The following is a 144,179-nucleotide window of genomic DNA, read 5'->3' on the forward strand; positions in this document are numbered from 1 at the left end:
ACGGAAAACAGAATACATGAATTTTCTCGAGAACAGAACTGACTAGAACAGGAACTAGATGCACTGCTGAAACAGTACGAAACTTACCGGTCTCATACAGAGACACGTCAGGACCCGTATCCACCGGAGTGGACACTTCGTTTGTGGGACTGTGTACCACCAACCCACGGACCAGAGTCAATTAAATTGACCCTGTCTAGATACTACCCCAGTAACGGTACTCACCGGGCAGCAAGAACGGAAGGCCTCGGACTGGACGGGACTGCTTCGACGCCGGACGGACGAACTTCGGACTTCTGTTACAGGTGGGCCTCCGGATACCTCGGACCTTGGACTCTCGGCTTGGGCTCTGGTCGGGACTCGCCGCGTTCCTCCACCGTCTCGTCTGGATGCTGGACCGCCTCCTCCGTCTCCTCCGTGGGCCTGAGGGATACTTGAAGCAGAAATATCTGCACGTGCACGGTATGGTTCCGTCACGGCTGCAGAGGGTCAGGGGGTCGGCGTGGCTTCACCGACGCGTGGGGAAAGGGCAAGTCCCTGTTCGGGCGCCATTATGTGGTAAATAAATAAATAATACCTCTATTTTTGGATGAATAAATGAATAACAGATAGCTCAATAAATAGGAGTCAAGATTCGAGGTAGTAGGAGTTTTGCAGGTTTAATACAGCATAAGGACAGGAACAGGACAACCTGCATAGGAATAGGATGGCAGGGCCCAGCAGCTGCTGGGGCTGGATCTGGGATGAGCGCGCTCACATTTAATAATAATACACGATCATATATACTAAAACAGTTGCATTACAGTACATAGGATAGGCGGAGCAGTGGGTGTGGTCAATAGCAGTCGCGAAAGATAAGGGTGAAAGTGGGTGTAACAGAGGCGTATACATAGACATGTGATGCAAACGTAACAGAATATGTCATGAATGGGGCGGAGACCATGGAGGGGGCTACCTGAGGAGCCGGGACCTCTAACCTGATGGTGCGCGCAAACTGGCAATGACGTGTTACTAAGAGAAGCTGGGGGCTTCGAACTCTGTGCTAGGAGCAGAGACTGAAGTCTGGAGAGTCAGGGCGACATGTACCTAAGCAGTATCTAGTATCTGATGTTTAGAGAACATGTTGATTGAATCCAAATGTTATCGGGGTAAAGGCGAACAGACTCTAAGACTGGAGCATGCATTATTCTACATGTAGTGCGTGATGAAGAATATTAAATGATCATTAATACAGTATTTCTCTAACGTGGAGACGTGAAGGCTAGACAATGACGGAAACTATTGATGCGATTCAGTAGCTTTAGGAATGCAGAGAAGGAGGGCTGGACTGATAGCTAGAATCATAACATACTCTTGGCAGACTCAGAGGCAGAGCCAAGCTGAGCCGGGCACTGCGAGGCAGGAAGTAAGTGAAGGGTCGAGGATACAGGTGGGGGCTGTATCGCTCCTCAGCGAGGGCTCAGGAGACAGGAGCTGAAAACTGGTGTCCGGGCCCTTTTGAGGCCTAGAAACGGGGACTTTACAATGGAATAACGTGCACACTGAGAAACGTGGCAACGTAGCTTTACATAGGCCTAATATTCGTAGTATTCACGAGAACTGGAAACTGCCATACTAAAGGTGGACACAACTATAATTGCGTCTTTAATTGAACATGGGGAATAACATATGCATATTAATCATGCACAGATAACACATGATGGAGGACTCGTAGGGACACAGAACATGGCAAAATTTACTTTTCCACACCACCCCACTCATATGTGTCATGTTGCCTATCACTGATGCCACCCCACCCATAGGGGCATGTTGTGTATCACTATTGCCTCACCCACCCATAGGGGTCAGTGTGTCTGACAATATTGACACCCCTACCCATAGGGTGGATGATGCGCCACACATCCATCAAACATCAACCACAGGTATGTCAGCCAAATACGTTTCCCCACAACATCATGCTAACAGTGTGTAGTGCCTGAGAAATACCCCCAACAGTGAATTTGATTTACGACTCACAATGTAACTGCCATCACATGTGTGACCAACACCAGAGTGTGGGCTACACAAGTCAAGCTTCGCAATAGCACTGGGCCAAAGTGTTCAAAACCCCCATCAGTGTGTACATTCAATGTAAAATGTGTGGACACAAACTGCAGCTAAAGTTGAGCATTGTGGCAAAGGGTCTAAAGCCCCCATCATCACAGTGACCTCAAGGTAAGTGTCTTCATGGAAATAGCAGCACATGCCAAACAGTATGTATGATTCCTGGTCATGCTAGCACAACACTTGTTCAGTCATTTACCACCCAATGTAAGCACTGGTGACATACGCCTGGGTACGGTAGTGCCCCGTTAAGTCACCTGCACATACAAAACACATATGTCTAGCAAGTTGCTCAGAGGACACAGTTGACTTTATACCAATGATGCCCACACCTGCATGTACAGTGGAGATGGGCCAACAGTCAGGGAAAGTGACAAATTGTACAATGTGAAGCACATCATTTGTGCATGGGTACAAGCCACAGATTTCGCCATGCCAATGAAATCTTAACACCCCTGTCCTAAATTAGTTAATCATGGCCCACCCAGTCGGCTGCAAAGGATGACATGGATACCTACCTGAACAGGAAACATATCTCATGGTCCACATGGAGTACATCACATCAACACCTCAGTATCAGACATTTTTTAATCCTGCATCATCACAGCACGGTCAGGGTAAACAGCATCAACATAATGTACAGCTAAATCAAATGCACAAGGATAACAAAAAATGCTTTATTCAGCAAATAAAAAGCTGAAAGGGAAAATCCAAAACAAAATTAAGTTAAATGTCCTCTCAAAATACAAAGTCCAATGAGGGTGTGAGTGGCACCTGTCACCTGTTGCTTTCCTGCACTGCTAGGGACTGGGGAAATCCACTCTGAGGGGCATTCATGGACAGGACAGGCACCGCAGGGTCAGGATCAGGGCTCATCAGAAGGAGGCTGTGAAGGGGTGGTGGGTGCAGGAGAGCCAGTGGCAACTGCAGTGGAGGTGTCTGACATGGTTTGTGCCGTCACAACTGTGGGGCACAACTTTGATGGGTTAGGTCCTGGAAACACTGCAGTGGGCAGATCAGGTGTAGTGGACATGGTCCCCACTCAAGTGCCCATGTCAGACTGGGTGGTCGTGGACTCCACTGCAGTGCTTAACCCCATGGGAGTGGAAAGGGGTGCAGGTGAGGTTGGCAGCACAGCTGGTGGGGCCACGGTCCCCACACTAGTTGCACTTACAGATAGACTGGTGGTGATGTCAGTGGAAGAGCAAGTGGGAGTTGGGGAGAGCCTGAGCATTTTGGGGATGATGTATCTGTGGGTGGGGGAACCTGGGACAGGGAGTGGCTGGCAACCTGTGGTGTGCTGACCTGGGGGATGGAGGAAGTAGACTGTGCAGTGGAGCTAGGGGTGGGGGTGGGGTCTTGGTCTTCCGGGTATGGGGTGACTTGCGGGTGGGTGCCTCAGTCTGCCTGCGCCTGGGGGAGGGTATCCAGGTGTGAGGGGCACTCTTCTCTGTGTGTGGGGACTTCCTTTTCCCCCTGTAGTCTGGATCTGCTGGATCGGAGGGGAAGAGGCCTAGGTCACACAGGAAGAGCTTCTTAGGAGATGGGGTTGCAGGTGAGGCAAGGGAAGGGCTCTTGGAGGGAGAGGGATCGGAGGACTGCGGAGTTGCTGTGGATGCATGTGTGTGTGTTTGTGACCCATCCCCTGTGTGTGTGGTATCAGACTCCTGACTTTGCTTGCGTGCACGTTTTGACTTTTGTTTGTGTGATTGTGTGCTGTCTGTGTTTTTGGGTGACTGTGCTGGGTTGTGTGTGCTGGGGACAGGTAGGGTGTTAGGAGTTATTGATGGGGCAGAGGCTGAAGGGGTGAGGGACTGTTGGAGGAGGGATACTGCTGCCGTCAGGGAGGAGGCCATGGACTGATTGGTCCTCTGTAGGGCAGACATGTCTGATGAGATGCCCTCCATGAATGACACCAGTTGTGTCAACAGACTGGTGTGTGCATGGAGGACATTCAGCATTGATGTCTGCCCTACATGGATCTGTTTAAGCAAGTCTACAGACTCCATACTCAGGGCAGCAGGGGACACAGGGGCATGGAGTGCGGTGCCTGGCAGGAAGAAGGCATGCTCCCAAACGCAGGAGCTGCCACGGACCTCTGTGATGGGAGCTGAGGGGAGGGTGGTGGTGGTGGTGGGAACAGCCTCACTATCTGTGGTTTGCTGGCTGCTGACACCCGCCCCCACAGGGGAGTTATCCTCCGAGCTGCTGTGTTCCTCAGTTAAGGTGGATGGTGCTGAGGACTCCTCGTGTGGCTTCCCTCACCCTCCGTGCCACTGGGTCCCTCCGACTCCACAGTCGCTTGCCCAGGCTAGGTCTGTGACTCCTCCAGTTCCGTGGCACTGTCTCCTGTGCCCGTGGATGTCTCTGCATATAAGTAGGAAAACATGGCCCATATTAGTCGCCTGCACTGACTGCCCACAACACTGTAAATACAGCACATTACAGGGCATGCACTGGCACCCTTAGCTAATATTTGCTCAAAATGCCCACACAGGTGTACATAGGGCACTAGCCAGTCAGCACATCAACCATGGTACCCATATCCCTCCTGGACCTTCACCCATATGTCTGTTGCATGCTGGTTGATAATATCCCAAAGTGCACACATGCACCACATACACAGTTGTTGTACATGCAAATGACCATGTAGAAGTTCATTACTATAAACATACATCACATCACATGCCAATCACTCAGTACAGGTGCCAGGATGAATGTATGCCCAGAGTCACATTTCACAATCTTACGATGCCTAGCAGCACCACACACAATGATGTCCTCACGTCCTGAAAGTCATTGACACAATGGGGTGCATGGAACACCTCTGACTCCAATGCAGGACCCCTTTCTCAAGTCAATGCCCTGGCACAGACATGCATGGTAAGTCAGTCTTCACTGGGGCAATGCATCCGGACAACATCAGTCTGCACTGCGTCACATTCATAGGTCATGCCCATACCAAACTCTGCAGCTGACAAGTGCACTTGTCCGTCCCCTGCCACACACTGTTCTTGGACTATGATGAACCAACATCACTATAATCTGACATATGAGTGACTGCAAACACAACTACCTGAACATGAGCACCTCACAGTCTGCTGCTAATGACACACAGCTGTGTGAAAGTCACTGTTGCATACAGCATTGTGCACAGTCAACTGACCCCACCCCTATATGTTGCACAGGTATCATCCCCATTTGTCACAACTCAGATGTCCTGCTGACACTAAAATCCTCGACACACCAGTTGTCACAAAAAGGAAGCCACACCACAATGACATTGTGTCAGACACCTGATGGCACATTTCAGGAAGCACAATCAGTAGGTCCATACACGTGAGTGTGAGTATAGAGTCTCCCAATGCCCTGGAGGTGGCATGACTGACCAGGTAAACCTGTAACTGTGTATTGGCCTGGACAGTAGGCAGTTGTCTGGGCTAGTGTGACATACTTCCTATACATACTCCTGAGGACACTACATGGACTCACCTGCTGCATGGGTATGTTTTAAAAACCCCAGACACATGTTGTGAGCCAGACCAGCAATTGGAACACATATGAAAGGCACACACAGAACACATGTCAGGGACCAGGCATAGTGCAAAAAATAGACCCACCCACGAAGCACACATCAGAGTCCCGGTGACATATGCTGTGCAGGACCCTCAGCATAGCTGATTGAAGGGACACAGGGCCCAAGTGAAAAAAGTCACAGACTGTAGGGGCCACAACTGTGGATCAGATGAGGAGTGTGACTTACAAAATTGAGGGACTTGAGTCCTGGACTCCAAGACCACGTAATGTGGAAGTATGACCAGGCCAAAAGTCTGCAAATAGCATGTCAGACATGTTCACAGATCAGGCATGGACTTACCCCCTCCTTGCTGCTGTCTGGCCTTCAGTTGCCCATCCAGGTCTGAGAAGACCAACTCCAGAACCCGGAGCATGTGGGGGGTCAGGGTCCGGTGTCCGCCCCTATGGCGAGGAGGCGACAGCTTCAGCTGGCCCCTTGAGATCCTCTGGGTCCAGCCATGTAGGTCCTGCCACCTCTTTTGGCAGTTGCGGATCCGGCGCTTGTAGACCCCCACAGATCTTACTGCCCGGGCGATGGTCAGCCAGATCTCTAGCTTCTGGTGGGCATCAACCTATGAGGATGACAAAGTGAGGAGGACATTAGCACACATACCACAGAATTGTGCTGCATACAGTTTAAAATACATGTAGTCATCACAAAGCTAAATGTGGTACACAGGTAGTGCACACATCGAAATGTGCATTTGTGCTGCAGGTCTGACATGGTAACATTGCCAAGGAATTAAAGGCTAGCACTACTGCACCACTGCAGCTGGACACCTGTTCATCACATGTACCCACATAAATTGGTTGCTGCAAGTACTCAATGCATATGCCTCCCACTGCTGTGCACACTTCTATTACTGCTAGTCAGACAACTTAAAGGAAATGGTAGGCAGTGGACTGCACACTCACCTGCTCCCCTGGTTTCCCATACAGCTTGCTGTACTCTGGGATGAGTCTGTCCAGCAGGGCCTGGTTCTCCTCCTCTGTGAATGCTGGGGCCCTCTCCAGAGTACGAGCCATTGCAGGATCCAGAGGAAGTATAGATAGCAGCATTGGAATCAGATATGTGGTCCTGCAGCATGTAGTGTGGGCAAGTGAGCTCCCTGGAGGCCTGCCAGCCTTAAATCAGTGCTGCAGAGGCAGATTCTGTGACATTGCCACTTACTGATAGGCTCGACACAGTTGCATTCTTTGAATCTGTTCAATCCATGGAAATGTAAGTCTCCTACATGTCTTCCGCATCGTTCAAAACTTTCACCTTCAGGACACCCTAGGATTGCAACATTGTTGTAGGCATTCAACTGAATTTCCAGCGCACAACTCGAACAATTTTTGAATTTGTGTCCATCTCCATGACAGCCCATTGCCAATGAGTGCACACGGCTCGGTACATTGACTATACGACGCGTATTTTTTTAAACCACACGCATCCGTCCCAATACGATTCTATGGGCTATGCGCACGTCTCAGTCCATGCCTGTACGACGCGTCTGCTTAGAAGTCACCCGTGTCGTTCAGATTACAATCCATGGCTAAGCCGTGCGCGCGGCTCAGGCCAGAACTGCACGACGCGTCTCTGTTGAAGTCACGTGTCAGGTCACATTGCATCCACGTCGTACATGAATGAACCGAGCCGTGCGCACGCATAGCCCATTGTCGTCAATGTGATCCGACGCGGGTGACTGTAATGCATACGCATCGTGCAGTCAATGGACAAGGTGTGCGCACTACTCTGTCCATGCATGTACAGCACGTCTGCATACTAGTCACCCGCGTCAGTTCATAGTGGTGTTACTTGCATACGGATTCAACACAGATTTCATTGCCATGGCCACACCTTCAACACCACAGCATGTCCCCATGGCTACCAAGGTTGCAGATTGCTATGTGTGATATTTTCAGCAATTCTGTGTAATTATGATTGACATGGGCATGAGTCATGGACACAGTACCAGTTTGGAGATGTGTACGACCTGTCACATACACCATGAGTACAGGTTTGCATGTTATGTACATCACAGCAAGACCCATGGCCACAATCATGATATATACCCACCGTCTGTGTGCATGTTGTGTCTGTGATGTTTGTGGTTCCATGTGCTCAATGGGAGCCAGTGTCCACCATGTGCTTTGTGCATCAACATTTATGCTGTGTGTGTGGGGCTCAGGGACGTCTATATATGGCCTGCAGGGGCCACTACCTGTGGGACTCATGATTGATTGTGGGATGTCCATGATACACCATGTCATTCCGGTGCTCATGTGGCAATACAGGGACCATGGCTATCTCACTGACATGGAGTTGTGATGCCTGTGAAACATCAGTCCTCACATGTCACTGTGTTGTGTGTTTTTAACCTGACAGCAGTACATAGGTACTGTGCCACAGCCCAATGAATTGCCATTGCACTCCATGGAAATCATGTATACATGTCTCATTGATATGTGAGATGATGGGCATGTAGGTGACATATGTGTCCATGACCAACAACACACTCCTCAGTTCATTGTGTATTGCTATGATGTATCATGAGATTTTTTTCAAGGTGAGTGCCACATGGGTAGATGAATGTATAATCTGACTTTACCCATCTCTGTACTGCAGGGCACCAGCTGTCCATAGACCGTTCCCGGACCTTGAGACCATGGTGGAACGCGACAGCATCTGATGGTACCGCTTCACCAGGAGACTGATCGATGAGTTGGCGGAGCAGTTTGAAGAACTGTAATCTTCATTCTCAGGGAATACTTACTAATAAAAAGAGAACTTGGCACAGAAGCTGAAAATATGAAAAGACATCTTTATTAAATTTTAATAAGTGAGGCCACGTCACACAGAAGCCGTAGCAACTGAATGAGGTAGTCTGAGGAATACAGAGAACAGAGGCCTTATATATGTTTAGAAATACAAAACTCAGCATAAAAGAAAGGGGCAGTCCTTGCTTTTGCAAGCATGCAAAATGCCTAACATTCCTTCTTACACAAGCCGGCCAAACCCATAATAAAAGACCACAACCCATATCATAAACAGGTCATAAAAGAAGGAACAGAAACAGATGAGAAGTAGGATAAGGGGTGTGTATGTGCATACCAAACTTTACAATCTCCTGTGCTCTGATCCTAAATCTTGATCAGCTACTGGGCAAGGAACTGGCCTTACAAGGTCAGCTTCAGGCAACAGGGTCAGTTCACTCAGGTCATCTAAAAGTCAGCTAAAGTCATCGACCTATGTGAGGGCAACCAAAAAATGGCCGCCATGCACAAAATGGAACCCAAGGGTTCAGAACGAAATCTTCAAATACACAGTGAATCCATCGGTGTAACATGACGAAAACACTCATACTTGCTGAGCTCACTGTTTACGGTTCGCTGTTACCAAAATCGTAACAGAACCACGACCTTTATGACCCAGGTTCAGAATTCACAGAACCTCAAGTTAGCGCCACATCTGCTACCTGGCAGGACATACCCGACAGCACTGACACCAACGGTGAAGGAGGCGGCAGCCCTGCACTTCTTTGCCACCGGTATCTTTCAACACACTGTGGCTAGTGCTAGTGATATATCACAAACTATGTTCAGCCATGTGCTTCGTGATGTCTTGGAGGAGATGTTGCATTTCCTTGACTCATACTTCAGGTTTCCTAGCCCTGGTGAACTTACTGACATAAACAATGCTTTTTATAGACTGGGGAGGATGCCAAATGTCATTGGTTCTATTGATGGTACACATGTGGCACTGATACCACCACAGGCACATGAGCAGGCCTACTGCAACAAGAAACATTTCCACTCCATCAATGCTCTGGTGGTATGTCTGGCGGACATGGTGATCACATATGTGTGTGTACGTTTTCCCGGTTCTGTGCACGATGCCTACGTCATGAGGAGGAGTTGCATTGCGTTGATGATGTCACAGAGGCCAAACCAGCGTGCCTGGTTTGTTGGTGTGTACTGTTTTCCATTGTGTGTGTTTGGCAATGTTTTATCTCACCCTCTTACAAGACTCAACTAATGTGCTATTCTTTGTATGTAGGTGACTCTGGATACCCCAACATGCCGTGGTTGCTGACACCCCTCAGGAACCCTGTAACAGCAGTCGAGATGCGCTACAATGAGGCACATGGCGGATCCAGGAGAGTGATTGAGTGGACCTTTGATCTCCTGAAAAGCCGCTTCCGATGCCTGGACAAGACCGGAGGTGCCCTCCCATATGAGCCTGCAAAGGTATGCAAGATCATCATAGTATGCTGCATGCTACATAATATGGCAGTGCAGAAGGAGGTGCCTCTCATACAGGATGATGATGACCAACATCCCCCACATGTGGAGGATCCAGGCCTGGGCCACGAGGCCAATGATGATGATGATGAGGGTGATGTCCGCACACAGCTCATCAACAACTTCTACAGCTGATTGTGAGTTCCCAGGATTGTTATGTCAATGTTTTGACTTTGCCTGAGATGTGTGGGTGTTGCTCAGTAGCTGTTTGGGTTTGTCAGTGTGGTACTTGACTGGATGCGTGCAGTGATGTGTCCTGTCTGATGGTCTGTGGTCCAAAATGTTGTCGACATGCCAATCTGTCACTGTGTAGGTTTCTTGTGACATGTTTTGTGCATGTTCATTGCATTTCCATCCTGTTCTGGTGTGCTTCTGACTGTGTCTTATGTCTGTCCTTCCAAAGGTACTTTGGATGGTGCTTGGTCAACTCGACACCCAACAACCAGAATCCAATGCCAGGGTGGAACTTCTAGTATCCCATCATGTGATGTTACACACACCCCTGAAGCTCTAATCAACAAGACTTGGTGACCGTGTGCCCACTGTCAGTTGGACTTACCTTGCTACTGTTGTATAATAAACTTGTTGCTGATGTGTGATGGACCTGTGCTTCACTTGTTATGTGTGTTCTCTATCTTTACACATCTGACTGACCTTTGGTTACCTCACCTGTGGGATTGTTAGCACTGATCGTGGATAGGTGTGGTGTCTGTGCATCCACTGTATTTCTGGTAGACATCTTTGTAGACAATGTGTCACATATCCATGGTGAGTATGTGTAGTGGGGCCCTATTGGTGTGTCTCCCTCATATGTGTCACATCAATATGAGTCACATAACGGTAATGACATTGTTGTAGTAGTTTGCATGCACTGTGTACTTCGGCATTTCATCAGCTCCATGACACATACCAAGTTTTAATTACAACATAGGCAGGTATAGTGTAATAGTGATTTATTTACATACATGAGTAGAACAACATGGACCCTCCATGTCATGTTGGGGAGTTGTGTCATGTGCAACAAGGTGAACGCTTTGCACACAATGGCCAATATCCAAAACAGGTTCTGGGTTCCTGGGGGATGTGCACGGACAACTGTGGCTCACTTGTCCTTCTTCGGACGACCCATCTTCTTCTGGGGGGATCCTCAAGTGCAGGCATCTGCGGTGCATCAGACTCTCCACCAGATTCATCCTCCCTCCCTGTGGCAGATGTTGCAGCAACAAATGTTGTGGGCACACAGGGAGGTGTGGACATATTTCTGCTGATCTGGCAGAGACAAGTCAAGATGTCGCTATGCACCGCAGTAAGTTTGTCCCACATTGGCCTCCATGCGTGCATGGTGGCCAGCCTGCTCCTGTTGCATGTCCTTGAGGATCCCCACTACCTGGCAGAATTCTCCTGTGCTATCCTGGTACTATTCTATGATGCGTAGCAGTTGTGGGTCATCATGCAGGCCATGACACTCTGTAGGCCGTGACCTCTGCCTGACACCCCTCCCACTACCCCATGCTACACGGGCAGGACCTGCGGTGGCACTCACAGGTGACCCTGGGACACTTTGGGTGTTGCTACTGGTGTTATTGTCCGTTGCTTCCTGGGTGGCCGGTGGCCCTGTACGATTTGCATTTGGTGTCCCAGGTCTGTCTGTGTTGGCAGGGGTGCTTGGTCTGTTGCCAGTTGTTGTTGGTGTGGGTGCAGGGGGTGCAGATGTCAGTGCTGCTGGGGCTGCATGAGGACTCACACCGGAGGTGCCAGGTTGTTGGTCGCCATCCGAATAGGACAGAGCCAGATCCACACCAGAGAGCTTGTCCTCCACCAAAGTCTGGGCCAGGGACTCCTCTTCACTTGATGCTGTGTCCCCACGAGCACCTGTGTTTGGAAGAGTAAGACATTGTCAGTTATGTTACCTCAGGCATTGATGGTTCACATTTGTATTTAGCAACGGGTAGGGAGGAAGAAGTACAGACCGATTCAGCTTGCAATGGGTAGTAATGACAATGAAGGGGGGAAATGGATCACTCGTCCTGTACAACCAGGATATTTACGTATTTTCATTCCTTACTATATGTCATGATATACGTACACAGGAATGGGGCGGTACATCTTGGTTCACCGCCTCAGTGTACTGTAGCTGCATTTCCATTGGGTCACCATTTGTGCAAATATGCTGTGGAGGTGGACTGGCTGCTTCCACAACATGTTGTCCAACAGTGAACAACCCCGGTGCAGTGGATCAGTAGCTGGATCCACACACGCAGCAGCTTTGTTTGTAACTTTGTAGATCATAATTTTCACCATTTTACCTTTGCCTTTGGGTGATGTGAGTGGTTTTGACTCACAGCACATGGCACAGACAGGCACTCTTAATTATCATCTCTGGACACTCTTGGGAAAGCTGCCAGTTTACATCCAGGCGGGGGCACAGCATATTTGCGAACATGGTGACCCAATGAAACTACTACTACAGTACACTGATGCGGGAAACAAAGATATTCCGCATTGCGCGTGTGTACGTATGTGAGGTTTTCAATAGAGGCAACACAATACGTTATGACCCGGGTTGCACAGGACAAGTGAACCATTCCCCCCTCCTCGATTTTTGGATTAATGGTTCATGTACATGACATTTGTAACAGGACGTCAGGATGCGTGCCTGTACACTGCATTATCTTCAGTCGTCACAGACAGAGATTGATATTGTTATTGCACATTGTCCAGCCGTCATGATGCCTTTCAATGTGCATTTATTTAGATGTACATGGTCATTGGGACTCAAGGGCCATCAGGTTGCTGACACAGGAGTGTCATCCTGTTCACATTTGACTTTGCTGCCCTGTGAGGGAGTGTGGCAGCAATGGCAAGATGGCTGACAGTGTTGGCCTGTTGTCTGTTGGGGCACAGTTCCCTGCAGGGCCTTGTGCTCCCCACTACAGGGCCCAGTCCCAGAGTTCTTGCCAATCTATTTCCACTCCCTGTGAGGTGAGCATGGTGCAGTGTGAGCTTGCTGGGCCCTGTAGGTGGCAGAGGATTGTGCTTGACTGCAACTCCCAGCATGCTCTGGGCTACACCCCCTTCCCAACATGCCCCACTTCCTTCCTTTGGACTCTGCTTCCCTGTGAGGGTGTGTGCCTGTGCTGACACGATGGCGGACAGTGGAGTTCTGGTGTTTGGTGGTGGTCAATTCCCAGCAGGGCCTTGTGCTCCCTACAACAGTACACAGTCCCAGAGTTCCTACAAGTACATTTCCCACCCTTGTGAGGTGAGCATGGTTCAGGGAGGAGTTGACGGTCCAATTGGGAGGGGGTGCATTATCTGTGGCAACAACACCATCATGCTTTTGGATACACTCACTATACCATCATACCCACCATTCATTCCTGTCAGTCACCTTCACTGTGAGGTAGTGGTTGTGGTGGCAGAAATATCTGACACTGTTTATTTTGATTGGTTCCACTGGCTTGCTGTATTTGTTGTTAGGCGGGTACATGTCATGACACAGTTAGGTATCACCATGAGGTGGGTGCTATTGTGTTTGTCTGAGTAGCATGCACTCCTTGGGCTGGTTCACTTTTGTTTACTATGCCTTTGCTATCAGTGCATATTTTCACTGCCCCCTTAATAGTGATGTGTGTGTATTGCGACACAATTTTGGATATATTGATTATGTACTAACCAGGCTCTGGTATGTCTGATAGGCCATTGACGCTCTCTGGTGATAGCATGTCCCGCACCTTCTCCCCCCAGGACCAGAAGTAGACTGGTTTGGCAGGAAGGCCACTGCCGGTGCGATGGGCCAACTCGTAGTCCTTGCGGATGAGGTTCTTGACCCTCCTGCGCACATCATACCACCTGTTCTGGATGTCGGTCTTTGTGCGCAACATTGGTGCCTGTGCGTTCACCTTGTCCACAATCCTCTCCCACATCTTGGTTTTCTGTGACATGGGGGTTCTTTGTACCAATGCACCAAACAAATGTGGCTCCACTCTGAGGATTTCATCTACCAATATTTCTAACTCACTGTCTGTAAACTGTGGATTCTTCTTAGGGGGCATGGCGATTGGTTGTGGAGGTGAGTGATGTCTGTGTGTGCGCAAGTGATGTCTATTTTGATAGGTCTATGTGAGAGTGCTTTTAAAGGGGTGTTAATGGTGTTAAGGTTGTTTGATGGGTGAGTTGTGTGTGTCTGTGTTTGCTGCCTGAAGTAGTTATGTGCTGGCTGGTCTGTTGTATGTGCAAAGGATCATGGTAGTGAATTTTTGACTTTTTATAGGTGGAGTTGTGGGTGTGTCTTTGTTGCTTCTTTTTTTAACTATTTATTGACTTTGTCAATGCTTGATTGGTCCTTTTTCAGTGTTTTTCCCTTGTGGCTTTGTGGGCATGTAGGAGACGTTCTTCGGACCGAGTTGGACGCTCATGTTGGCTCGTGCGGGTTGCTCAGTGTCTTTGACGCTGGTTTTGTTCAGTGTTGCATGCGAGTCGGTAGCAGGGCTCTTTCTCGCTTCAGGTACCTGATTTCTGTGCGTGTAGGTCATGTGCTCCGTGCGGGTCGGTCTGATTTCAGACACATTGCATCGTACTGGCCGTGTCGGACGTCGCGGGTACGTCTCGGTCGGGTTCATTCCGGGTTTGTGTCGGTCGGTGAGGCTCGTGTCCATTTTCCGGCCAGATAGCTGATTTCTGTAAAGCTCGGTTGTACGGCTTGTGTTCCGGACGGGGCAATTGTAGTTCACGGGCTTCACGTCGTAATGCGCAGGTCGTACGGTGCCTGTGGGTGTCGGTCGGACTCCGTTCCGGGTCCGAGTCGGTCGGTCCGATTTCCAATCGAAATTGACCCCTTAGAAACAATTAGGCAGGTTATTGCAGGATTTGTTGTGACCAAACAAAAAGCGGCCAAACACTAGAAGGAGGCCTTCTTATAATCTCCTGATCAGCTCTTCTCCTTGGAGGAGGTGATGATGGGAAGGGCTGTACCATCCTTACCCACATTCTTGGGTAAGCTGTACCATGCCAAGGGAGACAATTACAGAGGACACTGTGAAACAGCTGGGGAGCGACATTAAGCCGATGTCCACTCTAATTTTGCCATGTGTGTGATGTGACTAGCACCATATTCTACCAATGCATTCCAGCATGAGGCTTCAAAGTTGTGTAACCCATGCTCTTATCCCATGTTCAAACCAATACAAAAATTACAGCTTTGCTCTGTGCCCTACAAACATCAGTGAGAGACACAATGAACGAATTAGGGGTATAATGCGTGCTGGCAACATTCATGAGTTAAACTTTATGGGATTCCTCTATAGCAATTGGTACCATTTTTAGGGGAGTCATTAGTCTTATACATTTTCCTTTTTTAAAAAAAATATTTTTTATTTGGTAATTCACAATTGCAGATACAGACAAAATAAAACAATAACAAAAAAGGGATTCAGTAAATATAACTAAGAGTCATAAGAAGCAGATAAATTAGCTTACATAGAGCAGGAATGCTGAGGACATTGCAAAATGAGAAAAAAAGAAAAAAGAAGAAGAAAACACTGATTACATTCATTTATGCAGAATCTCTAATGTCATTTTTCCAATTATCAATTGGTTTCCAGATCTCAATACCACGAGCTCTTGACTTTATTCCTTTAGAGGCGAAAATCGCCTTCTCTTGGTTATACATACCTAACAGCCGGGAGAGCCAAATCTGAAAATTAGGGGGATCGGCATCCTTCCAGCGGGCTGTTAATATTATTCTATACACTGCTGTGCCCAGAAAGAGAGATATTTCTTCGGCTTTGGTATGCCTCAGAGTATTATCGTAACCGAGAATATAAAGGGTAGGAGATTCGGCTACTGAATGCCCGAACACTTCCTGCCAGAACCCAGCGATCATTGTTCTCAGTACTAGTAGTTTGTCACATTCATAGAGCATATGTAATACATTTGCCGTAGTTTTACCACACCTTGGACACTCTGAAGTAGACCTTTTCCCCCAAGAGTAAAGTTTGGCAGGAGTAAAATATAAATCATAGATAGTTTTGTAGAGTTGAGCTTTCAAATTAGAAGACATAAACAACTGTGTCGAGAGTATCAAAGACATGTCAATATCCACATTAGGGTTATTTAGTTTCCTCGACCAACCAACTTCAGTAGGTTCTAAATCATCTTGTTGGTTTTCAATTAAAATGTCGTAAATAGTACCAATCCTAGTTGTGGGTCTAGACATACAATCAATTATAGGGATAATATCCAGAGACATATCAGCAACCTTTAGATTTAGAATTGTATTAATTTGTATAAATTTGAATACACTATTATTTGGGATTCCAAATTTGGATTGAAGTTGTTGGAATCTATGACCATAGTTGGGAAGTAGGAAATCTCCTATTGTTAATACTCCTAATGTTTCCCAACATCTGGAAATAACGTCATATATATGTGGCGGCAATATTGACGAATGCCATAGGGAAGTTTATCTATTATGTTTAGGGATTTTCATATACCTCGTAATTTTCCTCCACGTTATCCAGGCACTTGTTATAACCTTAAACTTTACTTTCTTAAAGTATGAGAGTTCAACCTGCTTCAATAACAAACCATTAGCCCTATCTCCAATGGACAATTCAAATATAGAGGGTATATAATTAGCCCCTACCTCGTTTTCCAAAGGTTTAACATGAAATAATGACATCATCTGTTGGAGAAGAGCAGCCCAGTCTTATACATTTTCCTCTGCATAATGAATATGTCACACTCAGAGATCAGTGGGTTATTTGGCGATAATTCACCTTTGAGCTTTACCTTAACCACACAAGGGAACATATGGCTTTCAATCCATTCAAAATAAATTGCACTACACACTGCACTACTGAAGCTGCCAGTGATAACAAACACCTGCTTCTGGGTGCGCAGGAATCACATATTCAGATTTTTCAAACTCAATTACCATTCACAATACAATGATGCCATGAACACTGTGATAGTTCTCACTCAGTTAGATTGTTTTTATTCTGTGCCTACTTTCAGTTTTTATCTCTATGAGAATTTCCTGGGGCACATATAAAAATGCTTATATTATGGCTGGCCAATTTGTAGGCTGACATGTTTTTATTTTATGTTAATGGGTATAGCTATTACAATATGGCCCCTTACAGTGTAAGCTTTATGTTTACAAGGATAGAGGCTTAATGTCAACATGTGGATAGAGCTGACATATTTTGAGCCATGTTAGTTTAGTCTCTTAGACGCCTTGGTGTCTTTAAAACCCTGTTTTATTTTGTAAATATGAGAAAAAAATCAATGATAAAATGGTATATATAACCCATGAGTTGACCAGTGATTAGGAGTGGCCTACATGCTAGAATGATAGTCAGCGGTCATGCCAGATTGACAAGGCCTTCAATCTTAAGAAGCCACACAGAAAGTGACCTTTACTAAGAGCACATATTGTTGCTTTCTAAGCAGAGTTCTGATAAGGAATAGCTAATGCACTCCATTTAAAGGTATGCTCTGCTATCCGTCCTAAAAAACTCTGCAATTCGAAAAGCAGGTTTGCTATTTAATGCGTTAGCTAAGCTTTGCATAGAGCTCAGAAATTATTTTAGGATGTTAGGATATCAGAAATCCGCTGACATTGTCAGAAACATTTATCTTGTTTTCGCTGACCATTACATGCTTAACTACTTCTATTTTTTTTACGTTCCGTGTGATTAACATTCATAGAGTCTGAAGAGTTTAAAATGAACTTTTTAAACTATGTGTGCCCTTTCCTAGTGCTATTTGTAAGTGTGTTATTCATAAAAAAGATTATTTGTATTGCTGTTGAGCCCCTGAATTCATCTTGAAGAATTGTAACCTGGAAACATGATCTGTGCAATTCTGCACAGTGGCCCTGTGTTAGGGCTGCAGTACAATTGGCTTTCATAATTCAATGTTGGTGCATTGAGCTGAGGGTCAGAAATCCAACAGCTGTGGCTTTGGGAACCCACAGATTTTGTTTCAAAGATGGTGGGCTCATTACATTGATGTAATTTCTGCAATCATTTCTATGGAAGACTTTTGTAGGTCTGAAAGAATGTGATCACTAAATGTACATTACAGTTACAGTTTGTAATGTATACCCAGAGTTCCGGTTTGTGCCTCAAATGGGATGCAAACATGAGGGATCCCTGTAGCATCATGGAACAATATTTATTTACGGTATGTGATGTTCCATACTTGGGCTTAAAAGTACAAGCAATTAAAACCTCTACGAGAAGTGAGGTCTATGCCACTGATCGCTATAAATATGACCCCGGCAGCTGTCGGAACCCACCAGATTTCAAATCAAAGATGGTAGGCTCATTGGATTTTTTTCTGGTTCATTTCTACTGAAGACTTGTATAGGTTTGAAAGAGTGTGATCATTAAAAGTACAGAGCAGTTACTTTTAGTAGCGTATACCCTGGGTCTTATTTACAAGGCCCTTGCACCGCCAGTATTGTCCTATATTATAAGTGACGCACCAGTGGCGCAAGGGGCTTTTAAATAAGCCCCCCAGAGCGCCCGTATGTACTCCAAAAAAGAAGAAAAATGAGGGATCCACAAAGCATCATGAAAAAATATTTAGGGGTGTTGTTTATTTTGCGAGGAAAGCAGTTTATGATATAGTGTGGTTGTGAGACTTCTCTGTGTAATAAACTCATTACCTGTACTGGGGGTGAGTAGCCAAAATATCAAGTTTAAAATATCGATATACAACAATATCGATGTTTTAATTTCTATGGTACAGAATAGTGATGTGCAGTAATATCGATGGACAGAATATCGACTTTAAGGTAAGTAATATCGAAGTTAGTAATATCGATATCAAATATATCGATGTTACTAATATCGAAATTTTGTTTAGTGTTATGTATTTTTATATGTATTTTATATGTTTGTTAAACATGTTTTTTAATGTATGTTTAGAAATTAGTAATGTTGTTTAAATTTTGCGTTTTCGTATCAGAGCGGGTTGTGGGTTTATAGGGGAATAGGGTGGGAAGTAATTTAATTATAATTAATTAATGAATATTTTTTTATATTATTGATTAATAATTAATTGTTAATTAATAATTAATTGTTAATTAATTATTATTAATTAGTTAATTAAATTAATTAGATTTAATGTGTTAATATTTTTACATGTTTGTTATTGTTAATCAATAATTAATTGGTAATTAATTAATATTAAGTGATTAAAAGATAATTAATATTTTGATGTGATTTATTTATGTGTAGTGGGTTGTGGGTTTATAGGGGAATAGGGTGTGAAATAATTAAATTAATTTAATTAAAGAGATTGTATTTATTTATTGGTATTTATTATTAATTAATTGGTAATTAGTATTTTTTAAATTATTTCATCATAATAATTATAAATAATTTATTAATAAATATTGTTTATTCTTATTGTATTTTTTTGTTAATTAATTAGTATTTGGTCATTAATTATTAATTGGTAATTAATATTTGTTAATTACTTAATTTATAATTATATCAATTCAATAATATTTTTGTTATTCATTTATTAATTGATATTTTGATTAATTGTGTTTGTTTGTATGTGTAGTGTGTTGTGTGTTAAAGGGGGAGTAGCGTGTGAAGTAATATTTTGTTATTTAAGTAAATATTATTTATAAATATTTGGTATTTAGTAATATATTTTTGTAAATAAAATATTACAATTTTTTTATTTTTTTAAAATATGTAATTGATAAGTATGTTAATATAATGCTTACGCTATCCAACGCTTTCCTTACTGTTGCACCCTCTGGAGTAGGAATAGTAATTTTTACCCCTATGCTATCCAACGCTTTCTCTACTGTTGCACCCTCTGGAGTGGGAATAGTAATTTTTACCCCTACGCTATCCAACGCTTTCCCTACTGTTGCACCCTCTGGAGTGGGAATAGTAATTTTTTACCCCTACGCTATCCAACGCTTTCCCTACTGTTGCACCCTCTGGAGTGAGAATAGTAATTTTTACCCCTACGCTATCCAACGCTTTCCCTACTGTTGCACCCTCTGGAGTGGGAATAGTAATTTTTACCCCTACGCTATCCAACACTTTCCCTACTGTTGAACCCTCTGGAGTGGGAATAGTAATTTTTACCCCTACGCTATCCAGCGCTTTCCCTACTGTTGCACCCTCTGGAGTGAGAATAGTCATTTTTACCCCTAGGCTATACAGAGCTTTCCCTACTGTTGCACCCTCTGGAGTGGGAATAGTCATTTTTACCCCTACGTTATCCAGCGCTTACCCTACTGTTGCACCCGCTGGAGTGGGAATAGTAATTTTTACCCCTACGCTATCCAACGCTTTCCCTACTCATGCAATATGTGGAGTAAGTATATATATTAATTTATGTGTAGAGTTTTTAATTTATTTTAAATGTATTTGTATTAGTTATTATTTTTTTAAATATGTTTTAATGTTTATATCTATAATTTTTTTAATTATATGTATTTTTAAATTATTTTAACATTATTATTCATACATTTAAAAAAACGATATTTTTTACTTTGATATTTTTGTACTACGATATTTTTTTCAGATATTTTTGTACTTACCTTTATGTAGATACAACTTCGATATTTTTGATGTCGATATTTTTGTATGTCTATATTATGTCTGTCGATATTATGTCATACATTCGTACTGGGTCAGTCACATTATTTTGAAAAACCTTAGCTTAACCCTGGGTAGTTGGGGCTCTAACCAGTCAGGCTTTGCCTAAGAAACACGTGTAAAGCAATAGGAAGTATCAAAACAGTTGAATACGAAAGAAATAAGACTTACTAAAAATACAACAACAATTTATAAAAATAGGTTGTCATATTCTGTTTAAACAACGTAACTGGTTCTCATGTAAAGCACTCTGATATCTTTGGGTCTAGTTCGCGCAACATAAAAGTCCACAAAAAAACAGCTCAATGACAAAAATCCATCAGTGGGTTCTGGAGATGCGTATTTTCAAAGGAACAATAATTGACCTCTTTTTCATTCTACACAATAAAACGAAGTAGTGGACCACGCTCGTGGTCAACTTGTCAAACTTTAGAAAACTTCCAAGGTTGTAAACTACTATTCCGTCCCATTTTGGGCATCCAGCTCCAGCAGTGAGAGAGTTACAGGGGTCAAAGATGCTTAGTTGAAGAGTAACCTCGCAGTCAAAGCAGTGTACAGCCCAGTTCCAGGCTCTATGGGTGCACTGCCATAGACTTCAATGGAGTGATCCTGATGCAAGGGGTACAGGATGCTGAAGACTATAAAGGATGCTGATCCAGTGACGGGCGTCTTCCTGGGGCTACTCATTGGTCCATGAACAGGCGTGGCAACTTTAGTCGCAAAGGTCAATGTCCCTAGAAGTCCGATTGAAGTCCAGTCAAAAACCAATTAGACGTTGGGAGACAGGAGAGTGTGACTTCTCCTTAGGACTTATCAGGGTCCCAGTCGTCGTTCTCATGAAATTATATCAAGTTCACTTTAAACACTTATAAGGAGGATCTAGACAAACATCAGTTTTTTCAAACACGATTGCGCAACTCTTGCTGTATTCATAACCGGGTGGTGAAAGCAATATTAAATTTGCGGTGACTGCTATGGCAGTGATATGAGAATACCTTGGACTGCCTTAAGGGACGTACTTTTTGTTTATGAATCAGTTCGCCATTTGCCTTGACAAAGTCTAAGGGAAGTTGCAACACGTGTTGGCTGTTGTTGCTTTTGGATTTATCATCAAAGAAAAATAAAAGAATAACGTATTAGAAGAATTCCAGTGATGTGGACTCTGTCTTCGGAGTAGAATCTGGGAATCTGGACAGTTTACTTCTGCCCTGTGACTAATTTATGATCATTCACTTGACAGAGATAAGGCTACTATATTGACGGAAACATGGTCTCTAATTGTCTTGATGAATATGAGGGTGTGCTGAGCATTTCTTTCTAAGTTTCGAAATTTTGTACACACAACCGTTTGATTGTGTTTTCTGCACCTTCTGGTAGAAGGTGCTAGAGAGAAGAAAATAGCACCCCAACTGCATTAAGGAACACATGTAGTACAGATTTTCACACTTGAACGGTCAATTTTTGAATATTTTCTGACTGTGCGGTTCCATTCCTTTCAAAGGGGAACACTACTACCTATTCTTTGTTAAACAAAAACCAATTGTCATTGGTCTACTGGTCTCTGGCACAGCAAAACCAGCTGTTCCCTAACTGGCAAAAACTTCCTTGCTGGGCGCCCAGACTGACTGTGACCACTCTTCTGGGGGTCCAGCAGACTTGGATACAACTTTTGAGGGTTAGGAATTGTCGCAATCAGGCTGCACGCGTGTGTTCAGCACAGCCAGTCATTCTCTGCTACCAACTTACTGAGGCAGGCTTCTTCAGAATTTGTGACCCTGTAGCTGTAACTGGAAGTCAGCTAACCGACGTTTTGAGTCACTTCTTCTGTCTGAGGGTCAGGGATGACTTTTCATTGAGCAGGGCACCATAGACAGCCCTCGTTTTGCTAGTCCAAGGAGCAACAGGTGCAGTGCGGCCTTGGTGCAGTCTCTCTTTTGTGGAAAAGTAAATTTTGCCATGTTCTGTGTCCCTACGCCTCATCCATCATATGTTATGTGTGCATGACCAATATGCATATGTTATTCCCCATGTCCGATTAATGACGCAATTACAGTTGTGTCCACCTCTGATATGTCATTTTCCAGTCCTCGTGAATACTACGAATATCAGGCCTATGTAAAGTAATGTTGCCACGTTTCTCAGTGTGCACGTTATTCCATTATAAAGTCCCCGTTTCCAGGCCTCAAAAGGGCCCGGACCCTGGATTCAGCTCCTGTCTCCTGAAAGCCTCGCAGAGGAGCGATACAGCCCCCACCTGTATCCTCGACCCTTCACTTACTTCCTGCCTCGCAGTGCCCGGTGTAGCTTGGCTCTGCCTCTGAGTCTGCCAAAAGTATGTTATAGTTCCAGTTATCAGTTCAGTCCTCCTCTTCTGCATTCCTAAGCTACTGAACTGCATCAATAGTTTCCGTCATTGTCTAGCCTACTCGTCTCCACGTTAGAGAAATACTGTATTTAATGGTCATTTAATATTCTTCATCACGCATTTCATGTAGAATAATGCATGGTCCAGTCTTAGAATCAAGTTAGCTTCTCCCCTCATGACTTCTAGTTTATATCAACATGTTCCCTAAACATTAGATACCAGATAGGGTTTAGGTACATGTCGCTCCGACCCTCCAGACTCTAGTCTCTGCTCCTAGCACAGAGTTCATAGCCCCCAGCTTCTCCTAGTAACACGTCATTGCCAGTTTTCGCGCACCATTAGGTTAGAGGTCCCGGCTCCTTAGGTAGCCCCCTCCTATGTTTCCGCCCATTCATGACATATTCTGTTACATTTACATCACATGTCTATGTATACTCCCAGTTACACCTCTTTTTACTGTTATCTTTCGCGACTGCTACGCGTCATGCCTTTCTGCTCCACCCACTGCTACGCCTACTGCAATGTAATGCTATGTGTTCGCGCTATGTATATATGCCTGTGTTTTGTTATTGAATGTTAGCGCGCTCATCCCAGACCTAGCCCCAGCAGCTGCTGGGCCTCTCTTCCCCTGTTGGGCCCCAGTTGTCCTGCTGGGCCCTGTCATTCTGTTCCTATGCAGGTTGTCCTGATCCTGTCCTTATGCTGTAATAAACCTGCAGAAACTCCTACTACCTCGAATCTTGACTCTTATTTATTGAGCTATCTGTTATGCTATAAGTCTAGTCAAAAATAGGGTATTATTTATTTATTTACCACATAATGGCGCCCGAATAGGGACTTGCCCTTTCCCCACGCGTCGGTGAAGCCACGCCGACCCCCTGACCCTCTGCAGTCGTGACGGAACTCTTCTGCGCAGTGGCAGATATTTCTGCTCAAGTATCCCTCAGGCCCACGGAGGAGACGGAGGAGGCGGTCCAGCATCCGAACGAGACGGTGGAGGAACGCGGCGAGTCCCGACCAGAGCCCAAGCCGAGAGTCCAAGGTCCGAGGTATCCGGAGGCCCACCTGTAACTGAAGTCCGAAGTTCGTCGTCCGTCGTCCAGTCCAGTCCGAGGCCTTCCGTTCCGTGCTGCCCGGTGAGTACCATTGCTGGGGTAGTATCTAGACAGGACCAATCTATATTGACTCCTGGTCCGTGGGTTGGTGGTGCCCAGACTCACAAACGAAGTGTTCACCTAGGTGGATACGGGTCTTGATGTGTCCCTTGATGGGACCGGTATGTTCCGTACTGTTACAGCAGTGCATCCAGTAACTCTAGTCTGTTCCGTTCTCGAGAAAATCTGTTCTATTTCTGTTCTCAGTATTCCAGGTAATATTCTGTTCGAACTGTTATTTATAATGTTCCTCATGTATTTTACTGTTGTGGTATGAGTGCGATGTGATTTAGTGTTTTTATTGTGTATTGTATTGTGTCCAGATTACAGTTCAGTCATGCCTATATTTTCCAAGTTACGTCAGATAAAAACTAGAAAAGGTTTATTAGAGGAAGCAGTTCCTGTCCCGCCTAGGGACAGTCCAGGTCACTTTATGTATCAGAAACATGGCATAAGCGCCATATTGTATCTAGATTTATGGGTAGAGTATACCAAACAGTTAGAAGAAAAGTATAGATGGCCCGTATCGGGTACATGGGATGCCGAATGTATCATGCGAGTAGAAGAAGCATTATGGAAGAAGAAAGCCAGACAGTCACAGAAAGATGCCATCGAGTTATGGCGTAAGGAAGCTCATAGAAGAACGGAAAAGGAAGTCAGAAAGTCAGAGTTAAGTAGAGAATCCCAGGAACGAGCCCAAGAAAGAGAATTAATCGAGATAGGTGAACAAGTCAAAGCCGAACAGTCAGACAGACAGAGGCATGCCCTTATTAAGGGTATGTATCCTCTCCTTGCCGAAGGTTTGCCAAAAGCGACCCCAGAGGCATCCAGTAATTTCCCGCCACCATTAGTTCCGACCAAGCTACGTCACAAACCGACCGCAGCTGATATTTTTATTTCGTCCTATCTGGACGACACAGTCCCAGAATATGCAAATCCTGTTCGCGCTCCGCTAGTCCCTGTAAATCAGGCACTTCCCGCTCCTCCAGACACCGGAGTACCTGTTACGGTACCCCCGGTCCAGCCTACAGTTCCATTTCCCACTCTGCCAGGACGTAGAGCCTCAGTAGACGACTCCAGTTTAGGGGCCGCAGGAGGAGCTACTCCTCAAACCCCGCCGCCACACAAGCGTTTATCAGCACTCGAATTACATGCTCAAGCATCACAGCGTACTCCTAAAAGTAATAAGTCTGTTACAGAAATCAGGCAAGCCCTTAACGAATGTGTCTATGATCCAGTTCCAGGCGAATATACTATGGTTTTATATTCCTTACGTGTAAGGAGGGTGACCGAGTATCTAGTCACCTTACCGAATATGAAAGAAGATCTAGACAGAATATATCGTTTCATCCGTACAGGGGATGATCCAGAAAGTATTGGCGAGATTATGTCTCAAAGGAAAGCCGAAATTCAGCTCATGATATTAAAGTTCCTGATCAATTGTCTAATAAGAGAACAAGATTACCCGTCTAAAGATCCCGCCGAAATGAGAATCCTGACAAGGTGGAGTGATAATATAGCCGAGGGTAAGCACAAGACCGTCAGTGCCATGGAGAGTATGTACAAGAAAATTCGTAAAGAAATAATAAGGTTACACGACCAGCGTAAAGCAGCACAAGTAAGCGAGAAAGAAAGTATCTCTGATCCTGAAGAGGAAGAGAACGAGAATCCTGCCAGAATAGCGTATGTAGGAAAATCCAGATTTCCAGACCGCCATTTACGCCTAGAACACAAGCCTATTTTTCATCATCCAGCACCAGAACAAGGTTCTCTAGAACAAGTATTTCAAGCTACCGACCACATTCTGAAATCACGAGTCGGTTACAGTGAATTAAGTACCATGCATGAACAAGAACTAGCCCGATCAGCAGTCCGATGGATTACTGATTCTACCACTTTTCCAGACGAAATAGTGGCACAAATGTTTCTGAAACTGCCCCCAGCCGAGCAACGACTGGTGGGTATGTATATGATCCAGCACCTCATCACTCTGTATGAGGGTCAACATTCTGATCCAGGTCCGTTGCACGATATCCTGAACGAGTTACTCCAGTATAGATGGAGAGGTCTAGGTACCGATTTAATTAGTGTCATTCTAGAACAGCGCCACAAATATAGAACGTTCCTGAACCCGCATTTTGTTCATGTCTCACCCCCAGAAAATAAGCCATTCCACATAGACAGACAGAATCCGTTACGAGAAGTCCACCCAGTCCAAGGGGCGGGTGGCGTAATGCAACGAGTGTTTGTATACACTCCAATATCAAAGATGGAACTTCTTGAAATGAAGAAATTAATTCCCTGTCATGACAAAGATCCAGCAGGGTTCCATAGAGAATTAAAAGACATGCTCCGTATGGGAGAATACACTTACCCAGATATCATTAAAATGTTAAAGGTCCTGTTACCCGCAGGGGTGTATGAAAAGTTAAAGGAAAAAGAATGGGAGGTGGGAGAGAAAAAGATCGATTGGACAGCTCTAGAAGCTGAAGACAAGGCACGAGTACCAGGTACCGGTCTTGGAGATAAATGTAAAGAATTACCAGAATTATTGATTCAAGTTTTACCCAGATTATTAACAACGAGAAAAGAAGACTGGGATGCAATCTCAGCCTGTAAACAGAAACAAGATGAAGATATTAGTGATTTTTATTCTAGATTTGAGAAATGTTTTAGTATCAACAGTGGTCTCAAGACAAGTAGTGAGTCATACCCTCATCTTTTCGTTACCAAATTAGTCGAGAATTCAAGTCCACAAATTAAAAACCGAGTTTTAAAAGTCGAAAGCACCTGGCAAGCAAATACTCCGTCCCAGATGCTCCAGATGCTCCAGTACCACCAGAATAGAATCAGAGAAGAGCAAGAACACGAAAGAAAACGTATGAAAGACACGAAAATGAAAGTGCTAGTTGCACAATCTGTTCCTCAAGACAGTCAGAAGAGGGGTCCGAATCAAGCCAGTCATCCTGCAGCTCCCGTTAAAGGGAACTGCAATTATTGTAAACAGCCAGGTCATTTTATAAACGAGTGTGCAGTTCTGAAACACAACATAGCTACTGGTAAGACTAAAGAAAGACCACGTCCGCCTAGACAAGAACAAGTTTCACAGATTCCTCAGCCACAGAATGCACAACAGACAGTTTCAGTACCGCAGCCTATTGCTGCAACACAGCATGTTACGTCACAGATGTACCAGTATGCACAGTCCGAGTATCCAGAGTATCAGTCATATTCATGAAACAGCCTAGAGAGGGAGGTAGGCTTGCCTCTCATCGAGATACCTGTAGACCAAGAAGGTCCCTATGTTCACAGTCAAGTATTAGGGAAAGACAGAAAGTTTTTGATCGATACAGGGGCAAGTAGGACCACAATTAGTCATGCCGAAGTTCCAGGGGCTCCGCTCTCAGGCTCAAGAAATGTTTCCCTTGGATTTTCAGGAAAACCAATAGTTAACGAGATATCACAGCCAGTCACTCTAGAGGTAGGTCCATTGTCCCGTACTACTGATCTGTTACTTACTAAGTCATGTCCAGAAAATCTGTTAGGCATTAAGACACTGAAAGAATTAGGTGCAGTTATTTGCTGTTCCCCAGAGGGAATACGTCTGTTCCTACGTGACTTTAAGGGTCACTATGTATTACGAGATTTTGATTCAAGATTGTCTAATGTTCCACAGCATTTATGGGCGCAAGGTCCAACTGATGTAGGTTATATGCAAATCACACCCCATCGTGTGACTCTCAAGCCAGGTGTAGTGTTACCACGAATCAGACAGTACAGATTGCCACCCGAGGCTGTAGCAGCCTTATCCAAAATTATTGACGAGCTCATGGCTCAAGGAGTAGTTGTAGAAACTGACTCCAATGTATGTAATTCTCCGATCATTCCAGTCATGAAACGTACTGATCCGAATGCACCCCCAGTATATCGATTAGTGATTGATTTACGAGAGCTTAACAAATGTATTATTCCTCAGTACCCAGTTGTCCCAGATATTTCTTCCCTGTTAACAGCCATTGATTCCGAAGCCACGTTTTTCACTGTTATCGACCTCAAGAATGCATTTTTCAGTGTTCCAATTCATCCAGACAGCCAGTTTCTTTTCGGATTTTGTTTAAATGGAAGGAGCTATATGTTTACACGCGCTCCTCAAGGTTTCACAGAAAGCCCTAGTATTTACAGTCAAGCACTCAAGAGACAACTAGACAACATTCACATGCCAACTGACACTGCCCTGCTCCAGTATGTCGATGATCTACTGATCACTGCCCGTTCTGAACGTGCTTGCGAGCGAGCATCCCTTACAGTTCTGTAATTTCTAGCCGAGATGGGGCACAAGGTGTCACCTTCGAAGCTTCAATTCTGTGTCCAGCAAGTGGTATACTTAGGACACTTGCTGTCCAAGAGGGGTAGGCAGTTGACACCCGACCGTATCCAGTTAATAGCGAGTCTTCCCCAGCCCAGAACCCAGAAGGAGGTACGTGCCTTTATCGGCCTTACTTCTTATTGTAGACAATGGATTCCCCAGTATGCATTTCTAGCCAAGCCACTGATACAGTTAACGACACAGGAGGCAGCCGTATCGACTGTCCTCCCTTGGACATCTGAACATACACTTAGTTTCAACGAGTTAAAGAAAGCCCTATGTCAAGCTCCAGTTCTAGCTACACCGAACTACAGTAAGCCTTTTACACTTTTCGTTACTGAACGGGAAGGTACAGCATTATCTGTTCTCACACAAGATCAAGCAGGACAATACAAGCCCTGTGCTTATTTTTCGAGCACATTAGATCCAGTCGCCCAGGCGTTGCCTGCGTGCCTCAAGTCAGTTGCAGCCACAGCACTAGCTATCAGACAAAGTGATTCCATAGTTTTAGGACATTCCCTGACAGTACAAGTCCCACATTCAGTAGAAGTTCTTTTAAACCGAACACAAACTCAGCACTTGACAATTGCACGTTTAACAGGTTATGAATTGACACTGTTCCAGCCACACATAGAAATTAGACGCTGCAACGTTCTGAATCCTGCTACACTGTTACCATCAGTTAATTCAAATCCAGACCCACATGATTGTGTGGAAGTAGTTAACATTACGACAAAGCCAAGACAAGACCTGACAGACATCCCGTTACCAGATCCTGACCTGACACTTTATGTGGATGGTTCATGTATGAGAACTAGTACAGGAGAACTAGTCGCCGCGTATGCAGTGACTACTGATACTGAAGTTATTGAAACACACCGTATTGACACCCTGTCCGCTCAAGCAGCAGAGCTAGTTGCTCTGACACAAGCCTGTATACATGCCAAGAACCTGAAAGTTAATGTTTACACAGATTCACGTTACGCATTCGGAGTTGTACACGACTTCGGAGTACTCTGGCAGGAGAGAGGTTTCATGACTTCTCATGGAACCAAGATTCAGCATGGTCTCCTTATTCAAGCCCTGTTAGATGCCATACATTTACCGACATCCATTGCTATTATGAAATGCAAAGCACATACGAAAGTCACTGACATTATTTCCCAAGGTAATGATCTAGCAGACCGCACAGCCAAGCTTACAGCACAGACTCCAGACATTCCAGTTAATCAGACACGTACTCCAGATCCGATTATATGCATGACAGTTAAGGACCCTACACAAGATGTCATAGATATACAGTTACATGCTACTCCCGATGAAATCAAGAAATGGTCTGAACAAGGAGGGGTCCAGACAGATCAAGGATGGTTAACGAAGGGTAGAGCCACATGGTTTCTCCCCGATTCTATGGTTCAAGTCATTATCAATACCGCACATAGTCCAGCACATTTAGGAGAAAAAGCTATGTTAGACAGTATCCAGAACATTTGGTTCAACAAGCATTTACGAGCTGCAGCCAAGCAGAAAGTCCGCACCTGTATGATATGTTGTCAGTTTAATCCAGGTAAAAGTGTCCCGGTGGAACAAGGTGGTTTCCAGCCCCCTGACCACCCTTTTGAGGTCCTCCAGATGGATTATATTCAAATGGAGCGATGTCGAGGTTTCAAGTATGTCCTTGTAGTTGTATGCGCTTTGTCCAGGTGGACAGAAGCATATCCAGTCCCAGATTACACAGCCGCGACCACTGCCAAACAGTTGGTTCGTGAATTCTTCCCTAGATATGGACTCCCTAGAGTCGTATATTCTGATAACGGTCAGCCATTCTCCTCAGAGTTAATGAAGCACGTTTCCCTTTTGTTAGGGTACCAGTGGAAGTTTCATTGTGTACGCCATCCTGAAGCAGCCGGTCTCGTAGAGAGACATAATCAGACTCTGAAAATCCGTATTGCAAAAGTTTGTAAGGACAAAGGTGTGGACTGGTTAATAGCTCTGCCAGTCGCTTTATTTTATATGCGCATGGTCGCACATTCCAGATCAGGTCTGTCCCCGTATGAGGTCGTATTCGGCCGCCCCCCTAACATGTGGGGTACTCCTAGACCCCGAAGTATTACCGATGTTTCATGTAATATGCTGACAGATTACCTAGCTTCCTTGATGTCTGCCCTCAACTCATGTCGTTCACAGGTTGCCGCCGCATTTCCAGACAATACCGAGGTGGCACCGCACGAGATCGTTCCAGGCTCCCTTGTGATGGTCCGGAATTTCGACAGATCAAGTCCGCTGGAACCACGTTGAAAGGAGCCACGCCAGGTCCTCTTGACCACCCGTACTGCCGTCAAGTTGGAAGGCAGGAAGGGGTGGGTCCACCTTTCTCATGTAAAACTTTTCAATCCATTGAAATCAGTCTCCAAAAACATTTCCAAGGATTTCCAGGATTCGAAAGATTGCCAGAACATTGTTTTAAAGGACTGTCCCGCACAAGACATTATTACAACCCCTCCCTTGTTAGAGAAAACTCCGCAACAGGAGTATAAGCTCAAATTAAGGTCTAGTAAAATAAGTCAGTCAGTTTGATTGTATAAGTCCTCCCCTAGGTGAAACGGTTAGATTGTTTCTGACATGTATAAAATAGACCCCCATAGTGAGAGAGTCAGTCGAAGTTCACTTCAATGTATCGTTTTTCTGAGTTTCATATTATTTCTCAGCATAATGATTTCCTGCACTAGTTACGCATTTTTCCTGTATTTACCAGTTCCTCATGTAAATATGTCTGCTAATGCTACAGTAGAGCACACGTTTAGTGATCTGCCTCCTCACGAATATTCTTACCGCCTCGCTATGCGCAACAACACATTTATCCGTATGTTACATTACTCACACCAGACCAGCAATGCCACAAATTGTTGGGTGTGTGGTCGACTCCCCCCTTTCCAGACACCGAAGGGAGTTCTGCCACTTTTTCCTTATCCATTCTCACACAATGGTTCGTGTGGAGCATGGTCTACGCTAACGTCATCCTCAACAGATATGTCTTTTCTTAACAGTACATGTTTTCCAGACAAGCAAGGTTTTCCCCACAGAACAGGTTTAGATCTAGAAAATGAAGTATATAATTTAGGAAATTATTCGTCGAATTTCATGGTCCTGAATGTTCAGTCTGATACTACTCCAGACTTACCTGCTATTTCAGTACTACCAGTCAAAGGCGAATTATGTGTCCGTAGTTATGGTTCTGTACATATAGGTCATAGTGAATGTACTACTGTTATCAAGTATAGTGACAGTGGGAAATCTATTTTCAAAGCTTCACGTCACTCTTATTTTATTTGTGGTCAAACTGCATATGTCCGTCTGCCCCTCGATTGGGAGGGAACCTGTTACATTGCTTTCCTACTGCCACCTGTTTTTCTAGCCCCATCTGATTATCACAGAAACACACATCTAGTACACATTAGACATAGAAGGGAGTCCCCAATTGTCGATTATACTGAAACTACTCTAGAACAGTATACAGATTTCAATAAAGGTTTCTTCTTCTTTGTAGGACCTGTCCAGAATAGTAAACTGATCCGTAGGTTAACAAGAACCCTTGAAGCTGTAGTAAATGAGACTGCTTCTGCTCTAGGTAACCTAACCGAAGAACAATCTGCTATGAGATTTGTCGTTTTGCAAAATCGTCTCGTCCTTGACGTCATACTGGCCGATAGGGGCGGGGCCTGTAGAGTCATCGGATCTAGTTGCTGCATTTTCATTCCAAATAACGCGCCGTCTGTTTATTCAGCTATAACCAGACTCCATAAAATTGCCCATCTGTTACATCAAGATCCAGGCACCTGGACATGGTCCGGTTGGTTCTGGAATATAATTTCCGCATGGGGATGGACAGTCCTGTCCTTTCTAAGTATAGCAGTAGCGATCATATTTAGCTGCTGCCTCTGTATACAATGTGGCCCTGCGATTTGCAGCATGTGTGCTACCTCTTGTATTCCTAGTCCCAAGCCCCGTTCTAAATCCCGTTCCCAGACAATTCGAGACGAGCAAATGGTACTGTATGAAATGATAGATGGTATCATGAAAATTGATGTTTCCTGATGGAAACGTAGTGACAAGGAGGGAATGTGGAAAAGTAAATTTTGCCATGTTCTGTGTCCCTACGCCTCATCCATCATATGTTATGTGTGCATGACCAATATGCATATGTTATTCCCCATGTCCGATTAATGACGCAATTACAGTTGTGTCCACCTCTGATATGTCATTTTCCAGTCCTCGTGAATACTACGAATATCAGGCCTATGTAAAGTAATGTTGCCACGTTTCTCAGTGTGCACGTTATTCCATTATAAAGTCCCCGTTTCCAGGCCTCAAAAGGGCCCGGACCCTGGATTCAGCTCCTGTCTCCTGAAAGCCTCGCAGAGGAGCGATACAGCCCCCACCTGTATCCTCGACCCTTCACTTACTTCCTGCCTCGCAGTGCCCGGTGTAGCTTGGCTCTGCCTCTGAGTCTGCCAAAAGTATGTTATAGTTCCAGTTATCAGTTCAGTCCTCCTCTTCTGCATTCCTAAGCTACTGAACTGCATCAATAGTTTCCGTCATTGTCTAGCCTACTCGTCTCCACGTTAGAGAAATACTGTATTTAATGGTCATTTAATATTCTTCATCACGCATTTCATGTAGAATAATGCATGGTCCAGTCTTAGAATCAAGTTAGCTTCTCCCCTCATGACTTCTAGTTTATATCAGCATGTTCCCTAAACATTAGATACCAGATAGGGTTTAGGTACATGTCGCTCCGACCCTCCAGACTCTAGTCTCTGCTCCTAGCACAGAGTTCATAGCCCCCAGCTTCTCCTAGTAACACGTCATTGCCAGTTTTCGCGCACCATTAGGTTAGAGGTCCCGGCTCCTTAGGTAGCCCCCTCCTATGTTTCCGCCCATTCATGACATATTCTGTTACATTTACATCACATGTCTATGTATACTCCCAGTTACACCTCTTTTTACTGTTATCTTTCGCGACTGCTACGCGTCATGCCTTTCTGCTCCACCCACTGCTACGCCTACTGCAATGTAATGCTATGTGTTCGCGCTATGTATATATGCCTGTGTTTTGTTATTGAATGTTAGCGCGCTCATCCCAGACCTAGCCCCAGCAGCTGCTGGGCCTCTCTTCCCCTGTTGGGCCCCAGTTGTCCTGCTGGGCCCTGTCATTCTGTTCCTATGCAGGTTGTCCTGATCCTGTCCTTATGCTGTAATAAACCTGCAGAAACTCCTACTACCTCGAATCTTGACTCTTATTTATTGAGCTATCTGTTATGCTATAAGTCTAGTCAAAAATAGGGTATTATTTATTTATTTACCACACTTTGCTGGGGCCAGGGACCTGCAGAGCAGTATTTCTTCAGTCCACTCTTCGGTAGAGACATGATCTGAGGTCTGGGTGCCAGGATTGCCACTTTTATGCCTAACTTGTGCCCTTTTGGGATGTGGCAACTACTAGGCAATGGGCTACAACATTTCTTCCGACCTGGTGACAACTTCCTGTAAAATGTGGCATATAGCTTGCTCAGAAAGAACCATTCTGCCAACTGTCAAAATGGCAGAACCCTTCTGTTGGTGTGTGAAGCTCCCTAGCCCACCCCAGAGGTGTAGCTACCTGGGGGCTGCACGCCCATGATAAAACAGCTTTTTCAATGCCTTTCTCCTCTCTGTCCCCAACGTCAACCTGTCTACATGAACAAAAGATCAGCCCCTCTCATGTATGTCCCCATTTGCCCTTCAGAGGTGGCTTTGAAGCTCGCCTTTTGTGCTCACACCTTGAAAAGTCATTCACCGCCCCCCCCCCAAAAGGGCAGAAGTCAGTCCCATGATCAGCAACCATAAACTTTCACCCAAAAACTTAAGGCAACAAAGTGGCTACTTACTAAAATTGCCAATTGTGAAAAAGTTACAATAAATTCGAATTAAGCATCAAGTCGGATTTAATGCAACAATTCTTTTGATACCTCGAAGTATTATATTTAGCAGACCCATTCAGAAGAAAGCACTGATGAGTTGTTAACTTTCTATAGTATAAATGATAATGTGGGGTTTTTATTGTCATGTAAAAACACCTTGTTCTTTTTAATATACGGTATTCTGCCATAGGGCTTATTATTCCTGCCTTATTGATGATGCATAAGTATTAAAAAAGGAAGGTTTGCGCTTTGTCATTACTGTAAATGTCGAATTTAGAAATTTAAAAGTGCTCTGGAAGCCAGCAATAGCAGGGTTAGAGTTAGCTTTGCTTTGTCACACTCATGGTGACACAATAAGTGCTGCATGAGAGCCACTCTAACTTACAGCCCCTGTACCACTGGTACCATATACTATGGACTTATAAGTAAGTTAATTTATGCCAATTGCGGGTGAGCCAATCAGACATATACCCTTTAAGGGACAGATCAGAGGCACTGAGGTCTGTTTAGCAGGACTCAGTGCCCTTACATAGTTGAAAAACCAGCAGCTTCAGTCCAAAGATCTGAGGATAATCATGCGAAAAGAACATTCCCTTACATATGTCAACTGTCAGAGTTGCCCTTAAAAGTGCAAGCAACTTAAACCTCTATGAGGGGGGAGGCCTATGCAACTCAGGGGTGTACCAAGGAATGTGAATGAGTGGTATGTTTTTGTATTTTAAAGCTCCTAATTAAATATAACCTTGTAAAACACAGAATATAAATAAACCAGCAAAGGTGGGCCCACTGGTACTCTATAAGAACATTTAGCAATGTATTTGCAGACTGCCCTTTAGAAGGTCAGTGCTGAGACACTCATTTGAGTAGTTGTGCGCTTTACAAATCTCTTATCATCATTAAGGTGGAACTCTCCTTGCCCAGCTGCCATGTGCGGCATATTAGTAATGCAGACAAGGCGTACAGTGTGGGGGGGACTTTCAGATTTGCAGTGTTGACAGAAATATGTGTTCAGAGGTCACTCTCATGCAGACAGGGCAGGCATAAATGTCCCCAATCATTACACAATATTTCATGTAACTTGTACCTTTGCCTGGTTCTTCATGTTCATGTACCCAACATAAGTTCATAATTGCATTCTCGGATAAGGATTCACCCTCACAGCTTCATAATTACCCTACTTTTGGGTTAGAAATCATAACAAGTAGCATCTTCCAGGGTGGCGACCACCTACAGGCTACTTATGCTACATGGACTCTGCACTTCCCTCCGACTTCTCTTCATCCTATAAATCTTAAAAATGATCTGGGAACAGGATGGCCATGGGTATCTGCCTGCTGGTGACTTGGAACTAGCATTGTTCTAGAAGCGCAAAGGTACTGTCAAGAATCCAGTAGAAAAACATCTTTGCTTGGGCCCTCATGTATGAGATCTCCTTTTACTAACTATGCCTGAGGCACATGCTCAAAGCCCCACTGTGCTGTGCTGCTAGGATCACATGTGCATGCAACAGATTGATTCAGTGTAGTGGAATCACCCTTCCAGATCCTGCCCTGCACAACTACACCCAGTCAAAGCCTTCGGTCAACTGATGAATGATCCTTGTTTCCAGTCAAACTGGATGCTATGTTCCTCTCGACTTTCTAGTTTACTTGTTGCAGCCGTACACATATGAGACCTGTTTCCCATGTATTGTATCTCAGTAGACGTGACAAATATTATCCCCCATCTCTTCTGGGTCAGCCAAGCCAGCAGCACTCTGGATAATGAATGATTTCCACTCCTGACCCATCCTCAACGCCTCCTCACACGTCACTGGCACCATCCTATCGCAAGGCTCTCACATTTTCAAAGGCCTAAGTAGGATAGTCTACTCTGACTTAACTTTACTACTTTTATTTCGGACACAGGCCATAAAAAGTTTCACAATAAAACAATTTATTTTCTTTAAATAGTCTGCATCCAGCTATAAATCTTTCATAGTGCAATATCATACATAGTATTTCTGTTTGCATTTCAAACCAGGTATTCAGACCAGAATAAAATGCTGCCCATGAGTTTATCATTACATCTTTAAAAAGAGAGTGGGTTTCTTTTCGTTAAAACATTAATGTCTAAAAGACAATCAAAACAATATATACAATATTTGCAATATAGCTATCATTAATCTTATTGCAAAGTTCGCGTGGCGAAAAGGTGTACTATTCACTATAGTGTCATGATTTAGGCTCCATCTTGTTCATGTATATAAAATCGGTTGGAGCAGTATTAAAAACAATATAAAGTATTCACAACAAAAAGTATCATCATGCAAAGTGCAAATTTCAAGCAGTGGAATGTATATTATTCACTACAACATCACAACTTTAGCCCCATCTTTGTATAAATCCTACTATTAGCAGATATTTGGATGTAGCAAATGTTACCTTTGGTACTGTATTGTATTTCAACACTCTTAGGGCATCTTGGTGTTTCCTGAATCCCAGCCTATCGACAAAATAAAGCTGGTCGTAATTGATATTTCCACTGAAATGTTCCTAAATGAAGCAATCATTTGGAAGATCAATACAGACGAATGGTAACTTTGTTATTAGCAATGAGTGCAAAATGCAAGCTAGATTTAGCAGATCGACTGCATTGCACACTAATTCTTGAAGCGGCACTGATGGACATTTTACACTCACTTCCCATTTTAAAAAATGAGTGCAGAGTTTCTGATGTCACCCTAAAATTATCCCATCGATCTAATATATTTGAGAAAGTGTATAAAAATGGGAGAAGATTTCTGACGCCACCCTCAACATGATCCCTTCATTCTTATATGTTAGGAGAGTGTAAAAGGCTGGTCAGATCATTTAAATAAGGACTTTCACCATAGGATCCTTTTAAAGATTATTGTAAAATCAGTGTTATGGCCTCCAAAAGAGGTCTGAACAGCATTTACATTTATTTTAAATGCAAAATGGTATATCTGCAATCATGTTTTGGAATGTAATGTAATGTTATGTTATGCTTGGCAAATTTGTAAACCACACTATCATACAAGAGGGTATCCTGGAGCTGAGCAGGTGTGAGTCTAGCTATCAATCAATCAATCAATCATGCCATTTGTATAGCGCACTACTCACCCGGGAGGGTCTCAAGGCGCTTGGGGGGAGGGGTATGCTACTGCTCGAACAGCCAGGTCTTGAGTTGTTTCCTGAAGGCGAGATGGTCCTGGGTCAGCCGAAGGTGGATGGGGAGGGAGTTCCAAGTCTTGGCAGCCAAGTAAGAGAAGGATCTTCCTCCGGCGGTGGCTCTTCGGATGCGTGGTACGGCTGCGAGGGCGAGGCTGGTGGACCGTAGCTGGCGGGTGGGCGTGTAGAAGGTCAGGCGGTCGTTGAGGTACTTGGGGCCCAGGTCGTGGAGAGACTTGTGTGCGTGGGTGAGGAGCCGGAACGTGATCCTCTTGTCGACGGGGAGCCAGTGCAGGTTCCTCAGGTGGCTGGAGATGTGGCTGCGTCGGGGGACATCCAGGATAAGTCGGGCGGAGGCGTTCTGGATGCGCTGGAGTCTTTTCTGTAGCTTGGCTGTGGTTCCGGCGTAGAGGGCATTTCCATAGTCCAGTCGGCTGGTGACGAGTGCCTGGGTGACAGTCTTCCTGGTCTCGGTCGGGATCCAGTGGAAGATCTTGCGAAGCATACGCAGGGTGTTGAAGCACGATGAGGAGACGGCGTTGACTTGTCTGGTCATCGAGAGGGAGGGGTCCAGGATGAAGCCCAGGTTGCGTGCGTGGTCGGTTGGCTTGGGTGCGGTGCCCAGGGCTGGGGGCCACCAGGAGTCGTCCCAGGCGGAGGGCGAAGATCCCAGGATGAGGACTTCCGTCTTGTCCGAGTTCAGTTTCAGGCGGCTGTCCTTCATCCACTCGGCGACGTCTTTCATCCCTTCATGTAGGCAGGTTCTGGCGGTGTCGGGGTCTCTGGTGAGGGAGAGGATCAGCTGGGTGTCGTCGGCGTAAGAGATGATGTTGAGGTTGTGCTGGCGTGCGATGGCTGCGAGAGGTTTCATGTAGATGTTGAAGAGGGTGGGGCTGAGTGAAGATCCTTGCGGGACGCCGCAGATGACTTCGGTGGCCTCGGAGCGAAACGGGGGGAGGCGGACTCTTTGTGTTCTTCCGGCGAGGAACGAGATGATCCACTCCAGTGCCTTCTCTTGGATACCGATGTTGCTGAGGCGCTGGACTAGGGTGCGGTGGCAGACCGTGTTGAACGCAGCGGAGAGGTCCAGGAGGATGAGAGCCACTGTTTCCCCCTTGTCGAGCAGGGTCCGGATGTCGTCGGTAGCTGCGATGAGGGCGGTCTCGGTGCTGTGGTTGGCTCTGAAGCCGGACTGCGAGGGGTCGAGGGATCCGTTTGTCTCGAGGAAGGTGGTCAGCTGTCTGTTGACGATTTTCTCGATGACTTTAGCAGGAAAAGGGAGGAGCGAGATGGGGCGGAAGTTTTTGAGATCGGTGGGGTCCGCTGTAGGTTTCTTCAGGAGGGCGCTGATCTCGGCGTGCTTCCAGCTCTCCGGGAAGGTGGTGGCGTTGAAGGAGGCGTTGATGATGTTCCGGAGTTGGGGTGCGATGGTGGAGTCGGCCTTGTTGAAGACGTGGTGTGGGCAGGGGTCGGTCGGTGATCCGGAGTGGATGGTGTTCATCCTGCGGGCTGTGTCTTCGGTGGTCACCGTGGTCCAGGTGCAAAGGGTGGCGGCGGGGGTCGTTGGTTTGACGGTTGGGTGCGTGGGTGGGGTGCCGAAGCTGTTGTGGATGTCGGCGATCTTGCAGGGGAAGAACGAGGCGAGGGAGTCACAGAGGTCTTGTGACGGAGTGATGTCGTTGGTGCCGGTGCTGGGGTTGGAGAACTCCTTGACGATAGTGAAGAGCTCTTTGCTGTCGTGGGTGTTGTTGTCCAGTCGTTCCTTCAGGGATTTCTTCTTGGTGGTGCGGATGAGCTGGTGGTGCTTGCGGGTAGCATATTTGAGGGCGGTCATGTTGTCGGTGGTCCGGTCGAGGAGCCAGGCTTTCTCGAGGGTGCGGCAGGTCTTCTTGGAGTCCTTGAGGTCGTCGGTGAACCAGGATGCCTTCTTGCTTCTGGGTCTGCTGGGAGGGTTCTTTAGTGGCGCGAGGTCGTCGGCGTAGGCGGTCAGCCACTGTGTGAAGTTGCGGGCTGCTTCGTTGGGGTCCGTTGTGTTGGCGGGTGGGCTCTGGCTGAGGGAGGTGGTGAGCTGGTCTGCGGTGATCTTGCTCCAATTCCTGTGAGGTACCTGTTGCGGGTGGTGGTGGGTCATGGATCTTTTGAAGCTGAAGTGGACGCAGCTGTGGTCGGTCCAGTGGAGTCCGGTGGCGTGGCTGAAGGTGATGTACTTGCTGGAAGAGAAGACGGGATCAAGCGTGTGGCCGGCGTAGTGGCTAAACCTAGAGCCTGGTGGAACTAATTAAACAGCCAAGCCTTCAGCTTCTTATGGAATTCAAGAAGTGGGGAGGGGGCTGTTATGTGTAGCAGCATGCTGTTCAATGCTTTAGGAGCAATGTAGGAGAAGGCTAGACTGCATCTAGTTTTCCTTATGCGTGAGATGTGTGCAAGTCAGAGCCCGGAGAAGTGAAGGTGTTTGAAAGGTTTGTAAAAGCGGATGCTGGGCCACTATTATGCAGTGTCTTGAAAGTGTGGGTGAGGAGTTTGAATTGTGTTAGTTTGTGTATCGGGAATCAGTGGAGCTCCTTTAGGTATGATGTGATGTAAGTATGGCATGGAAGGTAGAAGAGTGATTCTGGCTGCCAAGTTCTGAATGGTCTGAAGGCTTCTGGTGAGTTTTTTTTTGATCCTGTCATAGAGGATGTTCCTGTATTTCAGTTTGCTAGTGATGAGGGCATGCATGATGGTTTGCCAGGAGCTAATTAGGAGTTATTTGTAAATCTTCCTCAGCATCTTCAGGGTATGGAAGCATGAGGCTGTGACAGCGTTGACTTGTGTGGTCATGTCAAGTTTGCTGTCAATGACGATCCTGGGGTTCTTGGTGTGGGTGAGTGTCGGTCCTAGCTCTGTTGGTCACCAGGTCGAGTTCCGCAGTGAAGTGCTCTTCCCCATGGTAACGATTTTGGGCTTGCCAGTAATCAGGTTCAGACACCTGGTCTTCTTCCAGTGGGTGATTTTTGCAATGCAGACATTGAACTTGATGCAGGTACTAGATGTCCATGAGGGAGAGAATGAGTTGTGCGTCGTCGGCATAGAAGATGATGCTGGTGTGAGGCATCATACTCAAGGAAACTAACATAATTCAGCTAAGTAAGTGAGCTAGAATAGAGTTAAGGGTTAAGTCAATTCGTATAATGATGGATAAAGGAGTCTGGAGAAACCTCCACACACAAGGTGAAGCGTACATGGAAAAATGTATTGAAATCTTACATAGAACACTGATCAGTTAACCTAAGAAAAACGAGTGTGCCAGAAGAGAGCTCAAGAAGTGACCATAAGCAGCTGTCACAATTCCGCCTTGACCCGGGAGGGACAGGAGCACTCGGGGGACTGGTGGTCTCTGCCTCCTGAAACACACCCTCTCCTCTCGTTCCAGACGGACAGGTGGAATGCGGAAGGGAATGCACAGCAAGAAACAGACTCTGTGTATTTTGACCATGGTTCCTTTAACTGGAACTGTTCACCGGAGGGCTCCGCCCAGGACTACGACGTCATCCCTAACGAGGCAGAAGACGCTGGGAGAAGGCACGCGTGGAGCCGGTGGAGAGCAGCAGGGAGACGCAGAGAGAGAGACGTCTGCTACGAACCCCGAACACGGATGGAGAAGCCGGATTCAGAGAGCCAGCAGGCCAACGTTCCAGCTCAGCGCCCGCCATGCTCATGGAGGAGCGTGGCTTAAACAGGTACGGCACCATGTCTCGGGGTGGGTAGGGAGAAAGGCTAGCCCCAGCAATTAGTATCGCCTTGTTATCCTTCAACACATACCCCTTTCCCAGCACCAAACCTCAAGTCACAGGAGTGTGTGTTCAGAGCACCGGTGGTCCCTCACTCCCCCCTCCCCAATTGTTGTTGCAGTGAATACCAGCCCTCACGTCCCCTGTACTCTCTTTTCTTCCTGAGCTCCCAAGACCCCAAGACGTGATCAGAAGCAGGAGACAAGAGGATAGGATCCGACCCTGCGAACAGAGCAGGATGGGATAAGAAGGAATTGTGCCATGTGCATTGACTCTGACTTCCCAAAAGAAGAGACTTATTTCAATAAAACCCAAGCTAAAACAACCTGGTGTCTCACATGCTGCTTCCTTACCGCTACAGCAGTCAATGTAAATGAGAAGCAACCTCCCAGGAAATGGGCAAAAGTAACGCATGGCATTCAGGTTTTCGACAATGGTGCCTCTTCCCAAGATTCAGTAAAATGAAGTGTAGATGAGCACGAAACATATTTATTAAATCACTTGCGGCCACATGATTCTTGACATCTCAGGGAGTGGGAGAATGAGCTACCATCTTCAGATCTGCACTACCCTCTATGTCAAGATACTAGTTTGACATTTTATAGTCACTATCTGTTTTCAGAGGAGAAGTGACATCACATATTACATCATATTGTCTGTTAGCCATCCAGATGGCTGCATCAAGTGATGTTGTTGGTCAGCATTCAACAGTGGGTACTAGCCTTCAGCGAGATGGCTAGAATTTGTATTCTTCTGCATTTTTTAACAAGCCACGTAGGCCACACAAGGTGGCCTTGGATGGCTTGGTACATCTCACTCTAGGTTTTGCATCGGCCTGCATCCCCTAGGTAATGCTAAATCTTTGATAAATCTGCCCCTTAGTTTTGACACATTGAGTAGCATGAATTTCTCTTTTCTTTCAGATCGCATGAGAATGCATGTAAGGTAGCTTTAAACTCACTGAGAAACGGGCAAGCCCAAATATCATGAGGCAAGGACTTTTAGTGGAAGAGACCAGAAAGGTAATGAGATCAGAACCAGGAAGCAGCATAAGTTGGTTTGGTTGTGAACAAAAGGCTCTTGTTTTCAGATTGTAGATTTTGGTGAGAGTTTAGTGAGCAAAAATGCCAGCAAGGTAGTCAGAGGAAAGGCTGTAGACTCCATTGAATACAAGTTTCAATATGGCGTAGACAGCTCTATATTTTGCTGAAATAACCCGCGTCAATGGAATGTGGTGGGAGTGTGCTAGGGGAAGGGAGGTTCAACAATGCTCTCATTGCAAAGAAAGAACTATTTTTCAAATTTGACGTAATAATTTTGAGGGAGCCCTCTGAGTGAGCTGGTGCAGTAATCCAATGTTCTAAGTAATAGGAATAATGAGTTACATTTCAGACCTATTTTATACTTGAACCTGTGCTGTAGTGACCATGTTAGTGAAACATTCTTCCTGGGCATCAAAGAACTGAAAAGCACTGAGAGATTGTTGACCAAGTTGATAAACATGAATATGCCAGGGAGAAGTGGGTTCAACTAGTGTGAAGTATGGGTGTAGTTGAAGAGGGAACTAGCGGACCATACTTTGGGAAGAGTTAAGCATGATAGACTGTAAAACCATCCAATGATGAATAACAGTCAGTCATTGTGTGTATGAAAGTGGAAGAAAATTTGTGAAAGAGAAAGAAATGTGGCTATCTGTGTGACAATGATAGAAGAAACTAAAAGAGGAGATGATGTCAACAAAAGAGGTGGTGTAGAGACAGAATAGAGGTGGATCCAGGACTGAACCATGGCGTACTTCAGCTCCCAGTGAGGTGAGAGGAGATAACTTCAAAACCTATCCCACTAAGTGGTCTGAGAGGTATGAGGAGACCAACTGTAGGGTAGAAATCGTACCACCTAGAGTATCAATTGAGCGACGCAATGTAGAGTTATCTACAGTGTCAAATACTGCAGATAGATCAAGGAATCTAAGGATGGATGAAAGTTGATTATGAGGCAACATGGCAACATGAAACAGTATAGTTTGGCAAGTTTGGAAGCCTGTTTGGAGGTGATTGAGAAGGGTTCTGTGAGAGAGATGTTTAAAAAGAATGTAAAAAACGAATCCTTAAGTTATCATGATGAAGAAAGGCATCTGGGAAACTACATGATAGAGGGATGGAAAAGTGTGATTTTAGTAAGTAGAGTTAATATACAGACTGGTGACTATGGGGGTATATGCCTACTTGTTTAGTATGTCTAAAGTTACTACACTTGTAATCATCACTAGAATGTATTATTGTCATGTTACATTCATCACCCATCACCCTTCACCCATCTTTAAAATTCATAAAGTGTTTCTGCTAGCTAGCCATATCACTTGAACAGGGGCTGATGTCTGTGGGCATCTGATGCCATAAGTCAGTGGCCGCACCACACCTATCTAGAGTTCAAATAAACAAAACAGCAATTCCTCCTTCATTCCAAACACCACCAACCAATCACAGACTTAGTTTGGCTATTTGGCATTAACCTTGAAGGCAGCACCCTCATCCCTTAGCTGACTGTCAAATCAAAATCACTTTGATTACCTGCAACCCAAACCACCCTTTCAAAGAAAACATATCCAAAAGGACCAGTTCAGCCTACTATTAGCTCTCCCTTCCAAAGAATGTAAACCTTCCCTTGCTGAAATGAACTTCAGGATGATACTGTACGTCGAAGTCCTGTCTCACCTGAATGGAAGGAACTCTGTGCTCATTGGCCTCCAGTCTCGACATCAAACTTGTATCATTGAGAGCCATCCTTTTTGTTGAAGCACTTCTCATTAAAGCATTTAACACATTTTACATCATTCCAGCCCTGAAGGGGCATGCTGCTATCATCTCTCAAGCATCAGCTGCATTGCCCACAGATCGATCAGGAGGCCGCCAGAAACTGCAATCCTGCACACCTTGCGGATAAATTAACTACACCAGTGCAGAAACTGAGCCAGAACTTCAACATAAAGGAGGTAAAGAAATGCAAGAAGAAAAAGACTAGAAGACAGCCAGTCCCAATCTACCTACCAAAGACCTGGAAAGACATCTCTTTCAATTTTAGAAGGGTCCTATGCTGCAAAATTCACAGAGGAGCTGAAGAACCAAGTCTTCAATGGGCATTCTCTCTTCACACAATAGGAGCTGACATTCAAACTGCCTCTTGAACAGTGGTGTAGCTAGATGTTTGGCCGCCCGTGGCAGTCCCTTCATTTGCCGACCCACGGCCGCATTGAGCAACGGGGGGTGCTGGTGATTCCTCTAATTGCCATTGCCGCCCCGCGATGGCCGCATTGAAGACCGGGGGAGGGCTGGTGAATGACTCACTGAGACAGCAGGTAAGGGCGGGGGAGGCCTCCACCCCCACAACTCGTGCCACCCCGGGTGGACCTACACCCCTTGCTATGCCACTGCTCTTGAAAAGAATCTTGATGTGTATTCTGCATCTTATGCCCACTGTCTGGTGCTCTGTTCCTCTCCAGCTAGGCTGGCGAAATACAATGGTATGGTATGACATGGTAGCAGTACTTATATAGCATGACGTTTGCCAAAGCGTCTTGGCTCTCAGAGTCAGACACTATGTTGGTTTATCTCTGTAATTTACAGGAATGTGTTTTTTGTAATTTCTCAAAACGTAACATATGTGATTCAGAATGCAAATGTAAAGGCAGAGAATCCCAGAGTATGTGCGCTTCAATGGAGAAAGCTCAATCGCCTGACTTGGCAGCTGTGGTTTGGCGATAAAGTTTACAATTACTACTAAAAACCCTCACTCTGGCTAACATAGAGGTTTATGTCTCAGACTTCCTCTTGTCTGTGATGTTTCACTGCACCACTTCGATACACTTGTACTTTTATGACTTAGTAGAATAACGTTTGATCGTGCTTCGTGGACGGGGACAGTGACCTACACACACTGTTCAAGGTTGCAGCTAGCTGTCTGGGAAGAATCGTACAAAATGTAACAATATTTGTTCCAGCTCAGGTGGCGTCAACGAGAAGCTCTATTTTGTAGAATTATAAAAGACTTTCTGAATGGATATACCTGCAACTGTTTCTATCTGCTTAACTCTGATTGGGTTTAGACCTTTAGAACCAGGAATAACTGGAGTAAAGTATGTCATCTTTCATTCAGAACCCTATAAATGTATGCTCTTTTTGGGTGTGCTAGAGAGAGCCTTTGCCCGAATTCTTTCCCATTTAGACCTTTAAACTAATGACCTGAATTTTACTGAGTTCTTGAAATTAATTTTTTACTTTGACTGATATTGCAATCTAATTTTTTGATTAACTGATCTTGGTGTTTCAAATTGATTTCTGTACGGCTTAATTCTGAAATTAAACGGTTTAAGGCTTCTTTGGGTTTGACTAGCCCCATTGAAATTGTTATCTCCATTGGGATTACACTGTTCTTGATTAGGTCCGGACTGGGAAAGCAAACCAGCCATAGCAATTACATCGGACCGGCCCCTGGGGCGTGGGGTGTGGGTGCTGATGGGAAACACTGCTGCAGCACTTTTGTTGTAGGGTGTGCGATTTTGCAGCAATGCTACAAAATTGGCCATGAGTAACCACAAGCATTTACAATGCAACGGTCTCGCCTTTGCAAAAGTTAGAGCTATTGGCATTGTAAATGACAACATTTTTACTTATGTGTTGCTTTTGAAAACAGATAAATAAATGGCATTGTCATTTACAATACCAATAGCTTAATCTCTCGCAAATGCCAAACACAAACACACAGCCACACACCCACACACACACAGAGGCCTACACACACAGAGCCCCATACACGGACACAGAGACCCCCACACATAGAGACATACACACACACAGAGCCACACACACACAGAGCCACCCCCCACACACACACACAGAGCCACAGACACACACAGAGCCCCACACACACAGAGCCACACACACACACACACACAAACACACACACACAGCCATACACACACATACACATAGCCACACAGCCACACACACACAGAGCCCCCCCCACACACAGAGCCCCACACACACACAGCCCCACACACACACAGAGCCACACACACACACACAGAGCCCCACACAGAGCCCCAACACACACATAGAGCCACACACACACACAGAGACCCCACACACAGAGCCCCCCACACACAGAGCCCCCCACACACAGAGCCCTCCACACACACAGAGCCCCCCCACACACACACAGATCCCCACACACACTCAGAGCCACACACACAGAGAAAAGGGTAATCCATCCCATATATTAGATGTCTCGTGAATTTATGAGAATGCCTAAGTTACTAATACTGGGACACAAAGGAAACTACCACCCCCAGCTGCCAAGTAGACCTGTGGCAGAGGTGACACTGAGAGCTAGTCCTGGCTCAGGAGGTAACAAAGCAGCATTCTGGAACTTGCAGTTTAGCTGAGGGACCCACATAGTGAGGCCTTTTGGTCTGCGGGTATGGCTACTGGATTATATTTTGTGCCGGGGATGATTTTCCACATGTACTCTGAACACTGTTGCAATACGTGTTTATGCCGTGTAGTTTTGGGGGCTATCCTCAAGCCCCTGGTGGGCTCTTTGTCTTCAGTGTGGCTTGTTAGCAGGATGGATGACCAGCTGGTCTTAGGTCCACACTCACCTAGGTGGGACATGGTGGTGAAGCTGTTTCCGGGCTCGGTTTTGAACACCACCACCCCCATAGCGCCCTTGCTGGATGCGTTCTCAATCTTCTCCCGGAAGGTGCAGTAGCCCCGCTGGACTAGCGCTATTCAGGCGCCCTCTGGGGGCGCCGTGAAGTTGGCGCCGGGCAAGCAGGCAGTGTAGCCCTCGTCCTCGGGGACTGCCACCACCCCCTGCACCCGCATCCTCGGCGAGTGCTGGCCGAACATCCCCAGCTCCCCCACGTCGGAGCGGGTGTGGTTGTTTTTGGTGTAGGTGCAGTTCACGTAGGCCGTCCAGATGGAGGTGTCAGACCGGGAGCCCGGCAGGGTCCAGGCCGCCAGTACCCGCAGGAGAATCGTCCACATCCCCGTCGGGTGCATCCTACCCAGCAGCCTCTCGCTGCCCCGGGAACCAGCTCAAACCAAGAGGGCGGGCAGGGTCACACTCCAGAGTATAGCCCGAAAAGGCGCTTTATCCTTCGGCTGGGGCTCTTCACACTCCTCGCGCTCCCACCCCTGCGGCATGGGACTTTGCATCTAGACTGAAAAACAGATCCTTCCTACAGTGCACCCCCTCTTTAGAAGATACGCAATGGTACATGTATGAATTTTATTTTTACAGCTCAACACATAAATTACTGTGAATGTTGCGATTTTTCATTATAAAAGAAGGGTTGCTATGTGTTTGTCTCCCGTTTTTTTCATCTTCTTTTCTATATAAGTTAAAGGTTTGTAAACGAAGCACCAGAAAAACAAAACCCACCAACTACAGGGGTAAACCAAAGATTAAAACAAATATTACCGAGCTACTACTATAATAAGTGATGCCACATAAAACAAGTGCTCGCCATTTGTCTCTAAGCCCCGTCCTTTTCAGATTGGGGGGGCGTGTTTTTGACTTTCTTTCTAGGATGTAAACAACAGTCATAAACACGCCCCCTGGTCTGAAAAGGACGGGGCTTCCAGAGAAATGGTTCTTCTTTCTATCTAAACCCCGTCCTTTTCAGACTGGGAGCGTGTTTTTGGCTGTTGTTTACAGCCTAGAAAGAATGTCAAAAACACCCCCCCGATCCGAAAAGGACAGGGCTTAGATCCAAAAACAATGTCACTGGGACCTCTTCTCCAATGGCTGACCATTGTTTAGGAGGCCAGCCAATGGAGAAGAGGGGCGGGGTTACCCTTGCTACTCAAAGTCATTAAATCTCACGAGCTCGAGTGCGCATGTGCCCACCCGATGCCACGCGAGACCTAAAAATGGACCCTACTAGTCCAAAACCAGCCCCCACCCTTCCGGTCCACCAGGAAAATGCCCGGTGCCTGCTATCGCCAGTCCAGCCCGCTCTTGATCCATCTGATCCACAAAAGATAACAGTGGTAGCATGACTACAAATACCTAACGGGGAATTTTATTGTGTGAGTTGAAGATCTAACTTTTGGGTAATTTCTTGTGAGATGTTAATTACCGTGAACTTAGAGTTATTTACTTTACTGGGAACTCTGCCATGGAGAACTCATGCATAGTCTAGTATATGTAGGTAAACAGACACTCAATCAGCATTTTAATTGTGTACTTTCCACATTGTAAACATGCAAAGTGTTAAGTATGCAAAATGTACTTTTGTGACTATTGCACAGAGTAAATATAGTGAGTGTTTGATATCATATTAGTCTCTATAAAGACCTTTATATTGGATTGTACTGGTCGTGGCACGAATGAAAATTTTAAAAGACACTCACAAAGACCTTTTGTTGCCTCCTGTATGTGTGAGGGTATTTGTACATGAGTACTTGACAACAACCCATATTTGTTCTTCACAAATGGGAAACAGTTAGGAACAACTGCTTTAGATTCAGCTGTCATTTTGAAGACCACTGTCACAGAGGTGCCTTTCTTGGAGATGACCTCAGGCGCTCCCAAGGAACTGAAGAAGCACTGGGCCTGTTCACAAAAATGCAACAAATGAACAGAAGGTGATGGGAGTAATGCTTGCAAATAGTCAAAACTACTGTCAGTCGTTCATAGTAGTATTCTTTCCATCGTTTTTCATGCACTGTGCCACCCTAGACAAGCGTCCACCATATGCAAAATTAGCACTGACCCTGCTCCTCATGGGTACAGGCCATTCCAAATTGCCTGAGAGGCTCTATAAATTCCCTCTACATATTCCAAACCACTATAACTACCTGGGTAATAGTGAACCCAACTATTCGGAGCACATTCATCGCCCTTGAGGTTTTTGTGTCACAACCTGCCACATCAGTTGTGGCCAACATCCAACAAAGTAACAAGTGACAAGAGTCTGCAGCCCTCTGCAGTTTGTCCTGTGGCCTTAACTGCGGTTATTCTTGTTTTTCTTAGCTATCAAAGAAAAGAATCATGCAATGTCTTCCTTTTCCAGCCTGAAAGACCACAATCAATTCTGTTCTTTAATGATTTAAAGGACTCGAAGAAGCTCACTTCTGCAGGGTGAGTAAAACCAGAAATGCTTTTGAATCTTGTTTTTAAATTCTATTATGGCCATTAGGACATTTTGAACTATGTCTGAAAAAATTAAAAGCTGCAATGAATTAAGTCTGAAATTCTGTAAATTGCTGCTAGTTTGGCTTTAATTTTGGGCTAAAGACCCAATTTAATCATGCTGGTACAATTATCCCTCTCACTGCCAGAAGTGTTTCCACAATGGTGTGTCAGAGTTTTTTCTTTTTGCTATTAGGTTGTTCAGACATGTTTCCATCCTTTGCGGAGCAGCCAGGTAAAACCTATAAAAAAAAATTCCATGCTTTAAGGGACACTTATTGGTGAATTATTTGTTTGAAGATGTTTTTACACTGAAGAATGTGTTGAGTGGTACAGTACCAACTATACATAGAGTTTTTTACATGGGTGGTAAACAGAAATCAATGCAATGGGGGCGTGGCTGCGCATGTGTCCAAGATGGCCGCTCAGATGTGACGCTTTACCTCCTGGAAGCCCTTAAATTGAAAATTTCGGCCGCAATCCTCGATCTCCTGCCTTCAGAGAAGTGGCACGTTCTACAGCAATGAAAGAAGCACATATATGTTGAATCTTACTTCCAGCATGCATGGAGAGGCGATGATACCTGGCACATGGGGCTGCGCCCCGCCTGAGTCTTGGAGGCCCCGCGGTAACAGGGGCCGCGGGTGATTTCGAGACGAGGGCTATCAAGCCCTGCTGGGCAACCCTGGCTTCTGGGCAACCTGCTAAGCATGGGCTGAAAATTCGTTCTGCTCGTGGCATTTGCGAATTTTTGGCAATTTCGCAAACCCGGGAATTGCACGAAATTGCCAAACAATTTGCAATTCGCGAGTTGATGAATTTAGTTTTGCTTGTTTGCGCTTCAAAAATACAATCTTGCATGCGTGGCGTTGACTTACCGTGATTCTGAGTTAACCAAGTTGTTTTCCTCCCAGTTTGCTTGCGCTGCGCCATTTTGGATCTGGCTGCGTGATTGCGCGAGACTTTTCGAGCACGAGTATGTCATGGAGTCCCGCCACCTAGCACTGTGAGACTTTGAGAATGCGAATACGTCATAAGGGCCCGCGATCACATATCGCAAGAGTAAACAATAGCGAACACGTACATACCCGACGCGCAGCTGACATCCGGCGGGAGATTTGAACAGCTCGCTTTCCCAAAGTCGAAAAAAATTGCAATTCTGCACAAGAAATCTATCGCTGGCAGCATAAACCTTCTGAAAATGATGATTTGGATAAGAATAACTCCTCAGGTATAACATAACAGTAGGAACCCACATTACTGGGTTCAGAGACCTAGCTTGTGTTGTGGTCACTGATCAAAGTTTGTCAGTGATGACCAATAAGAAAGAAACATTTCTTTCTAGTGTCCCCTCACTCACCGGGGTTTCCCCACGGTGACACGCATCATCATTGGGGCCATTCCAGTTCTCTATGAAAAGGGGCGTGCTACGACTCACGAACTACGCAGGAGCACTTGGTTGTGAAGGACTATGTGTGGTGCAAGTGAAAAATGGTGGAGTGGGTGTGAGTAATTAAAAATACCATGCTAGTGGGCCTCAACAATTTTATTTGCTCCTAGGTTGGTATGTTAAAACGGGGTGTGACACTGTATTTTAACCTGTAATGAGGATTAAATCAGTGTTCGGTCGACATTTTTCAAGCTCCCCAGGCTTTTCTTCAGGACCATACAGGGACCCGCCCTGTATTTGCCACTCCTATAAGCCCCTAAATTGGGGTGTGAGTATTAAATAAATCAACAACATGTAACGTTGTACAGTCTAAAACATGCGTATCATACATACGTTTGTACTGTTTTGCTGTCTCTGTAAAAATAATAACACATGATTAGTGGCAAACAACCCCCCCATCTTTCTAATAAGCAAAGAGTCGGGGTTCCACATTTTACCTTCATGCCGCATGCCACAGGATAAGGTGTTTAATTTGCCCCATATTGGTGCGTGCAGGCTCTCAGGTCCAGTGCGTGATTCATAAAATAGTGTAGAACGTGATTGTGAATTCACATATAGAAACAACACAGGACTTAATGTGACTATGGACGATTGACACACAAAACATAGATCTTGATCCAAGAGAAACTGCATATTTACATGTTTTAATGCCTAATAGCACTTCATGGTCTCTAGTGGGGGGCAGGATCACCTTATGGAAACATTGCTGCCGAGTAAAAAACAAGATAGAGACATCGATTAATCAGCATCTACCTTTGCTCTCACCGATAATGTAAATGCGAATCAGAAAAGCGGGACTCCCATGCTGTTAACAAAAAGAAAGTACTTACTTCCTCGACGGTGAAACCGCACCAAAATACCTATTTGTTACCCCTCCGGACCACATCTTGATGCAGGGTCGGCGGGGGATGGTTTTAAACATTGGCATTTCCGGGTCCGCAAATCAAGTGCTAGACTGCGAGTTGCGCGCGGCCATATTGGGAGTATGCAGTTTCCGTGTACAATAAAGTTGTTCAAACAAAAAATAGCGCGATTGTGTACTCATCGCTTTTGAATTATTTTCCAGCGATATGCAACTCTTGAACGTAGTTTAGATTTTCTTGGCAGAAAAAAATGACATTTAGAGGTCATCAACATCATGATTGTATAAAACGCTATTCCGTATTTCTTGGTTTTTAAAAAAGTGGGGGATAGTTTGTTGTCTCCCCTGAGAGGTTTATTTTTTGGTATTCGAAAAAGGGTAAAAAGAACAAAACTAAGATACAGGGCATGTTGTTAACGTGTCCAGTTAGAGGAGTCACTGTTAGGGCGGCCATATTGGAGTTTGTTTGGCCCAAAATCGGAGATGCGAGGAAATTGGTGGGTTACAACTTAACATACCGCTTAATATGTTAACGTTGTATTTACCCACTACATCATCATACAAGTTCTTTCCTGCTTAAGTATTAGATCTATTTTTTAAAAATGTGTATTGTCAAAACACGTGTTCACTTAGTGTGACTCTTGTGGAGTTCTTATACCAATTCATTAATCCTGTTCTGTATAAACGTTTGTATTTCTAAAGAGATTGAGCTACGCCATTACTTATTATCAGACAGAAGCAGCCAGTGCTTACATGGAATCTTAATGAGGTCCTGAATCAATTATACCGTGCCACTTCTGTTAGTTACTGAATGCACCCCAAGGGATGTCGTCATTGAGTCCCTGTGTGTCAGTACGCAGTTTGAAGACCCATCTTTGTTCTCGTTCATGCAGTACCCTCTCAAGGTTTTCTTTGTTTTTGACGCATTCTAAAACTACCCACGTGAGGTCGTTTGGTGTATGGTTTCTTTCAATGAAATGGTTCGTCATGCGGGTGGTGGCACGTTTACAGCGGATGTTGCTCCTGTGTTCCACTATGCGGGTACTGACCTTCCTGGTGGTCATGCCTACATAGTGTAGGTTGCAAACACAGGTTATCAAGTAGATCACCCCGCATGTATTGCAATTTGAAAAATGACGTAATTCCCATCTGGTGTCGTTATTGAAAAAGACAGATTTTGCCAAAGTGGTCAAATGTCAAACGCTACAATTATTGCAAGGATAGTGTCCAGTTGGTAGGGGTTGGTGCCTTAGAGTGGAAACAGTGCGGTGGAGGTCGGGTATGCACTAGATAATCTCTGAGGTTCTTTCCCCGGCGATGACTGAACATGGGCATTGGTATGTTTAGTCCACCGCTATTGATCATAGGCCAATGCTTTTTTACTATTTTTGTTACATTGTCAGATACTTGGTTGAAAGTTGTGATGCAAATGGGTCTTTTGTTTTCAGTTGAGGTCCTTACCTTGGGTTCTAGCAGAGCGTCCCTGTCATTATTTCTTGCTCTCTTTTTTGCATCTTTTATCAGTTTTTTGGGGTATTTCCTGATTTGTAATTTCTTGCTTAGGTCTTCTGCTTGTTCGAGGTAGTCATGCTTGTTACTACAGTTCCTTCGCAACCGTAAAAATTGACCAAAGGGGAGGCTTTGTTTCAGATGTCGCGGATGGAAGCTGCCATAAGTCAGTAGACAGTTCCGGGCAGTTTCCTTAAAATGTGTTGTCGTGATCAGTGTACCTGAGCCGCCCAAATGTTCAGATCTAAGAACACCAGATGTGATCTGCTCATGGAATTGGTAAACTTAAGGAATCTATCTTGCTCATTGAGCCAGGTGAAGAAATTTTTAGCTTCCTCTTCCGTCCCTTGCCAAATCAGAAGAACATTGTCTATATTGCGCTTCCATAATTTTATATGGTGCCGATATGGGTTGTTGTTATTCAGGATTTTGTTCTTCTCTAAATGATGGACATATAATCCAGCTATGCTCGGCGCGAAAGTGCTGCCCATGCTGGTCCCGTGTCGTTGACGGTATAGTGTCTCCTCAAAGCGAAAAAAGTTTTCTGTGAGGGCCAAATGGCAACACTCCATCACCACATGTCGGGCAGTGTGGTATTTCCAGTCTCCATCGAAGAGAACTTCCTCGAGTATTTCTAGGGTTTCATGATGTGGAAGGCTTGTGTATAGACTCTCCACATCCAGACTAATGAGAATGCTGGATGTGGGGTCAAAGATCTGTTCCTTCAGAAGGCATAGAACATCTTTAGTATCCTTAAGGTAGGTGTCAGTCCCTTGCACTAGTGGTCTTAAAAATGCATCTGCATATTTTGGTAGGGGTTCCAGAATCGATCCAATCCCCGAGACTATAGGTCTCCCAGGTGGTTTGTCAAGTCGCTTATGAATCCTGGGAATCGTATAGAAGTAGGGGATTGTAGGTTTGTTGTTCACCAGGAAATCTGCTTCCTTCTTGCTTATCCAATCGTTGGCAAGAGATTCCTCAATAAGGTATGCTATAGATACCCTCAAGCGTTCCGTTGGGTCTTCTTTTATGATTGTGTAATTTCTGGTGTCTGCAAGGAGGCGCAAGCATTCCTGCCTGTAGTCTGTGGAGTTTTGTAGGACAATCGCCCCACCCTTATCGGCTGGTTTGATTGTGATGGTGTCATTTTTGGATAGTTCCTGTATTGCTGTCAATTCAACCTTGCTCGTATTTTGGAAAACTTTCGCTGTGAGAGGGTCTAGATCTTTCACCTCCTTCATAACAGCCTTCTCAAAGGCCAAAAGTTCAACTGGTAGATTGTTTGAGGGTGGGACAAAGGTAGATTTCTTCCTGAGTCCTGTGTCACTTCTGGTTTCTTCTGTTGGTTCTTTGTCTTGGAAAAAAACTTGAAGATTTAATTTCCTTAGGAATTCTTTTAGCTCACAACAGAGTTTGAATTTATCTGTGTGAGGGGTTGGTACAAAGCCCAGACCTTTATTGAGTACTTGTGTCTGTATTTCAGATAGATTTATAGAGGACAAATTTACCACTAAATTTGATTGCTGCTCGTTGTTGGTTCCAGAGGACCCTTGCTGCGTATGTGGCGTCCTGTTGTCACTAGTGGTTCGGCCCATTGTAGGTGTTGGCCGGTTTTGTTTTTCGCCCGCTGTGTGGGTCTGCCCCCACCTAAAAAAGGACGGCCTTGGTTTGTTTGGTTGTTTCCCCAACCTTGAAAGTTTTGTTGATGGTACATGGGGGGCCCATAATAGAAGGGTGGTAGAGGTGGGCCGTAACTGTATGGGTTCTGGTACGGAGGCCACATGGGGGCCTGATTTCCTCGGTACCTCCCCCCATTACCTCTTCCTCTTCTGGATCTTCTGTTTGTAGTGTTGATGTAATTTCCAGAAGCTCCTGAGCTATTAGACCCTGAGTCTGACCCGTCACTATCAGTGTTGTATCCTGGGTTCCTGTTGTTAAGTTTGTAGTCATCTTTGATATAAGGGTACACCTTTTCGTGGGAGAAAGATTTTTTTATCTTTGGATAGTTTCACATACTTTGAATCTTTGAGGCTTATCTCAAACTCTGTCATGCTCTTGTTCAGCTCCTCAAGTCTCTTTTTAAGTTCAGTTGGGTTTTGAAAAGATTTTAGGCGGACCTCCATAGATTGAATTTCATCCTTCAGAGTCTCACAAAGGTGTGCCACTGTCTTTATTATTAAAACTAACCAATCCCTGGTGCAGTGCAGTGCCACGAGATTAGTGACCAGTCTTTTTTTAATTGTTTGTCCTGTTGAAATATAAATGGTTCATTTCTGACAATCAAACCCCTTGGTGCTGCATTTGCTTGTAGATATTCTGCCATCATTACTCCGTGAATCAACGTCTTAATCTGTGTTCTTTTCAAATCTGTCAGTTCATCCCACATTGGTTGCGTCGCTGTTATCTCTGCTTGGCGCTCCTGCATGAGGTAGCATGGAGGCTATTACTCTATCAACTTCCTCTTCGGAAAATGATAGGCCTGTAATCTCTGCCATTTTTAGATGAAAGTGGTGTCTATATTTATGTGTGTCTTAGGTCCGGTCACTAAGGTACACAGGATCAGCTGATCCAGAGAGACCTACTTTTTTAATTATTTGAAATCTCCCGCAGCCATGCAGCTGCTATGAACAAGTACAGAAAAAGGAGGGAGAAGGAGGAACTGAAAGACTAGGTCGGCCTCCAGGGACGTAACATAACAATAGGAACCCACATTACTGGGTTCAGAGACCTAGCTTGTGTTGTGGTCACTGATCAAAGTTTGTCAGTGATGACCAATAAGAAAGAAAAATTTCTTTCTAGTATCCCCTCACTCACCGGGGTTTCCCCAAGGTGACATGCTTCATCATTGGGGCCATCCCAGTTCTCTACGAAAAGGGGCGTGCTACGACTCACGAACTACGCAGGAGCACTTGGTTGTGAAGGACTATGTGTGGTGCAAGTGAAAAATGGTGGAGTGGGTATGAGTGATTAAAAATACCGTGCTAGTGGGCCTCAACAATTTTATTTGCTCCTAGGTTGGTATGTTAAAACGGGGTGTGACACTGTATTTTAACCTGTAATGAGGATTAAATCAGTGTTCGGTCAACATGTTTCAAGCTCCCCAGGCTTTTCTTCAGGACCATACAGGGACCCGTCCTGTATTTGCCACTCCTATAAGCCCCTAAATTGGGGTGTGAGTATTAAATAAATCAACAACATGTAACGCTGTTCAGTCTAAAACATGTGTATCATGCATACGTTTGTACTGTTTTGCTGTCTCTGTAAAAATAATAACACATGATTAGTGGCAAACAACCCCCCATCTTTCTAATAAGCAAAGAGTCGGGGTTCCACATTTTACCTTCATGCCGCATGTCACAGGATATGTAGCTAGATGTAGGTAAATGTGAATTACCGATTCATAAATACTGAATTTTACTGATTCGGTATTCATGAATCGGTAAATCAAATGAAGGTAGAAATTCGGTAACAAATACCGAATCAGTATGATTCGGTATTTCCCAATTCTGTAATTACAGAATGGGTATTTGTTATTGATTCCTATGGGCCTTGAAGCCCATAGGATTCAATGGCAGATACCGATTTGGTAATTACCGATTCAGTAAAAAAAACGAATTTACAAGGGGGACAGGGTGTCACCTTGACACCCTGTTGCACCCCTGTTTCTGGCTTGTCTGCCATGTGACACACATACATGCCCTTAGGGCAATGCTGTGTGCCACATGGCACAGGTGTACATGCACAGATGTGCATGTACACTGGAATTCGTTATTTACCATGTAATAGTATTACATGGTAAATAACGAATCGGTAATGGCCTGTGGCACTGTTTCCTGTGCCACCTACATCTGTATTTACCGATTCGGTATATTTACCGGTTCAGTATTTTACAGAATCGGTAAATTTACCGAATCGGTAAATATACCGATTCTGTAAATAAAATGCAACCTACATGTCAATTCCCAAATACCGGTCGGTAACGGCCGAAATCGGCCGTTACCGACCGGTAATTGGCGACCTACATTGGGCCCATGGTGTTTAATTTGCCCCATATTGGTGCGTGCAGGCTCTCAGGTCCAGTGCGTGATTCATAAAATAGTGTAGAACGTGATTGTGAATTCACACATATAAACAACACAGGACTTAATGTGACTATGGACCGTTGACACACAAAACATAGATCTTGTTCCAAGAGAAACTGCATATTTACATGTTTTAATGCCTATTAACACTTCATGGTCTCTAGTGGGGGGCAGGATCACCTGATGGAAACATTGCTGCCGGGTTAAAAACAAGATAGAGACATCGATTAATCAGCATCTACCTTTGTTCTCACCGATAATGTCAATGCGAGTCAGAAGAGCGGGACTCCCACGCTGTTAACAAAAAGAAAGTACTTACTATCTCGACGGTGAAACCGCACCAAAATACCTATTCGTTACCCCTCTGGACCACATCTTGATGCAGGGTCGGCGGGGGATGGTTTTAAACATTGGCATTTCCGGGTCCGCAAATCAAGTGCTAGACTGCGCGTTGTGCGCGGCCATATTGGGAGTATGCGGTTTCCGTGTACTATAAAGTTGTTCAAACAAAAAATTGTGCGATTGTGTACTCATCGCTTTTGAATTATTTTAGAGCGATATGCAACTCTTGAACGTAGTTCAGATTTTCTTGGCAAAAAAAAATGACATTCAGAGGTCATCAACATCTTGATTGTATACAACGCTATTCCGTATTTCTTGGTTTTTGAAAAAAGGGGGGGATAATTTGTTGTCTCCCCTGAGAGGTTTATTTTTTGGTATTCGGAAAAGGGTAAAAAGAACAAAAGTAAGATACAGGACATGTTGTTAACGTGTCCAGTTAGAGGAGCCACTGTTAGGGCGGCCATATTGGAGTTTGTTTGGCCCAAAATAGGAGATGCGAGGAAATTGGTGGGTTACAACGTAACATACCGCTTAATATGTTAACGTTGTATTTACCCACTACATCATCATACAACCAAGTATCTGACAATGTAACAAAAATAGTAAAAAAGCATTGCCCTATGATCAATAGCGGTAGACTAAACATACCAATGCCATGTTCAGTCATCGCCGGGGAAAGAACCTCAGAGATTATCTAGTGCATACCCGACCTCCACCCACTGTTTCCGCTCTAAGGCGCGATCCCCTACCAACTGGACACTATCCTTGCAATAATTGTAGCGTTTGCCATTTGACCACTATGACAAAATCTGTCGTTTTCAATAACGACACCAGATGGGAATTACGGCATTTTTCAAATTGCAATACATGCGGGGTGATCTACTTGATAACCTGTGTTTGCAACCTACACTATGTAGGCAAGACTACCAGGAAGGTCAGTACCCGCATAGTGGAACACAGGAGCAACATCCGCTGTAAACGTGCCACCACCCGCATGACGAACCATTTCATTGAAAGAAACCATACACCAAACGACCTCACGTGGGTAGTTTTAGAATGCGTCAAAAACAAAGAAAACCTTGAGAGGGTACTGCATGAACGAGAACAAAGATGGGTCTTCAAACTGCGTACTGACACACAGGGACTCAATGACGACATTCCTTGGGGTGCATTCAGTAACTAACAGAAGTGGCACGGTATAATTGATTCAGGACCTCATTAGGATTCCATGTAAGCACTGGCTGCTTCTGTCTGATAATAAGTAATGGCGTAGCTCAATCTCTTTAGAAATACAAACGTTTATACAGAACAGTATTAATGAATTGGTATAAGAACTCCACAAGAGTCACACTAAGTAAACACGTGTTTTGACAATACACATTTTAAAAAAATAGATCTAATACTTAAGCAGGAAAGAACTTGTATGATGATGTAGTGGGTAAATACAACGTTAACATATTAAGCGGTATGTTACGTTGTAAACCACCAATGTACTCGCATCTACTATTTTGGGCCAAACAAACTCCAATATGGCTGCCCTAACAGTGACTCCTCTAACTGGACACGTTAACAACATGCCCTGTATCTTAGTTTTGTTCTTTTTACCCTTTTTCGAATACCCAAAAATAAACCTCTCATTGGAGACAACAAACTATCCCCCCCCTTTTTTTAACCGCATTGCTGCGGCTCATTTTCCCGCGGTGCGCTAAAGATTTTAAAACCCTGCGGTTCATGACGAGCTCAGCTTGTCATCAGCGTACAAGAGGTGTACTTCATGACGAGCTGAGCTCGTCATGAGCGTCCTAGGGGTTAAAAACCAAGAAATACGGAATAGCGTTTTATACAATCATGATGTTCATGACCTCTAAATGTCATTTTTTTCTGCCAAGAAAATCTAAACTACGTTCAAGAGTTGCATATCGCTCGAAAATAATTCAAAAGCGATGCGTACACAATCGCGCTATTTTTTATTTGAACAACTTTATTGTACACTGAAACCGCATACTCCCAATATGGCCGCGCACAACGCGCAGTCTAGCACTTGATTTGCGGACCCGGAAATGCGAAATAAGTACTTTCTTTTTGTTAACAGCGTGGGAGTCCCGCCTTTCTGACTCGCATTGACATTATCGGTGAGAGCAAAGGTAGATGCTGATTAATCGATGTCTCTATCTTGTTTTTTACTCTGCAGCAATGTTTCCATAAGGTGATCCTGCGCCCCACTAGAGACCATGAAGTGCTATTAGGCATTAAAACATGTAAATATGCAGTTTCTCTTGGAACAAGATCTATGTTTTGTGTGTCAATCGTCCATAGTCACATTAAGTCCTGTGTTGTTTATATGTGTGAATTCACAATCACGTTCTACACTATTTTATGAATCACGCACTGGACCTGAGAGCCTGCACGCACCAATATGGGGCAAATTAAACACCATATCCTGTGGCATGTGGGATGAAGGTAAAATGTGGAACCCCGACTCTTTGCTTATTAGAAAGATGGGGGGGTTGTTTGCCACTAATCATGTGTTATTATTTTTACAGAGACTGCAAAACAGTACAAACGTATGTATGATACGCATGTTTTAGACTGAACAGCGTTAAAGGTTGTTGATTTATTTAATACTCACACCCCAATTTAGGGGCTTATAGGAGTGGCAAATACAGGGCGGGTCCCTGTATGGTCCTGAAGAAAAGCCTGGGGAGCTTGAAACATGTCGACCGAACACTGATTTAATCCTCATTACAGGTTAAAATACAGTGTCACACCCTGTTTTAACATACCAACCTAGGAGCAAATAAAATTGTTGAGGCCCACTAGCACGGTATTACAAATTACTCACACCCACTCCACCATTTTTCACTTGCACCACACATAGTCCATCACAACCAAGTGCTCCTGCGTAGTTTGTGAGTCGTAGCACGCCCCTTTTCGTAGAGGACTGGGATGGCCCCAATGATGAAGCATGTCACCGTGGGGAAACCCCGGTGAGTGAGGGGACACTAGAAAGAAATATTTCTTTCTTATTGGTCATCACTGACAAACTTTGATCAGTGACCACAACACAAGCTAGGTCTCTGAACCCAGTAATGTCGGTTCCTACTGTTATGTTACGTCCCTGGAGGCCGACCTAGTCTTTCAGTTCCTCCTTCTCCCTCCTTTTTCTGTACTAACTACTCAGATTGACATGTGGCTGCACTTTTATGTGCAAGGAGTCCATTTTTCGGGGGGGGTGGGGGGGTGGGAGGAAGGAAGTGCCCCAGAGTCTCCAACTTCCTGTTCCTGTCCAGCAGGCTCCTCCCAGTGCTTTGTCCATGTCCTGGTCATTGTTTTCATTTGGCTCTGGAGCTGGAAGGATTACTCTTTGTGGCTGCTGCTGGATATTTGTATTTGAGGACTTTTTGTTTGGATCACTTTTGGATTTGAGATTTTACAAGTAAGTTGGTGTTGTTTGTTTGGGGCATTGCAGTTGCTGCAACTACAATGTATAAACTTGTTCACAACTTTAAAAAGTATATATTGTGGGTAGCCACAGTATCCAGTAGGCCCAGGGTTAGTCATGGGTGCATGATACAACTGTTTCTGTGAGTTTTGTTAAACTTAAATATCATTTACGGCAAGGATGGCATGGAATTGAATAGCTCACTGTTATATGTTATAGTTTTTTTTAATTTTGGAGTGCGTGTTAAAGCCACACTAGCCAGTAGGCCCAGGGGTAGTCAGTGGTGCATGGACCAAGTCTTTCTGTGGAGTCTCTTGAATTTAAACATCATTTAGGGCATGGATGGCATTGGATTGAGGTGATTTTTGTGTGTATTTCAATTTTTTGAGTGTTGTTGGGGTCAGGTCCAGGTCCTGGCCATGTGGGTGGGGGCCATTTTGAGGCCTGGTCCAGGGTCTGGCCATGTGGGTGGGGGTCTAGGGGCCATTTTGAACCAAGGCAGTGTGCTTTGTGCCATAGGCCTGCACCCAGTCTGCCTTGCTTTCAACTATTATGGCCAGGGGTAGTCAGTGGTGCATGGACCAAGTCTTTCTGTGGGGTCTCTTGACTTTAAACATCATTTAGGGCATGGATGGCATTGGATTGAGGTGATTTTTGTGTGTATTTCGATTTTGTTGGGTGTTGTTGGGGCCTGGTCCAGGGCCTGGCCATGTGGGTGGGGGCCATTTTGAGGCCTGGTCCAGGGCCTGGCCATGGGGGTGGGGGTCTAGAGGCCATTTTGAAGCCAGGCAGTGTGCTTTGTGCCATAGGCCTGTACCCAGTCTGCCTTGCTTTCATCCACTATGCCCAGGGGTAGTCAGTGGTGCATGGACCAAGTCTTTCTGTGGGGTCTCTTGAATTTAAACATCATTTAGGGCATGGATGGCATTGGATTGAGGTGATTTGTGTGTGTATTTCGATTTTTGGGTGTTGTTGGGGCCTGGTCCAGGGCCTGCCCATGTGAGTGGGGGTCTAGGGGCCATTTTGAAGCCAGGCAGTGTGCTTTGTGCCATAGGCCTGCACCCAGTCTGCCTTGCTTTCATCCATTATGGGGTCTCTTGAATTTAAACATCATTTAGGGCATGGATGGCATTGGATTGAATGATTTTTGTGTTTATTTTGATATTTTGGGTGTTGTTGGTTCTTGATCCAGGTCCTGGCCATGTGGGTGGGGGCCGTTTTGAGGCCTGGTCCAGTGCCTGGCCATGTGGGTGCGGGCCATTTTGAGGCCTGGTCCAGGGCCTGGCCATGCGGGTGAGGGTCTAGGGGCCATTTTGAAGCCAGGCAGTGTGCTTTGTGCCATAGGCCTGTACCCAGTCTGCCTTGCTTTCATCCGTTATGCCCAGGGGTAGTCAGTGGTGCATGGACCAAGTCTTTCTGTGGGGTCTCTTGAATTTAAACATCATTTAGGGCATGGATGGCATTGGATTGAGGTGATGTTTGTGTGTATTTCGATTTTTGGGGTGTTTTTGGGGCCTGATCCAGGGCCTGGCCATGTGAGTGGGGGGGCATATTGAGGCCAGGCAGTATTTGTCATAGGCCGGCAAGCTTGCGGGCCAGTAGGCCTAGGGTTATGAATGGGTGCATGAAACAACTCTCTCTCTGTGGTCTCTGTTCTATTCATTTAAACATCCATTTTTGATTAGAATTGCAATTTTAATTTTGGGTCTTTCCGTTTTTGGGTGTGCTGTGTTAATACTAATAAATGCCTAGTTGCAATAGTATTAATTGAAGCACGACATATCCAACATTTATTTAACTGATGTTCCTCTGGCTTCTTTGCTTTTAGGTGCACAAAGACTGAGAACCAGGAATCATCCTCATCATGATCACTTGTTGTAGTGCCAGGAAGAAGTCCTGCTGCGGTGTGTGCACAACATCACGTGACATCACGTGTGGCCACAGACAACTCTGCAACTCGTGCAACTGCGTCCTGCTGTTCTGACATCTGAAGAAGATGGCCCAAAGAATGGTAGCCGTATCTCCTCTACCAAGAAAGTTGCCAGTGCCACTGCCAGTAAGAAGGAGCAGAAGAAGCAAGTGGCGCCACTTACCACAGAGACTGGTGTCTCGACCGCCACTTTTTTGGGGAAAAAAAACTACGCCTGCAGCAGTGGTGTCCGCCGGGGACCAAGCATTGGTCTCAGTGCCACCTCGCCAAGTTAGGCCCAAGCCCATGAGTGCCACAGAGGCAGCTACTAATTGCTCTTTCACCATCAACCAGTGATGGTGGCGTTGACTCATTGCAAACTACCATCCAATCAACGCAGGGTGTAACTCATCTGACGAGTGTCCAACCACATGAGCAACGACAACCACAGGTGCAACAAGGAGAGGCGCAAGGAGAGGCGCAAGGAGAGGCGCAAGGAAAGACAGAAGGAGAGGCGCAAGGAGAGGCACAAGGAGAGGCACAACTGCCCACAATACTTGTTCCTCCAGAAGTAACGGCACATCAGAAAATCGAGATTCATGCGGAGGTTTCAGCTGAGCAAGCCACTCCTGATGATCCATTGATTTCCAGATCCCCAGCAAGGAAAAGGAGGGCTAGTACAACTTCTTCTTCAAGCCCCTTCCTTCTGATGATCTAGATCTTGATTGGCACCCACCAATTCAGTCTGAGAGGGCGGCACGCCATGAGCCGACAAAGCTAGGTAAAAGGAAGGGTCCCGCAAGGCTTTCACTTATGGGTGATGACGAAGAAGAAGTAGAAGTGGTGTATTCTGCTGCTGATGAAGAGTCTGACGATGACGACCCAGTCATCACAGTCGTCACTCCAGCTGCAGCGGGCATGCAACAGACAGACATTTTTACCCTATCCCAAAATGCTGCGCGGGATGTGGGCGGCGTCGCACTGCTACCACCACCAACACAGGTAACTACTACACCAACACGACCTACAGCTTCCATATTTTCTCTTCAGAAGGGCGGGCAGGGACCTCCATCCAGCTCGACCTCCATTACCTCACGTAGTGGTGCTGTAAGTGCACAACAGAGTCAAATTCCACCACACCCATCCTCCACTTTATCTGGCATTGAAAGTAGCACCTCCACCACCACCAGAAATCTCAACTCCCCATTTTGGGACTTCTTTAGTATTAGCAAAAAGGCAGATAACCAAGTTATTTGTTCGATTTGTAAACAATTAGTTAGTCGGGGTAAGCTTGGTACCAACTATGGTACCGGAGGCCAGAGAGGTCTTCTCCAAAAACACCACAGCATCCAGTGGGAGGCGCACCTAAGTAACATCCGGAAAGCCAAAAGTAGAAATCCAAATTTAGCCATTGATATTGCATCTGAGGACGAGGTGTTGTACCGCTGCTGCCCTTGGTTGTTAAATCGCCGCACTTGGGAACCTACCTGCACTGCTTGTCCTACTGTTGCCCATGCCTTTTGGGGGAAAGCTACCACGAGTCATTCCGGCGCCTTGCTTCCTGCTCCCGCTCCCAGGGCCGGTCTCCCCCCGCTGCCGCAAGCCTGTTGATATCCGCGGCCGCAGAGAGGGGGGACTACAGGTCCCAGCTGCCCCAGCGGCAGGAAGCCGCCTACGCCCAGCCCGCGCCCGGAGGCGCTTAAGTGCAGAGGGGACAATCGCGTCGCGGGACCGCGTGCGGGCCGTGCCGGGCTAAGCCTAGGCAAAGGGCGGGCCATCTGTGGCCGTCCAGGGCCGGAGGAGGCCGGGCCGGGCCAATTCCATAACATTTTCGTAATCGGCTTATGAGTGGTGAGTGGTGCGTCTCCCTTTATAGAATACTTGTGGGAGTTTGGGTTACGCCATAATGGGCAAACACAACGATATTACCCCAGTGTGTAAAATAACTTCTATAGACACCATGCTAGAACATGCAATGAACTTGGTCAGCAGTGAAATCAAGCTCACTGAGAGAAGATTGTCTCTGGGCCCCTTAAAACCGCCACGCACAGATCACTCTGATATTATAGACTTAAGTGTGGCACAGATATCGAGGCACAGAGCGATTGTACACTCGCCACAAACTGTAATTGGAGATAATATGCTGGACATGGAAGGGCCTGACCTGATAGGAACAGTTGACAATGCTGAAGTTGGTCAAAGCCCAACTGAATCTCTGATTACAGTAAATTTGCTCCCATCGCCCAACCCAGAAGTATGTGGGACAAAAAAGAAGAGGAAGGCGTTGAAACCACCTTGTCCCAAACCCAAACGAAGACAGCCCTCACGTTTGAACTCACAAAGTTCATCATTAAACAAGTGGATTAGGGGCAATACAAACACCGCTGACCCAATCATAAGCAGCGATTCATGTTGTAATCCCATTGACTCAGTTAATGCAGCCGACGTGGACATACAATGTAACCCCACCCAGTTGAAGTCTACACAAACTGCCATCTCAGACTTTACCCTTGGGGATACTGCTATAGACATTATTGTTGACACATTGTATAACCGTGTTAAAGGGCTTGTGGACAGAAGCTTCGATACGTTGTGGAAGCATTTAGAACGCCTGGAAACTTTAACTTCCAAGGCTACACCACCTTGTAGGGAATGCTCTGACACAAACCGACAGGTAAATACCCAGGGAAACCCCCCTCTTAGTGCGCAACTGTCCCACCATGTACCCCTAGCCCCCCAAATTGAAAAATCGACGTCAACCATCACTAATTTCAATAAACTAACATGCCCTGGTACCACTCAAAATGCCAACCCAAATGTTGTACAAGGAAATTCGATAGTTAGCATAAGTGCCGCTGAGGTCAGCCTCAAGGGGCAAGCCGAACCAAATAAGGATACCTTGAATTTACCGCCTGCTTCCTGCCCATACGTGTTAATTCTCGCAGGGGAACCCCCATTAGAGAAAAATACACCAGAGTCATGGGAACAATTAAGAAACAAATGTGTGGACTGGATGGCCAAACATAACGGGTACAGGAGGCCTGACATGCATGAAATTTTAATGGTTCGCAGGGTCGGTTGGGTGGGTCCCGCAACGAAAACTATTAGGGGGGATTGTATTGTTATCAACTTTTCGCGGCCAAGGGCTGTTGGATCTATACTTGCAGTCAAGGAAACTAACAGTCTCTTTTCAACAAATATTTGTGCCTTACACCTTGGGTTCGTTTATAAACCGCGACCCACACAGCGTCCACTTTTTAGCCCTCCTCATCAGTGGGCAAATCGTTTTTCCGCTATCTCAGACTTAGATGCTCTCGATTGACCCTCACCCAAAACCCACCTTAATAGATTGGTGCGCATGGAAACTGATGAGATTGTTCACAATAGCCCCGGGGTGTCACAGTCCCACCCAATTGATTGTCCCGATTCTACATTAAAGGTTTTGAGCTGGAATGTGGCAGGCTTAGCCTCAAAATTAAACTCAGAGGATTGGGTAAACATGATAAATAAATTTGATATCCTCTTGTTCCAAGAAACCTGGGCCACCAAAGAATTATATCTCTAAGGGTATGAATGTTTTAACATTATTCCCCCTAATTCTAAACACGGCAGACCATCGGGGGGCCTATCAATATGGGTCAGTATCGCCTCAGGTGGCAGAGCCAGATCAATTCCCACTGGGAATATTAATTTTCAAGTCTTAATCTACTCACTGAGTGCCTCCATTTGTTTTATTAATTTTTGTAATAATGATTTTTTAACCACACCTAATTTTAATTTTGCACAACTTTTTAATTTTATCCAGAACCGGGACAATTTACTGGGAAAGTATAAATTGGTGGGGATATGTCTGGGGGGGTGACTTCAATGCAAAGATAGGAAAGGGATTCAATGGGAGTCCCCCCCAGTTAACTCGATACAACCCATGTAAGAGAGGATATGAGCTATTAGATCACTTATCAAGTTCCAGCCTTATAAATGTGATGGTCATTGCCCCTACAAATATAATTGATAATCCACTCCCTACTTATAGAGGTTTAGGACGAGCCTCTATTATAGATTATGTCTTCATATCCCCCTCACTACAAGACTATTTACTTGGGGCGGGGGTAAGGCCATCCACCTTTGGAGACCATAATCCTATTATGGTACTATTAAAGGTGGCACGGCGTCCTAATTTCAGAAGAGAACTGGGAGCGGGCAACTTACATCTTTAAACCGATAGCTTAAGAGTTAAATGGAGGGGTATGGACTATAGGGAGATCTTTATGAAGATGATAAAAACTTATCCTTCTCTCTGTGAGGCCTGTCTTAGCCTGGCAGACCCTAATCCAGAGGCAGTCTTTGCCTTCACTGAATTATGCGAAGGCATTAAAAACCTGATTTCAAGACCAGTGGCAGCACATAAATCTGATCCTAGATGGTTTGATAACACCTGTTCCAGAGCCAATAGTGACTTGAGAGCAACTCTATCAGCCCACTCTAGAGATCCTACCCTTATTCGTACATTAAGGTCTCATTATAAAAGGGAAATAAAACTTAGGCGTGACACGGTCTTGAAGGAATGTTGGAACAATCTGGCCTGCGCTGCCAAAATCAATAATACAAATAACTTTTGGTCTGCCACCAAGTCCTTGAGAGCTTTTGGGAACCCATCCACCCCCCTAGATTGTAATATCACTAGTGAAGCGTGGGTTGCCTATTTCTCAAAAATATACGCCTCCCCGCCATATTGTGATGACACTCTGGAAAACTTCCCGCTTACTCAAATTAAAATGTCTTTAAGAGAGGTTGAGGAGGCAATATCTCAGAGTGCGGTAAATAAAGCCCCAGGCCCGGACGGGCTGCCTATTGATCTCATAAAATCAAAGTCAGAGTTCTGGGCCCCTTTGGTATTAAATATTTTTAATAATTTAACTACAACAAAAAGCCCTAGTACATGGTCAACTTCTATAATCATCCCTATTTTTAAAAAAGGATCAAGATCCGACCCCAGTTGTTACAGGCCCATTTCATTAATTGATAACACCCTTAAAATATTGGGGAGAGTTTTATTTAACAAGATCAGGGCATGGGCAGAGGATGGAAACATACTGAATAAATGCCAGTTGGGGTTTCGAAGCCATTTAGGCACAGTGGAACAGTGTCTGAACCTTAATCTAATAATAGGGAAGTATACCATCGCCCGACACAGTCCACTCTACCTGGCATTTATGGACCTCTCGTCCACCTTTGATTTTGTCTATAGATCAAGGCTTTGGCAACGCCTCCTGGATTATGGTCTAGATAAAGATTTGGTGTACTTTTTAGCTTACCTGCATAGAGATTTAAAGGCCCGAGTAAGGATTAGCATGGACGTAGCAGTTTCAGGAGACATAGCGGTCGGCAGAGGTGTAAGACAAGGATGCATTCTCACCCCACTTTTATTTATTTTATACATTAACGAACTCAACAATGTCTTGTCTAACCAAACCCCCGACGTCCCCATAATTAACGGCACTAAATTGCCCACCTTACTATATGCAGAAGATGCTGTTTTAATGGGTCGTACAACAAACGCCTTGAGAACTTGTCAGGGGTTTGCAGATTTTATGTATAGTTTGGATCTCTGTACCAATTTAAAAAAATCTTTTGTAATGTGTTGTGGCCCTAAGAAATGTCCTATTAACCGGATTCCCTTTTATGCACTCACACTTTTCCCTATCTGGGCATACAATTTACGGATAGTGGCTCTTGGACCCCACATCTGGCCTATGGACGGTCTAAGTTCCTAAGAGCTATAAACTCAGTACTGAACCTTCCTACTCCAAAAAGAATAGAGGTGGTACTGTCATTACTTAAAATCTACAGGACACAATGTGTACCAATTATGACCTATAAGGGGTGAAATTTGGGGATACACAAATTTGAAAAATTTACAGGTTGTGGAAAATAGATTTTGCAGAAGGCTCGTGGGTATACCAATTTCATCGTCCACTTTTGTAAGCCATAATGAGCTAAAACTGTCTTATTTGGAGGACTACATTAGGTCCCGCCCTGTCCTGTTTTGGTTAAAGGTTTGGAAAAATCCTACAGCCTCTTTGACTAGGGAAATTTTGGCCCACTGCCTAAAATGCGACAAGGGCATTAGAATTCCCTGGCTGGCCCAAGTACGGGCGAGTTTGACTGCTGTTAACCTCAAGCACATCTTTGACAACCCCAACAAATTAGATGGGATTGATGGGAAGATCATCCGTAAAATGTTATATAAATATTATGGGGAAGCTAGATATGCTCAGGAATCAGCCAAAGTCTCTGTGAAACAGTATATCTCAATGAAAGGTGATAGTGAACCCATTTCGTGTTTACCTGTTAGTTATCTCCTAAAAGATATTACACGCTGGGAGCTCAGTCTTCTTTTCCGATTAAGATCAGGATCTATACAATATCTGCTGTGTTTCCCTATAGGCTACAAACCCAATATTGAGAACTTGGCCTGTACATGCGGGAACTCAGGGAACCAATCCATACTACATTTTCTGTTCTTTTGCTCCTTTTATCAAAAATATAGTATGCAGCTGTTGATACCGTTTTTTAGAGCTAAGGGCATAAAGGATTTTAAAGTAGCTTATAAAACTATTCTCCAGCTTCAAGACGATGACATTATATATCGTGTGTGCACCTTTTTGAAAATAGCTATCCGCTCTCGTTCCTCTATGAATTGATGTTTGCTAGACTAGGTTGTATTATATACATTTAGAGGTTTTTGCATTCTTTGTATTTTGCACCATTGAGCTTTAGTAATCTGCTCTTTTAGCTGTTGCTATGGGAAACTTTGCATTTTGTACCTTATTTTAATGTTACCTCAAATAGGAATTCTGCACTTTTGCACTTCTTGCACTTTATTTGATGCTGTTAATTGTAATCTATACAAGCTCTAGTAACCTGCTCCTTTAGCTGCTGCTATGGGAAATTTTGCATTCTGTACCTTTTGCTGCCACCTCAAATGCGAATTTTGCACTTTTGAACTTTACTTGATGCTGCTCTATAGTAATATATCTGAGATTCAGTGACTTCTTGGGAAATAATGCATTTTGCACATTGCCATTCTAGTATTGCTGCTGTCGTTTATGAAATGGAAAACCTAACAATGTTTTATTTTAAATTTTAATGCTGATTTTTACTACTAATAATGATGGACCATGTACGTGATTATGTGTGTATAATTGTACTTTTATGGATAATGAAATATCAAAATAAAGATTATTGACTTGACTTAATTTGACTTGACGAGGAGCTGATCGTGCAGGGGGGAGGTGAAGAAGCGAAAGACATTTTTTCTGGTACACACAGTACCCCTGGCAGCAGCACTGCAGTGGTAGCGCCCACACCCTCTACCCCAGCAACATCTAGGAGGCACAGTAAGAGTCTGGTAGAGACACCAATGCAAAAAAGTACATCAATGAGCCTAACTGGGTTGAAGAAGTGTGGATCATCATCACATATGAAAACGGTCCAGACCACCATTAAAAGCATGTTTTGGTCGGAGACGCCATTGGAACGCAACCATCCAACGGCACGTCTGTATAATGCAATGCTGGGTAAAATGTTAGCGTTGGACCGTCTACCTTTTTCTTTCGTTGAAGGGTTGGGTTTTCTAGAATTTGTGGCAACAGTCTGCCCTAAATGGAAGGTTCCTAAGTGGTCATATTTTGCCAGAGTTGCGGTTCTAGCACTACATCAAGATGTGCTGGACGTGATTGGGGCAGCTTTGCAGAAGAGTGCTGTTCACACTATTCACCTGACAACAGACATGTGAACCAGTTGCCAAGCTGTTGATTACATGTGCATCACTGCACACTGGGTCTCTTTTGCGGGGGTTAGAGAGAAGATAGCTGCAGGTGTTGACAGTGTCACAATTTTTCAAGCTACTCGGAAACATGCAACAGTAGCCATGTTTGCCATGGAGAAATCTCATACTGCAGTAAACATTTTGGAGGAGTTTAACAGTAAGGTCTTTGAATGGCTGCAGCCAAGAAGGCGCATGATTGGTTATGTTTCCACGGATAATGGCAGTAATATAGTTAAGGCCATGGCTGATGGTGGCTATTTCAGAGTGCCGTGTTTGCCGCACAGCATTAACATTATTGTTCAAGATTTCTTGAAAAAAGAAAACACAGTCAGCAAGTTACTGACCACCTGCCGAAGAATCTGCACACATTTCAGCCATTCTTTTAAGGCCCGGAAGCAGCTGAGGATCATTCAACGTGACCGTAGAGTGCCAGTCAGAGGACTCATCCAGGAGGTGGCAACATGTTGGAACTCAACCTTCTACATGCTTGAGCGTCTGTTTGAGCAGTACTCGGTAATCAATGAGTATGTATTTCACGCACGGGGTGCTTCTATGAAAGACATGACGCTAGAGGTGGAGGAATGGGACCTAGTTAAAAGCCTGACAGACATGCTTCGTCCTTTTGAGGTCTTCATGCGTGAAGTCAGCAGGGAGGACTGTACTTTGGGCAAAGCTATCCCACTGTTGCGCATGCTAGAGCAACAACTGAAGTCGGTGTCTTCAACGTTCCGAGTTGATGCTGAAAAACAAGACGTATATCAGTTGGTGGAGAGCTTATTAAGCCGCCTAGTTGACAATGCAAGGCTTAAAGCAATACATTCGAACAACATTACATTTGTGCCACTATTCTGGATCCACAGTACAAAAAGGCACTGGCCAGCAATACATTCATTCCTTTTTCTAAAGCAGATGTTTCCAAGTGCAAACATTGGCTAGCTCTGTCAGCCACTCGGTTCGAAAAAGAGCGGCAAGAAATTAAAGGAACCACCACAAGTACTACTGAAGCAGCAGACCATCCGGCGTCAAGGTCCACTTCTGTGGCCGAAGGCAGTCACTTTCCCTCAGAGCCATAACCGACACCAGCAATCGTATCATCACCTGCACCAGGCCCAGCCATAATATTGTCGGAAGCGGATTGGATAACTCATCAAGGGTTTGCTCGTTCCAATGTTGATGCAAAGGCAACAGATGGTACGCAAAGTGGAGCACCCCTGGAGGACCTTGAGTGGATGGTGCAGGCCTATCTGGATGACCCAACAGAGGTCTTCTTTTATCAGAACCCATTGGTGTATTGGTATAGGAAAAGGCCTCAATGGCCACTGATCACCAAGCTGGCTATAAATTATTTGGCTTGCCACTCACAAGTGTGTCTTCTGAATGTGTTTTCAGTGCTGCTGGTGCCATTGTAACTTAAAAAAGGGCCTGCCTCTCGCCCAAAAATGTGGAGAGGTTAACAATGATCAAGATGAATCAGCACTTCATACCACCAGATTACAAAATACGTGAATCCACGCAGGAAGAAGAGGACCCCGACTTAGGTGACGGAAGTACTTCTCTGTCAGCTGACCTACTCCGGTTCAATTCACAGAGTTTGAGAATGAGTTTTACTTCCCTGACACCTAGGCTTGAAATACTTACTTTTTTTCCTGTCCTTATTCACTTTTATTTCTGTGTGTCTTTCTTTGTTTTGAAACTTTTAGCACAACAAAACTTTAATCACAACAAATCCATCAGCAGCACTGTCTTCGTCTTATTTCCATATTGAAGGTGCCGCTGTCTGCATTCCTGAAGTTCACAAGTTCACAACTCAGTAATGCTCCTCTATCCTCCTCCTCCCGACTCCCCCTATCCATTTCCCTCAAGGCAGATGGCCGGATTACGCAGAATCAAGAAACTGTCGCTTCGTAGATGAGTCCCCTCAAAAGAAGTGGGACTGGAATGATGGACTATGCTGACTGTTACTTCTGAAATTGACACGAGAGGCTGCCCTGTGGCCCTTCACTTAAGAATAAGATGCTGACAAAAAGTGGAACAGGTAATGAATGATGAGATGGCATGCAGCGAACAACACTGGCTGTCTGGCTCTGATGAAAGCAATTGCTGTTTGTTTGTTTTGCATGAAATGAATCCTATGTGTTCTGTTATTATTTAATCTTTTGCACACTAAATGTAACTCAAATCTACTCTGTTTACCTTGTTTAACACAAATTGTACTTCTACTGCAGGGGCCACTACGTTGCATTTTTTAATATGGAAAATGTCCTTGGACTCACTGTGTGTAGACTGTGACTGCACGAACAACATTGAGTTTGCCAACACCATGATGACCAAAGTTACATAATATCTTCACAGTCACTCACTGGGATGGATGGATCATCATCGTCGATTTACAGAAGGACTATGGCCATTTTGTGAGTGGCAAACAGGTAAACAAGTCAACAACAACCACAGCAGAACTACGTGTCTGTCTACTCGTGGTATGGAGTGGTCGAGCCAGTGTGGTGTTATGCCAGAGTCCAGACAGCGGTTCATGTAAAATTGCGGTTATGTGGCTTGCTGTATAAAACTTGATCTGCTTTGTCTGTCTGTGTCAAAGAGGTATGCTACATGGAGGTTGGTTCACTCAGTGGTGCCTGCCTTGACCGTCTGCATGGCCCTGGCTTGCTGTGTGCTAATTTTTATCCTGGTAACAGAGACTCAGAGTAGGAACTTTAGAAATGATGCATGTATGTAATACTGTCGCCTCTAAAAGTTAAAGTGTTATTTTTGCACTATACACCGTACCTTATATTTTTCCTCCGGGGTGTTTTAATATCCCTTTCTGTTTTTCCATCGACAATTACAGGCCGGCACTTACCCTCTGCTATGAGAAAAACATTAACTCAGGTTTACCATAGCAATCCGCAATTCCGCATCAGCCAGGCAGGCAGTGGACATGATTGTGGTCACCAAGATTGATCGACGGAGCACCCGATGGAATGGAGGAGTACCGCAAATAAGAGGAATGGCTGGATGCATGCAACTTCCCAATTTGACCAGGAGAACTACAACATACAGTTACAATATCCACTTCACTTGTCCTTATCTTTTAAATAATGTTATTGTTGTGAACTTCTATGAGTGCGACTCTGTGCGTTTGCACTCTGCTTCAAATTCATCCCTACAGCTATTTGATAAGTTTCTTTGCTATTTTTAAAACTAATGTAATGTTATGTTGTACTACTAAGTGTTTATTCTCTCTGAGGGCAGATAGACAGGTGGAATTGCGTAATTACTGCAGCTCTGTACTGTCTAATTGTTTAGTACTAGTTAGTAAGTTGTAGTAAGTACTACTTTTCAGTAACCTAACCATCTATTTAGCAAACAACTTCATGCATGCACTTCCTTTATCTCCCTTAAAAGATTTATGGATATCTTCATATCCAAAGATTTGTTTATCTTCATTTGTTGTTTGTCCATGCTGTGGTCTTTTTTCTCTCTCCAAAAAACTTTCCCAAAACCCCCCATTCCCATCCATTTTTCAAACCCTAACCCTCTTCCCCCGGGCTTTGTGGTTTTCATTGAGGTGTGACTAAATGACACCAATAATTCCACACGCTTGCTGGGGAGGATGAGGTCAAAAGCAACAGAAAATCAATTTCAAGGCAGGTCAAGGAATCCGAGGATATATTCTTATTCTGCTTGACACACACCCATGAGTATTTGCAAATCAATTCAGAATTTCATGTCCGCCATTGAGTGGATTCATCATCAACAACATCCTCCTACACGTGACTAAAGCTTACGCTGCTGTGTCCTTCAGTACTAGTTCATGTAGTAGCCATAATCCACGCAACTAGTAGTTAACTGTTTTGATTGAATGCTTTAGCATTGCTTAGGCTACAATTTATGGCACTGTTTTTGTGTACTGTACTATCGTACTGTTCTAATGCTCCTCTCAGGCCACTCAATGTCTCATTTCCTTTTTTTTCATATGCTGCTACTGCCAGTGTGTACCACTACTACTACCACCACAACAATGCCATTTCATCCGTCCAGGATTCCATAGCCAACCTTAATCGCCATTTGCCATGCAGCCAGCCTGTGCCTAGCCCGATTCTCAAACACGAATCACAGGTAAGATAAGCATTTTGGGGGAGGAAGAATAATGGAGTAGGAGGAGAGGGGAGACTTACGGTAGAACTAATAAAGTAGTAGGACAATTGAATTCACTAACTCCGTCAGTGGCACTTTTGTACAAATTTGGACGATTACTTAGACAATTTGAATCAACCAGCCAGTTAATTTTCAGGAAAACAAACGTACAGTTAACCACCCCCCTGCCTCCCCCACAAAACAGTAAAAACACGTATGCTATGTTTAAGTGGAAAATAAATAATTATTTTGATCCTAACAAAAATAAACTATCTCACAAGACCCGACCCACCCCCCACACTAACCCCAACCAATGTCCATGAAATAAATGTCCCCAAAAGTTCAAAAACCCTAACGCACAATTCCCACCCCCCAAAAGTCTTTAAAAAAGGGGCAAGGGACAGTCTCTACTTTGGCCGGCGGCGTCCTGTGGCCAGGTGGTCCCGCAGCTCTCTCCAGAGGGCCTTGAGCAGGACTTTCTGCCTCTCCGCCTCCTGCTCAAGGTAGGCCACTCACAGGGTTAGGCGGTGCACACGCACCTTGCAGGTACTGTGGGGGGCAGCTGTTGGTACAGCTGCTCGGCGGTGGCAGGTGGCTGCTGGACCGCAGCACCGTACCGCTGGAGGATTGTGCTGGCTGTATGACCCAGGGGCAGTGGAGGAGGATGCAGCTATTGTTGTTGACTGAGACGACTCCTCCTCCTCCTGAGCCACCAGTCGCCGATATTTGGCGACAATTGCCTCCAGCTTCCGGCGCCTGGCCCGGATAGCCAACTCCTTCCTCGATGGTTTAGAAGGAGTATCTATATGAAGAAAGAAAAAAGTACTGTAACCAATACTCTTTAAGATTAACACAAAATAATTCAACAGAAAGTTGTGTCACAGTAGCACTAGCAACTTGCAAGCACAGTACATAACATTTGTGGCATGTATCTATCTAACCTCCCACTTCGTCGGCCTCTGCTCTAACATTAGTGGGAGTTTCAGGAGTTCTACTAGCACTATGGACTCACTACATTAGACTCAGACAGTACACCAGTCTTCTTCTTCTCTCTTGTTTAGCGAAATTAGTACATAAACTTGTGGAAGCCGGCATAATGCAAGCCATGATGACGCAGACTCGCGTGACTGTTACCAGTACATGCAGGTGGGGAAGCTCTTACTTTTCTAATACGGGTGGCACTGGCCATACTCTGTTACAAGAAGGGCTACTGCTCAAATAATTTAACTTTCACCCTGCCCTGCCCCTGACTACTACAAAAGGAAAATGAAGAAGATAATATGATCATCAATCCCTTCACATGATATTTGCTTATATAAGGGATGACTTTAGGTGCTTTGTTTTTATTGATTGAGTGAACACCGATAGGCCACACATGAATGACAGAGTTGAAAAAAAATTATTAGCATAGGTAGTGAGTGGTCCCCATAATCGCCGGAGGAAGGCACTTGTGACTTGACTTGATAATGTGAACTATACAATAGATACACAATAAATGCTGTGCTTGCAAACTACTGTTAGTCAAGGGAGTATTCTGAAAAATTACAACTTCTACTTTCCTCGGCTTTGCTACTCTGGCACTGACATGCGGTGTTACATGCTCTTCAAACTATCTCTCTTCATCCACTGACCGTCTACTCTGTCTACTCTACATACAGCTATGCTATCTATGAGGAAGATACCATCCAGGCATCCATCCATTCAAAGTAAATGTCAATCATTCTTAATGCCTCAACTGGACAAACCTTACTTTTTATCACCGAAAAACACCCTTTTAATTTTATTTTGTAAACTACCACCCATGCATCCGTGCTTGACTTGCATTTGAATTTGACCCAAAGGATATATTGCGCACACATACAGTTTCTGTTTCACCCACCCAGGCAGTCCTCTTTTCTTTCTCCTTCCACCCATCCTTGCTTCAACCAGCGATGCATCAGATTCCTACCAGCCACCTCTGCCTGCAATCAAAAACACGTATCATTCTTTGCCAGTCATTAATTTATCTCGCTCGTCCTTCCTCCTTCCTTACACCTTTCTTTCCCTTTTCGTTCATCCCATCCATCAAGTTCATCTCTGATCTGACTTGGCTTCTCGATAAAACTTTCACAGCTGAGTTGAAGTTAAATTTAGAGGAGGCCATTGGCTACCCATCAACTACCGCCGCTAATGCTATTGCTAATGTGAAGTCAAGGGTGACTGTCTTCTACCTGGTTGACAAAAACTTAGTCCTAAATTTGTAAGTCTTCTTAACAGTAAAGTGTACTTGTACTGTACAACATACACCCCTGCAGCGAGCCTACTCTGCAATTTCAATAAGTAAGGAATATAATAGCTTACCACTGCCCGGCACTACCGAGGCATCCCCCACAGCAGTTCCTGGGGCCACTGGTGGCACCGCATCCGCCCCCTGGAGTGACCACCTCCGGGCTGGGCCCGGCACTGGTGTTTGTCTGTGCCGATGGTGTTCCACCTAGAAAAAACATTTCATATTTTTAGATGCCATATTCACCACTCCCTATTTTGTCTAGGAATGAAAAAAAAATGTTACTACATAAAGAAATTTAATTATTTGTGACTCTAGTTTAAACTAAAAATTCCCTTTTCGGAAGGGGAGGGTGTTTTTCATTTATGCTTAGCCATAACATGCTACACTTTTTGGCACAACTGATGAATGCTTGCTTTTTAACGCGCACCTTTTTTCTCATAACAGACAGAAGATTCCCTTCTACGAACAAGAGCAATATGTTACTCATCATCATCACCACCAGTACTTTACGTTCCAACCAGGTGAGGGGTCTCCCACAATTAATGTATAAATCAGCCACTGTTCAGTTTTCATGAGTTCACTGTTTCTCTTCTATGAAGTTGATTTTAATAAATGTTTTTATATCATGCACAATTGAAAATTAATATACAGAGTACACACAGAGCTAGTTGTTTTACTTTTAACAAAGCTTTAAAACTTACATAGACTCTGTGGTTTTTGGTCATGAGTGAGTGAGCGAAACAGTTTGCAATTTGCAAGCATGATTCCATGACTCAGAGAGGTCGGGACTCTGACTCCGTAGTCTTATGTTCTGGGTTGTATTATCATTGGGGATCATCGCTGCATTCGGGAGCTAAATAATGACTCCGACACACTTGCTAGTCTGTAAGGAGATTGGGGTTTCAACTTCTGTTATGACCGAGGTATGTGGAAAGTCTAACTGCGCCTATTATCACCAATGCCCTATTTCTTGTCCATAGTTCTGTATATGCAGAATAGTCCCTGCAACAGCAGTAGTATGTCCTCCTGTCCAATCAAAAAGTAAACTAGTATCTTATTCTTGGTGGCCATTAACATTTTATTGTTGGGAATTGTCAAAGCATAAACATTAATAGGACTTCAATAGACATTATGGACAACCCGGAGGACTGCACTCAGTGCCTAGAGCTATTGCTGAATAGGAGTTTTGTTTAACACCTTTTGCCAACTGTGCAAGCTTAGCTAGCTACACAGACAGACTAATAATAATAAATAGTAGTAGCACAGAGAGTCATAGTAGAGGCAGGATAAGAATTTAGAAATAGTCTACAGGAAGATCAAAGACGATTTATGAAAAAATAGAATTATGATAAACGTTTGGAATAAATAGGTCCTGTAAAAGTTAGGGAAGTATAAATATTAATATTTACAGGAAAACTTACTGGGGCCAGCATGAGAGCCCTTGGTGGACCGATCCTGGCCTTCCTGCTCTGCCGGCGCCGCCACCTCTGTCCTCTTGCCCCTGGGAGGTGCTGATGTACATGAAAGAAAGACACAAACATGAATGATTGTTGTCAACGAAATCAAACATTTCAACAAAACAATAACAAATTATTTCGGGGAAATAAACAACAATTGCACTAAATTTATTGACCTATCTGATGTGGTCTACTAGGATATTAGTATTGCTGGATTCGCTGACCGTCTACTTGGAAAGTTATGTAACTCACTAAACCAACTACAAAAAGGTTCTACTAGGACTGGCAGCACGCGAAGTGACAGACATAGTCCATCATGATTGCAGACCACTAAAAAAAGTCCTACTAAATAACAAGTCATAATATACTCAACCTATCAATCCACCACCACTATCTCTTCTTAGTGGCAGGAGTAGAAAGGAAGGACTGGACTTGAGTCTCTAGTCTCTAGCATTACGCAGTTCTGTAAAGTACACTCATACATAATCACTCAGGCCAAATGAGCACAAAATTGAAAACAAGTAAGCATAGTAGCACCGCCACTGAGCAGGCGAGCACCTGCAATCACAGAAGCTTTAGAAACATAATTTACCTGCAATGTAATCGGCAGCATTCTTGCTAATGGGAAAAAAACATATATTTGCAATATAACACAGAGCAGAAGAAAACAAAGTAGTTATTAAATAGCTACTAGTACTCACCAAGCCCAGGGATCTCGACGCCAAGCAGGTCGAGCAGTATGTCGGACCACCGGTGCGTCACCTGGTTGTAGGTGCGCCAGACCCCTGACTCCCGATACATGGCCCGGCACACCTTACCCCATAGCTGGTGACGATAGATAATGAGTAAAAAAAGATTAAACAAAAGTTCAAACAAACAAAGGATTAAAGAGATTGAAGCTGGATAGAAAAGGCATGCCCAGAACCATAGCAATGAATGAAAAACAAGATGGCCGTGCCCATTGCAACCGCGTGGGTAAGTTCGCGTGATATTTTCCTCGTGAGCATGCAAAAACGGACGTGAACACGCAACTGCGACCAGGAACAGGAAATGCGCAACACGAGCATGCAACTAGCGACCGGAAACGGAAATACGCAACGCGAACAGTGAAAAACAAGATGGCCGCGCCCATATACGACCGCGTGGGTAAGTTCGAGGGAGCCGCGGTGAAAAAAATCCAGCGAACTCGCAAAAATTATAAATAAAAAAATCCGCAATCTCATGAAAGTTTGTGTATTTTGCGAACCGCAAGTACGCTTTCGCGCGAATTCGTGTACCGCGAATTCACAAAATTCGCCCATACTTAGCCCCTGCTTTCCCTGTGCCTTGAGACCAGCGGGTAGTTTTTGGTGCCTGCAGGGGGCAATGTGCCTTTGACGAAGCTGTGAAGCCGGATCACATTCCACCTGCCCCCGCTGCACAGAAGGGAGGCCCGGCGGGTTTGCGACAGTCGGTGCTGCCTCAGGGCTGCCGGTGTGGGTCCCAGGCACAGCTGTCCAGGGACGACACAAGGAGTGGTGGCTTCCTGGGCAAGAGGTGGTTGACCCACAACACTCGTGTGGGGGTGTGGTGAGTGCCTCTGCTGACATCTCTACACTGCTGCCATCCCTCCCAGATCCAGCAGATCCCTTGCTCTCCCAGTTTACAATACCCCATTACCTGACATGAGACGAACGCGGAGGCCATGTGGTGCATTAACCCCTTCTGTGTGGGGCATATTCCCCTGCAGTGCTCGTCATGAGGCGCAGTGCTTGTGTGCTCATGACGAGCTCAGCTCATCATGACCACACCCGTTCCCGTGGAACGCTCAGCACAGCAGGGGAATTATCCCCGCGTGTGAGCGTTCCACGGCTCATGACGAGCTGATCTCGTCATGAGCACCGGACCGCCGTGCCTCATGACGAGCTGAGCTCGTAATGAGCACGGAAAAGGTTAAGTGGCTCACCTGCAACTTGGATTAGGATCACGGACTTCAGTATTCAATACAATGTGCCCTTCTGAGGATATGTTCTGCTTTGCGATGGTCCCGTCTTGGGCTAGATATCGGGCGAAAAACCTGTGGATGGCTACTGGGGTGTGGCCTCCCCCATCTGCTTGTCAGAAATCACAGCAGGTTCACCAAATTTCCAGTGTAGCGAAGAAGAAGAGTAAAAAAGACAATGCCAGGGTTCTTTACCACCAAATAAGACTCAGGAAGTTATCCTGGAAATCTTTAGTGAAACGGAATATACTCAAGAAGACCGCATTCTCGAAGAAGCAGGTTAGCGGTCTAGTTGCTGCTGCAGACAGGTGCTCGAGCACTCGAGAGCAGCAGCACCAAGGGTCTTGGGTCAATGTTCGCCGAGGTGCCTACGCTAACCATGGGTCCCACTCTGCAACTCTGGGCAATAGCTTGCTTAATCTCCACAACGGCCCCATCAGCGCCGGGGATGCCTGGCTTCACCTTGGAGGTGCCCAGGAGGGACCATCTCACAGGGAAACCCAGGAGGGGTTCCCCAGCGGTATACAGCGCCAGGACACTCCGAGATGGAGTAACAGTGTGCTTTACAAGTATACTTACCTTACCTTTACAAGTATACTTACCATACTGTGTGAAACACATGCGTAACTACCATGTCTGCGCACTTCACTGAAGTCTTTAATCAGAGTTGTGGCTTCTTTAATATTCTCCTCAGTTCGGTAGTATAGTGTTCAGGGATGGTTTGTGTTGCGCATGCTCGACGGATTCTTTTAGGATTAGTGTTTCGTGGTAGTCTGGAGCGTGGAAGAAATAGAACAATTTCACCCTTAGAGAATTACATTTTTGGAGAGGTGGAGAGGTCTTCCTTCATCATCCGAAGATTGTTCCGGTCACTCAAGTACCTGAAAGACAAGAATAACAAAGCGATTAAATGCAGTATCTGAAATCTATTTGAGTAGCAAGGCCATGTTCATAAAAATTTGATAAGAGATAATATTTTATATGAAATATTCAGCTAAGGTTGTTTTAGATAAGAGAGTACAGTTTCTAGTGAGACTTTCTAGTGGCAGTTTCATCGTCTACATGTTAGTCTCTTTTGATTACATGAATTCATAAATAGCCATTTGAAGGAAAAAGCATTATACATCTCTCTCTATAAAGAAGAAAAGAACAGAAGCGCAAGCCAGTTGAAAAAGGAGTATGTTAAGAGAAGGAATCAATTAAAGAGAAGTAATATTCTAGAGAGTGAGGGCAGTAGTATATATAATGTTTATAGTTGCCTTTCTCTTATAGTGTGCAAATGAATCCAAGAACATAGTTTTCAAAGAAACTTCGTAGTACCCAAGAACAAAGGACAAGGCAGACTCTTCTTGTTGATTTTTATTTTATCCAATTCCCCCTCCCCCGAAGACCCTTAGACCCTTGTTAAATATCAAGGGGGGGTTTGAGGAGTCATTCGAGAGGGGCATTGGGACTAGCTTTGTTCTACTCCCGTGAATTCTGGGAGCTTGAGATTGCTCTTGACGCGAGCACGTTAAAAAAAAATCACCTATGAAGAATGGCTGAAGGTTTAGATTTCAAAGAATTGGGAGGAATTTTGGAAGTTATCTAAAAAGAACTTATGGCTGTTAGAGAAGAAAACAAGAGTCTGAGATTAGATTTGGTGGCTTCTAGAAGAAAGACTACTGAGCTAGCTGACAAGATGAATGGATTTTTTGGGGGGCAAGGTTTTACTACCCTACCCTCAGAAGTTCAGGGATCTGGAGCATCACCTACACATAATCCTAGGAACACAGCTTAAGTCATACATTCTTTATCTCCAATTATTCCTTTAGCCCCTCCCGAACATTTCAGTGGAGACCCACAGAAAGCCCAAATATTTTTGACCCAATGTTCTCTTCATTTTATACGTAGACCAGCAATTTCCCCTGACACACAGTCCTGGGTCGCCTTAGTATTATCCTATTTGAGCGGAGATGCGGCTGCTTGGTCACTACCATTGGTGTCTAAAGACTCATCAATTCTGTATAATTTCGAAGAATTCAAGAGGTAGTTTTTGCAGATTTTTGATAGAAGAAAAGTTTGTCAAGCCACAGACAATTAATTGCTTGAATTAAAATAAGGAAGCAAAGAACTAATCACTTATCTAGCACAATTTAACAAATTAATTGTAGAGACAGACTGGCCTGAACAGAATCATGCGGGTCTTTTCTATAGAGGGTTGAAGGATGAGTTAAAAGACGCTCTGTCGCAAATTCCAAATTGACCCACTGAAGTCTCAGCCTTAATTGATTTGGTTCTCGAATTAGATTATCGACTGATTGAAAGAAAAGGAGAGAAAAAGAGGGATTTTTGCTCCGCGTTCCCCGATTTGATCGAATAAAGGTTAAACATTACAAATGCCAGAGGCAACTCAGACTGTCAAACCCATGTAAATAGGCACAGTGCAAGGTCGTCTTTCCAAAGAAGAAAAAGAAAAAAGGAGACAAAATATTCTTTGTCTATATTATGAAATGAGTGGTCATTATGTGAAGATCTGTCCAAAAAAGCCACAAAACTCGCTGAAGGAAAACTTACAACAACACCAGTAGGAGGAGTTGGATTGGTGAGTGGTAAAGAAGAAACAACTCCAAACCTTCATCAATTGGCAAATACTTTGCAATCAGCTGCTCCGCATCTTACCCTTTCAGTTATGTTAAAGTTTAGAAATACAACTTTATCAGACACATTTGTAATGATTGATTCACGAGCAACTGGTAATTTTTGTGACTTGAAGTTTGCTTCTAAGATAGGATTGAAGGCAATTCAAAAAGTGAAGATTGAGGCTGTAAGAGCAGTGAATGGTTCCAATCTCTCCTCCGGACCCATTGTGAACCATACAGAAAAGGTAGAATTAATTCTGTTCAATGGACATAAGGAAGTTTTACAATTTAATCTAATTGACGCACCACCATTTCAGCTAATTCTAGGTCTACCTTGGTTGACAGAACACAATCCGACGATAGTGTGGGGAAGAAAGATCCATTAAGATGGATTCAGAGTATTGTAGAGAGAATTGTTTTCATGAGAAAGATTGTCCCAAGGAGTCTAGTATGGCTACTAGTTTATGTGAAAATGGTGCAACAATTTGTGTTACACGCACTGAAGAGATTCCAGACATGTACCAAGCTTTTCAAGATGTATTCAATGAGGTGGAGGCAGAGAAACTACCACCCCACCACTCGTACAACTGCAAAATTGATTTGGAACCCGGGGCGAATCTCCCTTGCAGTAGAATTTATGCACTGACTGAGAGAAAAGATCAACATCTGAAGAAATACATTCAAAATTATCTGGAGAACGGGTTCATTCGACCCTCGCAGTCCCCAGTCTCGTCTCTCTTATTTTTCATCCCGAAGAAAGACAAAAGAGATCTGAGAATGTGTATTGATTATAGGGCCCTGAATCGAATAATAATAAAGAATAGATATCCGTTGCCGTTGATATCTGTTCTTCTCGATCAAGTCAAAGGAGCCCAGATTTACACCAAGTTGCATTTGAGGGAAGCCTATCATCTTTTTCCAATAAGGTAAAGAGACGAATGGAAAACCGCTTTCAGAACTAAGTTCGGTCTCTATGAGTATCAAGTTATTCCATTCGGATTGTGCAACGCTCCGGCCACCTTTCAACATTATCATAAACAATGTGTTGAGTAATTTCATTGACAAGTGTACGATCGTTTATTTAGACGATATTCTGATTTACTCCACATCAGTTGAAGAACATCGAAAACATGTGAGAGGGGTGCTACAAAGTCTGCAAGAGATTTGGCTATATGCAAAATTGGGGAACTGTGCCTTCAACGTCAGGACAGTGGATTTCCTGGGATTCATTATTTCTCCAGAAGGAATAACTATGGACCAACAGAAGATAAAAGTGGTAGTGAAATTCCCCACAAGTATCAAAGAAATCCAGAGTTTTATTGGATTTGCAAATTTCTATTGGAGATTTCTCAAATAGTTTTCTCAAAAAGTGATTCCCCTGACTCGTTTGTTGAAGAAAGGGGTGCCATTTGTTTGGTCAAAAGAGGCTGAAGAGGCCTTTCAATCTTTAAAAGACAATTTTACTTCAGCTCTGATTTTACTTCATGCAGATCCTTTAGAGCCTTTTTTTGTTGAGACCTATGCTTCAGATCAAGCAATAGGAGGTGTTTTGTCTCAATGACATAAAGAAAGTGGGCAGTTACATCCAGTACCTTTTAGATCTTGGAAACTACTTCCAGCAGAAATTAATTACACCATCACAGAAAAGGAATTATTAGCCATTAAAGATGCCTTCAAAGAATGGAGACATTATCTGTTGGGAGCAAGACATACAGTGACTGTATTCACGGATCATAAGAATTTGCAATTCCTCAATTCAGCACTGACTCTTACACCCAGACCACTGCGTTGGTCTCTTTATTTCACAGATTACGACTTCTTAATAACTTATAGACCTGGTAACCTGAATGGTAAGGCAGATGCGTTGTCCAGAATCAACACCAAAGGACAGAAGGTAATCATAGAAGATCAGAAAATCATCCCACAATCAAAAACCATTGGAGCAATTGTGAAGGAAACTCTTGAGGACAAGATAAATGAAGAGGTGTTAACTCTAGAAAAAGTCCTAGACTGGGTAAAAGAGGATTCGTCATGAGAAACTCCAAATCATCTACCATTTTATAATGTCTTGTACTTACCCACACAAGAAATGAGGAAGAGAGTCTTACATGATTGCAATGATCACCCAATGGCTGGTCACAAAGGAATCAATTAAACTGAAGAGTTAATTCGCAGACAATTTTGGTGGCCTAATATGTTAAAAGACATCAAACAATACGTGACTGACTGTGAGATCTGTGCCCGGGGAAAATCCAGTTGACAAGCTCCCCAAGGGTTGTTACGCCTTTCATCACAGCCATGGCACACAGTTATGATGGTTTTTATTGTAGATCTACCCTCTAGCCAAGGTTTTAATGCCATCCTGTAAATGGTAGATGCATTCACTAAGATGGCCCACTTCGTTGCATTAAAAAATACTCCCAATGCTAAACAGTTAGCTGAACAGTTCAGTATACATTTAGTCAGAGCACATGGACTTCGACTACGACTTCCTACGTTTATCATTTATGATGGGGAGTCACAGTTTTTATCTCATTTTTGGAAGGCATTCACTAAGAGTTTGAACATCGAGAATAGGTATTCCACCAGTTACCATCCTGAGACAGATGGACAGTCAGAAAGGTTAAATCAGGAATTTGAACACATCTTCTCTAGGCAGCAGAGTTTGCATTTAACAACACAAATCATAGTTCCACAAGGTACTGACCCTTCTTTCTGAATTATGACACCCCCATGCAATATTTAGCACACAGGAGATAACAGTCCAGCAGTACAAGATATAGTGCAACATTTAGATAAGATTCATGATTTAGCAAGACAAAATCTGGCCCAATCAAGAAGACAATATAAGGTCTATGCAGACAAGCACAGAATGTTAGAAGATAACTATCAAATTGGAGATAAGGTTTTATTAAATACAAAAAAATCTAAGATTGAGAGAGTTGTTGAAAATTTCAACCTTGTTTTATTGATCCATATCCAATTGAAAGTGAGATATGTTCACTTGCAAATAAAATAAAGCTACCCTCACAACTCAAGATACATCCTGTGTTTCATGTCTCTTTGCTTAAAAGAACTTCGTAAGGTTTTAAGGACAAATTACCTCCTAAGCCAGTTCAGACTGAAAAAGGCAAAGAAGTCAAGGTTAAGAGAATCTTAGACTCAAAGTGGAGTCAAGACAAACTGTTCTATCTAATTGACTGGAAATGCTATGGACCCGAAGAACGATCTTGGGAGTTACAAGCTGATGTTTATGCTCCTAGATAGGTTAAGGCATTTCACAGTCAATATCCCCACAAGGCTCGACCTGGGGAACTGACTTTGTGGAGGGGTACTGTCAAGAATCTCGGTAGGTATCCTAAAATGGTTCAACAAATTGCCAGTGTAGCGAACAAGAAGAGTTAAAAAGACAATGCCAGGGTTTGTACCACCAAAAAAGACTCAGGAAGTTATCCTGTAAATCTTTAGTGAAACTGAAAATTCTCAAGAAAACCGCATTCTCAGAGTAACAGGTTAGTGGTCTAGTTGTTGCTGCAGGCAGGTGCTCGAGCGCTTGAGAGCAGCACACTGTGTGAAGCGTATGTGTAACCGTCGTGTCTGCGCACTTCACCGAAGTCTTTAGTCAGAGTAGTGGCTTCTTTATGATTCTCCTCAGTTCGGTAGTATAGTGTTCAGGGAATGTTTGTGTCGCGCATGCTCGATGGATTAGTTTAGGATTAGTGTCTTGTGGTCGGCGGGAGCGTGGTTAGAATGGTTTCACTCTCAGATAATTCTAATTGTTTTTTGAGCATTTCCAGTCAGAGTAAGGCATGAAGAAGAATAGAAAAGCGTCTTTATTATACTTATTCGACTTCGTTTGTAGAGAGGTCTTCCATCACCATCCAAAGATCGTTCCGGTCACACAAGTACCTGAAAGACAAGAATAACAAAGCGATTAATTGCAGTCTCTGAAATATATTTGAGTAGCAAGTACCATGTTCATAAAAATATGATAAGAAATAATATTGTATATGAAATATTCAGCTAAGGTTGTTTTAGATAAGAGAGTCCAGTTATTGAAACAAATAGGCTGTAACTAGATTCAGAAGAATTTCTAGTGGAACTTTCTAGTGGTAGTTTTATCATCTCCATATTAGTCTCTTTTGATTACATGATCTCATAAATAGCCAATTAAAGAAAAAAGCATTATACTTCTCTCTCTATAGAGAAGAAAAGAAGAGAAGCTCAAGCCAGTCGAAAAAGGGATATGTTAAGAGAAGGAATTAATTATAGAGAAATATTATTCTAGGGCAGTAGTGTATATTATATTTATTGTTGCCTTTCTCTTACAGTGTGCAAATTAATCCAAGAACATAGTTCTTCCAACAAAAGTCGTAGTACCCAAGAACAAAGAACCAGGCAGACTCTTCTTGTTGAATTTTAAATTTGATCCAATTCCCCCTTTATCCTGAAGACCCTTAGACTCCTGTTAAATATCAAGGGGTGGTTTGAGGAGATATTCGAGAGGGGCATTGACACGAGCTTCGTTCTGCTCCCCTGAATTCTTAGAACTTGAGATTGCTCTTGACACTGCTGTCCGCTCCTCACAAGTGTTTGCAGCCAGGTCCCACCCTTGTGTTCGACACCTGGGAGTACTTTCCTATCAGGCCCTACTGACTGCTTAGCCATAACTTTGGTGACGGCCCGGGGCTGTGCTTCATCACGGAGCTGCCCGGGATATGCTTCACATATCCCCCTTGCAACCCCACATGCGGACCTCTTGGACTGACACAGAATGGGTCTCAGAGACCCGTAGCAGAGAAACCTACAGTTCAAATGCACAATCGAGCAGGACAGGTCTGAGACAGCAGCAGACTGGGCCTACGAGTCGACCAGGGCTCCTGACCCTGATAGGTCAAACTGTACTGACGCCCTGTTGGCAGAGATCCGCCCTGGCCTCCGACAATGGACACCCCTTTCGACACCCTGACCAGCATTCTGGACAACATCAGTGACCACCTAGATTAACATCAGATCTGTTTAGATGGTGCAGAAGAACACCTCACAATCCTGGAGGTGGGAGCGATGCAGGTGTCAAAGTGACTGGACAAATTAGAACTCATCAAATCAATTGCTATCAAAAATTAGGATTTGGTATCCTAATCACGCCACAATAATCTGCACATAACAGGAGTTGCGGAGTCAACAGACACCGTTAAGATGGATTTTTTTGTGGAGCGTCCCCTGATAGACCTTTTTGGCCATAAAAATAGTACTTCTACCTTCGTGCTGGAGCGGGTCCATTACTCGCTGGGCCCTCAGCCTCCCCCTGGCGTCTCACCTTACCCCACCATTTCCTGTTTTTTAAAAAATTTTAGGGACTGTGACACTGCTCTTTAGTTAGCACGTATGGCTGGGCAGGTGCTGTACCAAGGACTTTACATTAGTGGTACAGGAGGCACAGAGAAAATATACAGACACTAAAACAATGCTTATAAAACTGGGCCTGAAGTACGGCATGCTATATCCGGCCCTTTTGCAGGTCGAGGTCGATGGTAAGGCGTGGATTTCTGACAACCCAGGCTTTCTGTAAGCAGTAGGCCAAAGACCACCGGTTGCCACGCCGTGGCATGCTGGAATGCTCCCCATCGGATCTGCATGAGACCAACTGCACCGATCACTTCCCCCCGACAGACCAATCGCAGGGGGCTGCAGCATCGCCCTGATACTGGAACTCAATTGCTGAAATATGCTTTCACATATCCTCTTCTTAACTTTCAGCCCCTTCCCTTTCTCCCATTCCCATCTCCGACTGCTGTCTTCTCCTACTTTTTGATGATTCTTGGCCTTCATTTGTTTCCCACCATTTCAATCCCCTGTCATAATAGGGGCCCTGCCACAGTGTCCCCATACCCCTTTGTGTACACCACAGTGTGATTTGATTGTTATTTGTAACCCTGGGCGTAGTTCGCATAGTAGAGCTACGCAAAGTACACTTCGCACTACGCAAGATATGCGTAGCACTACATGAACTGCGCAGTGCGCTGTTCGTGATGATTGCACAGTGCCGGAGGCTTGTCCGCACTGTGCAATCATTGAAAACGGCATCTTGCACAGTGCGAGCTGTCGTTTTCTGCAGCTTGAGAAGATTTTTACTTGAGCGGCAGCTTTCTCAACGCGGACTTGTAGTTTCTCATCGCAAGCAGTCGCGAGCATACGTGACCACTCGCAATGAGAATCCTGACCTTCCCACGTTGAGAATCTCGCCGGGAGGTTTATTTTCCACGCTCGCGATCGGCAACTTGATATTGCTGATCGCGAACGAGGAAAAAGTCTCGCCGGGATGTCATTTTGCTCGCTCACGGTCGCCAACTTGACGATGAGCGTTGAGGACCACGAGCAAGCAAAAAATGACCGCAATGCTAAGCTACACGTGTTTGCACTGTGCTACGTGCAATTCGCGTAATGCGAAGTATCGCAAACTTCGGAAACTACGCGAGTGTAGCGTAGTGCTTTGCCCAGAGTTAGTTATTTGTAGTAGTGTTGACAATTTGTATTATGGTGATTTGCTGGGCAGTTAGGGGTATGGTGTGGGTGGTGGTTAGGGGCTGGGTATGCTTTTTTGTTGGTTATTGTTTGTCTATTTGACCTCTGATTGGGAGTACTATATCCCTACACCACACACTACATTTCCTGAATATCATTCACAAAGTACCAATGTACCACAGCCCCACTGACCCAAGGGTTGAGATACCTTTCCTATCGTGGAATATCAAGGGCATCAACAACCCTCGTAATGGTAAACTGGAGTTAGAATATTTGACCCGTCATGGTATTAAAATAGCATTTTTACAGGAGACACATTTCCCCCAGGCACCTCACACCCTTTTCGTTCTTCATGGGGCCCACAAAGTTTTTTCTCCACCTATAGTATATATTCACGTGGGGTACATTTTAAGACACCACTAGACCCCCTTCAACCCTAGAGCACATTTTACTGATGCCGGTGAAGGTGACGTGGCTGTGGCTGGGCTGATGGTTGGCCACAGTGTATTGCTTGTAAATGTATATGCCCCTAATGTCGACACCCCAGAATTTATTCATGAACTGCGCTCCCTTCAGGGGCAAATTGATGTTGATCATGTCATATTGAGGGATGCTCTTAACATGTGCCTGGACCCTTTAATGCACTCCACAGCCACAGCACCCAGCAACAAATGGAAATCCTTCAAAGTTCTCGCAGAGATCTGCAGCGCTTACTCTCTTCAATACGCATGGTGCTTTAAGTATAATGCACTGCCGGGTTACACATTTTACTCAGCTACCCATTACACATGGTCCCGCATTGATTATTTGCTGCTATCGTCCATGGTGCTTTCCTGGTTGAGTGACATTTCCCATCTTTCATGCACGTTATTGGACCACTCCCCAGTTAGCATGGCGGGGGCAGAGAATGCAATTGCTGTTTTTCCTGCATTGCTCTCTATGATGATGTTTTCCATGAGGAGCTGGGCACTGCCATAATAGATTACTTTGAACTAAATGTGGGATCTGTGGCGAAGCAGGCCACCCTTTGGGAGGCTTTTAAGGCCTATATACATGGGATTTGTATCTCAAAATACGCTAGGGTACTACTCGATATCCAACAAGCCTTGTCCCAAATCGAAACTGCCTTGTATGACTTAGATGACGCAGTGGTTCTGAGACCTGATGACCTGCAACTCCTGTGCCATGCGCCACTCATTGATGAGTTTTAGGAGCTGGCTGATTGGGAGGTGGCACATTTGGGGAAGCATGCTAGTGCTCAGCATTATGGGAAGGATAAATGCCTAGGGCAGACACTGGCATGACTGCTTTGCCCGTGGAGGGGCGGAGATACATCCCTGAGCTGCTGATTGAGGATGGGAGGCACATGACGGATAACAGTGCAGTGCTCACTGAGCTCCTGTGTTATCATGCTGATTTATACACCTCCCCCTATACATGTAATGGGAGGGATATATCTGAATACCTCTCACAGATCGCTGTGGTCTGGCTCACAAATGCGCGACAGCAGTTCCTCATCTCTACGGAGGAAATCATAGCCACCATTGACTCTCTAGAAGGCTCTAAGGCCCCCAGTTTGGATGGCCTAATGGAAGTCTTCCATAAGACCTTTGAGCCCCTCCTGGCACCGCACCTACTTGCCCTATATGCTGAATCGCTAGATTCCAGAGTCCTGCCCCCTACAATGCTGGTACACTTCTTCTGAAGCCAGGCAAATACCCCTTTCACTGTACCGCCTACAGACCACTATCCATTCTCAAATTTGACAATAAATTGCTTCCCAAAGTTATTGTGACCAGGTTGTCACTATTACTTGAGATAATGATATCGCCCTTGCAATCAGACTTCGTTCCCCGTCGCTCCACCTCCCTTAACTTACCTGCCCTTTTTTCTGTGCTGAATAGAATATCACCAGACGTTCTAGTGGCAGTGGCACTTCTTGATGCCGAAAAGGCTTTTGACTCCCTTGAATGGCCTTTTTTACACGCTACGTTACAAAAGTGGGGAATGTCATGCAGATTTACCTCCCTAATTAAATTCCTCTATTCCGAGCCAGTGGATCACATTCGCACCAATGGCTCCCTTACTGCACCATTTGCAGTTACTCATGGGACAAGGCTGCCTGCCCACTGTCCCCATTACTATTTATAATTGGTAGGGACCCGCTGGTTGGGCATTTACAGGCAAAACCTCTCCATCGCGGCTTGCTGTTTTGAACTGATCCGATGCTCCTGCCACTATATGCTAACAATGTTTTACTTTCTCTCAGCCTCTAGACGGATAATTTAGCTTGCATTGTGAATGCGTTTTTGCATTACGGACTCCTCTCTAGCCAACAAATATACTGAAAGTAGTCAGACGTATTCCCATTCACGGAGGCGAAGACACCTGTGATGTGTGAATTTCTACTGCGGTGGTGCGAATATTCCGTCAAATATTTGGGCATTCACATCCATCAGGATGAGGAGCAATTCCTCAGATTAACCTATGACTCAACAGGGGACAGATTAATGACACAGATTGAGGGCTGGATACATCTCCCCCTATCGCTGGCAAGTCATGTCGCCTTTATAAAAATGGTGGTTCTCCCCTGTTTTTATATCTTTTTCCCAATATCCCTATCCCCCTTACCAATGCTTTCTTTGCCACGCTGCAGAGCCTGCTACTACGATTGATCTGGGTTCGCCGTAGGCCCCGAGTGGGGTGGGATACTTTTGTACTCCTCTAGGAGCGGGAATGTTTTGGCATGCCAAACCTGCAGCCCTACTATCTAGTGGCACACTGCCAGTATGCCCAACACTGGTACCACTGCGATGCCCGGTTACCATATGATAGGCCTGAGCATGACCAACTGGAGGTGGCACTGTGGTGCACCATCCTCTCTCATGGGATCTCGTCAGATCCTAACAATACCCAGACTCTTTCTACCCTTTGCTGGGCGTGGAATAAGCTCCTTAGAGTCTTAGGTGGTGACCTGCTATACTCCCCCTTCTTACCTAAAGCGGATAACCCATGGTTGCCTCCTGTGCTGGAAACCCTTGTTAAAAACACCCTGTGACACGCACTGAGTACATTCAGGGACCTCTTTGCAGATGGCAAAGTACTTTCCCATTCTGATGATGTACATTTTGCAGCAGACACTAGGATGGACCTTTTCGTCCTGTGGTGTGTGCACAGTGCGTTGCATGCACAGATTTCCTCTTATCCATGAGACTTCCCTGAATTCACCCCACTGACTGTAGTGATACAGGACTCTGATTGGGGGCACCTGGTTTCCAAACTCTATCATACCAGCCTGGCCCTCCTCCCAACTCGGGATGGGCATCTTCGGGAACACTGGGAGCAAGATCTGCACTGGCCCCTGTCAGATCAGCTTTGGTACTACTGCTATCAGCAAATGCTTACACATTTTTTATTTCTAAGGTGCGCTTACACTACACCTTGCTCTTTGGCTAAACTGTAACCTACCAGTTCTACTGCTGTCATAAATGCCATCCTGATGATACAGACTTTATGCACCTTGTTTGGAAATGCACCCTTATAGGGGGATTCTGGACAGAGGTTTTTACACAACTCTCATTAATGATAGGGCTCGCTCTCTCTCCAGACCAGCTCCTGGCACTGTTATTCTATATCCGGGATGTGCCTAAAGGGGTGCACAGATTTACCGCATTGGGTCTATTGCTAGCAAAGTGAGAAATTGCTCTGCATTGGAGCAGTAGACACTATCCCACAGTTAAGGGATGGATAACCAGCTTTTCCTTTTGTGATACCTCCTGGAAAATGAATTCTTCATTACAGCCAAATCAGAGAGCGTACTTACTGACAATAATGTATACTCTGCCGATTCCAAGGGGCAAGTGTGCTGTGGATACCAGCATGCCTATTATGACTCTTATATATCCGCTGTCTGGGGTTCATTCCTAATTTTTATTCCTTTTTAGGTCTCGTGCCTGCTGTCGCAAAGTCGCGAGTCTATTGCGATCGTTTCAGTCCTTTCAGCTTTCAAGGACTACCCAGAGGAGACAAGAGACTGGCACGCGCACGCAGCCTGCCAGAATCGGATCAGGTCACGCGCGTGGACACGCGCTCCGATTCCGGCAGGCTGTTCACAACACATGCACACGCAGGCAGGCACACACAACACACACACACACACACAGACGCACTCACACACACAACACACACACACACAGACACAGACGCACACACACACGCGCACACATCCCCTCCCCCCCACTCACCGGGCTCTTTCAGCGTGTTTCGTGTCCCAGCCAGTGGGTCAGTCTCGAGCACCCTCCGCCGCAGCGCTGGTCTTCACCCGGGCCCCCTCCTGGGACCCGGGATTTCAGATGCCGCACTCTGCTTTGGCGCCGGGGCTCGGAGCGCGCATGTGCGGGCAGCCCCCGCCCTCTCACTCTGAGCCCGGGCTGCTTTCTGTTTCGGTTCCGTGTTGCTGGTTGGAAACTGTTGCTTGTTTCGTTTTGTTTAAGGTACTTCATAAGAGTACACTTATTTTACTTCTGTCACCTTCATGTGCTTCTTTACCCAAGTGCTATCTTATCCGTGTACTTTTCTACCCCACACTGTTGCTCTCGCTGATGTGTATCTCACAGCGCACCTCCTTGTTGCTCCCTCCCTCGTATGCTTCTTTTCTGTGTCACTCTCCCAACCGCTACCTTGATCTACACCTTGTTGGCCCATTTGCTGTAAATAAAAGTGCTATTACGCTACTTAATTTTCAGTTTTTTTTTTAAATTTACCAATCCATCTCGCATCATTTTTTAAAATAAAAGAAATGCCACCTGTGTTACACTTGTGCATCGTGACACATATGTGCGTATGTCTGGAGGCCACGAGCTGGTTCATCATACATTTGTTTTCCATTTGTGCCGATGGTTTACAGCATCAACAAAAGATTGACAGTGCCAATAGGCCTCAAAGGCAAGACCTGTTGACTTTGCTAATGCTTGTCTATATCTGTGACCAGCATATGCCAACACACATGCTTAAGTGTACCGGTTGAGCCTGAGGATGTGGAAGTGAGCTACCTTAAGAAGGGAGGCGTAGACTAGATGGGAGAGGAGGGTGGTGTACGTGAAGAGTGAGCGGGGTGGGTGGCTAGGTGTTTCCACAAACACCAGCATCTCATGGGACCGAGTTATCGGGTATCATGAGGACCCAACATTGGGTGCCTGCTGCGCAGGAATGTTGGTGAGGCAGTGCCAGGAGAAGACTACGGAAGAGGAAATGAAGCATTTAGCAGTCTTTAGGGCATAGATTGATTAGGAGAGGAATTGTGGCATGTCAGAGTAAATTATGGTGCACTGTATACTTTTCTCTGTGTGACTAAAGCAATGATCCGCTTTTTTTTCTTTTTTTTACGGCGTGGTAGTAGCCGTATTGAAAGGTAAACAAGGCAATGCCTGTTAATTATGACTGTGAAACGTTTGTTCCATGTGGCCTAAAACATCATGGAATCCTTTCTTTGTGACTAGCAGTGGCTATTGACACATAGGAATTTGGTTTCCTAGTCATTCTTTCCATTAGTTTACTTCTTGTCATCATCTGTTTGTTTTGTAGGGATTACCGTTTGCCTTCCATTTTTTTTTCTGTTTGTTTTCTTGTTGCTGTTTTATTTTGGTTTGGTGTCATGTGAGTTGCTTTGCAGAGAGCATGACGCCCAGCCCAGTTCGCCCTCCGGTTGGGTTACTTGGCAGTGTGGTGGACGTCACGGATATGTGTTGCCCTGGACTAATGCAGCCGTTAACATAAAACTGGAGTTTGGGAGGGGCTTGGAACACATGTGTAGGACATTTTTATGCGTCACTGGGGAATCTAGTGAGTGTGCGCTTTCCAAAACGAACCTATTCAAAACAGGCATTTAATTTGTTTGAAATCGATGACTGGGACGAATTACCTGATAACAACGTTCAGTTTCTTTTTTTTAGCATCAAATGGCAGTCTGAAAATAGAATTCTTAATCAGTGTTGCAGAATTGTGCAATTTAATGTTTTTAGGTCTTGCGGACAGACAGCTGTAGTTATTCATCAGAGATGCCATTTTACCACACAGTACAGAGAGAGTGTGCTTTTGGTCCAGCCATTTGCTCTTGAATTTTTTATCCGCTGGTACGATAGTCATGGCAATGTAAGGAAGGCTGCATGAGTGTGACATTATTTTCCGACTGGGTGTTGTGATAGGGTGAGGTTATATGAAGATCCTTTTCCCTGTGCAACAATTCATTCTGCACCTCTTCACAGCTCAGTGCCCTGTTGTGCAGGATGTGGCCCCTCTCTCAGCCGTTTAGCTTCTGCCTTTGCCAGTGCTTGTTGAATTGTGTCGTAAGCACAGTCCATTGCAACCGCGGAGCCCAGCCATTTGAGGTGTTATTTTTTTCATACAGGCATACAGCCAAAGGGACCTAGATGTTGCTTTACACAGTACCAAGGCCATTTCACCCCCTCACCCCCTCATCCTCACACACCCTCACTCACCCTCACATCCTCACCCCCCTCACAACCCTCTCACCCTCACTCACCCTCACACCCCCTCACCCTCACCCCCCCTCACCCTCACACACCCTTACCCTCACCCCCTCACCCTGACACACCCTGTCACCCTCACCCCCTCACCCTCACACCCCCTCACCCTCACCCCCCTTACCCCCCTCACCCTCACCCCCTCACCCTCACACCCCCTCACTCATCCTCACACCCCCTCACTCACCCTCACACCCCTCACCCACCCTCACACACCTTCACACCCCCTCACACACTCACTCACCCTCACACACCCTTACCCTCACCCCCTCACCCTCACACACCCTCAGTCACCCTCACACTCACACTTCCTCACCATCACACACCCTCACATCCTCTCACCGTCACACACCCTCACCCACCCTCACACCCTCACCCACCTTCACCCACCCTCACACCCCCTCACCCTCACACCCTCACTCATCCTCACCCCCTCATCCTCACACACCCTTACTCACCCTCACAACCCTCTCACCCTCACTCAGTCTCCCATCCTCACCCTCACACACCCTCACCCTCACACACCCTCACCCTCACACCCCCTCACCCTCGCACCCTCTCACCCTCACCCCCCCCTCACCCTCACACACCCTTACCCTCATCCCCTCACCCTCACACACCCTCAGTCACCCTCACACCCTCACCCTCACACCCCCTAACCCTCACCCCCTCACCCTCACCCCCTCACACCCCCTCAAACACCCTCACTCACCCTCACACCCCCTCACCCTCACACCCCCTCACTCACCCTCGCCCTCACACCCCTCACCCACCCTCACACACCTTCACACCCCCTCACACACCCACTCACCCTCACACACCCTTACCCTCACCCCCTCACCCTCACACACCCTCAGTCACCCTTACCCTCACACTTCCTCACCATCACACACCCTCACATCCTCTCACCGTCACACACCCTCACCCTCACCCACCCTCACACCCTCACACACCCTCACTCACCCTCTCACAACCCTCTCATCCTCACTCAGCCTCACACCCTCACCCTCACACACCCTCACACTCACACCCCCTCACCCTCACACCCCCTCACCCTCGCACCCTCTCACCCTCACCCCCTCACACACCCTTACCCTCATCCCCTCACCCTCACACCCTCACCCTCACACCCCCTAACCCTCACCCTCACCCCCTCACACACCCTCAAACACCCTCACTCACCCTCACACACCCTCACCCTCACACCCCCTCACACACCCTCACCCTCACACCCCCTCACTCACCCTTGCCCTCACACCCTCACACACCCATTCACCCTCACCCTTACACCCCCTCACCCTCACACCCCTCACCCTCACACCCCTCACACCCCTCACACCCCCTCGCCCTCACCCACCCTCACCCACCCTCACCCACCTTCACCCTCACACCTCCTCACCATCAGCTACCCTCCCATCCTCTCACCCTCACACACCCTCACTCACCCTCACCCACCCTCACACCCTCACCCACCCTCACACCCCTCACACCCTCACTCACCCTCACCCCTCATCCTCACACACCCTCACTCACCCTCTCACCCTCACCCACCCTCACCCTCACACCCCCTCACCCTCACACCCCCTCACCCTCACACCCTCACTCACCCTCACCCCCTCATCCTCACATACCCTCACTCACCCTCACACCCCCTCACCCTCACACCCCCTCACCCTCACACCCTCTCACCCTCACCCTCACCCCCCTCACCCTCACACACCCTTACCCTCATCCCCTCACCCTCACACACCCTCAGTCACCCTCACACCCTCATTCACCCTCACACCCTCACACACCCTCACACACCCTCACTCACCCTCACACCCCCTCACACCCCTTCACCCTCACACCCCCTCACACCCCCTCACCCTCCCACCCCCTCACTCACCCTCACCCTCACCCTCACACCCTCACACACCCACTCACCCTCACACCCCTCACCCTCACATCCCTCACCCTCACACCCCTCACCCTCACACCCCCTCACCCTCACCCACCCTCACCCTCACACCTCCTCACCATCACATACCCTCACATCCTCTCACCCTCACACACCCTCACTCACCCTCACCCACCCTCACCCATCCTCACCCCTTCATCCTTACACACCCTCACTCACCCTCACCCCCTCACAACCCTCTCACCCTCACCCACCCTCACCCTCACACCCCCTCACCCCCTCACCCTCAAACACCCTTACCCTCCCCCCTCACCCTCAGTCACCCTCACACCCTCACCCTCACACCGCCTCACCCTCACCCCCCTCACCCTCACACACCCTCACTCACCCTCACACACCCTCACTCACCCTCACACACCTTCACACCCCCTCACACACCCACTCACCCTCACACACCCTCACACCCCTCACACCCCTCACCCTCACCCACCCTCACTCACCCTCACGACCCTCTCACCCTCACACACCCTCACCCTCACACCCCTTAACCCTCACACACCCTCACACACCCTCACACACCCTCACCAGCATAGCATAACAAAACCTAGCATAGCAAAACATAGCATAGCATAACAAAACAAAGCATAGGATAGCAAAACAAAACCTAGCATAACAAAACAAGAAATAGCAAAACACAACAAAGCATAGCAGCATAACAAAACACAACAAAACATAGCATAACAAAACATAACAAAGCATAGCAAAACAAAACATAGCATAACAATACACAACAAAACATATCATAAGATAAAACATACCATAACAAAACAAAGCATTGCATAACAAAACATAGCAAAACACAAAGCATAGTATAACAAAACACAGCATACATAGCAAAACATAGCATAACAAAGCATATCAAAACATAACATAATTTAGCCTAACAAAACACAACAAAACATAGCATAGCATAACAAAACACAACCTAGCATAGCATAACAAAACAAAGCTTAGCATAGCATAACAAAACATAGCATAACATAGCATAGCATAACAAAACATAGCATAACAAAACATAGCATAGCATAACAAAATAAAGCATAGGATAGCAAAACTAAACATAGCATAGCATTAAAAACAAAGCATAGGATAGTAAAACAAACCATAGTATAGCATAACATTACATAACATAACAACACATAGCATAACAAAACACAACACATAGCATAATAAAACATAGCAAAACACAACAAAACATAGCATAGCTTAACGAAACACAACATAGCATAGCATAACAAAACAAAGCTTAGCATAGCATAACAAAACATAGCATAACATAGCATATCATAACAAAACATAGCATAACAAAACATAGCATACCAAAACAAAGCATAGCATAATAAAACACAACAAAACATTGCATAGCATAACAAAACATAGCATAGCATAAAAAGCATAGCATAGCAAAACACAATACCACTCATTGCCACATAATTATATGCTACATAATTACACTGCACTCAATGCAACATACTCTCCAAATACCACTCAGTGCCACATAATTACACACCACATAATTACACTCTACCGAATGCAACACACTCCACACAATACCACTCAGTGCCACATAATTACATGCCACATAATTACACTGCACTGAATGCAACATACACTCCAAATACCACTCAGTGCCACATAATTACACTCGTCTGAATGCAAGACACACTCCACACAATACCACTCAGTGCCACATAATTATGTTACATAATTACACTGCACTAAATGCAACATACACTCCAAACAATACCACTCAGTGCCACATAATTACACGACACACAATTACACTCTACTGAATACCTCAAACACTCCACACAATACCACTCAGTGCCACATAATGATATGCTACATAATTACACTGCACTCAATGCAACATACACTCCAAATACTACTCGGTGCCACATAGTTATATGCCACATAATTACACTGCACTCAATGCAACATACACTCAGTGCCACATAATTACACACCACATAATTACACTCTACTGAATGCAACACACTCCATACAATACCACTCAGTGCCACATAATTACATGCCACATAATTACACTGCACTGAATGCAACATACACTCCAAATACCAGTCAATGCCACATACTTACACTCCACTGAATGCAAGACACACTCCACACAATACCACTCAGTGCCACATAATTATGTTACATAATTACACTGCACTCAATGCAACATACACTCCAAACAATACCACTCAGTGCCACATAATTACACGCCACACAATTACACTCTACTGAATACCTCAAACACTCCACACAATACCACTCAGTGCCACATAATGATATGCTACATAATTACACTGCACTCAATGCAACATACACTCCAAATACCACTCAGTGCCACATAGTTATATGCCACATAATTACACTGCACTCAATGCAACATACACTCCAAATACCACTCAGTGCCACATAATTACACACCACATATTTACACTCTACTGAATGCAACACACTCCACACAATACCACTCAGTGCCACATAATTATGTTACATAATTACACTGCACTCAATGCAACATACACTCCAAACAATACCACTCAGTGCCACATAATTACACGCCACACAATTACACTCTACTGAATACCTCAAACACTCCACACAATACCACTCAGTGCCACATAATGATATGCTACATAATTACACTGCACTCAATGCAACATACACTTCAAATACCACTCAGTGCCACATAGTTATATGCCACATAATTACACTGCACTCAATGCAACATACACTCCAAATACCACTCAGTGCCACATAATTACACACCACATAATTACACTCGACTGAATGCAACACACTCCACACAATACCACTCAGTGCCACATAATTACAAGCCGCACAATTAAACTCTACTGAACACAACATACACTCCTCATAATACCACTCAGTGCCACATAATTACACACAACATAATTACACTCTACTCAATGCAACATACACTCCAAACAATACCACTCAGTGCCACATAATTACACGCCATACAATTACACTCTACTGAATACCTCAAACACTCCACACAATACCACTCAGTGCCACATAATGATATGCTACATAATTACACTGCACTCAATGCAACATACACTCCAAATACCACTCAGTGCCACATAGTTATATGCCACATAATTACACTGCACTCAATGCAACATACACTCCAAATACCACTCAGTGCCACATAATTACACACCACATAATTACACTCTACTGAATGCAACACACTCCACACAATACCACTCAGTGCCACATAATTATGTTACATAATTACACTGCACTCAATGCAACATACACTCCAAACAATACCACTCAGTGCCACATAATTACACGCCACACAATTACACTCTACTGAATACCTCAAACACTCCACACAATACCACTCAGTGCCACATAATGATATGCTACATAATTACACTGCACTCAATGCAACATACACTCCAAATACCACTCAGTGCCACATAGTTATATGCCACATAATTACACTGCACTCAATGCAACATACACTCCAAATACCACTCAGTGCCACATAATTACACACCACATAATTACACTCGACTGAATGCAACACACTCCTCACAATACCACTCAGTGCCACATAATTACAAGCCACACAATTAAACTCTACTGAACACAACATACACTCCTCATAATACCACTCAGTGCCACATAATTACACGCAACATAATTACACTCTACTCACTGCAACATACACTCCAAATACCACTCAGTTCCACATAGTTACACGCCACATTATTACACTGCACTCAATGCAACATACGCTCCAAATACCACTCAGTGCCACATAATTACACGCCACATAATTACACTGCACTCAATGCAACATACACTCCAAATACCACTCAGTGCCACATAATTACACACCACATAATTACACTTGACTGAATGCAACACACTCCACAAAATACCACTCAGTGCCACATAATTACAAGCCACACAATTAAACTCTACTGAATACAACATACACTCCTCATAATACCACTCAGTGCCACATAATTACACGCAACATAATTACACTCTACTCAATGCAACATACACTCCAAATACCACTCAGTGCCACATAATTACACCCCACATAATTACACAGCACTCAATGCAACATACACTCCAAATCCCACTCAGTGCCACATAATTATATGCCACATAATTACACTACGCTCAATGCAACATACACTCCAAATACCACTCAGTGCTACAACACATATTGTGTTACAATAGGTGTCACATTTGCGAAAGATAAAACTATTGGCATTGTAAATAACAAAGCTATTAATTTCGCTGTTTTCAAAACAAGCACATAAATAAAAAATGTGTCCTTTACAATACCAATAGCTCAAACTTTCCTAATGCGAGACCTATTGCACTACAAATGCTTGTTCTTTCTGTCCACTATTTTGACTCGAATGCTTTGTACCGTGTGATATTATTGGTAAGTGCATTCTCATCAAGAATGGATGGTTCTTCCAATTATGTTGCTTCGTTATTGCACATGAATATTTCCCCTGATTGCGGGGTATTGTATGTGAGTTTTGTGTAGGAGTTAAAATGATAAATACTCATTTAAAAAAAGAAACAAATGCAACCATTGTAAATCATTGCAGAAGTACTGGCTATGATGCACTTATATTTGCCAGTCAGCTAACCCAATGACCGTAGGAAGACAATAGCTGAGTCAGTGAGATTCGGGGTGTGTGAGTTTCAGATTCTCCAGATAAGAAAGCAGCGGGCCACAGGACAAATGGGTGAGAAGGCCAAGGTTCAGAATGAACTGTTCCCACAAGTATTCCATTGCAAGGGCAACGGAGTACCTGTCTGCACAACTTGAGGTCTACTTACCTGATTTTGAGTCTTGAGTAAAATTTACCTGTGGGAGTAAAACTTGCTCAGATGGCCCAACAGAGTAGATGGCATTAGAAGTAACCCATTTGGCGATCCTTTTTAGAGTGGATGGTCAAATGGCTTTTTTTAAACTGCTGTGAGGAGGTACAGTTAAAAAAATACGATCCCCAACCCTTGGGAGAAAACTCCGACAGTAAGCGGATTATTCGTTTTTTAAATTTTTTTACTAGCAAACTCCCAAATTAGGAGTTTGCTTTCATGAAAACTGAAAAATAAGTTGTTGAATTTTGCCCATCAGCCGTTAATGTTTTGACGGATGTATGTCATTACAACGCATGCTTTTTCCACGCATGCCTTTACAATGCAACTTTTACAACGCAAGTCGTTACAACGACTTGCGTTGGGGGGCGCTGGATAGTGAATAGTTTAATTTACTATTCCAACTCCATTCCCCGTGGATAGTAGGGAAGGAGTTGGATAGTAAATTAAACTATTCCCTATCCTACAGCGCCCCCCCAGCACAAGTCTTTGTAACGCTTGCGTTATAAAAGTTGCGTTGTAAAGGTGCTGCATGGAAAAAGTTTCGTTGTAAAGGATATTTCCCTGTGTGGACAGGAGCCACAATGGAAGAGGTTCCTGATAATGTATAAAGATGTCCAGGGGGCCAACAGGCATCTCTAAATTTGGCAGCGCAGCAAGGTGACGATGCGCTGCGTGATTATTTTTTAAATATTCCCCCTAATCTCGTACAAAACGTGTCATATAAGGGCGATTTAAAATTACAGGAATAATTGAATCAACACAGCAGCCTCACACTGCAATTTAATGCAAGCGTTTTTGATCTTTTTCCCATGACTACTTACCTTCCCGGACTCACCCTGATTAAGTTTAATTTTTAAGAACTTTGAGCAACTGCCAACCACTAATAAGACACTTGAGAAAGTCCATGCCATCTAATCCTGACGAGTATTCCATGAAGATCCTTTATTTTGGTAGGCTAAAATCGAATCACAGTCAACTTCAAAATTCTCAAGAGAACATCTTTCACGTATAAAACCTTTGATCCTATTACAGATAGATCAAACAGCTGCAGGTGCAGATCGTTATTAATTAATTTAATAAGGCTAATTATTATCTCGGGTGCAGTACCAAGGTTCCAATTATGTTTGTCTTGAGCTAAGAAGCCCATCGCAATTGTTTTCGCGAAGATCTGGATCTTATTTAAATATTTGATCCGCTAAGAAATACAAACTTACTTATTCTGGTACCTATAGGATCGATGCAACGCAAGAGAACGTCTTTCTGAAATAAATGTTCCATTCCATACATTCAGCTCTCAGCGCCATAATGTTCCCTATATGGAATCCACCTTTTTCTCATGTTGGATTTTCTTTATCCAAAGATGGTATCCCTAAAAGATGGCAGGCTTTTCTCTGATACACTGTAATTGTATTGACATGTAATCATATTTATATAGAGCACACTACCCCTGATCAGACGTTGAAGTGCTTTATGTTTGCAACCTAAAGTTAGTGGTTAAACCAGTGTTTTTTAACTATTGTTCTAAATATGTGGGTTATTGGGTTAGTCTCGTGACCTGAGGAAACTGAAGCATTTCTTCCAATTTCTTGTTTAAGATTAAGTTAAAATGAGTTAGGTATTATTATCAGAGTGAGTTAATACACTATAAAATGCATGGAATTTTCGAAGATCATTCAAACCATTTATAGCTTTTTCAATTTTATCAGGGGCATGAATGTAGATGATGCATGTTAAGTTACATGTGAGCATAACACCTATTTTATTAATTTTTGAGTTTTTTAAAGCAAATGCAAGGCCTTGCAGTTGTCACATGGTCTTTAAAGTGCAAGTGGGGCTGAGAACAGCCCCCATTCTGTTTGGGTGGCCCATTCTGCCAACACCAAGTCCCTCCATTGTGTGGCTGTCTGGAAGGAATACACAAATGCCAGCTGCCAACTACACCTACTCATATGACTGACCCAGGATACAGGCTGCAGGCGCCAAATAGGACAAGAAAATGGCAGCTTTCTAAAAGTGGCATTTTCAGAATTGTGACTTAAAACCCTTCTTCACCATTAAAGACAATTTTAAATTACAATTCCTTATGCACCAACCATGACATTCACACCTGCTCCCAAACAAAAGTTACCACTTCCAAACAAAAGATACAACTTATTAAATATAATAATGGAGCCCAGTGTTTTCCTATAGGAGAGTTAAGCCTTAAAGTAATAAAAAATGAATCTATGACTTTTTCCCTACCAGGCCGTGTACAACCTAAAAGTATTGTCCAACATTTTAAACACACTACACCCTGCCCTAGGGGCTGCTTAGGCCTACCTCAGGGGTGACGTATTTGTAATAAAATGGGGTCTTTAGGCCTGGCAAGAGGTTAGTTTTCCTAGTCGAATTGGCAGTTTAACACTGAAGACAGGCTGAAATGGCAGACCTGGGATATGTTTTAAGGGGCTACTTAAGCGGGTGATATATTAGGTGCTGCAGGCCCACTAGTAGCATTTAATTTACCAGCCCTGGTACGCCATTTTACAATAGACTTAGAAGTAAATTACATATGCCAATCAGGTGTAAACCAATTTTACCATGTTTTAGGGAGTGTGCACAAACACATTAGCTCTGATTACCAGTGGTAAAGTGCACAAATTCAGCAACACAAGAGGGGATAGGGTAAAAGGTTTAAGGGAAGGCCACCCATAAGGCTGACAGGTCTGATTCAAGGAGCATTGCCTGGCTGTCAGAACATGGATTAATTGCTTCCACATCAGAGAGTTTAAATTCTGTATCAGGTAGGCTACCTGTGCAGTGCTATTGTGTCACAATCAGGCAAGCAAAATGCTGCCCAGTAGAGCTGCAAAATGGCCACATGTCATATGTAAGACTTTAAGCCAGTTCTGCCTTTATTAGCCAACATTATGTCTGTAAGAAATTGGGTTAATATTTGATGTGGGTGACTACTCACCTCTGGGAATAATCATAACCCTTGTTGGAGTGAATTCTCAAAATAATTACATGTACCTGAGATCAACCATCTAGTAGCTATGGGACAGAGCAGAAAGCCTTATCTTAGGGCAATGTGTAAAGTATTTATGCAGTACCAAAACACTAATACCATCAAAATGTAAAACAATAAGAAACCCAAACTAAAGCCAGAAAATAAGTACAAATTACTAAACAAGATGACACCAAAATGACAAAAAATAATTAAGGGGAACCTGAGACAGGACTTTTCAAAGTATTAAGAAGAAATGGCACCAAAAAGCACAAAGTGCCAATGGTGGTCAATGGTCGCTGCAGACCAGGACCTAAGCATAATTTGAGGTTGAATGAGATGGGGCGCAGACTGAAGAAACCGACCATCCAGGCCAAAGATTTTACGTTCTGACTCAGTTCTTTAAGTCCCAATCGACCACCGAAGTACACTTTTAAGACCTTCAGGACCTCAGAAGAGGCACTTAGAGGCTCACAGGGTTTCAGGTAGAGGCGAACCTCAGGATCCAGTCCTGGCCCAGTTCACACTGGTCAGATGGGCAGTTCTAGCTTATGCCTCTTTTAGCTTGCTTTATACCTTGAACAGTGGGTTAACTTTATAGCTCTTCGAGCCCACTTCTTTGTCCAGGGTAAAAGAGAAAGCAGGTCCAGTCCTCTGCTGTTCTTATTCAGGTCGAGGAGTGTTCTGATGTGGGTGCCTTCAAATGACACATTTATGCCTGGAACACATTAGAGGGAGTGAATGAATTCTGAGCATGCCCTATCCACTGGGGTAAAAGTTGCAAGGTCAAACCCTACCCACTTTAAGCATTTCCAGGATGGTAAAGGCCTTTAGCTATATTTAATTTGGGCTCTGAAGGCTGACATAACGGTACAGTCGACTATACATGTGGTATTTTTTTGTAAATTTTACTCTGAACAGAGAAACTTGTGGATTGTCCCTGTTTTAAAAGCATACGGTATGAAGCAATGTCGACCAGCATTTGTGGTTCTACAATAGTTAGAAACGGAATATGTAATAGCTTCTGTAACTGTCTTAAAAAAAATATTTTTAAATGAAGGAAATCAATGATGATGTGAACCAATGAGAATTGACGTTAACGATTATGTACTCGGTCCACTGTTTTGTAAATATTACAAATGTTTTAATAATCTTAAAATGTTTTTTATGTGCTTTTATAGTTATTGCTGTAACCGAATAAAGTGTTGTTGACTTGACTTGAGTGTGTGTGTGGGGAGTGTGCTATGGTAATACTAGTGTCTTCCCACATCTAAAACCAAACTCCAGTTTGAAGCAGCCACTGTACACACAATAAAATCATAGGCAGTCTTCTGGTAGGACAAAAGCAGGAATATTCAGCAACCAGACCGTAGATACACAAGAACTGTATTGGCAACCTATTCCCTTGCTTTCAAGTGTACCCCAAGGGTTATATGTAAAACCCAAAGATAGACTTGTTGTAGGACAAAGGCAGAATTCTACAGCAACAAGATAGTGAACAAGATAGTGAATACACAGGAATTGTTCTGGTATCCTGTACCCTTCTTTTCAAGTGTGCCCTACGTGTTATATGTAGCTCAGCAGACTGGGCAAACAGAATTTGACAATATGCTGTCAAAAGGAGGTGCACAGCCCCACCCTGCATATTTTGTAAGGTTCAGAGGTGTCAACTCTGCCCAATCAGGACAGCCTATCATTTTCTCTTGGGAGATATTTCACACCTATTCAAAGGCTACTCAGCGAGTATTATGCTAATTAGCCTTCTGACAGTTCAGGAAAAGGCTAACTTTCTAAAGGTTACTGTCCATCAATATTGATCACAAATCTGATTTCATCATTGAGTTGGATTTGTACAAACTACTAAAAATGTCTGTTTAATATTTTTCTAGGTGGTCCCATTCCTGAGTGACAGTATTAGAATTTTAATCTGTACTCTGGCGTTCTACTTTGGACAGCTAAGCCTACCACTGTGAAAAATAGCTTTTGGGTGCCAATCGATGTAAGGACGTATTAGCATGACATTTCTACATGTCCTACATTTAAATACCATGCACAATCCCTAATAGGTTAGAAGGGCTAATTAGGGGTGATGTAGTAATTTGGGTTACTGGTTGAGGGGGGTTGGAAGCCCCATTCAGGCAACAACTACCATCCTTGTCAGGGTGAATGAAAATGTTGCTAAATTAACCTGTGCTTAACCGTATAGTAGCTTGGCATAAAACAGTCAGGCTTAACTTAGAAGCAATCTGTAAAGTATGTATGCAGCACACAGATGCTAATCAAGTGATAACACAACACAAGAAAAATCCCAAAACTATTTAGACATGTAGAATAAATGGCAATCAATAAAATGATACGAAACAACAAAAATACAATCAGTAGAACAGGAGATATTCAATTTCAAATTTCTTAGTAAAAATAGCACCTAAAAGCGCAAAGAAAAAGAAAGGTAAGTTGCTACATAGGCATTATTTGTGAAGTTATTTAGACAAAATGTTATATGATAAAAATAAATGGGTGTCAGAAAGAGTTCATCTGAAGACACACCAGATCAATTGATTAACCACATAACTCTATTGAGAAAAGTACAAACAGGTGTACACAGTCTGAGTTCCAAAATAATTTTTTTATAATAGTAAAATATCAAGAAAAGGATCGGAATTGTACGGTTCATTAGGTGTACTCAATCATATATACATAAATAATGTACAATGAAAAAAAGTCCTTATTTGAACATCATTCCCATATGCAATGAGGTGGACTATCAATGCTCTTGCTAGATTTTTCAGTGGATCTTTATGTATTGATTAGTCGGTTCTAATTGTGACTATATAAAAGTCTAACTCTTACCTATTTTTCCTTGCTTAAACTATACTACCAGATTAAGTCTAGTAGCATCAGTAAATTGAGCTTTTTGTTGGTGTAGGTCATCATGAAACTCTTTAATATTTATTGCCCTGAGGCTAGCCTCACATACTTGTGACACAGGAGACCGAAATGTTGACGTCTGCTCCACTTCTAACACAGTAATCATGGGATCTCAGAATCAGCTGTTGTTTACAGAGGACTGATTTCACTTTTTTAAGAGAGTGGACTCTACATACATTAATGTATGATGTTCAAATTAGGACTTCTCTTTCATTGTACATGATTGGTGTATGCATTAATGAGTATGCATAATGAACCCTACAATTTTTTACCTATTCATGATTGTTTACTTCAAAAACAATATAAGTAATTTCTTTTAGAACTCAGATTGCATGCACCTGTTTGTACTCTTCTCAATTGAGTTATATGTTTAACAATTGATTTGGCGTGTCTTCAGAATAATTTTTTTTGATACTCATCTATTTTTATCATATCATTTTTGTCTGAAGCTGTAGTGCTAAGGAGTCACTCATGTTAGCCTACGATGAAGGTAAGCAGGTCCCTGTTTTCTTCTTAGACAGCAAGGCAGTCCTCTGGCAGTAGGGCAGCCCTTCTTCTGTAATGTTCACCGGTCCAGGAGTGCTCTGAAAAGTGGATCTGGAGATCCAATATTTACACCTGGTGCCAGCCTTTGTGTGAGGGGACTCCCTTTCCTGCCCCCAGATCTGATTCTGGAAAGCTCTTCCCCTGTCAAAGCTCCAAACTGTCTGAGGGTGATAAAAGACCCATCCTGTTCACACCCAAGCCCCTTTATGTTACTGCTTGGAAGCAAGACCCAAACCTCAATGGCAGAGCCATTCACAGTCATGTGACCTACGACACAGGCAGAAGGCACATATGGTTGGGACAAAAACATATTCATTTCCAAAAGTGGAATTCCTAAGAACTGAGACTTAAAAACTGGTGTTACCATTAAAGAGAACTGTAAATCACAGTTCATTTGAGTGTACAATCTCTATCTGATTCCAATCTAAAGTTATCACTTTTTAAATGTAATAATTTAACCCAGTGTTTGCCAATAGGAGAGATAGACCTCCCAACAGTAAAAAACTACTTAATGGGGTTTTCACTGCTGGGACATGCCCAACTTTGGTACATGTCCTACTTTTTAGATACAAGGCACCCTGCCCTATAAACCTATAGGATCTACCTTAGGAGTGACTTATAAGTATTAAAAAGGAAGGCTCAGGCCTTAAAAAAAGTTTACTTTGCCTAGTCAAAACGGCAGTTTAATACTGCACTAGAGGCTGCAGTGGCATGTTTCAAAAGGCTACTATAGTGGGTGGCACAATGAATGCTTAAGGGCCACTAGTATCGTTTAATGTACAGGCCCTGTGTACATGAAGTACCATTTAGTAGGGACTTACAAGTAAATTAAATGTGCTAATTGAGTGTAGTCCAATTTTACCACCTCTGAAGGAGAGAACAATAGCACTTTATCACTGATTAGCAGTGGTAATGTGCATAGAGTACTAAAGGCAACAAAACAAAGTCAGTAACACAGGAGAAGTGAAGGTAACATGTTTGGGGTAATACCACTCCAATGTTGTCAGGTCTAAAAGGTTACTTTTTATTATTTAAAAAAGTTTTGACCTGTAAAAAAGGTTTTCTTTTGACAAGCTGAATTGCACTTTATATGTTGCTACAGTCAGACTACAATGGTTGCCTGAATCCAAGTTTGCACTGACTTTGTAGTTGATGCCGCGAAAGCTGCTGCAGTACAGCAGCATTTAACTTCCAGGCTCTGGTTACATTTTCAACCACATACTAGAGACTTATAGGCAAGTTAAGTTAACCAATTAGGAGCAGTGGCGGAACAAAACTTGAGGGCCCCCCCTTCAGAGTACACATTGTGGCCCCCCCTTCTGGACTTAATCAAGAGCTCTCAGGCCAGGGTACTGCACTGAGCGGGCATCCTGGAGCTCGGAGGCCCCTCTGCACTGCGGGGGGCCTTTGTTAAGGCACTGATTAGGAGCATGCCAATTCAACCACATTGATAGGGGACAGGCATGTTACTACTGGTTAGCAGGTATAAAGTGCACAGAGGTCTAAAGCCAGAAAATATATAGAGTCCAGCAAAAGGCGAAAACTCCAGAATGGCCACACAGAAAATGCAGATTTCCTACAATGGTACATTCTGGGACTTATATCTCTGTTTTTACTCACATATGATGGCATTTTTCATACCACCCGTTGAAAGTAAAGGTGCCTGAAAAGCTACTATTGGTGAAAGATGTATATGAAAGTTGCCTCTTGCCACATCTTGGTCGTTGGGGAGGAACTGTGTTTAAACCTAGTCAGGAAATATCTTCGGGGCTCTGTAAAGGTTAAGGGTCCATTTGGGCTCTGAGGCCTAATGAATGTGAAATGTGTTCTCTAGAAGATGAGGAACATGTCTCTGTGTTCGGTACACTGGGCATGTGTAGTACTGTCCTTTTTATTGACATTTAATTACTGATTTAATATTCCACGTTCTTCAGTTTCCATTAATCAACATGCATCTCGCATCTTTATTGAAAAACATAGCACTTAATAGTACACGGTTTCTGACACAAAGACTGTCACCAGATGTGATACTTTACTGTGAAGCTGCAAGTTTGTTTAAGGTCAGTTTGTCTGTTTTTTCTATCACCAGCTACTGACTGCTGCGTGTGAGAGGTTTCTGACTCAGAGAACAAGGCAAATTGCAAACGATTAGCAGAACGAGGGATTACTGCAAGAACACAGTGTCCAGCAGTCCTGGGGAGCACAGAGCAGCACAAAGACCAGCAGCTCTGGAGAGTATAGACAGTGCTGCATGAGCACTAGAAGGTCTGGGAACACAGAGCTCACAGGGAGCAGGAGGCCTGTGGCACACAGACCCAAACAGCATGTGGAAAAAGAACACATGCCGACAGCAGAGAAGGTAGGGCCAGCAAGCTCGGCACAGATGGAACAGATTGCATGGTGCAAAGAGCAAAGGGGAAATCATAGAAATTGCAACTACAGGGGCAGGAAACACAGGTGCAAAACATTCCTGGTGCAGAGAACATGGGTTGCAGAGGACGTGATATAGGGGAAAAGTGTTGAACAAGGCGGAAGGCACAGTGGACAAAGAACCCCAGGGGCATAAAGGAAAGTACAGAGAGCTCAAGGCGCAGAGGAGGAAGAGTGTTTCCAGGTGGAACAGGCAGGGTTTAGATGAATGAAGGAGCACAGGAGAGGAGCAGAACGAGAAGGACAGAGAGCAGAGGGACTCAAAGAGAAGAGGTGGCATTGGTCGAAATAGGAGTATTTATTGAGACAGAGCACAAAAAGGCTTGGGGGGGAAAGTACCTGTGGTCAAAGTGTAAAGGGTGAACAAAGAAATTGGGCAGGGACCATAGGAGGGAGATAGAATCATGGTAGAAAACAATTGCAGTTGACGGGGTGGGGCAGAAAGCACTGAGGAAGAAAGGATTGGGCAGAGACGTGAGGGGACAACATTGATTGTTGGAGAGCTTGGAACAGACAACTCACTTACACCTGTGCTGGATCTGCCTCTTCTTGGTGCTCTTCCCCCACTGTGCTCGAGATACTCCTGTCCTGTCAGTCACTCACAGTTCTTTCTCCTGTTCCTAGGAATGGGGGTCAATGACTTAGCGATGGAGGCATCGTCGAGGGAGAGTACTCCCCTTTGAAGGCCACACTGGGAACCAAAAGAAGCCTTTTGCAAAACTGTTCACACCAGCTCACCGACACCTTCTCTCCTTCCCTCCTTGTCACTCTCTCATCTTTTTCTATCCCCTTTCTCTCTCTCCTGAAGCCATCTCCTGTGCTTGCCGTAATTTGCAGGGAGAGCTGGAGAAAGTGACTGCGGCGCCAGCAAAGGCCATTGCCCTAAAAACCAGCCACCAAAGAGCCAGCCAATATGGAAAATGTCAGATGGAAGAAATGGGCTGTATGGGCCTGCCCCATCTGTATTACCTAGACACCACTCCAATGCTCAATTTGAGCTGATGGTTTTCAGTGCTCAGCACCGGCACTTAATCATCAGCACTGGCGCTATAGTTTCATGAGCACCAGTTAAGAACATACTTATTTTTGGTAGGCACTGGCAACTGAGTGATTGGGAATGTTGAGCAGAAGCAGAGCGCGAACCTGGTTCCCCAACCGAAATCGGCAGCTCTGGTCATTACTCCACATCCTCTCTCCACTTCATGGTTAGTAGTTGGTTCCGTTTTAGGCAGGGGAAATGGGGTGCTGCAAGTTGCCTCCTGATGAGAGCCCCCACCCACTTATTTTTTTACTAATTAACCACTGAGACCAAATCAGCTCCATTTCTGGCAGTTTGCAGAGGGGAACCAGGGAGGGCAAGGAGATCACAGGTATTCGCTACTTTCTCTTTCGGTTTTATCTTCCCACTAGAGCTGCAATGACAGCCTGGGAAAGTCAAAATGCTTTTGTATCTATGGTTACCTGAACGTTCCCCAACCTGGGGCTAATTCACAGACATACCGGCCCTCTTAGCTCCTCAGTGATTACTAAAGGCAGAGAGGAGCTCTAATTTCGTCACCAACGCATTTCAGTGTGGTACTACGGAGACAAACACTGAAATGCTTAAGTCTAACTCGAGATGCGTGACACTTGACAGGGCTGTTTTCAAGACAATATTAATGAAAGTATCCACTTTCTTCACACACTTTTTACTAAGCTTATGCCAGTTACATTATACCTTTTTAATCTAGCTGGTGTATAAATAATACAACGTTATTTTGAATTTCAAAGGCTGAATTCAAACGAATTAGCAAAGTGGTGTCACTATCTAGGTTCAATCATGTACATTCACCTATCTCCACATCTGTTCTACAAACTAAAGAGAGATTGTCTGGAAATAACAACTAATAAGAATATTAATTTAATACATCTATTGCTAGCAAGTGAATCTTCCTATCATAATGTGCAGTGAAGTAGCATATGCATGTTCCACTGGGCCAGTTACCTTTTTAATACCATACCACCCCATAGACACCCTTTAAGTAGAGCGTGTTCGTTTAAGTTACAAAATAGTAAACTAATTATTTACAGTCCTACAAAGCACCACGGATGTAGTGAAAATCGCCATAAGAAAGTCAAGTTATTGTTTTTTTGGGGGAGACGAAGATATCAGGTACCAGAGCGCTTTACATGAGCACCAGTTTGGTTACAGATGGACACATTCATTAGGTCGAGCCTGGGCAGCTCATGCGCTGCTCTGTGAGGCATGCTGTATTCGAATATGGACTTGAAGCTCCTCCTACCTGCCCATATCTTTAATTGGCTTGTGTCATTGACCTTTATAAATACTGGCTTACGATTCATTAATAGACTTGTTAGTCCCCCCTTTATACTGCCTTGTCTTCATTTGTAACCTCCCATGAGGACTGGCCCTTTTACTTCTGTTGTTACATGGTATGCCTTATTTAGTCTGTAAGCACTATTATATTTAATGAGTTTCTGCTACTGCAGGCACGACATGCTTTACTGCAATATTCAGCGCACCATAAGCGCGTTCACTTTCTTAAGCAGCCCAGGACAATGGCGGGTGCTTCTTTGAAATGAAATAGGTCGCTCATTTACAAGAGTTTTAGGCAGTCGCAGCACACGCAACAACATTTGTTTTATTTATTTATTTATTTATTTATTACCTAAACTCCTTTCGGCCTTATGCCGGAGTTACTACCCCCCACCGTGCCCCGCCCCCCAGCAATCCCACAAGGAGCCGCGACTGGTTTGAGGTATTGCCTTTGTAAATGACAGTGCCCTTTATTTATGTATTAATTTTTAAAAACAGATACATAGAAGGCATTGTCATTCACAATGCTAATAGCTTAAACTCTCGCAAATGAGAGATCTATTGCATTGCAAATGCTTGTTTTAGTCAGGCACAGGAAGATGAAGTGATTTGCACTGAATCACAGGATGCTGTGCTTCGTTGCCGAGACTTGAATCTCATTCCCCAGCTTTGAGGTCGACACGGCTAGCCGGTAGGACACATCCTATACCAATTGTTATTACAAATGTTATTTTTATGGAGCTAAATATACATTTCTTGTTTCAGAAACAGATGCAAAGAGCGAGTGCTTGTTCTGGTTTGATACTCAAAACATTGAAAATCAACTCCAAAATGTATTATAAACTACAGCAGAGGCTAAATCCTTCATGAGCTTGGTCTTACAACAGACATGTCTATTAAAATATTTCACAAAAATACCACAGTTAGTGTAAAATTCCCCCACCTGACAGGAATAGGTTACCTATTCATTTTAAGAAGTGAGGATAAACATGTATTTGTCTTCCAACCTTCATTTACTGAGGTGTTTATGAACCATTTCAGCCTAAACTGAGTTATGTTAAGAAATGCTTGCTGATTAATTGGCTCTATTTTACAACAAGCAGTCTATTATGATTTAAAGATTTTGTAATATGTTAGACAACCATTAGACTTAGTCTAGTAAGGTTGGAGAAACAGCCAGACTGAGAATGCAAATAACCCCCAGCTAATAAGTTGGACTGGCGGGGGTTGGGGGCGTCTGCTGGGAAACACTGCTGCTGCTTTTGTTACAGGGGGGCGATATTGCAGCACTGAAGCAAACCAAACCCCAGTAATAAAAAACTGCCCTCACCCATCCGGCCCACCGGGAAAATGCCTGCTGCCTGGTTGGAGATGCTGCTTTCATTTTTGCTCAAATGTGGGGGATTGTGACTTTTATCATAAAAGCAACATTTCATAAATGTTAATTTTTAACTAGAATTAACATGAGCTGAAGGCAAATATGTCCTTCCCTGATGTATTACACTATCTCACTATACAGCAATTCTTGAAATGGAAAAAGGGTCTCAGAACATCCATACATTGGCATAAATTGAGTAAAGACATGAGGAGTGATGAAGATCAGACAGTGCACCAATGCATTATACTTGACACACTTTGGCCCCAAAGCAATTGGCAGCTAGGTAAAATATATTAGTAAAGCTGTTCTGGTTTACGCAATTGGTCACAAACTGATTGCATTTTAAGATAGTTGAAGGGATTAAGCAATGCTTTAGGCAGGCTGAAAAAGATGGGTCGTTCTCAAGGTGCTGCAGCCTAAGATGTTTAGGGAAGAATTATTTATAAGAAGTGTGGTCTCTGTTTCTAAAGGCATGTACCTATCTATATGATTTATACTACACATGGACAGCCAAAAGCTTTTTACTGCATCTATCAGGTAGTTCTCAAAAATATTCACAAATTGAGGTGGAGTTCATCTCCCTGCATCAGCTGTTCCAGGTCCATGCTACTAAAACAAACATACAAAATGGAGAGGCAACAACAACAATAATTAAGTCTCTTCAGTTAAAAAAGGAAGGAAGTTCATGAATCTTTATAATGTGTCCTATATTCTTCTGATCATTGGCATAAAACACAGCAAAGCAGTCAATGTGTTTCGCTCATATCCCACAAGTATCATCAGGGCTTGTGTTTTGAAAATGGAATCCATAAGACGAGTACTCCGCTAGACAGTCAATTGATGTATCAAATATGGCACAATATGACTTTTGTTCAAAGCACCATGCATCAGTATATGTTTAGGCCGTGTTCCACTTTGTAAAGGGCACCCAATCACGCATTCAGTTGGCCAAACCTTATCTATATGACCAAGAATCACACAGCCCTCCATCTCCTCCTGGTCTCTAAGTCCCCTCTTCCTCCTGGTCCTCCTCCTTATCATCCACCTCATGTTCCCTCTCCTGGTCCTTTTCCTCTCATTATTATTTCCTTGGTTCCCCTCTTCCTATTTGTTCTCCTCTTTCTGGTCCTGTTCTCTTCCTATTCATCGTAGTCCAGGTGCCCCACCTTGTCCTGATGGTGATGCTCCTCCTTGTCCTGTTCCTCCTCCTCCTAGGACTCCTTGGTCTTTCTGGTCCCAGGCTGCTCTTCCTTATACTTCTGATCCTGGTCCTTTAGAATTTTCTGGTTTTGACCCTCCTGATCCTGGTCCCTTGGTTCAAGTCCTCTTCATTCTCCTCTGTTTGGTCTTGGTTTTGTGATACTAGTCCTTCTCCTCCCTGTGGTCCTCGTCATACTCTTCTTGATCTTAGTTCTCCTAGTCATGAGCCGCCTCTAGGTCCTACGCTTGTACACTATCTGCCAGACTCTATTCCTACTCTGGAGCTTGGATGTTTTGCCCCTAACACTTTCAACCGGGAGTGCATCACAAAACTGGTCCAATGTGTTGAATTGGGATTTACGTTCCAGCCCAAAACTTGTTGTGCATTGGAAAGTAGCACTAAAGTAACACTAAGTCGCTCATAGTGCTACTTTGCACTACTTTTTTTCAATGTAACATACCATGGGTGGTACATGTGCATTCCCATTTAACCACTCATGGTTTTTGATGCAAAGCCCCAACTACTAAAAAATATTTAGGACTTTGTGCCCAAAATGTATGCCTCCTTAAGGCAGGTGTAAAGTTGCAGAAAATATTTCTTTCTCCAAACTTTTCCAACTTTGCTTGTGCGCTGTACTGTACCACATACACACAAATTGGAAAAGTGTTAAACTACAAATTGTATTTTAACTGGAAGGGACCCTTACTGTACAAAATATATGCTTGACATCACACACACAAGCTTGCACTATGGTGCAAGGATGTGTTTGTAGAGCAAGACAGTATAAAGTGCAGCAGTGTACTGAGGGAGAGATACAGCACTATATCTTAGTATAGCGCTGAACTGCAGATGAAAAATGTAGTAGTTTTGGCCCCTTGATTCCACTCAGAGGAGTATTCCTCTCTCAGTTATCTCTTCAGAAAGTCCGTTAACCACCAGTTATGTATGCCATTTTTGGTTGCAGGTCTAAAACATCAATAAATAGCACAACTGAGTGCTAATGTACCTGTGTCAGATCACAGGTTGCAATGTATAGAGCCAGAGCTCTTTGTTTTATGTAAGACAGCTCAGTTGGTAAATTATCTTATTGCAGAGATTCTTGTGTTACCTGCAGTTCACAATTACCAATCCTGGTAAAATAGTTGAATGTGTAATGCAGCCACTTCAAACATCTTAATGTGACCTGCATTGGCAGTCGGCAATTCAAGCAGGAGGGGGCGGGCGGGCCATTCACATACACTCACCAATCTTATTTATTTATTAATTATTTATTTATTTATTTTAAGGTTTTATAGAGCGCGAACTTGACCCGTGAGGGTATCAGAGCGCTTTACCTATTCAAAGGGTAGTATAGAGCACAGTAAATCACAGGAACCTGTACATCATAGAGCTTACAGAATAGTGGGGTCATAAGGTGGGCAGGAGATTACAACAAATACTGCACATTTGGGATATGAGAAACTATACATCGGGGTATTTACAGGGACACGAGTCATACAATAGGCAGGAAATCATAAAAGTACTGTACAGGGTCGCAGGATGAGGCAATAGTCTCTTAGGTAGCTGAGGAGCAGGTTTAGCCAAGAAATATGCACTTTTACTCACACCCTCATGCATTTACAAGCAGGCAGAAATACACCCACCATTCAAGAGCACACACACACCCATTCACGGCATGCACTGGCAGATGCACATACATTCATACATACACACATGCACCAAACACTGAAAAACATAACACTTCCCTTCTGCAGCATCTCATGGGAAGTCTCTGTGGTTCCAGAAGGGGTAGGATTGTCACCTCCTCTACGCGGCTGACCTTTGTTGAGACTGCTGATCCCACCCCACTCTGAGACGAGGTATCAGTGATAGACACTTGGCCCTGTGCACTTCAGAGTTTAAAACTGTAGTGTCCAGGTCCGAGGCTGTCAATGATCCTACCTGTCGTCATGAGAGAGAGGGCCTTGAGGTGCTTTGCAAAGCTGAAGAGATCGCAACCACAGGGCTGTCACTTCTTCAACCTTTCAAAGTTCAACTCAGGCAGCAAAGTGCCCGCGCTTTTAATATATGTCTATCTCCTGGCTGTCTGACCTGAAAATAAAGTGTCTAGTAGGCTGATCTTTGCTCAGCCTGGCAGACACTCTTTATACGGCCAAAGGGTGAGGGTGGTGGCACCTCCACCCTTAAGGATGGGCCGCTGCTGCAGTTTGGAGTTTATCCATATACTAGGCAGAACCAACTGACATTCTCACAACCCAACATATCGCACATAGATATGGAGCCATGGAGAAGCCTGGAGAACAAAATTTTAGATGTCACTTTCTGAACAGCTTGCAAAGTGACAGCTGTTTGTATCTTTGTTTCCACTATGCTCCAGCTGTGCCTGTTATTAGCTCCAATATTTTCAGGCCAGGAAGCAACTCATCATGAACTTCATCATCAAAAAGCTTTATTCGGTTCTAATAAAAAATCATTAAAGCATACATAACATCCAGCAAATACACACTGGGATAAAACCCATGCAAGTAGTTAAAATCATTAAAATTCATAGATGAGCAATAGTTCATACAGCTTTGCAGGACTACAGTCAATCCCTCATTGAGTTCCTTGATCTCACAGCAGCTTTTAAAAAACTAGCAACATAAAAAACAATATCTACAGAGAGCATTGTAGAAACAAGACAAGTTGCGCTAGTTTAAAATCTTGTGCTTTAGATTAACTTGCCTTGCTTTTATGAGTTTTTATCTCGAATAAAGCTGTTTCTGACTGACTGACTCAAAGAGAGATTAAATAGGCCTTTCTCGCGATCTCATAGAATTTACAGAACAAAGTAAAATGCATGGTATGCTGCTGAGACACCTCGTCACAGCCACAGGGTGCTAGAGAGGAGGTCTCTTGGCTGCCCTGAGAATATGCGAGTAACTGGGGCAACAGATTTAACCTAAATCTAGTCAGCAGGAATCGAGCATGGTTAGACTCGAGGTGACAACTGTGAGATAGGGTTCTGTGGAGGACTTGGTTTTCAATAACAGGTAGCCTAGCCCACCACCTTTTGGAAAGTCACAGATTCTCTCCCTCAAAGCAGGTGTCTTAAAAAATTGTCACTAAACCAGCCACGATCTGCCTTTAAAATTTTGTCAAGAAGAGTAAACAGATCCCAACTTCCCATATTCTGAAACGATAGCTTGATATACTAAAGCCATGAAATTTGCGAGGCAAAATCAAGGTATAAACAGTCCACCAATACTACTCTATTTAATTGTGCTCATTTAGTCTAGATGTCAACCCAAAATAATAGGGGGCAGAGAGCTATAATATCAAGGAGATACCTTACCCCCAGCTGTTTGCGCACTATATAGAAGGGGGTACTCTGGAGGACACAAAGAAGGTGTTGAAAATGTATTTATGGCAGCACTGCCATAAGTTGCAATTGAGACATGTTTAGCATGGTAAACTTGTAGCTGGGCACTAATCTGCTTGCTACCCAATGTAGAAGCAAATTTACAGACTGCAGCATTGGTCCTAACTAGGCCTGGGCGGAGTTTCACTCTGTGGAATTTTGCTGAGTTGCCAAAAAACTCCACCAAATTCCGCAGAGTTCCTGAGCAGGTGGAGTAACTTTATGTGGCTGGCTCTAGTGTGTTTGTCCTCCTGTAGGAGTTGCTTTTGTCAACGTTTGGAGCTTGGTTTTCCCTTCGAGCCCCAGGAGCGACAATGGTGGGTACAGGGATAACATGTTAGCCTCTATCGGGCTGTTTAAGCAGGACACGCCTTATTCCAGAGCACGGCCAAGGTGGGGACCCTCTCCACCAGTTGCTTCACAGGGCATGAACAATGGGGAGGACACAATCAAACCATATTTCACACGAGGTGAAATTAATTTCTAGAGAATATGCTCCTCCACTCGTGCCCTACCGCAGCACAAAGGCATCTCAGCTCTCACCTGGCTGCAGGAGCATGCACACAGGTGGATTTCCTGGAGGAGGGTGGGTCTGAGCTGTAGAGTTACTTATGCGGAAATAGGAGGAGGTCCTTGTATTAAAGGGCCCTACGTAGCTTACCTATAATCAGGGCTCCGGCTTTAAGTGGGATGAAAAAACTCCAGGGTCTCTCAAAAGGGCATGGCCAATGTAATTAAGGGTGTGGCTTAAAAACACATACGCTAAAAGTCTGTGAGTAGCATATTGTTCCTCCTGTCTTGTATTTTACTGTTTCTGTCATTGCATCCAGATATATGATACAAGTAACATAATACCTACAACATGTCAGGACATATTGGCTTTGTCAATGGTTGTTAGTTGCATGAGATAAATACGCAGCAACTATGGCGTATATATAATATTGAAAACGCTTCCACTTAAAGCCCTGGGGACACCACGACAATGTTGCTGCTCCCGAGTTTCAAAAAGAGAAAGGAAATCCAAAGAGAAAATTATTCTCTTTAAAGGATTTCCCTTCCCCTACAACGCTCACCTGGCATGCTGTCATGCCGTAACTTCTCCAATAGTGAGAAGTGAGGAGGGTGAGCACACGAACATCGATGTGCCTGCTGTCACTGCAGTCCGGAGAAAAACAGACCGCCTATGCCAGGGCACAAAACAGAGCCAAATAGAGACCCGTTTTGAGGCCCCCTTTAAAAACTGCTGGTGCTTTCTTTTTTTTTGCACTGCACAAGTACAATGCGGCTTGTTTCAGGCATACCTTTGTTTACACATTTAACCGCGCACACCCAATCGGTAAACTCCTCTCCATCAGGGGTTGGTGGACTTTTTTTTGTCGAACTTCGCACTGCAAGCGGATGCGTAGTAGCAAAGCTCTATGAACTCCACCCACGGAGTGGATGTATACCACCCACAATTAGTCCTAACAAAATCAGACAGCTTCCCAGTTAGCAAAGGACTCGAGCGTAAATCAGCATTGAACAAGACCCCCAGGTACGGGAAGACTTTAACGCATGTTAGAGTCCATTGTCCTATTTTGAAGGTTTGTGTCTTCTTATTTCTTGGGCTAATTACCATCACACAAGACTTGCTGATGTTGGTACTGAGATCAAGCTCTTCCATGAAACCCACAAATGCATTAATGAGGGCTTGTGAACCCCTGGCTGTTTTAGCCATAAGTATGATGTTCTCCTCATAACGCAGGACAGGGAGGGGTTGACATTTTACTTGCAGACAATCTATTCACCCCTCCACCAGAACTTGTTCTAGTTTGTTTATATATAAATTGAATAGAAAGGGGCCTTGAGACACCTTGAGACTTAGTGGTAAAGCTATGGGAAACGGATGGCAAAGTGTTGGCACGGAGATCCCTCAAGAAGACAACTATGTTCTAGTCAACCCCCATGCCCAAAATGATTCTACAAAGTTTGTCATGGTTAACCCAGTAAAAGGTTAAATCCATGAAGGTCAAGAAAACGGATCCCTTTTGAGTCACTGTGTAGTCATTCAAAATTACGATTGAGATTCAAACATTCGTCAATAGTTGATCCTTCGGGTCTGAAGCCATATTCTAGATCAGATAGTGTGTTATTATTCTGTTGAACAAGACCCCCTCCCCAGGACTTCAACAACAGAATCAAGCAACAAGATAGGTCTGTAACACAGTGGAATATCCCTGCCCCCTTTTTTTTTTAATACTGGGACAATAACTGCAGAAGCTCAGGTGGAGGGGGGAACTTTTCTTCACAAGGGTATTCAGAACATTAGTTAAGGCAGGGGACCAGGAATCAATGTCGCTCAAGTACAGACCAGGAAGGATCCTATCAGGAAGCAACTCAGACAAAAGCAGTAGATCTTCCGTAAAGGGAGGCAGAGAAGCATACAGCAAGTTAGCTGGTGTGCTTCTATGTCCTGGTATCTGCACAATGACCCGGCCACTAATGGGCTGAATCGGTAAGCCCAGTCTGGATCAAGGATCTGTCTCAAGAACAACTACCCGGTGTGCAATCTGGTTGGATCCCATTCTTTTCCAGCTTTGCTCTCTAGCAAAGACCTTGACAAAAGTGGAACTGAAGCCTTGGTACTGTCTTGTCAGAAGAGACTCAACCTGCAAATTGAAATATTTGAACATGTAATTGCAAGGTCGTCCTTGCTAGTTTTCTTTTTTACCAGAAACGAAGCCAATATAAACGTCTCTTGGCTGAAACACAATGGCAAATTGTTAAGTGTGGGAAGGGGCCATCACTCATGAGAGGCGAGATGTCTAGTGGATCATGATGCCCCTCCACCCCACCCAACAATGTAAAACATAGCATTTTACACTCTGGGCATCTGCTTATTTGATTAATGCCAAGTTGTTATTTTATGTGTATTTGTTTTTTTTAAGTCTTTAACCAAACCAGGATGTTAGAGGTTGTGCAGAAAGGTAAAATCACATTAATAGGTCCTCCTGACTAAAAGGAGATGTGCTTCCCTGAGTAAAGCCACTGTAGCATGCAATTTGAGAAAGCACTACATGTGTTTTTCACATGTCAATTTTGCTGGACTGTGTTACTGCAATAATAACTGTGTGATTATAGATTTATAAATGCAAATCACCTAACATAGGGCCCTATTAGGATGGCGGACGGACCTGCGTCCGTCCGCCACCCCAGAGGTGGAGGGACCGTCCGCAGGGGCAGCGGCGGTCCCTCTGTGCAAATTAGGATGTGACCGCCACCCTCGCGGTCACATCCTGTATGTTTAACATTGCACAAAGCGCGGTGCCTGCCGCTTCGTGCACGCAAAGGTAGGGGGGTACCATAGGTACCCCCCATGTGCACCCCCACACCCTTCACCCTGGGGGCCCGCAACGTGCCCCTAAAGAAAAGACCGCATGCCTTTCCACAGCAGAAATGCCGCCGTGGAAAGGCATAGGACCGCCTACATCCTAATATGCCTGGCGGTGTCTGATAGACACCGCCAGCCATGTTAGAACTTTTCCGCCGCGGTCGGAAGGGGACCGCGGCGGAAAAGCTGCGGACGGAAAAAATATCCCCCAGCCATCCTAATCTGGCGGGGGGTCTTTTTCCAGTCCGCAGCGGATAATCCGTATCCTCCGGGCCAGCGGTGGCCTGAATTATCCGCTATCATAATCGGCCCCTAACTTTTTAGTGGACCACATTAACTTTCACTGGCCTTATGCCATGCAAGTGCAAATAAATGTGACGCGATAATATGGTAATTAGAGCGAGTGTACTAATAAACCCATATACAGTCTTTCATTACTACTGTGCAAATGCCAAATTCCAAGTTATGACGGTAGTATAGAGTACCTGGCACAGATTGAATGTTACATTTATTTTATAGAGGAATTCAGGCCTAATAGTCTTTAGGACTTTTCATTGAGTACCAGTTATAGTGTGCATATCTTTTGTGCGCGCTGTGGGTTGCAATCCAAATTATAACTTGAATTTTAATGTTTTTCCTAAGATTTTTTTTAAATATGTTAACATGCTATAATCACATCTAAACCTAACTTCCCTTTAACATTAGTTTTTTCTGTGATTTTTTTTTACCACATGCAACCTTTCCTCTCTCACAACCAACTGTGGGCAGCCACCCCTTGCTGCACCCAGCCTTTGGCCACGAACTGTGTGGTTGGTCCCAGGATCAGGCTTTGGCAAGGCCTTGTGCCCAACCTTTGTGCCCAACCCTCTGTGGCTGGGGAAAAGCTGCAGCACACTACGCTTGTCCATATATATAGTGGGGTGAGCTGTAATGCTTGGCCTTTGGCACAGCTCTCCATGGAGGGCGAACCCTATCTGCACATAGTTGTCTGCTGTGCACCATGGGAGTTGGGCACAGGCAGCCAGGCTTGCACTCAACCTGCTGTCTGTGGCCAGCTATTGCTGTGCTAGGGCTTATGCTGTGTGCAACTGGTGTTGGTTACAAGGCCCCATCCGACCACAGATGGCCAACTACCGCTACACCGGGCCTTCAGCCATGTGCAGTGGGTGTTGGTGGTAAGAACGGGTGTTGGTGGCAAGAACTGAACTCCTCCAGACCCACCTCCCAAACCAACACAGTCAGCCAACCACCGTATGTGGCCATTTGCAAGCAGAGACATAGTGCAGGGAATACCCTTTTTTCATTTGTTTTTCAGGATTTGTAAACCCTGAAGCCTAGGGAGGTTCGTAGGATCCAGCACTTAGGCTTCACCGATCCAAAATAAACGATATTTTTTTATATTTTTTTTTATTTCAAAGGAATTCCTTTCGGGTCCCCCACACGGGCCTGGGAGTCAGGGCTGTATCAGTATGTCACCCTATGCCCATTTCTTCTGTTTTGGTTTCCAAACACTGTGATTGGTGCACACCTGAAATTCTCTGTGACAGTCAGTCAATCAGAGTGCATTGATGCATGAATCTCAGATGGATTTGTTATTCCGCTATAGAGGACCACAGGAGAATCTCTCTAGTCCGGTGGTCTGTCTTTATTTTATGAATAGGATTTGCTAATTATCTGCAGATTTGCTAAACCATGGATTAATGGTGAGATAATGCTAACATGTAACCTCTTCATGCCCAGACTGGAACACTTTTCAAACATTACGTTTTCAAAAGCAACTGAATAGATGTATGCAAACCAAGCAATGCCACTTCCTTGAGTACATTTTTGTTTACATGCCATATCTGGTGTTGTTCCATTTAGCTGTATTTCCTGTATCAAGGAGCAAAGAATCCTATTGGGATTTAAAATGGGCAACTTCCCATTTGGGATCTCCCAATTCTTAATCCCCCCTTGATGGAGCTGCATGAAACTTGCCATGAAGACTTGAAAGTGTATAGACCTTTCATTTAGAAAAGTTTATGCAGATTTGTTGAATCACAACAAAGTTAATAAGAAAAACACAAAATACTTTTTGTAATCGAAGCTCCTAACCTAGCCGCACACTACATAGGTGGTCAAAATGATCAAAAATGTATTTATTGCTAATAAATTTAGGACGGTTTTGCGGATCTGCACAACACTTGTAAAACACTTAGGGTCCAATTCACAAATGTAAAGTGAGACGAAAGTCAAACTTTACGACTTTCAGTATCACAAAGAGCATTTACTACTCATAAATGCCCTTTGTGAATACCGAAAGTCGAAAAGTTTAACTTCTGGTATTCACAAAAGGCATTTACTACTCGTAAATCCTCTTTGTGAATACCAAAAGTCATAAAGTTAGGCTTTCGTCTCACTTCACCTTTGTGAATCGGGCTCATCTTTGTTAGCATACTCAAATGGGGTCCGATTCACATAGATGAAGCTTAGACCTGAAGTCTAAGTTTAGACATAAAGTCTAACTTAACATTTAGTAAAGTTTGACTTTTAGTCTAAGTTTAGACCAAAGGTCTAAGTTTAGAAGAAAAGTCTAACTTTTACTTTTTGACTTTCATGTGACCCAGTCAAAGAGAGGAACATTTAATGGGGTGGTAAACTGCCATAAGAATCTTTTCTCTCTGCTAGAGAAAGAAACCCTGAACAGAATTGCAGCTAAGTTAGCATAACATTAACATTTTACTGAGGGAGGTGTCATTGGTTGACGTAAGTCACTATTTAAAACAAAAAAATAGCATTATAATAATATATTAGTGGGCTTGAAAGGGTTAAAAATGATAGATATCTGGACCATTATTCTGAAGACTGTTCTCAAATCCAGGTTTCCAGGCAATGTGTTGTCCTAGAATTAAAAATGAAGGCTCCTCAACGGACATGGAAGCTTTTATCTCCTGTTGTCCTCTTCAAATTCGTAAACCTCTTAACGTAGTCCATGTATTCTTAAAATATATATTAAAAAATACCCAGCCAGGGTACAGGTCAGACCCAACAGCCTACGCATGTCTGAAGGCTGTGTGCAGCGGGGGTTGACTGTATGTATTGCATTGTATTGTAATTGCATTTATATAGCGCTTACTACCCCAGATGAGGTGTCGAAGCGCTTTTTCTGCGAGTAGCACGCTACTCCGGGACCCATAGAGGATTAGTGCTGAATTAGTATAGTGAAACATGCAAGTACATTTTAAGTGGTGGATAGGTTAGTCAGTTAATTGGATTTGGAATGATAATAGAAGGATAGAGGGGGACAAAGGTTTGTATTTATATAGCGCTTGTTGACGCACGCTATTCAGGAAGCCTACAAAGGATTGAATTAATATGGTGAAACATGAAAAAATTTCAGTGGTGGATATTAGTCAGTTACTTGAGTGAGAAGGATACCGTTAACAAATTTTTAGCAAATAAAAACGTTTTGGTACCACTTGAACTGTACCCCATTGTTGATGAAACTCCATATGTTAAGAGTAAGCTAAAAAATCCTAGTGTCTTCCGAATCATTTATCAGTCTGTCAGGCATTAGCAAATAAAAGCATTTTTGGCCTCACTTTGCACCCCTTGCCAGATTTGACTGAAACTTGAGATTCCTGCAGATCTTTGATAGAGCACTAAGTTATTAGCATACCAAAGTTATTTTACTGCCCCCCACCCCTTCAAATGTGCTCCCTTTGATTGATCTTCAGAAAACCTGACATATAAACCGACAATTAAACATGGAACTCTTGGATGTGGTATATGAAAAATAAATCCCACATTCGGGGTCAGCGGTTCAGAACTCTCAGTAGGACAATGTGATACAGATATTCACAAGCAATACCATTGTCAGAGGTACACGGCGCACAATATGAAACATATAAGAAATTTCAATATGCACAGTACAAATGGACACCTGTGGGGCCGGTGGCGTACAATAAAATATAACCCTGCTTTAAAAACTATAGATGTTTAAAACTAGCGTGAAAGGTAATGTACCCAAACAAACTAGAAGTCCTGGGTGTTCGAGTCTACTATGTGTAAAACAATAAAAAAACAGGAGATCAAACGAAATGGGTGGTGGGGGGACAAGAGTGGACGGGGAGGAATGAATCCGGATCCCCTCAATGTGCTTGCCACTTGGCAGGGCTTACATTAATCTCCACACAGCATTGCACTCTAATCCCCTCATGGAACCTACCCTTCTGTGCTTCTCAGCCCCATCATCTCACTATAGCACACCTGGCCATATTTAACTTCCACATTCAGATGATGAGACCTCCCGGGAAGAGCCCCCAAATTCTCCAAAACCTTCATTTGCTTCCAACACCTCTTGCCACAAAAGGTGCAATTGGGCATCTATTGTACCTCGCGCATCTTCCCTATGCAGGGCCTGGCCCTCAGCCTTGGCACAATCTCTCACCAACAATTCACAACTCACCTTCACCAGGCCAGGAGCTGCGTTACATGCCAATGCAATCAGCCTCTTAGCTACTATAAATGACAGCTCCAAAAACCTGTTACCCAGTTTCTGGGGAAACAGACCCAGCTACCACACCTCCAGGGTGCATGTTAGTTTCCAGTTCTGTGTCTCATTGACCATGTATGTTATCGCCAACCAAACCACTTGTACATTGGGGCAGGACTATGTCATGCAACAAAGTTCGACATTCTCAAATGCGCAGCATGGGCATTCCCTGGGTGCAATCCCGTAAATAGTCATCAGTCTTTTTGGGGTTAGGTAAGTCTGATATAAGTAGCTAAACTGTATCACCTGAAAGTCAGTGTTGCAGGATACCTTCTGTAGAGAGGCCAACATCCTGGCCCAGTACCTAACAGACAAGGTCCTACCCAATGCGGTCTCCTACCTGTCTCAGAGCGCAGTTGAAGGTTTTCGTATCAGCCCATTCAGGGCCCCATATAACCACTTTACCAAATGGTGGCCCATGCCCAATGTTAGCAGAGGCTGGAAAACCGTATGTGGTTGAGGCTGAGCCACGCGTCCACCTCATAAATCTCTGAGGGCCTTGACCAGAGCCTCGTAGACAGGAAAATGGCCAGGAGGTAAGCCCCTTGTGTCAACCAGAACATCCAAGGACACCTGATATGTCAGCCTCACAACATTCAGTGACCATGACTAGGCCAGGCCCTGCCCAAGGGGCCAGTCGGGTTGCAATGAACAGAGTAAGGGGGATCTCCATGGGGAAGGTCCTCCAAGGGTAATGAAAGAGCATACAGCGGTAGGTTTGAGGTCCCTGTCACACCACGCCACCCACACCGGAATGCAGTCACAAACAGTGTGTCATCCCGCCTACTCCCAGGCATGCATCACAACCGTAGGGCCAGTCCCATAGCCCCGTCCAACGGCCACCCACCCTCCCAGTCCAGTTCAGTCAAGTTTGTATCAGCTTGCCAGTAGGCTATCCACTCAAGTTTGGCTGCCAGGTACTAAAGCCAAAAGTTACGTGCTTCCAGCCCCCTTCAAAATAGGTCTCTTAAGGGTATCCATGGAACCCCTATGGCATCCCCAATCCCAGAAAAGGTCTAGCAGCAGTACCTCAAGAGGTTTGAACCAAGAGGGTGCTAACCAGACCGGAAAGTTGGAAAAATAATACAGTAAGTGAATCAGCGTGAACATCTTTGCCAATGCTATTAGTGCCAATATAGGAAGATGAATGGACCTCCAGAAGGACACCCAACCCTTAAGGGAGCGCACCTCAGGACCAAGATTACCCTCTCATAGGTAATCTAGGGTATGATAGACCTGCACGCCCAAATCTCAGAATATTGAGGAGGCTCAATTGACTTCTAGGGTTAAGGTACCAGGTTTCTGCACAATAGGAAACATTGGAAAGAAATTTGTCTTAATCAGATTTGCCCTCAAGCCCAATAGGACACCAAAGTCATCCAATAGTTAAAGCATAAATGGGACATACATGGCCATATTGGAAACATAAATTAAGAGGTCAACTGCATACAGGGAAATCAAATGGTCCTTGTTTCTCAGCTGGATACTTCGCCCCCTCAAAGCCTGCAGCCACCTACAGTGGTTCTATGACCAGTGCAAACAATAATAAGGACAATAGGCAATACCTGTCTGGTTCCCGTACAGACATCATAAGAGAATGAAATGATTCAGCTAGTCCAGACCCTGGCCATGGGTTCAGTATATAGAATCCACATTCATGACGCCCCATGTTGCATCCTTGCTATAAGAGCAAAAAGTTATTTTCTTCTGACAGTGTCAAACACCATCTCTAAGTCCACTACCAGGAGTCCTGCTTCAGGACTTTATACTGGGTGGGCAGGAAACATCATCAAATAGAGACGACAAAAATTAAGTGAAGTACTACGCTGGGGTATGAAGCCACACTGGTCTGGCTGGATCAATGGGCATAAGTGAGAAAGGTGACACACAGCCAATATTTTATTTAATATTAAAAATCCATGTTCAACATGGATAATAGGCGGTACGCTGTAGTGGGTGCATTCTATGCAGCTGTTTTGAGGAGAAGTATGACCACTACATCCCTTGTGGTAGCTGGGATCTCTGTTACACTGAGGGCTCTATTATATATAGTCAGCAAGCGAGGGGTCAACGATGCAACAAAAGCAGAATAAAATTCTGCAGGGAATCCATTTGGATTAGACATTTTGCCATGGGCTAAATCTTTGATCGCACCCTTGACCTCTTGAGGTGCAATAGGGCCTCCCAAGCCCTCCAGTTCAGTGTGGGGGGGGGAGTTCTTAACTATAGAAGGGCAAGAAAAGTTGAAATGGCCAGGCTTGAGACATCCAGGCATCTCTCCTAAAGCTGCACGTAATAATTATGGGACACCCTATTGATCTATGCCTGGTAATAGACTTTCCTCCTCGTCGGCCATCAATAATATGAAAGGGTTCCCATGAGACTCGGGGCATACCAGCCAGGCCAGGCGCCTGCCCACTTTGTCCTCCTCTTCATGGCCCTGTGCAATTTAGAAATTTAGTCATGGCACCGGAGCTTCTCCAATAGGACACTGTATCTTACCTTAACTTTGGCCAACCATTCCCATGCATCCGGATTAAAGTCCAGTGGATTACGCAGTTCATTTACAGTCCCATATAACAGCACCAGCTAACAATCCAACTGTTGTTGAAACCACACTGAGAACATCATGCAATCCGCTGGATAACTACTTTAAATGCCTCCCACTCCACAAGGAAGGTGTCCACATCATGCTCAAAATAGTCTTAGATGACCTCCTGGAGGCTGTACCAATAGGTGCTGTCTTCGAGAACCGAAGGGCAAAGCCCCCATGTCGGGATCCTCGGCCTGGGGATACCTAACTGGAGGCTTGCGAGGAGCGGATTTTGATCCAATAGGGTCTGCCCCAAGTACTCTGTATGATAAAACCGAGGGCAAAGAGGTGCAGACCACAGGACCTTTTGTAGGCGAACATGGAGAGTCATGGAGACTTGAGTAGTAGTAGTAATCCCTGACTCCAGCATGTTGCATGCACCCTCCACACATCCTCTAGCTCCCAGCCCACAGTCCAATCCCTAAACCTCCTCATCACTCAATCGGTCACAGCCCCGGGTAAAGGAGAGGTGGGACAATCCAAAGATGTGTTTGTGATACATTTGTAATCCCTTGTTGTTGTTATTGTTAGTTTAGATTTGTAACGCGCTCAATCACCTACAGGCCTCTAAGCGCATTGGAAATAGATGTTGTTACAATAACTTAGCTTCACTCCTCCGAGAGACACCACTACAGGCCTACATTGCGGTCAGGACACTTCTGAACAACAGTGTTTTCAGGGATTTCCTGAACCGTAGGAGATTCACCTCCCTGCGTAGCCCCTCAGCCCCCCTTCCCACAATCAGGTCGCAGCTGTACAAAGAGCATAGCAGGTAGATAGTCAGATGAAAAATTCCAACTGGTCCTGGTTGGGGGTGTAGATACTACCCAGGGTCAATGGCGTCCCATCTAGTCTCCCCTCCACCAAAACATATACACCGTCCCTGTTAACGGATGTATGACGTTACAACGCATACTTTTACTCCGCATACCATTACAACGCGGTATTTACAACGAATACCGTTACAACGCATAGCGCTTTGGGGTGCTGGATAGTGGTAAGTATAATTTACTATTCTAACTCCAGTCCCCGTGGACCCTAGGGAAGGTGTTGGATAGTAAATTAAACTTACCTCTTATCCTAGAGCGCCCCCCAGCGCAATGCGTTGTAATGTCATGCGTTGTAATGCCCGCGTTGTAATGGTAGTGCGGAGTAAAAGTTGCGTCGTAACGGGTGTATACCCTGTTAACATGTGACTGCAGAGTTTCGAAGGGCACACTTGACTTAATCCAAATTGTGGCACCCCTGGAATAGGCTGAATAACCAGTGGCAAACATCTGAACCCTCCAGCACCTTCCCAGATGGTGTGCCTCTTTAGTGGTGAGATACGCCTCTTGCAGAAGAGCTGTATCTACAGCCCTGCGTTTAAGGAACATATATATATATATATATTGTGTCGGTGAGCAGCCAAACCCATGCCTCGTATTTTCCAAGTGAGTAATTTTTGTTCCATATGAGCCATAGACTTGATCATGTATTGTGGGTAGAGAGGTGACAACCTCCCCCAATTACAGGCCCCCCACCACCATCTGCTGAGACATCGACCCCAGCACTGGAACCCAGTGTACAAGAACAAAATCCCAGAACTCACTGCCCCAAGGGCAGACTGACAACGGTCAGCTGTCCAAACTCAGACAAAACAAAATGGAAAAACAGTTACCCCAAGCTCATCACTCACCTGTGGTCATGAGTTTGTGTGAGGTAGGGCAAGCCATTTAAACCAACCCCATAGGTGAAACACCACTCCCATCGAACACAATCTGATGTGAAGCCAAAGTCAGCACATTGGGTAGGCAAGAAGGAATAAATGCAAGCACTCTCTTCAGCACAGTAATTGATAGCCCTCCTCGATCAGGCACTCCCCGGGGTCCTCAGACATTCAGCAGAACCAAAGCTTCACACCCACAGAGTCCCCGGGAGCCCATCTGCTGAAACATCACATTGACAAAATCAGGATGCCTCTATGTGGGCAGATTACACTCAACACAGTGATGGTAAAAACATACAATAAGCAACAAATGTTCCCGTCATACATAGAATGTTGTGTAGTTCCTACCAATCTTTGGGTCCTGTGCATTGTTTGGAGAACATAAACTAAGGGCCTTGTGTCAAGACTTATTCAAGATGCCCCCACAGGATATGTTGGCCCATAGACCAGCTAGCTCACAGTACCACTGTAAGCCCCCCTAACTTACCAGGGAGCAAATAGTTTCTGGCAACCAATGAACATGACAACCCTGACTCGTCAGGGAGCATGGTAACAGTTCACTCAGTCACTCGTGCTTACTTATTTACAGAGAAATATAACGAGAATATTCAGTGTAACGTTTTCAATACTATTTATTGAACCAAAGTTATTCTTACATTAAATACATGTGCTGCAATGATTAAGAGACAGAGGCAGATAAATGTGTTTACAAGCACCAAGAGCATAAATGGTAGATATAGTTCTACCATTGTGATAAACAATTGTATGTATGCGGGCATAAAAACAAGGCAGTAATCTAGAGTACTCCTACTATACAGACCCTGTTCTAAGTTAACCTAGAGTGTGTATAGTTGAAAAGCCAAGAATGTCCAAAAGGGACGATCCAACACCAATACCTGATAGGATAAAGTGAAGGACTCTGTCTTGGTCATGAACTGGACACTCCTCACGAGATGTCAGACTGCTGCATGGTGATTTCTCAGCATGCAAGGTCCTTCGATGTTAGAGGAAGTACCTCCTCTACTAAACTATCGAAATGCTCATCTTTTATAATAAAAAGAAGCCTTGCGATGGGTAAACAGCGTTTACAATGCCACTTTTACCACGCACTACCTTTACCACCCAACTTTTACAACGCAATTCATTACAACGAATTGTGCTGGGGGCGCTGTAGGATAGTTAATAGTTTAATTTACTATCCAACACCTTCCCTACTATCCACGGGGTCTGGAGTTGGAATAGTAAATGAAACTATTCACTATCCAGCGCCCCCCAACGCAAGTCGTTCTAACGACTTGCGTTGTAAAACCTGCGTTGAAAAGGCATGCGTGGAAAAAGCATGCGTTGTAACGACATACATCCCTTGCGATGTGCCCATAGATTCGTAATGTTATGGAAATGTAGATAGCCCTGTCGCCTCGTGGATGAAGATAGTGATAACACTTGTACGTGGTCCAAAACAAGACCTTGTATGTGATGTTGAGGATGTTGTGATAATTTTACGCAAAGTTAGATGTGAAAACAACTTTAGTTTCAGAGAAACTAATCCAACATTATCATGCATGCGAATAGGGCCACAGGTCACAGCTGGAAATGTTATTTGTGAGGACAATGTAAGAAATAAGGTGCTTCGCTACATTGTCCTAACTTGAGAATATAACACCCACTTCTCATTCTAAGGGTCGATATCTAAAAAAGCTATCTAAAAAGACAGCAAACAATTTAAAAAACATTTTAAAAAAACTACTCTTAAAAGTATTTAAAACCGGGCTTTCCAATAAAATATATATTAAAAGTCATTATATTATTTGAGATCACAAGCACTCAGAAAGACATGGTGCCTAGAAAAAAGAAAACGCTGTTTTGGTATATTTTGTTTAAAAAGAGACCAAATTGTTCCTGCACGGATAAAGGCCAATTGTTTATGTGTTCTGAGTGGTAGATGCAAAGTTGTTGTTGCACACATCCGCAGATGTTCTCAGAGGTGCACCTCATAGCATGTTTATGGAGCAAATGTGATTCCATCCAGTTCCCACAGCCGCTTCTGAGGGAGGTGTTGTGTACCTCAAGTCATCCGCAGAACAGTTGTTTAGATCACTAGGAGCTGAAGCATCACAGGGTGGCTCTAGAATGCATTAATCATCAATAGAATAGGCTGGGAACAGTAATACGCATGGACCTTTAAGGAGTCCATCAGTACTTCAGTGTCCGGTGGCGCAAACAATTCTTATCCCAGACATACATCCAGGATGCATTCTTGGGTGTAAAGCAGGCAGCGGAAGACAGGTTGTATGCAGTCCAGCCAGACAGGCCTGAATGACAAGAACCAGTGCTCATTTAGTTCTTGAAGCTGAGGTGTGCCGTGCCAGTGTATCATGTTCTCACGGCAATGCAGCACTAGCAGTGTTGTCTCCTTTCTGGGTTGACATGGGACATCCATTAGGGAGCAAATAGGATAAAACCAGTATTCCAGCCTCAAGTAGCAGGACAAGCGGGTTCCCTACAAAACCGCTTCACAACACAGAGTGTATGGAAGATGGTATAACTCCAAATATCGTCAGAAAGACGCTAACCAAAGTAAAGCCGATACATTTTAAAAAAGTGCACTATTCCATTCTTATCAGACATGTTAAAGATACGATGGATCAGCTCCCCAAAATGCAGCGGGAAGTTACTGTGGAGTAGTGTCAGTATCTCTGACTAGGACCTTGCAACCTGGAGATCAAACATCTCTTTGGCTGAAGTTAAGGCGACATCCTTCTGTAAAAGTATGTCTTTCAGTTGCTCAGGGAGTTACATTTTATTTTGGAAACATTTATCGAAGGCCATAGCGCTGCCTCCCTATCTGTGTGGGCAGTTTGAAACAGTACTTGTGTACAAGTGACTATGGAATTAACCATCACTAGATAAGCAATGTCTGGTTCCATTCCTCAGGAACCTTGATGATTCAGCATCAAATAGCTCCCTTTCAAGAGCCGTCTGAATACATGATGAATCCGGGCAACTGGAGAACCCTTCAGATACCAAGATACATTCGCCATTGAAGCATTGCATGCCCCAGTGGAGAGATAGGTCCTTGCAAACCAAGGAGCCGCTTAAGTCGTCTTCACAGTCAGAGCCACTAAGAAAAACTTCTGTATCCCCATTCCAGCATCTAAACCTGAACAGTAATTCCCAATACTCATGCACATATCCTTCCCCTTGCACGTCATACATGCCTACCTGTTGGTATTGGAGACAATATTGGAATTGAAAGGTTGTGACAGGTAGGGTGATGTAACCATGGATTATCCAGTCAGTGGATGGAGTCTCAGCTACGGTAAAAGGTAATTGGTCTAATTTTTCAATGTGCAACATGGTATATTTTACATCTCTACGTGCCATTGTCATCTGTCTTTCTGTTAGATAGTGTTCCAAAAACAGATGTGTTGATGTAACGCCATGGCATGTTGCCAGAACGTAATGTTTGCAACGTCCAGCTCAATATTACTATTGACCATAATTGTGACTGTCCATGTTGTAATGTGTCTGGTACTCCGTACATCATCTCCTTGTGTGTGCATTGTTCGCTCTAAGTTGCAGGGTATGCCCAAACGTGGGTTCCTTGCTCACTTTGCCACAGGACTCAAGCTAATGTTGGCTGATGAGGGGTGTTACCCTGAAACCAGTCCCAAGATGCTTGTTTCTGGTCCAGGGAAGACCTGGCTTGTCCGTTTGGGCTGGACAGTTCCCATGAGGGACAAGGTCAACACTGATTTGCATAAGCTGAGTCTGAACTGGAGTGGCAAAGTGAGCTAAAGGACGATGATGGATTCAACCCAGATCTGTGACTAGGGGTGAGTGTCTGGCAAGTTTCAGTACACCATACATCACCCCCTTGTGTTTTCATTGTTCGCCCTAAGTTGGCATGGTATGCCCAGACGTGGGTCCTTTGGTCACTTTGCCAATGGATTTAAGCTAGTGTTGGCTGATGAGGGGTGTTACCCTGAAACCAGTCCCAGGATGCTTGTTTCCAGTCCAGGGAAGACCTGGCTTGGCAGTTCGGGCTGGACTGTTCCCATGAGGGACAGGGTCAAGACTGATTTGCATATGGATGGGTCTGAACTGAGGTGGCGAAGTGAGCTAAAGGACGATGATGGATTCAACCCAGATCTGTGACTGGTGGTGAGTGTCTGAAAAGTTTCAGTGCTCCATCCATCAACTCCTTGTGTTTGTAATATAGACATGTCTTGTTGTAGTATGTCAATTGCAGAAGACACTATGCTGCCTAGTGAATGCCGTTGTCAACCACAGCCAAAGTCTTTTCGAGGTTAGCCCTATCAATGTCGCACAATCTCTCAGCAGCTTCCTGTTGAGAAATCTTCCACAGCTCGTTGTATATTCCGAACAAAAAGTGCTTTTGATGTGGTTTCTGGAGACCTAGTAAAAAATCCCCGAGATCCATGTCATCAGAAAGAATGGACAAGTGTTGTTTCACCTGGGAGAATGCTGAGGTTTTCAGTGTATCTAGGCATAACTCCCCGACACTATATGATGTCACCACCCTAGTCTATTTGTACATATTATTTATCAGGCCTTTTGATCCTAAACCCTTCAGTGTTACCAAGGAATCTAGACTGACACCGCTTGGGTCAACAGGTCAAACCAAACAACCCTCCCAACTGGGGTCCGATTAATTGAAAGAACCATTATGTATCATTGTGTCTAGTATATCCTCACTGAAGTGTGTAAAGTCCTGCCAATTCTCGAAACGTGAGAATGCACGAATATGTGGTGTGTTCAAATCTTTTGTTTTCGCTATACCCAAAAATGAAGTTTGTTGTACTGTCCGGTACAGGAAAATAATTTGATGCGGTATGAGGCATACTCTAAATAAGGCCTCCATCCCCTGAAGCTGCCAATCTTTTGTCTCCAGATAGATTTTGTATCTAAAGTGTCTTTCCTAAAGTCGAAACCCTGTTTAGAGAGGTGGGAAATAAAGGAAGCAAAGTATATCAGCTTGGTGTTTGTTAGCATATTTTTCTTTGCTGGTGTAGGTGCAGCCCTATTAATATGAGGCTTTGTCTGATGTTTTAAAACCTGAAAAATAAGCAAACTTCTGTGCAAAGGTTTTTGAACTACCTTTCGGCGGTGTAGGCCAGTGTTCCTATTGTGTGTAATTATAAACAGCATTTGGATACTAGTTTTGTGCAAAAAAATGGTCACCATAATGCTAAACATGTCTCAAAATTTCTTGTACCATCATACAATTCATCATTAGACAATGCAGCTGATTGCTCTAAATCGGAAAGCAAATTATGCCCAGTTTCGATTTCCCAATCATCAGAGAAAGTACTAGAGGTGATGATATCATTTAAAGACATTTTAAACAAATATTGAATTTTTAAATGTTCAGTTGGACCATATACATCCTTCGATACCAAGTCCCGTAAAATTCCTTCAGCACTTGGAACCGCTGCAATGGGATGTATGACATTACAACGCATGCTTTTACATCGCATGCTTTTACAACGCGGTTTTTACAACGCATACCATTACAACGCATAGTGCTTTTAGGCGCTGGAGAGTGAATTTTTTAATTTACTTTTCCAACTCCAGTCCCCGTGGATAGTAGGGAAGGTGTTGGATAGTACATTAAACACATTCCCTATCCTAGAGCGCCCCCCAGCGCAATGCGTTGTAATGGTTTGCGTTGTAAAAGTTGCATCGTAAAGGCACTGCGTGGTAAAAGTTGCGTTGTAAAGGCTGTTTACCGCTGCAATGTTCACCAGGGACAAGTCTCTTAGTTCACGGTGTGATGATGCATTTGTTTTAAGAACCAAGTTCACAAGTTGTACTGCCCAGCGTTCTGGGAGAAAGCATCCTTTCAGAAGTAGGAAAAAGACAGTTACTATACCAATCCACAGTACCAGAAAAGTAATCCAATTGCAGTCCATAGATGTATCCAGGGAACAATGAAGTAAGACTTTTTCAGCCAAAGATAGAAAGCATAAATTAGAAGCTTGAAAGGGAGAGGCGGTGTTGGCAGCTCCGGTTCACTTGGATCTGATGAGAAATCGTCATAATGCATGTAGAAGCCCAACACCGTCTGGTCTATTCTTGATAGCTCAGCTGGTGTTGTAGAACGGGTAGATGACTTAATCTGTGGCATTATGACAATTTTTAATTGAAATGACAGTACAGTTGTAGTTGTTTCAAATGGGAGAAGCATCATTTCATTGACGTTCACAGCGTCTCTTTGAAAAGTAGAGCCTTCAGTCGTTAATAAAGCTTCCATCTGAACTTCCTGTGTGGTAGCGAGAGGAGTGCAGCAGCTCCCCATGGGCCAACCTGGCCTAGTTTTGAGAATCAGCCACATAGTGTGGTTTGATCAGATCAATTGAGAAGCACAGTTTTCGACAACGAGGACAGGTACAGTCCCCAATCTCCGGGACCCAGGCAGGTCTTGCTGTTACTATTTTCACTTCCCCAGTGGCAGTGTTTTTTACTTGGACGTTGCTTCGTAAAGCTTGGTATTCTCTGAGGTCCTGTAAAACATCCAAACAATCCTTGTGGTCAAATGAGGTTTTAGCCACCACTGTGCTGCCACTATTGAGTTAGTGTTCCCACATTCTTACCCCAAACAGGAGCTCATAAGGTGTACAACCCCTCATGGAATTTCTTGCCATGTTGTTAAGTGCCCTCTGGACCCCATATATGTGACTGACCCAACTACTGCCAGATGCCTAATCACTTTGCTGTTAAGGATTGATTTAAGTCCGGGTTTTCCTATTGATTACCAAATTTCCCTCAGGATGATAGGGGGAGGTGTACCGCAAGGTCACACCTAAACTTTCCATGGCTTCTTTGTAAGCCAAAAAGTTAAATGCTAGACCCTGGTCGGAATTTAATGTGCCAATTGCATACGTGCTGATAAAGACTTGCAAATCCTTTCTGACAGTTAAAGCATTAGATGAGCTCTGGGGCCAAACCCACGGGAATCTAGAGTATGAAGCTACTGCCAACAACATGTACTTGTAAGCTCCGTCTGAGTGTAAGGGGCCGTAGTCCTCCAAATAGACATGTGCAGGAGATTTTCTGAGATCAACAAAGGTGTTTGCGGTGAACGTGCTACGGTGGAGCCCTTCATCTTTTGGCAGATGTCGCATTTGAAGACAAAGTCCTTGGTCTGTTTAAAAAGACCTGGCCGCCAATAGCCCTGCTTTAGAAGTGAAACAGTCGCAGTAACCCCAGCGTGAGCTGAATCCAGACCCTTGTTTGCAGCTAGTCTAAATTCCAATCTACAATCAGTGTTTGGTATTACTCTATCCACCACTCCAGGAATCTGAGCTTACATAATGTTTTGTGCATCTAACTTGTAGGAGTACTTAAGTGGAAAGCCTTTTGGCAGTGCTGAGCTGTTTCACGTGGCATTGACAACTATCATAGTTGCTCTGTCTATCCTTGTACTAAAATTAGTTACTGCAGTAATGGCAGCAGTGCATACTGCCGGCTTGGCGGCTTCATCCGCCATTGAATTCCCTTCAATGTGAATTCCCATCTTGTTGATGACTCAATGTGTGAATGACATGAGCCCGTGGCAGCCCTTCTTTCATCTTCGCCACTTGTTCGCAACCTTTGGAATCCCTAAATCCATTCTTCCCCAATAATGTAAATATTCATTATAGGACTGGACACAGTAAAATGAATCACACACTATGAGTGTGGGGAATTCATTCTCCGTATTTTGTAGTGCCAGTATCAGGGCTTTTAGTTCTGCCAGCTGTGCCATACAGACTCCTAGAGACTGTGGGTGTGTTTTTCCAGGAAGAAACTTTCTGTCCTGCATGCAACCTTTTACAATTGTGCATGCCGCAGAATATTTCTGTTTCATAATTACGGCCGGCTGGGAAGATCAATCAGTATAAATGATACATTCATATTGATCTAGAGGCATTATTTCATTCAGAAGAGGATATTCGTATTCGTACTGTAGGAATGTGTGTCTTTGTAATGCAGAATCACATCTGGAATCTACATCTGTTGCAGTGAGAGAGATAGCCCGTTAAATCCATCGTAGATATAATGCTATAGCATTCTGGATGCCTGCCTTTGCAACAGCCTCCAGGGTCAGTACAAGGTCCACAACAATTGAGCGTTTCCCCTGCACTAGTGTTCTCTCTCCCTCACTACCGCAGTCTGTTCTGCTGTGAGTATATTTTCTATTACTGCAAAATGCAATTCAGCGTTTGCGTACAAATGTGATTTCTAAGCAATAGGTACTGTATCTTCTTCCTTGAAAGTGATGTGTAAGTATACCTGTTCGGTCCAGCGACTACGCACGTCACCAAGTTAGTTGTGTTGACACGAGCGTGTAAATGTTCAGAAGCTATCATGTCAGCTTGTATGGAACATAGTATATCAATATGTTCCTGTGTCCAATGGTGTACTGAAAAACATGTCTAATTAAGTCATAGAAAGGTTTCACTTTTTCTGCATAATCCAAAATGTATGTCCTTCCAAAACTTCAAAAATCTTAAAATGGATTGTAGTGTGGAAGTTGGATCAGTGCACATTTGTTCTAGAAATTGTGCTGCCAGGCTTTTGACTTCACTTGACAATTTGTAACCTAAGAATAGGGCACTGAGGTGGGCAGTTTTAGATTGTTTGTATCCCAAGTGGGCGAACCCAATAATTATATGGTTCACCCTGGACAAGTGTTCAATTAATTTATCGTCCGTCAGATAGATATCTTCTACAGAGAACCAGGCCTCCTCATTAAAATTGTGAAGTAACTCCGTTACCCTAGCTGAAAACAATTCGGGGCTATTATAACTCAGGGATAATTGCGAAAATAGGCGTTGAAAACCTAGCGCCCGAGAATGCTCTTAAATATCTGCTCCCTGGTGCTATATTTTGGCAGAAAAATCTATTTGAGATGACTAGTATTGTTTTGTACTTTTTCCTGCACTATGTTATTCATTACTGCGGAGCTATGTGCATTTTGTACTGCAAATGTGCGTGTGGATGCATTTAAATGCCTGTACTCTAAAACCAAATTATATGAATTTTTGGGTTTCAATACGGTAAACAAAGGATTATTCATAGGAGTGGTACAATTTTGATCACACCCTGGAATTCAAGTTGATCTAGGATCTCCCTGACTTGTTTCTTTGCCTCACGCTTTATTGGGTATTGTCTCTGTGGTTGAGGAATTGATATTATTGGGATTTGGTAATGAGGTGACTCGTCATTCCACCCAACATTCTTACGGTAAAGTGCGGGAGCTTGACCTAACGCCCACTCATGCACCTTTGATTTTTTAACGGATTATGTTACGAGGTTGAAGAAAGGAGGTAGAGTAACTACTTCCCCTATTGGGTAATCCATTATGAGATCAGGTGGCCAATCTTTTTCGGTCAAAAGAATATCGGAACCATAGGTCATGTTCTACCAAAAGAGACTCTTCACTTTCCTGGGTATGTCCCCCTCCATTTGGAGCATTATTTTGTATAAACAATGTGGGACACATACCCTTGTATCAGGTGATTGCACCGTGATATGCTCAGTCAGCACTGCTACCCCAGAAAATCCATCAGGTTCTGACGAGCTATGGTGACTTTGGCCGCGATGTCCAGCATTGTCACTACCCATTTCCTGTTCAGATGTCTGAGTAGCATCCCGGTCATTTCTAATTTTAATCCCAGCTACCTTCTTCTTTTTAAATTGAGGTTTTGAAGTCTTTTGCTTGTCTTCCTGTTTAATGATGTAGTCTGAAGTGCGATGTGCCTACCTTTTCATCTTGACTCGCTTTTCCGATCTGTACTCTGACCGTACGTCTCTCTCCAAACGCTTTTTGGATATCTCCTGAAAGGAACGAGATGAACGTGTATCAGTATCATGGTACCTCTCAGGCTTTCTAATATTGTCACAGTTTCGTAAATTGTATTTTCATTCAGTGTGTTCCTGTTGAGGAGACCCATCTGTGACTGTGTTTTGTTTATTATACTATTTCTTCTTTGAAGAATCAGGTGCTTGCTTAGAGTTATCCTTTTCAGATTTACTCCTAACTATTGTTTTCCTAGCTATGGGTCCCAGATTATTTCTGCCCAGAGAGGCATATGTGTCTTCGATAATTTTAGGTAGTTTGCGCTCCTGCTGTGTGGGAATGAATTCCTTCAGGCGTTGGCGTATAACCACCGCTGCTGCCTCCCCTTTTCTGTTACTCATCAGAATTACTGATACTTGGGCAAAATTGGCCATCAGTTTCATCCCTCAATCCAAGGCAGGCTCTGCCCCATACTCATTCTGTATCGGTTTCAGTACATCGTGAATGACTGCTACTAAAGGGGTACCATGTTGTGAGAGGCTGGCCTGGTATATGATGTCCACTAATGTAAGTGGGCACCCTGCACCAGTCCAGATAACCCTTATGGTGATTTAAGAGGTCTTAGACAACCTTAGAAAGCTCGCTAAGTGCTAGGTGTGGACAGCAGTCTTCAGGCTTAGTCCAGAAGTAGTGTAAAGCAGCTTGTTTTACCAGAATGCAATCTTATATGTATAGATTAAGTGAAAAAGAACCACATAATGTATCTATAAAATATGTATTTATTAGATAACACTCACTAACAAGTACAAATTTCTCCTACACAGAGATAAAAACAATGCACACAATACTTTGCATAGAAATCAAGTAAATAGCACAGAATACGCAGTGGACCCGGAGGAAGGGCAAACCATATACTAGGGAAGTGTTATAGGAACCACGACTCATGTCACGACAATGCCCAGAGGACGTAGAAGTGCCGGGGACCCAAGGAACCACCCAAAGTGGGAGACTAGGAACTCCATGGAGTTTGTGTGCAGTGTGGGAACACAACAGGGTTCTCCGTATAAGTCAACGTGTAAGTTGTGGTTGCAGTTTTAAAGATTAGGGACCCTTCCCAGTGGACCCTGAAGAAACCAAGTGAAATACAGAAAGCTGGAGAGCCACCCTACCTGTGGATACCCAAGTACCCACGTTACCTACACCAGGGAAGCCAGGTGCGTAGGTGTGAAGTGGTGTCGGAAACCACTGTCAAACCCAATGGAGGACTTTATGAAAGTTCTGCTCCTGGAGAAGGAGATAGGGTCTGGTGGAATACAAAGGTGAATTCAGGATGAGCTGTACCTGCAAACAGAAGGGACAGAGTCCATGACACTCAGGAGTGACCCAGAGACTTGGAAGAAGAATGCCCACCGATGTTGGTAATTGCAGGAGAGTTGACTGTGACCTTGATTCTGCAGCTGTGAGGACCAGACGATGCAGAGGAAGACCAGGAGCCATGCACGAGCTGTTCCACGTTAGATGTCGAGAGTTGAGGGGTCGGTGTCCGTCAGGAGCACAAACAAGCCTTGG

Source organism: Lissotriton helveticus, chromosome 2_1, assembly GCF_964261635.1.
Source record: "Lissotriton helveticus chromosome 2_1, aLisHel1.1, whole genome shotgun sequence".
NCBI lineage: Eukaryota > Metazoa > Chordata > Amphibia > Caudata > Salamandridae > Lissotriton > Lissotriton helveticus.